The sequence below is a fragment of the Balaenoptera musculus genome, chromosome 1 (genome assembly GCF_009873245.2).
Source record: "Balaenoptera musculus isolate JJ_BM4_2016_0621 chromosome 1, mBalMus1.pri.v3, whole genome shotgun sequence".
Classification (NCBI taxonomy): domain Eukaryota; kingdom Metazoa; phylum Chordata; class Mammalia; order Artiodactyla; family Balaenopteridae; genus Balaenoptera; species Balaenoptera musculus.
The window spans coordinates 20,501,661-20,632,813 of NC_045785.1; the positions used below are offsets into that span (position 1 = coordinate 20,501,661).

At 50.2% G+C, this 131,153-nt stretch overlaps 5 protein-coding genes across 15 annotated transcripts; 2 read left to right on the forward strand and 3 right to left on the reverse strand.

Moving 5' to 3' along the window:
- The first annotated feature begins 392 nt into the window (after positions 1-392).
- On the forward strand, positions 393-33,971 carry CEP85 (centrosomal protein 85). Of its 4 annotated transcripts, XM_036851924.1 has the most exons (14): positions 393-535; positions 6,706-6,781; positions 9,930-10,082; positions 16,177-16,868; positions 17,691-17,824; positions 18,234-18,351; positions 19,426-19,611; positions 24,944-25,096; positions 25,318-25,472; positions 26,611-26,725; positions 27,659-27,709; positions 30,367-30,474; positions 31,627-31,852; positions 32,244-33,971. In XM_036851924.1, exons 2-14 carry the CDS (start codon positions 6,727-6,729, stop codon positions 32,402-32,404), a joined length of 2,307 nt encoding a protein of 768 aa, XP_036707819.1. In that variant the 5' UTR covers positions 393-535; positions 6,706-6,726; the 3' UTR covers positions 32,405-33,971. The 4 variants fall into 4 exon arrangements, with proteins under 4 accessions (XP_036707819.1, XP_036707821.1, XP_036707820.1 ...); XM_036851926.1 differs by lacking the exons at positions 6,706-6,781; positions 9,930-10,082 and having other exon boundaries at positions 408-535; XM_036851925.1 differs by lacking the exons at positions 393-535; positions 6,706-6,781; positions 9,930-10,082 and adding an exon at positions 15,660-15,859.
- A 1,162-nt stretch (positions 33,972-35,133) lies between these two features.
- On the forward strand, positions 35,134-36,655 carry SH3BGRL3 (SH3 domain binding glutamate rich protein like 3). The gene is made up of 3 exons (XM_036851964.1): positions 35,134-35,354; positions 35,931-36,098; positions 36,212-36,655. Exons 1-3 carry the CDS (start codon positions 35,307-35,309, stop codon positions 36,275-36,277), a joined length of 282 nt encoding a protein of 93 aa, XP_036707859.1. The 5' UTR covers positions 35,134-35,306; the 3' UTR covers positions 36,278-36,655.
- A 122-nt stretch (positions 36,656-36,777) lies between these two features.
- On the reverse strand, positions 36,778-60,222 carry UBXN11 (UBX domain protein 11). Of its 8 annotated transcripts, none has more exons than XM_036851929.1 (14): positions 60,195-60,222; positions 55,919-56,024; positions 55,131-55,159; positions 54,459-54,557; positions 51,915-52,015; positions 51,413-51,467; positions 50,867-50,943; positions 48,829-48,937; positions 40,750-40,964; positions 40,373-40,450; positions 39,293-39,410; positions 38,888-39,168; positions 37,785-37,858; positions 36,778-37,710 (listed from the first exon to the last, which is right to left on the reverse strand). In XM_036851929.1, exons 2-14 carry the CDS (start codon positions 55,987-55,989, stop codon positions 37,269-37,271), a joined length of 1,749 nt encoding a protein of 582 aa, XP_036707824.1. In that variant the 5' UTR covers positions 55,990-56,024; positions 60,195-60,222; the 3' UTR covers positions 36,778-37,268. The 8 variants fall into 8 exon arrangements, 7 of the variants coding, with proteins under 7 accessions (XP_036707824.1, XP_036707826.1, XP_036707823.1 ...); XM_036851930.1 differs by lacking the exon at positions 60,195-60,222 and having other exon boundaries at positions 37,206-37,489; positions 37,570-37,710; positions 55,919-56,033; XM_036851933.1 differs by lacking the exon at positions 60,195-60,222 and having other exon boundaries at positions 37,333-37,489; positions 37,570-37,710; positions 39,065-39,168; positions 55,919-55,989.
- An 11,017-nt stretch (positions 60,223-71,239) lies between these two features.
- On the reverse strand, positions 71,240-99,731 carry CRYBG2 (crystallin beta-gamma domain containing 2). Its single transcript, XM_036862319.1, has 22 exons — positions 99,504-99,731; positions 97,417-97,486; positions 95,040-95,776; positions 85,782-88,428; positions 85,322-85,369; positions 85,122-85,234; positions 84,822-84,951; positions 82,456-82,595; positions 81,505-81,631; positions 81,229-81,264; positions 80,738-80,874; positions 80,451-80,577; positions 80,032-80,171; positions 79,780-79,906; positions 79,482-79,514; positions 79,245-79,357; positions 76,271-76,400; positions 74,862-75,001; positions 74,360-74,483; positions 72,676-72,834; positions 71,511-71,670; positions 71,240-71,416 (listed from the first exon to the last, which is right to left on the reverse strand). The coding sequence occupies exons 1-22, from the start codon at positions 99,698-99,700 to the stop codon at positions 71,328-71,330; spliced, it is 5,724 nt and encodes a 1,907-aa protein (XP_036718214.1). The 5' UTR covers positions 99,701-99,731; the 3' UTR covers positions 71,240-71,327.
- A 1,535-nt stretch (positions 99,732-101,266) lies between these two features.
- ZNF683 (zinc finger protein 683) lies at positions 101,267-106,798 on the reverse strand. The gene is made up of 5 exons (XM_036833629.1): positions 106,685-106,798; positions 105,842-106,046; positions 103,812-104,506; positions 102,603-102,731; positions 101,267-101,590 (listed from the first exon to the last, which is right to left on the reverse strand). The coding sequence occupies exons 1-5, from the start codon at positions 106,796-106,798 to the stop codon at positions 101,267-101,269; spliced, it is 1,467 nt and encodes a 488-aa protein (XP_036689524.1).
- Positions 106,799-131,153: the final 24,355 nt, after the last annotated feature.

The window sequence follows — 131,153 nt, forward strand, 5'->3', positions numbered from 1 at the left end:
ACCAAGCCCTGACCCTGACAAGACAGTGACTCTGGCCACACCCTAACTCCTGGTCACAACGTCACTCGCTGCTTCAAGTGGGAGTACTGATAGATGGTGAGGAATGGGAGGAGGGTGGGCAGGTTGGGTGGGATCCCGGAATAAGCTGCGCTGGCTGCCAGCTTCTCGATCTGCACAGGCCAAGCAGGCCGCTTCAGGCCGGGGTGCACAGGGCTCCGCCCAGAGGCGAGACCCGCCAAGGGGTAGAGGCAAAGGCAGAGAGCCGCGGCGGGCTCATGCGCAGAGAGATCCGTTGGTTCTCTGCGCCGAGGGCGGCGTGCGGGGGCGAGACACGCGCGCGGCCCGACTTCTGATTGGTCGGGGGGGGGGCAGAAAGGGGCGGTGCCGGGGCGGTGCGCGCTCTGAGGCGCGCGGCCTGGCGGGTGTGTAACGGCCGTTAGGCGAGCTGAGGCACTGAAGCGCTGTCCGCCGCCGACCTGGTCGCAGTGGTTGGTGTCCCTGAGTGGGGGATTTCGCTGCCCGCTTTCAAGCTCACGTAAGTCCTCCTCCCTTCGGGGGCCCCCGTCGGACTGACAGACCCTGTCCCCTGCCTAGAGAGCCTTGGCGGAGCCTCAGACACTCTCGACCGGCCTCCGTGGTGGGGAGGGCCGCGGGAGAGCGAAGAGCATGCGCAGAGCGACTGAGCCGTTCGTCTTGGGTCTCTGACGCCGCGGCTTTCTGAAATAATGCCCCCCGCTCGCCTCCTTGGGTCTCAGTGGCCTCCCGCCCTCATCGCCTCGCTCTCTCCCCGTCACTCACTCCGCAGCAGTTTCGGGACCTTTGCGATGGACGGGCCCAGTGCCGGTCGCCAGGGCACGGCGGGAGGGAAGTTCTTGCCCTCCACGAGCTCGCAGCCCCGGGAGAGGAGTAGACGTCCCGCGGGTGGTTGCTCGGCCAGCACTCAGTAGTGCAGGGTGGCGAAGTACGGGAGCGCGGAACCCAAGGCGCCGACGGAGTCTGAGGGGGCGGGGAGCCCTCCCCGAGGAAGTGAAGTTTGAGCCGAGATTTGGAAAAAGATAGAGGAGGAAGGTCGGGGGACAGAGAGCCCTTGTGAAGGCGCTAGGCTGGAGTTTCTCAGCCGGCGCGATTTTGCCCCCCACGGGATACTTGACAGTGTCTGGAGACATTTTTGGTTCTCACAACTCGGGGATTGCTCCTGGCGTGTGATGGGTAGACGTCAGGGGTGCTGCTAAACAGTCTGCAGTGTACAGGAGAACCGCACATCAAAGACTTACCCGACCTCCAATGTCGTTAGCACAGAGCATGAGGCACCCTGCTATAGACAGGGAGGAGCTGGTTCTCTGGATGAACAGAAAGTGTGTTAAAGCTTATTTATGCAATAGAAGGTGTTCAGAACTTATTTCATCACATTAAACCGGGAGGATCAGAGCCCTGTTTTGTCTTTTACACCATCTACTTCCACGATATGGCACAGAGCCAGGCAAACAGGCACTCAGTAAATTTTGGTTGATGAATTGAGTACTGTGTGCTGGGAAGGAAGGAGTAGTGATACAAGGACGATTAAGAGAACCATGCCTCATTACTTGCCCCTAGGCCTTGTCTGTTTTATTATTATGCGGTGGTGTTCAGGACTTGTTCTAGGCCTAGGCCTTGTCTGTTTTATTATTATGTGGTGGTGTTCAGGACTTGTTCTTTGTAAAGGCAACACCTTGGCAAGGATTTGGCTTCTCTTTAGGTTTGGTTTAATGAATGATCAAGGCGATGAAAATAGTGTGATGGTGTGAGGTTCTTAGTGTGTCTGTGTCAGCTGTCTGTGTTTCCCTTCAAATCCTCTCCTGTCTTGATGTGGTTCTGTCAACAGCTGCCAAGTGTGTTCCACACTAAGATTATAATTCTTCAAGGGGAGAATACTTATAACAGCCAAAATCTAATTCTTGGGTAGTAACTTGGGAAATAGAGCCTGGGTGGTGACCAAGGGCAGAGTGAAGAAATGATACGAGCTGCCCCTGCTCCTAACTGCTTTAGGGCTTGCAGCTCTGGCTATGTCTGAGGCATAGAAACTCCAACTTGTGGTGCCTTAGTAACTTCCTTTATTTCTTTTTGTCACAGACAGAATGCTGACTAGACTTCTGTAGCATTAGAGCACAGTCCTGACTTTGAAACCTCTTCCTAACTGTACAATCTTCACCTTTCTAATCCTTTATTTTCTCATCCATAAAATGAGGATAATAGTAGTAACTACCTCATAGGTTTGATATGAGCATTCAGCATAACACATGATACTATAGAGTCTTTAGCACAATGCTTGATGGGTAGTAAGGACAGGCATACCTCAGAGATATTGTGGGTAGAATTCCAGACCACTGCAATAAAGCGAGACACAAATTTTTTTGGTTTCCCAGTGCATATGTAAGTTATGTTTACACTATATTGTAGTCTGTTAAGTATACAATAGCGTTATGTCTTTTAAAAATCTATATACCTTAATTAAAAAATACTTTATTGCTAACAAATGCTAACCATCGTCTGAGCCTTCAGTGATTTGTAATCGTTTTGCTGGTTTGCTAGTGGAGAATTCTGCCTCGATGCTGATGGCTGCTGACTGAACGGGGTGGTGGCCGCTGAAGGCTGGGGTGGCCGTGGCAATGTCTTCAAACAAGACAGCAGTGAAGTGTGCTGCATTGATTTGGCTTTTCTTTTCACAGACGATTTTTCTAAAACATGCAATGCTGTTTGAGAGTATTTTCCCCACAGTGGAACTTCTTTCAGCATTGGAGTCAGTCCTCTCAAACCCTACTGCTGCTTTATCAACAGAGTTAGTAATATTCTAAATCCTCTGTTGTCATTTCGACAGTCTTGACAGCATCTTCACCGGAAGTAGTTCCATCTCAAGAAACCACTTCCCTTGCTCATCCATAAGAAGCAACTCCTCATCTGTTAAAAGTTGTATCATGAGATTGCAGCATTCAGTCACATCTTCAGGCTCCACTTCTAATTTTAGTCCTCTTGCTATTTCCACCACATCTGCAGTTACAAATGTAACATCGAAGATCACAGATCACCATGACAGATGTAATAATGATGAAAAAGCTTGGAATACTGCGAGAATTACCAAAATGTGACACAGACACAAAGCGACCAAATGCTGTAGGAAAAAATGGCACCCATAGACTTGCTTAACACAGGGTTGCTGCAGATCTTCAGTTTGTAAAAAATGCAATCTGTGAAGCTCAGTAAAGTGAAGTTCAATAAAAAGATGTATGCTTGTACTTAATACATGTTAAATTTGTTGAATGCATAGTTCTGTAGTTTAAACAACTTTGAAAATGGAAACTATCAATGTTGGGTGCTTTTCTTCTGTCTGCCTCCATTCATTCTTACCTTTCTTGGCTGTGTAATTGGTTATTTGTGTTACTGCTATTTATTTATTTTAAAATTTATTTATTTATTTATTTATTTTTGGCTGTGTTAGGTCTTCGTTTCTGTGCAAGGGCTTTCTCCAGTTGCGGCGAGGGGGCCACTCTTCATCGCAGTGCGCGGGCCTCTCCCGTTGCGGAGCACAGGCTCCAGACGCGCAGGCTCAGTAGTTGTGGCTCACGGGCCTAGCCGCTCCGCGGCATGTGGTATCTTCCCGGACAGGGGCATGAACCCGTGTCCCCTGCATTGGCAGGCGGATTCCTAACCACTGTGCCACCAGGGAAGCCCTATTTATTTATTTTTAATTAATTAATTTATTTATGTGGCTGCATCGGGTATTAGTTGCGGCATGCGGGATCTTCGTTGTGGCCTGTGGGGTATTTCGTTGTGATTTGGGCTCTCTAGTTGTGGCACATGGGCTTAGTTGCCCCGCGGCATGTGGGAATCTTAGTTCCCCCACCAGGGATCAAACCCGCATCCCCTGCATTGGAAGGCGGATTGTTAACCACTGGACCTCCAGGGAAGTCCCTGTGTTAACTTCTTATACATTCATTTCTCTCACTTTTATCTCAAGAAGTCTGTCTCCTTCAATTGGTCCTAAAAATTTCCACCAGTAGGCCATCTACTTCTGAACTTAAGTAGGAAGAAGTTTAAAATTATTTATTCTGTAGTGTTTTACTCCTTGGAGTTTTTTTTTTTAAATTAAGGTATAATTCACATACCATAAAATTCAATTTTATGTGTGTGCAATTCAGAGGTTTTAGTATATTCACAAGCCATCATCACTATCTAATCTCAGAACATTTTGATCACCCTAGTAAGAAACCCCATACCATTAGCAATTGCTCCCCATTTCCCCCTCTCCCTGCCCTCCTCTTAGTCCCTGACAACCACTAATCTGCTGTCTCTATGAATATGCCAATTCTGGACATTTCATATAAATGGAATTATACAACATGTAGCCTTTGGTGTTTGTCCTCCTTCACTTACTATAATGTTTTCAGTAGCAGGTATCAGTGCTTCATTCCTTTTTGTTGCCTAATGATATTCCATTGTGTGGATGTACCACATTTTATTTATCCATCAGCTAATGGACATTTGAGTTCTTTCTATTTTTTGGCTATTATAAATAATGCTGCTATGAAGATTCATGTACAAGATTTTGTGTTGACATATGTTTTTATTTCTCTTGAATATATATCCAGGAGTGGAACTAGAGTCATAGGATAACTCCATCTTTAACTGAGAGTTCTTTTGTCATCCCATTTTCAACCCCTCTGAATTTGGAAGGGTCTCAGAATCCAATGGGCCTACCATTTTGTTATATTTTAAAGAAAGGGGGACTTCCCTGGCAGTCCAGTGGTTAAGATTCCACGCTTCCAATGCAGGGGGCATAGGTTCGATCTGTGGTGGGGAAACTAAGATCCCACATGCTGCGCAGTGCAGCCAGGCCAAAATAAAAGAAAAGATCCTTAATTTAATCACATCTGGAGGAAAAACCCTTTAGAAAAAAAAGAAAAGGATTAAAAACGTTTTGATATTGACGATTCAGTATGACTAGCAGGTAGGGCGTCCTTCTGTGTCACGAATAAAACACTGAATAATACTAGCCATAAATGGAATCTTTTTTTAACTGAACAAAGTTTCTCTTACCCAGTATGTAGAGACCTGGGATTTCAGGGGATGGTACAATTTCTGTTGTAGATGCAATGAATTAGTGAGGGTTTGTGTTGTTGTTACTAAGAGGAGACTATAGAGGTCAGTAAAGCACATCAGAGAAATAGTACCATATAGCTCCCGCCCCCCCCCGCCCCCCCCCCCCCCCCCCCCCCCCGCCCTCCAAAGTTAAATTTCACCTTTCAGAATTGTGTTCTGTTGACAGGGTTTGTCCTAAACTCTTTTGGGGCTCTTATAAATTCAGAGTTTCTAAATTCGTACTTTATCTTCTGAGGACTGTACTGTGTCACTTTTTATTAACATAAAATGTTAATATGCCAAGTATAACAAAAACATTAATTAAGCACTTAATATGTGTCAGGCACCATTGTAAGTTAATTATAAATGAATTAGAATGAATTAGGTCCTGTCTTTATCCTCATTTTTATATGAAGGAACTGAGGCACAAAGATATAAAGAAATTTGCCCAAGGTTACACAGCTAATACATTGCTCGTGTCAGGCTTCAAACCCGAACTGTCTGATCAAGAGTCAATACTCTGGGGACTTCCCTGGTGGCGCAGTGGTTAAGAATCCGCCTGCCAACGCAGGGGACACGGGCTCGAGCCCTGGTCCGGGAAGATCCCACATGCCATGGAGGAACTAAGCCTGTGTGCCACAACTACTGAGCCTGCGCTCTACAGCCCGTGAGCCACAACTACTGCAGCCCGCGAGCCACAACTACTGCAGCCCGCGTGCCTACAGCCTGTGCTCCACAACAAAGAAAAGCCACCACAATGAGAAGACTGCACAGTGCAACAAAGAGTAGCCCCCGCTCGCCACAACTAGAGAAAGCCCGCGCACGGCAATGAAGACCCAAAACAGCCAATAAATAAATAAATTTATAATAAAAACAAGTCAATACTCTGAACCACTTCTCTTACTCTGTACTGCCTCTCAATTACTATGCATTTACAAGATATTATTATTTGCTATTATTAGTTACAGTTAATTAAAGCTTTTGTTTTCATAGATAGTAATCAGACATATGCTAAATTCTCAGAACCTACCGCTAGAATAAATATAAATGTTTTAAGGAATGGGGTAATGGGAAGAAAACCTCATGTTCCCAGCTGAGTATTGAGGTTCTGCTTATGACCAAAAAATCCATCTTTGTACATCATATGACTAACTTTCAATACTGGAAGGAATCGGGGAATTCATTTTACGTTAATCATAATTGAAGCTATAATACTTCACTGTTGGTTTGGTTATTTAGTTTTTTTTCCACCTCACTCTTCCAACCTGTTCCCATGGGTGAGAAGATCCATGGCAATGTTTGTTAATTAAAAGTAACATTATTTTTAATTTTTGCAACGATTGGAGGGGTTCTAGACCTAATAGGATCAGTATTGGGAATCTCTCTTTGGTTCTAGGTTTTTTCTTCTTGCTTCAGGAGAAGTAGAGTGGACTATTGGGAGTTGCTTTTCCTTAAAAAAACATCCTCAGGAGTAAAAGATGTGGAAGAATACTTGAATACTCTGTGTGTTTTTGACAGTTTCAGCTGAATGAGAATAAGTTACAGGGAATTAAAAGGTAGTGGAGAGATCTGACTGGTTCCTTCATTCTACAGCTGGCTCAAATAACTGTGTTGATGGCCATGCAGGAGAAATACCCAAGTGAGCGGATCTCTCATGCCGCATCACCAGGTGAGTAGTCAAAGTTTTCTGGGTTAAATTCTGACCTTTCCTCTATTATTTTATAACAGAAATTTCCTTGAAAGGAAATACTGAACAAACAAGCATTCACTGAAAGGCTGGTGCTTAAAGAACAAAAATGACATGGGGCTACATTGAATAGAAAAATAGGTCTCTCTGAGAGAACAACTATTTATCTCTGGTCCTACGTAGCTTCCAACAAGACCACGTGATTGATTGGGAGAGGAGGACACATAAAGGATTGGAAAAAAATGACTTTGGAAGATAGTTCCATTTGAAATCAGAAAAACACAGCATAAATTACTGTGTTCTATGTTGTCTTTGTCGTCCTGTGGGTGGGTCAGTCATCTGTTAGCCCACAAAGATTGGAATTCTTCTTGGATGCCAACAGTCTCACTTGTGTTGTCACTAGAGACTCACGAATTTATCTCTAGAATGGATTTACAGGGTTTTGAAAGCTCAGTAGATATCCTAAGTTGATATGTTAGAAGTTTGTGTATGTATTTAATATATATATTAAAACATGTAAATATATATACATACTCAGTAGACAATATTAAGTAGATATGGTATATTCAAATAGGAAGTAGCATTTTAGAAATATAACTTTTGAATTTGGGGGGATTTATGAAGAAAGGAGTACATTTGATGGAACTAATGGTGTGTTTTCTTTAACTTGAAAAATCCCACAGTGCCTTATAGCAGACATTTGGTAGATATGTTCTGCTAGGCATACTGCCTTGCATATAATAAGCACTTCTAAAAGCATTTGTTGAATCAATTCAAGGTTCATTCAGCAAATATTCATTGAACATCGCTATGTGGCACGCACTGTCTTAGGACTGAATTATACAATTTCTTATGACACTTATGTGTATAGTGCACGTTTTTGGAATGTAGCAATTCCTAACAAAGCTCACTGCTTTTCTGATGGCTTTGTTTTCAGTCGTCTCTCATTTGATTGATAATGGTCTTAATATTTGATAAGGATGCTGCTGATATGACGTGATACCAGCTTTCAGACTTGAATTTTGAAATAATAAGTCTCTATAACTACACCAAAACATATTTTTATTTTAGCAAATATCACTTTTAGAATTGATGTATGGAGTGGGTGAACAGAAAAGTGGTAGTGGTGAAGAAGATCAGTAGTAGCAACAGGGAGTGGTTTCCAGTAGGAGGCCAGGAACATGGTAATAGAGACCCTCAATTGATTTTCACATTTCAAAAGACCTGATAAATTGTACACTGACTAGAGAGATAATGCCATATAGACTCACCAGGAGGTCAAATTTCTTTGCTTCTGGCCAGAATTATGTTAATTTAGTATAGTAACACTGGCTAATCTTATGCTGATCAGATGCTCTGATTTTTGGCTGTGTTTTCTATTAAAGATTGTTACAGGGACTTCCCTGGCAGTCCACCGGTTAAGAATCTGGGCTTCCAATGCAGGGGATGCGGGTTCGATCCCTGGTGGGGAAACTGTGATCCCGTATGTCATGCGGCACAGCCAAAAAATTAAAAAAAGAAAAAAGAAATTGTTACAGATTACTGTGTGTATATAGATTCTTTCAAATCAGGCAGTCCACTGAGACCCAAAGAATAAAAGGAGTTCTTGGGGAAAGTGAGGTTGTCTTCAGTAGAAAGCAGAAGTAAGGGTAGCAAAAAAGAGCAAATATAGAAGAAAGTAGGTTCAAAAGATGGGAGAAGCACTAAATTCAAATATCATTTGCTTCCCACTAAATCATAGAGTCTGTAGAACCGTATTTTCTGATTTCAGCTCAAACTCTGACGCTTTAAATGGATAAGTAGCTACCATTACCTGTTTGTTTGTTTACATGGATCATCAGATAAAGTTTAGAAAAATTACAGTGGTTTTTAAAAAATAATTTGAATTTAACTCTTTGCTAGTATATTAGTAAATCAAGTATTTATTGAACACTTCGTATCTACCAGCCCTCAAACAACAAGCTGATAAAGTCAAATAAATCTCATCAGTCTTGTTTCATCTTACCTGCTCAGAAACTTTAGTAGTTTCTTTGCATTGCCCCCGCCCCACAAACTCTTCAGATTAACTTATAAGACTCACCTTGATCTGGATTTACCCTAACCACAAGGGTACCCTGATGCAGTCAAGCAGTGGTTTTCAGCAGGGGACTGGATTGCCTGTTACCCTGCAGAGCATTTGGAAACATATGGGATGTTTTCAGGTTTTATAGTGATGGTGGGATGGAGTGAGAGCTGCTGCTGGCATTTAGTGGATAGGCAGGGACTAGGAATGCTTAACCATCCTGTAATATGTAGACTATACATTAAAGAATTGTCAGGCCCAGAATGCCAAAAGCACCTGTTGAGAAACCCTGTAGGAAAGAAATGTGGGTATTGGAATCAGAACAACCTGGGTTCAAATCTCAGCTCTATCCTCTGCAAAATAGGGGTTATAATACTTTTCAGTGAGTAGGTAGATGAGATCATGTTTGTAAAGTGCTGTGGCTTCTAGATTGCAAAGAATGGAGCTGCTATTAACTATTACTGTCCCAGTACCCCTGGGTTCTTGGTAGTTTTTATTTCTGTCTTTGAACATTCTCACCTCTTACGCTATTTCCATTTAAAATTAACTGGGCTTCCCTGGTGGCGCAGTAGTTAAGAATCTGCCTGCCAATGCAGGGGACACGGGTTTGAGCCTTGGTCCGGGAAGATCCCACATGCCGCAGAGCAACTAAGCCCATGCGCCACAACTGCTGAGCCTGCGCTCTAGAGGCTGCAAGCCACAACTACTGAGCCCGCCTGCTACGACTACGGAAGCCCGTGCACCTAGAGCCCATGCTCTGCAACAAGAGAAGCCACTGCAATGAGAAGCCCACGCACTGCAGTGAAGAGTAGCCCCCGCTCGCCGCAACTAGAGAAAAGCCCATGCGCAGCAACGAAGACCTAATGCAGCCATAAATAAATAAATAAATATTTTTTTTAAAAAAACCTCCCTAAAATTAACTAATTCAGAGTAGCTGAAATAGGCACAGGAGAAAGAAAGGGGTGGGGTGCCACTATTCTCTGATAGGTTTAAGTGATTTTTTAAAAAAGTTTTGTGGGGTTACATGAGCAGGTTCACACTAAAGGTGGGAAATGCCGCTTGTTTCAGGTTCCAATGTGATTCAGAGGGGCGGTTCCCTGGGGACTGAATGGCAGACCCCAGTTATCTCGGAGGCCTTTCGGAGCCGCTTCAGCCGCTGTTCAAGTATAGCCGACAGTGGGGACACAGCCATAGGCACATCATGCTCAGACATTGCGGAGGGTAAGTTTGGATTAATGATTTGCTTACCAAAATGTGTTGTCATTTTCAAATTGTATTCCACGTATATTGTCATTTCCAGAGTATTCATAAGTCAATCCATTCAGTCAAAGAGTCTTCTTGATTCTTCTTATCCTATGCTCCTCACAGCTGGTCCCTTCCTCTCAACTTCTACTGTTTGTCCTGTCTGAAACAACTTTCTAATAGGTTTCTTGGATCAGGTCTTTCCCTCTCCTGCCAGATTAATCTTTCTAAAAGCCTGATTTCATAGTTTCCCTTTCCTGCAAATCCTCAGTTGTTTCTATTACTTCGAGGATAAAGGTCAGAGTCCCCAATTCTGTGATATGGCCCTATCCCATTCAAACATATTTCTTACTGTCACCAGGTATGTTGTCTAACTATGCTACGAGGAGAACCTTTTTTTTGTTTTGTTACCTGAGCTCTTTCCTTCTTTAATCTGGGCCCCTTTGTGCTGTTCTCATCTCCTCTTGCCCCTCCCAGCTATGCTTATCTTATTTTTCATGATTTAATGACGTGTCTGAAAAAACTTTTCCAATTTCTTCCTCCCATTACTGATCTTCCTTTTTGCAATTTTATATCTTTATTTTTTTCTGCCACTTGTTTTTGCACTTAAGTATTAACTGTCAGGCTGTCCTTTACAAGAGTATTTTGTTTTTTCATTTAGATGGTGGGTTCCTAGGAGGGCAGAAAACCTAATGATAATAATTAATTACTGTTTATCAAATACTTTATGATGCATACTGTGCTAAATTTTTTCTATATTTTTTCATTAATACCTTTAAGAACTCTATGAAATATTTTATTTCCAATCTACAAATGAGAGAGCTGAATTTCAAAATGATTAAATGAGTTGATTAAAGTCACAAAACTAATTACCTTGGTACTTGGTGCATCTGATAAGATGTCACACCCACCAGGATGGCTATAATCAAAAAGATAATAACAATCGTTGGTGAGAATGTAGAAAAACTGGAACCTTTGTACATTGCTGGTGAGAATGTAAAATGTTGTAGCTGCTTTGGAAAGCAGTTTGGCAGTTCCTTAAAAGGTTAAACATGGAATTGCCGTATGACTCAGCAAATCTAGGTATATATACGCAAGAGAATCGATGAAAGCATACATCCACACAAAAACTTGTACACAAATGTTCATAGCAGCGTTATTCTTCATAGCCCCAAATTGGAAACAACCCCATGTCTATCAGTTGACAAACAGATGAGTAAAATGTAGTATATCCATATGATAGAATATTATTCAGCCATAAAAAGAAATGAAGTACCAATACCCCCCACAAACTGGATGAACTTTAAAAACATCTATGCTAAGTAAAAAAGCCAGGCGCGAAAGACCACATATTGTGTGAAATATCCATAATAGGCCAATCTGTAGGGAGACAGAAAGTAGATTTAGTGGTTGCCTAAGGCTAGGGAAGTTAGAGTAAATGCAGCATGACAGATAAAGGGTAAAAAGATTTCTTTTGGGGATGAAAATGTTCTAAAATTGATTGTAGTGATGGGTACATAATTCTGTGAATGTACTAAAAACCATTGTATATTTCAAGTGGGTAAAAATTGTACAGTATGTGAACTATATCTCAGTAAAGCATTTAAAAGAAAAATGTTTGGAAAAAATAAAAGAAGAATGAAAAGGAGAAAAACAAACACATCCACTACATCTACTACTAGTACTGACTCCTGGACACCTGGCATTTAATTTTTTTTTTTTTTTTTTGCCACACCACGTGGCATGCGGGACCTTAGTTCCCCGACCAGGGATGGAACCCACGCCCCCTGCCGTGGAAGTGGGGAGTCTTAACCGCTGGACCACCAGGGAAGTCCCTGGGATTTAATTTTAATAGTTTGACAGCTGTGTGTACATGGGCCCAGTGTCAATAAATATTGAATTAATGGAATCATAGATTTTAAGGTAGACAGAACTTTAAAAATCACTTAATCCAGTTTTTTTGCAGGTGAGTAGCAAAAATTCCCTGAGGGGTTAAGTAACTTGCCTGATGTCACACAACTAGTTATCAGATTCAGATCTCCCACCTGTAGTGTTCTTTCCATCACTTGTGTAATCTAAAGTGTTACTGTCAATGTAGTTGTGACTTGTTAAGGTTTTGTCTGCATGTGCAGTCATGGGACCTTTTTCATTCTGAGTAAATAATAGGACTTATAAAAATCAAACAATGGTCTAGATTTTTTCCCCCCGTTGAATTGACTGGCTATATCTCATTCAGTCAAATTGTTACACAGATTGTGTGTGACTCTGTGTGCTTTTTATTCCTTTGGGGAAATATATATATTAATTGCATAGTACATTCTTTTTTTTTTTTAATAAATTTATTTATTTTCATTTTTGTCTGTGTTGTGTCTTCATTGCTGTGCAGGGGCTTTCTCTAGAGAGAGGGGGCTACTCTTCACTGCGGTGTGTGGGCTTCTCATTGCAGTGGCTTCTCTTGTTGCGGAGCACGGGCTCTAGGCGCACGGGCTTCAGTAGTTGTGGCACGCTGGCTCAGTAGTTGTGGCTCGTGGGCTCTAGAGCGCAGGCTCAGTAGTTGTGGCACATGGGCTTAGTTGCTCTGCGGCATGTGGGATCTTCCCGGACCAGGGCTTGAACCTGTGTCCCCTCCATTAGCAGGCGGATTCTTAACCACTGCGCCACCAGGGAAGCCCATCTTTTTTTTTTGGCCGTGTGACACGGCTTGCAGGATCTTAGTTCCCCAACCAGGGATTGAACCCGGACTCCTGGCAGTGAAAGCGCCCGGTCCTAACCACTGGACCGCCAGGGAATTCCTGGTAGTGTGTTCTTTTTAAATTGTAGTAGCCTTGACGTAGTGGCCAAAGCTATCGGTCTAGAAGTTTCTCTTAAAAGAATCTAAGGTGTCTTTTCTGCCATGTTTGATATATACCGTGATCTTTATCTTAATCTTATTTCTTGCTCACTTTGTTCATGAATGTAGCTTGGTTTATTTGGAGTGCAGTTGACAAGAACACTTACGACTGGTATAAAATATAGTTCATTGGGGTTTTTTTTCTTTTTTTAAAAAATTTTTTTATATTGGAATATAGTTGATTTACAGTGCTGTGTTAGTTTTAGGTGTACAGCAAAGTGATTCAGTTATACATATATCTATCTATTCTTTTTCAAATTCTTTCCCATTTAGGTTATTACAGAATATTGAGTAGAGTTCCCTGTGCTATATAGTAGGTTCTTATTGATTATCTATTTTATATATAGTAGTGTGTATATGTTAATGCCAAACTCCTAATTTATCCCTCCCCCGTCACACCTTTCCCCTTTGGTAACCATAAGTTTGTTTTCTAAGTCTGTGAGTCTTGTTTTCTGTTTCGTAAATAAGTTCACTTGTGACATTTTTTTAGATTCCACATATAAGTGATATCACGTGACATTTGTCTTTCTCTGTCTGACTTACTTCGCTTAGTATTATAATCTCTAGGTCCATCCATGTTGCCACAAATGGCATTATTGCATTCTTTTTTATGGGTGAGTAATATTCCATTGTGTATATGTACCACATCTTCTTTATCCATTCATTTGTCAATGGACATTTAGGCTTTTTTTTTTTCTGGCTGCACTGTGCAGCTTGTGGGATCTTAGTTCCCTGACCAGGGATTGAACCCAGGCCACGGTAGTGAAAGCGCAAAGTCCTAGCCACTGGACCACCAGGGAATTCCCTATTTAGGCTTTTGATTCTGCCCTTCTCTAAGGTGTTTTACCTTGAAGATTCTCAAGGGACAGGATAGAGGTGGGTACTGGAGAGCTCAGAAGGCTTTCAGTTTTTTGATAAAGACTGAAATTGTTACTGGCTTAATTCAGACTACCATACTTCATAAACCAGTAAGTGATGTAGGCAGAAGTGATCAAAATTTAGCAATAGCTAAGTCTACCCCTTACCAAGAAAGGGGGGTTGCTAGAAAGAACAAATTGCTTTTGGGGGGGATGGAGGTTGAGGGGCAGGGAATGTGTTTGAGGAAAGGAGAGATTTAGAAATATATCCTTGAAGTGGCAAAAACCCAGTGATTTGGGGAATTGTAAACTTCTCATAAAAATCACATATCCCATACACTAAATTTGGAAAGCCTTTGAAAATTGTAGAAGATAGTGGCCCTTTTGAAAATGTGTTGCTATTTCGTTTCAGAATGCTCTAAAACACAAACCAGACTTAAAGTGTGATGTAACTTGACATTTTATAGCACTTTCTGAGGATTACACAGTTGCCTTAATATAAATAGATAAACCCAATAGATAAGTGACAAATGCTGACAAAGACCTCACTTCATCATCTGTAGGTGGACCACACTCACCAGAAAATTAGAAAAACCATATTCTCTTGGGCAGTTGGTACCTTTCTTCTTGCCTTTGGTTTTGCCATTACTGCTTTAGGCATTATGGGCTCAAAACTGAATTTGGTGAGTCTTGAGAGAGAGTGGTGCTGTGGATGGAGAATGGAAGGAGGTGTTGCTGAGTTCAGCATAGTAGCAGCCCTCATAACCACAGTCTTACTGTCCTCTGTTCCATAATTATATTTGGGAGTGGGGACCCTTGGTGAGAGTGGATATTATGGTGCCATTATGGAAGATTTCAAGTAGAGAGCTTACTAGTCTTAGAAGTCTTCATCACCACCAGTCTACCTTAACCCTGTTGACTAGTTCTGTATTTAAGTTTTGGGACATCAAAAACTGTGTCCTTTGACTCTGAAATGCCCTTTCTTGGTCCTGAGAAGCTGATGCATGTCATCAAAAATTACTGGTTGTTTTGCTTCTTGTTTGTTTTTAGTATGGCATTTTATATATCCCACGATCATCTGAGTAGAGGAAATTAGACCCTGTGCATATATTATAAGGGATAATTTGGCTTGCCTGTGTTTTTAAAGAGCTGCTTACAAACCCATATGAGAAGATGATAGTTGATCTATACTCATATAATTCTGGAAAAGGTTAGTATCTGTCCTCATTAGCTGAGCATGTTCTGTGTTGGTTGATGGAAAATGAAAAGAAACAAATTGGAGGTCTACTCTTCTCTGTGGTAGACATGCTTAGTTTGGAAAAGAATACTAGACATAGTTGAAAAAGGAAGACGTTTATATTCCTTGTCCCCCTCACTCAGTTTTCTGCCTGCTGAAGGTAACAGCTGTGTTTCCTCATATTCCTGTATTGTTCTTCACTTGCAGCCCACTGTCCCGCGTTAGTTCTGTGACCTCGTAGTCCTCTTCAGAGTAGCACTTGAAAGTTGGAAATATGTAGAAATACGAACCTTCTACAGCAGGGCCAGTCAGCGAGTTGTCTCCCAAGACTAGGCAGGAGCTAAAGGAAACATAAATCCAGTCTGAAGGAAAGTGAAAAATAACAGTTGTATACAAACAAAGGGGTAAATAAAAGGCAAAATATAAAATAGAGGATTTCACTGTTTACCACTTGAGAGTGCTCACTGTGCTAGAATGAAACCTGAGAGTTACTAAGAATAACTTCACATATCCTGGCAGTCAGGTCTGGTGTGTGGGAGAGAGAACAGAATCCTGATTCAGATGCTGTGCTCCCTGCCCTAGATACAAAGCAGCACTATCCAGTTCTCCTTATTTTTCGGATAGTTTAGATTCATTGCTCACCTTCACAGGGGAGCTTTTGGAGATCACAGAGGATTCTGGCAGCCCTTGGAAAAGACATTTTTATTAGATTGGATTATAGCTTAGAGTTGCCCAGCCCTTAGAAGAGTAGGATCTAATCCATTTCCCTTAAGTAAGTGATTTTTTTTTTTTTTAAGTTCAGTTTTCAGCTTTGTTGACTGGCAGGATTTTTTATTCAAATACAAAGGACAGAGTATAAGCTAAAAGTGAAGCCAGTGTTGCCTTTTGTTGGTTTGCCTTGTGAATGGCATTTGAGATCCTAGAACACACATCTCCTGTTTAGGCTGCTGTGTTTTTTGCCTGATACTTGTGATGACAGTACGCTTTCTGCCTGGTCTTAGGACGGGCAGAGAATGTCTGGCATAGCAGCCAAAGTCAAGAAAGCTTGCTGCCTCAATTTTGACTTATGGAAGACTGTTCTCTCCGCAGATTTTTGCAGCTCAAGTAGCAGTCCTTCTTTCCAGCCCATCAAAAGCCACGTAACCATTCCAACAGCCCATGTGATGCCTTCTACTTTGGGGACCTATCCTGCCAAGGCAAATTCTCCTGCCGGACCCTCTTCTTCCAAACTTCCTTTGTCAGGGTTGACTGAAAGTGTGGGGATGACAAGAAATGGAGACCTCGGTGCAATGAAACGTTCTCCCGGCCTGTCTAGAGATTTCATGTATCTTTGTGGTGCTGCTGGAGAGAATGGAGTTGAGCAGTCCTGGTTTCCAGCAGTGGGCCATGAAAGAGAAGAAGAGGCGAGGAAGTTTGATATTCCCAATATGGAGTCTACCCTCAATCAGTCGGCAATGATGGAGACACTTTATTCAGATCCCCACTACCGAGTCTTCTTCCACAACCCAAGAACCGACACAAACAAGGAGTTATACAAAGTGTTGCCTGAGACCAAGAAGGCACCAGGCAGTGGGGCGGTATGTGAGCGGAATGGACCACACCCTAGTGGCAGCGGGGTTCTTCCTTTGGGACTCCAGCCTGCCCCTGGGCTCTCCAAGCCTCTACCTTCTCAGGTGTGGCAACTGAATCCTGACCCTTGGCATCCCCGCGAGCGATCTTGTGAGCTCAGCACTTGTCAGCAGCAGCTGGATTTGATCCGTTTACAGATGGAGCAAATGCAGGTAGAGACCCTTCTTTCTTTGGATTTTGCAGTTTCTGTGCTGATCTTAGAACTGTATAGGTTTTGTCCTATAAGTTTTGACTCCAAAGACAGCATTTGTAAAAAGGAGGAAAGATGTTTGTAGATAGGAAATGAAGTCTTGTGAATGTCATCAAATCTGTTGGTGGTCTAATTGAACACCAGATAGTTTCTCCAAAGCAGAGGGTTATAAAGGGAAACCCAGAGTCAGGACACCAACACTGACTGTGTGTGTATGTATTTATGTACCAGTCACTAGGCTAGGTACTTTAACATACAGAATCTTACTTAATCCTTATAGCACTCTGATGAGGTAAATGTAGAAATTTACCAGGTTCTTAGAATAAGTAATCTGTCCAGGGTCACAGAGCTGGTGAGTGGCAGAGTTCTAGGGTTCAAAAACTATCTTTGGATCCCAGGTTCTTTCCACTATAACACGTTTGGGTTTAAAAAAAAAAAAGTCCGTGTGCTGCTTAAGAATGGGAAGAAAGGAAGCAGGACACATTCTCCTTTCCTGGTTGGTGAGGACATCTTAGCTCCTGGTTAGCTTCTGTTGCCAGATAATGAAAGACAACTGACCTTTTCTTAGAAACTGGAGCCTTTCTGAGCAGGGAGTGTCCAGTTGGCAGAAGTCTCCCTAGCAGGTTCTTTCCAGTCATACATCAGAGCTAAAATTATTTCATAAACAGTGGGCCTTCTCAGACTGAGCCAAAGTAAGCCTTGACTGCAGACCCAGCTGTAGCTCAGGTGTTTTCAGGTGCCTATAGGTCAAGATTAAGCCGCTCTGGGCCTGCTTGTCTTTCAGCTTCAGAATGGAGCCATCTGCCACCATCCTGCTGCTTTTTCTCCTTCATTGCCCACATTAGACCCAGCACAGTGGATCAGCATCTTGAACAGTAATGAAAACCTTCTGAAGGAAAAGGAGCTCCTTATTGACAAGTAAGGGGGCAAGGGGTGTCATAGGGCTAGCCTCTGCTGTCCCAGCCCCCACTAAGGAGGTCTTCCCAAGGGCAGCACATCCTCCTCTGTTTAGGACCCTGCCTTGCCTCATGGTAGAGCTAGGTCAGTAAGCAGCCTAGTCCAGTATGTGAGTAATGTGATAGGCCAGTTGCATATCTCTGCAGTGGCTGTGGGGAGTGCCTAAAGGAGGCAGCTGGCTCTTCGCAGCTGATGTTTCATTTCCTCTGTCAGTTTTCTCATTTGCTCTTCCTCCTCCAGGAAACAGCACTGACCAGAATCCAAGGTCCTTGCTTACAAAGTGTGGTTTGTACCTAAGGAAAGTGGGGGCTCATATTGCAAGTGGATTTGTGTCAGGACCCTGGACCTCATTCTATTCTGGCTTTTGCAGGCAGAGGAAACATATCTCTCAGCTGGAGCAGAAAGTGCGAGAGAGCGAACTACAAGTCCACGGTGCTCTTTTGGGCCGCCCTGCCCCCTTTGGGGATGTCTGCTTGCTGAGGCTGCAGGTAAGCCTTGGCAGCCAGGATGGCATTCTGCTTGTCATAACTCAGTATCTTCCCTGTGCTTGGCACTGTTAGGCGTCCAGGAGATAGAAAATGGACCAAGTGATATAAGGTGTCCCTGCCCTCAAAAAGTAAACATCTTAATTATAAAGTATCTTCTGTTCTGCCCTTGTGGGGGCAGAAAAGGCTTGAGGGTAGATCAGGTGGAAGTCCAGGTGCCTTGGTATCAGGACATACTTGGGAGAAAAGGAAGGCAGAGCAAGGTACGTAGTAAGACCCTAGAACTGAGTGATGCTTTGAGAAGTCTTAATATACCAGCCCTGGCCAAATGGAGGAGGAAGCAGAGGTAATACAGGATTTAGAGCCATTCCCACTTTTATTCTTCCATGTCTAGGAGCGACTGAAGGAAACCACACTCTCATTTAGGTCAGTAGCTCTAAAAGAAGTTGGCCAAGCTTCTTCTGTAATTGGGGCTTTTGAGTGATGTCTGTTAGACAGATTATAGTACTGCACTGGCTTTGCCACCTAGTGGGCCTGTTAAGGTAGTGTTCCATCTTGTAGAATCAGAATGTTAGTGTAAGAAGGGCCGTTAGATAAAATCTAGTTCGGTCCTCTAATTTACTGATGAGAAAATTGAGGCCCAAGGAGGAAGAATTTGCCTGAAGTCATGTAGAGAATGAGTGGAGGAGAACCAGGCCTTGAGCCCAGGTCTTCTGATACAGTGTCCTGTATTCCTTTGTTATACTACAACTCATCAAGTATTGCTTTAAGCCAGTGGTTCTGAAATATGAGTATGCATCTGAATCACCTGGAGGGCTTGTTAAAACACAGATTATTGAGACCCATCCCCAGAGTTTCTGATTCAGTGGGCCTGGGAGTTGGGCTTAAGAATTTGCATTCCTAACAAATTCCCAGGTGATGCTGAAACTGTTAGTCCTAGGACCACACTTTGAGAAGCACTGCTTAAAGAAATTCTTAGAGAAAACTGATATTTGACCACAAAGTATACTAGGTATAAGTAATGTGTATGGGACTGTCAGGGTAAGGAACAGTTATATATTGAGAATCTTTCTGCAGGAATTGCAGCGAGAGAACACTTTCTTACGTGCACAGTTTGCACAGAAGACAGATGCCTTGAGCAAAGAAAAGATGGAGCTTGAAAAGAAACTCTCTGCTTCAGAAGTTGAAGTCCAGCTCATCAGAGAGTCACTCAAAGTGGCACTGCAGAAGCATTCAGAGGAGGGGAAGAAACAGGAAGAAAGGGTGAGCTAAGGAGCTGATAGCTTTCTAATTCACAAAGGAGTTGGCAGTCAGCCCTCTCCTGCCAGACCCTAAGCTGTTTCTGACCCCTATTCTTGGAACCTGGAGGAGCCAATTGGGTGAAACCCCCTACATTGACTTCTTATGCAGGATTGGTGTGTTAGAAATGGAACCCCTCCTTTCTGCTTCATCTGCACAAAACTACCACAGACAGGGAAAGCCGTATAATCCCTCACTGTCCCAGGTTGTGATGGGCTACCAGCTGGCCTGGGTGGAAAATCAGCCTGGGCAGTCATACGAGATTGTACTGTGGCAAGATGTACCTGTGGTACATCATTCAGCCTGTTTTCTCCTCACTCTACCTAAAAAGTAGGTGAAGAATCCCATATATGCAGATATTTTGGGAGTTTTAACATTTTTGCCAGTGCTCTTAGAATTGCCTTAGGGTGAGATTGGTTATCATAGAAGGAGCTAAATCTTTTGGTTCTGTTCACAGGTTGCACTAATGCAGACATTCTTGAGGGACCAGTTTAATAATGTTTAGTTCTGGACCACTTGCATTGAAGTCAGCTAAAGCAGTGTTTCTTAAACTTTAATGTGCTTAAGAATCATTTGGAGATCATGATAAAAATACAGATACAGATTCAGTAGTTGTGGGAGGGAAGGGGGCCCTGAGATCCTGCATTTCTAATAAGCTCTCAGGTGATGTTGGTGCCATTGGTACAGCATAGACTTAGAGGCTTGTTAAAAAAGAAACTTTTAATCAAAATAATACATGTATCTAAGTTAAATAACCAACATGTTATCAAATATCAACATATTTATAGTAAAAATTAGTGGTTCTGTGCCCAGCCCCACTCCACAGAATTATCTGTCCTCAACTCTTTTCTTTCTCCTGATATATACCTCTATATTTCTGAATAGTATTCTTTTATTGCATTTTTTGCTGTTTCTGTTTCATGAATGCAATATCTTTTCTCTGATGATATTGATTATACCTTTTGAGATATCTTCATCTGCTCATAGTGTTGTTTCTTGTTTCCTTCAGGTCTTTTTATTTTGTTTTGGTGTCTTTCATGTTAGAGGCTTGGTGATCCTTGAATGAAAGAGTGCTCATATTTAAGAATGTAGTATTTTAGGGACTTCTCTGGCGGTCCAGTGCTTAATACTCCACGCTTCCACTACAGGGGGCACAGGTTCGATCCCTGGTTGGGGAACTAAGATCTCACATGCCGTGCGCTGCAGCCGGAAAAAAACAAACAACAAAAACGTATCAGTAGTATTTTAAAGCTGCGTGGAAGCTCTGGGTTCATGGTAGTTGCCTGGTGGGCTTCCCTGTGGGATGATCAGACTTAGTCTGCCCTTTTCACTTGGGAACCCTCAAATATCAGTATCTGAATGTCTCATCTCACTATCTCTAAGAAAGAATCTTCAGCCTGCTGCCTGGTGGGGAGACTGGGGACAGGAATGATTTTGGCCTTTGGGTTCTCAACACTGAGAAGGAGATTAGGTTTAAAGTCCCACAGTTCTATACATAGATTTTTACTTATACTTATTTTCAACACAGTGCTTCACACTCTCTCTCTCTCTGCCGTGACTGATATCCCTGAGCTTGACTCTCAGTTGCTTTCTCTGGAGAATAAATCTTCAGTCTCCTTTTGGGGAAACCTAGGGTGAGAATGGTATCTGGCTAACCTGAACATAGACTTCTAGTGAATCCCCCTATTTTTCAGGTCTATGGCTGATACATACCTCCCTCAGGTATCTGGTGCTTCAAGTACAGGGGTTCTTGAGGGTTGTGAAGGGCACATTGTTTTCCAAGTTGTCTGTAACTCCTACTGCAGATTATAACTCCTCTGCTCCAAGTCATTTATCCCCCCATTCACTTTTTTTTTTTTTTTAAGATTTTTTTTTTTGATGTGGACCATTTTAAAATTCTTTATTGAATTTGTTACGGTGTTGCTTCTGTTTTTTTTGTTTTTTTTTTTTTTTAAAGAGTTTTCCTTTTTATTTATTTTTTTATTTTTTTATTTTTTTTTTTATAGCTACTTTATTATTTTTGGCTGTGTTGGGTCTTCGGTTCGTGCGAGGGCTTTCTCTAGTTGCGGCAAGCGGGGGCCACTCTTCATCGCGGTGCGGGGACCGCTCTTCATCGCGGTGCGCGGGCCTCTCACCATCGCGGCCCCTCCCGTTGCGGGGCACAGGCTCCAGACGCGCAGGCTCAGTAGTTGTGGCTCACGGGCCCAGCCGCTCCGTGGCATGTGGGATCTTCCCAGACCAGGGCTCGAACCCGTGTCCCCTGCACCAGCAGGCAGACTCTCAACCACTGCGCCACCAGGGAAGCCCGCTTCTGTTTTTTATGTTTTGGTTTTTTGGCCACGAGGCATGTGGGATCGTAGCTCCCTGACCAGACCAGGGATCGAACTCGCACCCCCTGCATTGGAAGGTGAAGTCTTAACCACTGGACTGCCAGGGAAGCCCTCCCCCATTCACTTTTTTTTTTTTTTTTAAAGAAATATTTATTTAGAAAACATCATTGGTCATGATACACTTTTGGTGATTTGGTGTGGTCATGATATACACTTTTTTTTTTTTTTTAAGATTTATCGATTGATTGAGTGATTGCTATGTTGGGTCTTCGTTTCTGTGCTAGGGCTTTCTCTAGTTGCGGCAAGTGGGGGCCACTCTTCATCGCGGTGCGTGGGCCTCTTACTGTCACGGCCTCTCTTGTTGCGGAGCACAGGCTCCAGACGCGCAGGCTCAGTAGCTGTGACTCACGGGCCCAGCTGCTCCGTGGCATGTGGGATCCTCCCAGACCAGGGCCCGAACCTGTGTCCCCTGCATTGGCAGGCGGACTCTCAACCACTGCGCCACCAGGGAAGCCCCCCATTCACTTTTATCTTCTGAAAACATGTTGAAATATCTTGTGTACTTTTGTCTCCTCTGTTGACTTTTAAAAATCAGTACTTTATTTTCCTCCTGTTGTTTTAGAGATGCTTTGGAAGAGAGAAAAGATAAACATCTCTGGCCAGTCTACCATTTTTTTAATTCACAGTTGGTTATCAGCATTTTTAATAAGCTTCCCAGGTGATTCTGATGCATAATTAAAATGTGAGAATCTGGAGAATCACATGGAGCTTAAAGATTGTACCTGGGGTAAAGGTTTTGACTGATTTTCAGGGATCCCTCTTAGTACTGTGTTATGTTTGGATTAAATTAGGCCTGTGCCTCTTTGGCATCAGTAGATCTGCCTTACGTTTTCTCTGCTTTCTCTTACTTCCTCCAGCTTCCTTTTTCATAAGGCAAAGAAAAAGCCTTAATAGTGAAGAAAAAGTTTCCATTCAACAAATCTTTGGGCTTCCCTGGTGGCGAAGTGGTTGAGAATCTGCCTGCCAATGCAGGGTTCGAGCCCTGGTCTGGGAAGATCCCACATGTCGCGGAGCAACTGGGCCCGTGAGCCACAATGACTGAGCCTGCGCGTCTGGAGCCTGTGCTCCGCAACAAGAGAGGCCGCGACAGTGAGAGGCCTGCGCACCGCGATGAAGAGTGGCCCCTGCTTGCCGCAGCTAGAGAAAGCCCTTGCACAGAAACGAAGACCCAACACAGCCAAAAATAAAAATAATAAATAAATTTAAAAACAAAAACAAAAACAAAAAAAACAAATCTGTTTTTTTTTAATTTATTTGTTTTATTTATTAATTTTTGGCTGCATTGGTTCTTCGTTGCTGCGTGTGGGCTTTCTCTAGTTGCGCTGGGGGAGGGCTACTCTTCGTTGCGGTACACGGGCTTCTCATTGCAGTGGCTTCTTTTGTTGCAGAGCACGGGCTCTAGGCGCGTGGGCTTCAGTAGTTGTGGCACATGGGCTTAGCAGTTGTGGCTCGCAGGCTCTGGAGCACAGGCTCAGTAGTTGTGGCGCATGGGCTTAGTTGCTCTGCAGCATGTGAGATCTTCCCAGACCAGGGCTCGAACCCGTGTCCCCTGCATTGGCAGGCGGATTCTTAACCACTGCGCCACCAGGGAATCCCCATTCAACAAATCTTAATTAATTGCCTGCTCAGTGCCAAGCATTGTGCTGTGTGTTGGGGATATGATAATAAGCAAAATGGACACAGCCCCTCCTCTCAAGGAGTTTAGAGTCTCATTAGCCTTTCCAGATGATTGCTTAGCTTTATATCATATGTGGTGCTTAGGGAAGAATGCATTATCTATCTCACCAGAACAGACCAGACTGGCTGTATGTTTACTGTATGTACAGTTATATTTACTTTTGCAATTCAGTTCTGATGCAGACCACTTAAGAGTTAGCATCAGATTCCACAGGTTTAAGGGCATGGTCCCCCAAAAGACTATGCTTATTTGTTACTTCCGATGCCAGCTGCAAGTTTTGGGTTCCCTAGACTGCCTATATATTTCTGACCAACTGGCTATAAATCCAGGGGTTCCCATGACCCCTTCAGGTTCAGTAATTCACCAGAACAACTCAGAACTCAGGATTACTTAGGATTACAGTTTTATTATAAAAATACAAATCAGGACAAGCTAAATAAAGAGACAAATAGGTTGAGGTCTGGGAAAGTCCTCAAAGCAGGGCTTCCATACCTTTACCCCCTTGGAATCAGAGCCTGTCATCCTCCTAGCACATCCATGTGTTCACCAACCAGGAAGCTCCACTGAGTTTCGGTGTCCAGAATTTTTAATTGGGGTTTTATTATGTAGGCATGATTGAACTCAATCTCCTGTCTTTGTCCCCTCTTCACAGGGAGTTGGGCTCAACTCCATTGGTCTTTATAGTGACCAGTCTACATTCTGGGTCATCTCATTAGCATAAATGCATTTATGGTGGGCTCTGGTCCACTAAGAAAAACAAAGATACTCCTGTTCTATTATTTGGGATATTCTAAGAGTTTAGAAGTTACCTCCCAGAAAGCTGGACAAAGACCAGACAAATTTTTTTTTGGCTGCACTGTGCAGCATGCGGAATTTCCTCAACCAGGGATCCAGGGATTTAACCCCAAGCCCCCTGCAGTGGAAGTGCGGAGTCTTAACCACTGGCCTACCAGGGAAGTCCCAAATTCCTTATTATACAGTAGAGCTACCAATTTTTGAAAACTGCCAAAGGAGCCCCCCTTCCTTGCCCTTGATTAGAAAGTTCTTGTGTGTTACCTCTGCATTTTATGCCCTAATCTCAAATGGCAAAATTTTATCAGCTTCCTGCATTCATTGTAGTGGAAAACATTTATAGCCCTAAGGGCAAAGACATCACTTCAAAAAAAGTTGGTGTTCAGGGTTGTAGAGGAGTCAGTGGAGACAGATTCTCGACATTTCTTCCCAATAGGTCAAGGGTCGTGATAAACATATCAATAATTTGAAAAAGAAATGTCAGAAGGAATCTGAGCAGAACCGGGAGAAGCAGCAGCGTATTGAGACCTTGGAACGCTACCTGGCTGACCTGCCCACCTTGGAAGACCATCAGAAGCAGAGCCAGCAGGTAGCAGCAATGTCTGGGCATACCTGGGGCAAGAAGGGAGTGGCCAAGCAGGGGGGCTTTCTCAGCCTCTGCTGCATGCAGTTACCTTGTGGCTTCCTGAAAGGAGAATCCCAAAGGAGTCATGTCCACACTCATATCACAAGTGAACTGCAAATTTTTTGAGATACCCAGACAGAGTCTTCCTTGGCCTGTTGACCTAAGCATGGAATCCTGTCTTTCAGCTTAAGGATTCTGAGTTGAAGAGCACAGAGCTGCAGGAGAGAGTGACTGCGCTGGAGAGTTTGCTGGAGGAGACCCAGGCAGCCTGCAGAGAGAAGGAGGTTCAACTGGAAAGCCTGAGACAGAGGGAAGCAGAATTCTCCTCCACTAGACATAGGTAAATACCCCTGTGGGGTTGAGGAAAGGAGTGGAGAGCTATGTTCTGGTCCTGGCTACCCCACTCACTACTTGTGTGACTTTGGGCAAATCACTTCACTTCTCTGAGCTTCATTTTCTTTGGATTGTAAGTAATAGGAAAGCTGTTTATGGACAAAGACTATGTCTTTGAGATGGAATGTGGGGGGTATAGTGGTGCAGTGGGGTGGGATTTGTCACTGTATCCTTTGGAAGGCTCCAACTCAGTACCTGGCATAATAATACTAGATAATAATCCTTGAATATGTACGTGTTGAATGAACGGGAGCACTTTATAAACTGGAAAATGAGTATCTCTATATTTGCAAAAGTAGATCCTGGTGCTGAGGACTGGGGGTTATCCACATTTTGAATCTTGCAAGGTAAAGCTTACCAGGAGCATCTGTTTCTTCTCCTCAGCCCTAGGGATTGCTCTCGATTGCCACAGCAGGTTCTGAGAACAAAACAAGATGCCATAATGTACTCTCACAGTGTCTTGGGAGCCTCCTCCATGTTAATAGCAGTTTCTGAAAATGTGGTGGCTGTGTTTCAACAGCCTCTTGGACCAAATCCAGCTGCTAATGGGATGGATTGGATTTCTCATCCCATATTCAACCACAGTGACCCTGTTGTTTATTTCAGCAGATGGGCCATGATGAAAGTGATTGTGGGGATCCATGGGAGGAGACCATTGGTTGGAGTCAGAAGCAAGGTTAGGGGACGTAGCTGGGTCTGCCCCAGACTGTATGTGCAAAGAAAAAAGATTTTTTTGGTATTTTCTAAAATTTCTGCATTATATACATGTGACTTTTATAATTTAAATACATGTGATGAATGTTTACTTTTAAATATCAAAACAAAGAATAAAAAAACCTTGGGCAGGTAGAGAATTGGTAGCACATTGTATAGATGCTGACCTCTAGGGAATGGAACTAGCATAGACTGAGCAAGCAGCTTCTGTGTGGCACTCCCTACGTTATACAGACCTAAGACATTATCCCCACCTATGGCTTGGAAGGGCGTAAGTGTCTTGCCCCAAAACATACAGTAAGTAGCGGAATCAGGAATCAAAGCCACATCCCTCTAACTTCAGAGTTCTTTAAGAGGCCACTGTTTTTCAGCCTGCAAGATAAGCAGTGTGTGGAGGCGGCCAGTGGAGAAGATACAGCTCGACGGGGAGAAGGTCCCCAAGTGGACGTGGAGTCCTGGCAGAAGGAATGTGATTCCCTTCGAAAGGTGACTGAGGGTGTCCAGGCTGTAACGGGGTAGGCTTAGAGGAAAGAAAAGATTGGGTATTGGTAGGGAACCATGAATTTCTGACCCTGAGCCCCCTAGGATCTGCTGCCTAGAGTTTTTCTCTCTCTTCTGAGAAGTCATCCCTGCGTAATAAATTTGCATTTTAGATATTCATCCTTATGACTGGCAAGCAAAGTTAGGGAAGAACATGCCTCTGAACATCCAAATTTATATGCTCCAAAATGGTGCGCTGAAGCTTGGTGCACTTCATTCATGGCTCAGGCCCTATTCAGAACCTCTTGCATTGGGCAAAGTTCTACTCAGTGAGGGGGCTCTAATTCAGCAGAAAAGAAGGAGCTCAGGGCCTAGCAGTGAGACTGGTTGAAGGTCAGCAAAAAGGAAGACCCAGAAATGGTTCAGAGAGTACCTGAGGTCTCAAAGGACAGGAAACTAGGCCTGTTTAGGTTCTCTCCTCGAACAGTCAGTGTGACCAAAGCTATAAGTAATGATAACTGTCACAGCCCTGGATAGGGCAAGCTTCATTAAACTGAATTTTCAGTCATGTCCTTTACCAAAGAACCAGAATATACACTGGCTGTTTATGAAGTTGATTCTACTGGCCTACAATCCTCAGGGTGAGGGTGTCTCTCTCCACCCGACTTCCCCATGGTGGTCATAGGTCCACACTACATTCCTCTTTGTTTAAATCTCTTTGTGACTAGAGCACAGGAGTGTGAAGCTAGTTAGCCAGGATAGGGAGTCTGGGTTATATTTCTGTAGGTAGAGCTAACTTGTCTTCACTCTGTTCTCACTATTGACTGGCTGTAGCCAGTTGAGCTAAGAGCCAGACCACAGATCCTAGTACAGCCTCTTGCCCTCTGACCTCACTATCAGCATGTGCTTACAGCCTTCCTTGATAACTTTGCCTTTCAGATTGTGGAGAAGCAACAGCAGAAGATTGATCAGTTGCGTTCACAAGTACAGGTGAGCTGGAGTCCTTGAGACATGGTGGGCAGGACTTAATGATGGAATTTCTAGAATTCAACCAACACTATTCTCTGCCATGCAATTTACTCGGTGTTAAGAGCACAAGAATGAGACCCAATCAGTGCTTTTAGCCTACATTCTTGTTGGGAAGGGGTTTTAGCACAGTACTGTTAGAGCATCCGTATTACCCTGGGGGAGCATAAAAGAGTCAGTGGAAGTAGAGAGGTCAAGGAAGGGTTTCTGGAGATCATGAGCCGCCTTTTTTTTTTTTTTAATTAATTTATTTATTTTTGGTTGCATTGGGTCTTCGTTGCTGCGCACGGGCTTTCTCCACTTGCGGCGAGCGGGGGCTACTCTTCGTTGCAGTGTGCAGGCTTCTCATTGCGGTGACTTCTCTTGTTGCGGAACACAGGCTCTAGGCACGCGGGCTTCAGTAGTTGCGGCACGTGGGCTCAGCAGTAGTGGCTCGCGGGCTCTGGAGCGCAGGCTCAGTAGTTGTGGCGCACGGACTTAGTTGCTCAGCGGCATGTGGGATCTTCCCGGCCCAGGGCTCGAACCCATGTCCCCTGCATTGGCAAGCGGATTCTTAACCACTGTGCCACCAGGGAAGCTCTCATGAGCCTTCTTGAAGGAGGAGGAAGAGTTAGCCAGTCAGTGAGGAGGTGCAGGATAGGATGGTATTTCCTGATAGAAGGAACAGCATGGGTAGGAACATGAAGGCATTAAACAGCAGGGTTTGCACATGGAGCTGCAAGCAGTTTGATATTGTTGAAGTAAGGTGGTAAATGGAGAACTGGGCTATGGGAGGGCTGGGACTGTTCAACTAAGTTAGCTTTTATTCTTTAGGTAGGTGATGGGAATCTACTATAGTATTTAATTGGGGCGTGATGTGGTCAGGTTTGCAGCTCAGGCTTGAGTGTGGAAGAATATTGGCACTTGGAGAGCGACAAGGCTGGAGGCCAGTGGACTGTAGCAGAAATCCTAGTGAGAGATGATGAAGGATGATGCATAAGGCAGCATTGCAAGAAGGAGTTGTGAGGGGACAGACTTAAAATGAATTTTAGGAGGTAAAATTGAGAGGAATCAGTGACTGATAGAATGTAGGAGATTGAAGAATAAGGAAAAATCAAAGACAACTCCTGGTTTCTATTTTGGGCCAGAGTAGGAGTGTCCTTAATTGGGTTCTCCAAGAAATCCTAGGTACAGATTCTCTTTGGACTCTAAAAGAGGTTTTCACACCAAACAGGAGAGATGCACGTCCACTGAGGAAGAACTGAAAGCTGCAGTCCTACCCTTGCCATTATGTGGGTCTATTTAGTTTACATATTTCAAGTCCTGTAAGGAGATAGTCAAGCCTAGTGAGTGTTTACATCCATTTATTATTATTATTATTATTATTATTATTATTATTATTATTATTAGCTGCACCGCTCGGCTTGCGGGATCTTAGTTCCCCAATCAGGGATTGAACCCAGGCCCTCGGCAGTGAAAGTGAAGAGTCCTAACCACTGGACGGCCGGGGAATTCCCTACATCCATTTAAAATCCCAGGATTTTAGTAGTTTTTAGTGGATCTCAAAGTATGTTTCCTGGAACTCTGAGGTTCCACAGCATTTAAAATAGTATATTTACCCATGATGAGACTTTGGTGGAACTAGGTGGATTCAAAATGGTCACCTGGGGTGTTTCATAGTGGTGAGACATTCTCCTTGGCTGCTAAATTTTTTATTAATACAAAATGGAAAAGTTCAGAAATATTATTTATACTTTATTCAAGTCAGTTTCAAAACTGGGGGGAAATTGGAATGAACCAGAATGAGAGGCAGAAGATAACAAATATAAATACCTCCCTCTCCTGACCCTGACTAACCCTACACACACACACACACACACACACACGCACACACGCATTATAACTAGATTAGGTGCCTGAGAGAGTGCTCTCTCTACCGCTTCTCATCTCTGTCAAAAGCATTTAATATACAGTATTGTCAAGGGCATTTGGCTGTGAGCTCCTCAAAGACAGGGATAGTTTGGTATTCTTTTTAGTATCCCCAGTGCCTGTCAACAGTAAGTGCTCGATAAATAATTGAACTCAATTCAATGGACGTTCCTTGCCCTCAAGAAAGTTATGGTCTAGTGGAGGGAGGAATCATGTGCACAGCCAACAAATGTACTCACGAGCCATGATGGAGGTATGAGTAGCAGGGCAATATTAGGATTAATTGGATCTAATTTGCAGATTAAGGAAGGTTCTGGCAGAGCAGAGGGGCATTCTGGGCAAAGGGGAAGAGGAGTGAGCAACAGTATTGGAACTGGAACCTTTGGGGATGAAGGCCAGTTAGTCGCTCAGTGTGACTGGAGTAGAGACTGTGCGGAGGGTAGAAAGAGATAAGGTTAGAAAAGTAAGTAAGGGCCAGACTGGCCTAGAATGCCCTGCTGAGGAGCTGGCCTCTATTGCTACATGGTCAGGGGCTAGAGAAGGGTTTTGATGCGAAGTCACAGATCAGGGCTGTTGTAAAATAATCTCTTAGCAGCAGTGTGTGGGCGGGGTGGAGCTTTACTATGTATATAGTCCAGACCAGAGGCAATATGGTCTGAAGTAGACTTGTTACCCCTGATGTGTTCTCCCACCCTCTTTGCCATGGGATTCAGAGCCTAGAGCACGAAGTGGCTCAAGAAGAAGGAACAAGCCAGGCCCTGAAAGAGGAGGCCCAAAGGAGGGAGACAGCCCTGCAGCAGCTGCGCACAGCTGTGAAAGAGGTGAGCAGCAACAGCTAGGCCTCTTGGTACTGTCTTTACAAACCTGATTTCTCTGTGTATCCTCCCGATCCCTTCTCCCATAGGAGCCCTCCACGTTTGGGAGGTCCTGCTAAGCTTTTTTGGCAGAGGAGTAAGAAGGGACATTGCATCATCCTTTATATTAAAGGTCCTAAGCCTTTGAGTGGCCATAATTACCCAGGAATGCTTTTTGGATATGGAAAATCACTCTTATTTTGTATTCCCACAGCCACAGGTTTGTGGGGTTAGGGATGAAGGGTTCAAGAAGATTGAAGGTTTGGTGATCCTCATGGAGTAAACAGAGCTGTCGGCAGGGGGCGGCCAAGGTCACTGCCCAAGTGCTGAGGAAGGAGTCTCCCAGAACTAGGATTGTCACATGGCCCAGTGTGGGTGGAGGGCGGGGACTGGAGGAGAAACTCTATTCAGTGTCTTTAAAACAGAATAGAGGTAGGAAGGAAAGGAGTGTGCATTAAGCTGTTCTGGGAAAGGGAGGGAAAGAGGCACAGATAGACGTGAATAGCTGGTCTCTGTAGTCAAGCCTGACTCCACTGAGGTGAAGGATTGAAAAGGCAGGACACATTTCAGCACTATGTCCTCCAGGTCCCCAGCTTCTTCAGCCCCGCCTCGTCCCTACCCACCCAGTGGCCACTAGCTGTCATGTTGTCTTTCTTGCCTGCTTTATTCCTCTGACACACTCTGATCCGGCTGGCTGGTGGCCACTTTTGTCAGGGTGGCAGGGAGAGATTGAAACCAGTGTCTCCTCAGATTTCACAGTTCACGTTAAGCCTTCTCTGATAGCCTGGCTAACAGAGTTGGCTGAGGGACTGGCTTCAGATAGAGTTCCGAGGGGCGGGAGTATCTTCTCTGGTTCCTGAACAGAAACCTGGAGGCTGCTGACTCAGTCTGCTGGGGTGCAGTTTCCCCTCCAATGCTGCAGCCCTGTGGGCCCAACCTACCTGCAGGAGAAACTAGGCCTGATATTGAGGGGGAAGAGGGGAGTGCAGGGAGGGGGGACATCGCCTTTGACAAATAGCTTCCCCATCACACACATATATACATATATCCACACTCATGCGCGGATACTCTGCTTTTTCCTGGGCCTGGGTTAATGCGCTTGCCTCTCTATCTGCTCAGCTTTCAGTACAGAACCAGGACCTCATTGAGAAGAATCTGACGCTCCAAGAACACCTGCGCCAGGCCCAGTCAGGGTCCCCGTCTTCATCAGACACGGCCCAGCTGGCATTTGAGCTGCATCAGGAGTTGGCCAGTTGCCTTCAAGATCTGCAGGCTGTCTGTAGCATTGTGACCCAGAGGGCCCAGGGTCATGACCCCAATCTCTCCCTGCTTCTGGGCATTCACTGTGAGTCCTCAGGCCAGTCTGGGACCCAGGAGAGAGTGGCTTTCATTCTCCTCTCACCCTTATCCACCTCTCCTATCATTACTGGTAATGTGTGAACTGGGCTCCGTAGACCTGGTCACCACCCTCTGGGAGTTTATGTGTTTTGCAAAGTAGACGTTCAGTAAATCTGTTTTGGAAACAGGCATCCTTATGGGGTACCTGGGTGAAGGACAAACAAAAACGTGGCCCTTAGGCAGCAAGATTTCAGCCCATTATCCCTAGGTGCTTTTTGAAAAGTGCCATGTTCCAAGACCACAGGCCTTATGGTACTGCATATCAGTACTGCGCTTTTCACAGGAAAGTGTCTCCTGAGTGACTTACTAATAATCTCTCGAAATGCTCTCCTCCCCAGCTACACAGCACGCAGGGACTCAGCTAGATTTTCAGAAGCCGGATGTGATCAGGAGGAAACTAGAAGAGGTTCAACAGCTACGCCGTGACATCGAGGACTTAAGGACCACCATGTCAGACAGATACGCCCAGGACATGGGAGAAAACTGTGTCACACAGTGAGGAATGCTGGGGGTGGGACAGGCTGTATTCCCCAAGGGAGAATCTGGTCTGCTGAGAGCCTGGTCCAGCAGGTCCTGCCCTGACAATCTCTTGCCTCTTGTCTGCTGCTATTCCCAGAGAAGGGATGGAGGGGAGGTATGAGCCTGCATCTGGGGCCAAGGGCTGATTAGAGAATTTTGTTTGCCCTGCCCCACTCTGGCTTTGCCTTGTTGGATTGCATTTGTCCTGTCATCCTGATTCACCCTTTGAGGGTGAGTTAATAATTAACTTTTGCAGGTAGACTGGTAAATCCTCACAGACTGTTCCCAGTTGCAGGCTGACGTCAAAGGCAAGCAGGCCGCTTACCTCCTTTCTCCATCCTTTGGGATGGCTCCGCATTCATTCCCACTGCATACCTTGGTCGTGCTGATGCCCAGAGTTCCTTAGAGGGGCCAGGAAAGGCTGAGTACCAGTAACAATGGCCATTTGAGAATTCTCAGGCCCCATGTGCCAGCCTTCCTGGGACCTGAGCTGGCTCTGGGTTTTCCTAGGCCCAGTCCCACTGCTTCTTCCTCAGGGCTCTTGTTCTCATAGATGCCTCAGGGTGATCTATTCCTTAGCAAAGTACTAACTAGAATTGGGAGCCCAGGGATTATAACCAGGGCTTCTTCATCTGTGCTACCATGCCCGTTTACAGGAGACCCCACTCTAGTTGCCCCGTGCCCTTGGGACCCTGGTCGTGTGGTTAGCACAGCCCTTTCTCCTTTGTTCTCAGGCTGGCCAGGTAGCCCCCTTCTTGGGCTTTGAGTGCAGACTCACTCCTCTATGGTTCTGGGTTTGGGCAGGATTTTCCCCCAGGATACCGCAGGGCAACTGTCAAGCTGCTCACCCCCTTCCCCCCGGGGCTGGGGCCAGTGCCCAGCCTTCTGATTTGTGCCTCTCTTGTGTTTGGGATTGGGGGTCCTTTCCCTTTCCTGCTCTGGGCTCCTTGAGAGGTCAGAGTACCCAGTACAGGTCAGCTTTAAGGTACAGCTTTCAGTATTTTTCGTTGTTTCTCCAGGGCCTTTGGACCCTCTGCTTTCTGGTTTCTCTTGCCTCCTCGTTGAGGGAGCATCTCGTAGTTGTTTGTATCTGGTTGTTGGGCCAGCCCCAGGCCTCCTCTAGATCTGGAGCCAGGCCAAGCCAGGCCATGTGTGGGGAAGGGGGAGCACTGAGTAGTTCAGGAGTCCAGAGCCAGCCGTTGGGAGATTCTTGCTAAGCTTTGGGCTGGCAGGGCAGCATCCTGGACCTCACTCCTGGCCTGAATGAGACTCCTTCTTAAGTGTTTTTACAAGTTTGTGTTTTATTTATGGAGTGACTTATCCCTTCCATTCAGAGCAGCCCCACCCAGCCATCCCCTCAGCCTCTGGGCTCCTGCCTCTTAAAGGCAGAGCTGCCTGGTTGGTCTCCACCCTGTATTGGCAGCCCAGCCACCATGCTCACGGGTATTTTTCCTCATAACGTTTATAAGCAGTTATTTATATGAATTCTTGTTATGTCAACTGGTTTGTATTGCCTATTTTGATTACAAAATAAAAATTTAACAGACTCCTTGGTTTCCCATTGCTTTCCATCACCGTCAGCTCATACTCCACCCCTCATTTTGGCTTGTTGGAGCTAAAGCCTGGGTGTTTAGCCAAGTTCTCCAAACAGCAGCAAGGAGGGAATTTTGGCAGGTCCAGCCTCATGTCCGTATTGCTACCACTTCTGCTCCTCTCTTTCTGTGGGGGCAGATAAGATCTCTTCCCACAGCACTTTCTGTTGGGTGAAGCTGCCCTGAGTCACAGAGCAAGTTTGTCATTGAGTTTCAGTAATCCTCTCAGGAGGAAGTCTGCTGCCTGTGGGTTGCTGTAAGGAAGTGGCTTCCCCAGAGCAAGGCAGGACTCGTTTGTGTTTGCCTCCAGGAGCTAGGGTTGTCTTCCTGGGCTGTTCTCGGAGCCCTGGACCTGGGAGGACTAATGAGGGGTGTCATGTCCAACCCCAGACAGATGGCTGAGTGTCCAAGGTTGGGCTGGTTGCTTCCTCTGCACCCTGTGCCATCTGCTGCGAGGAGTTGGCGTGGGGCTGGGGCCACCCCAAGACCAGCAGTGGATCTTTAACAAGGGCCCAGACTCTCAGGAGTCCTGACACCAACCTCTACCTCCACCCAGTCCAGAACTAGAAGCCTCTTTCATACCTTGGCCTCCATCTGGCTCTGTGAGGGTGTGGCCCCGTCTCCTGCCACCACCCTCACTTGTCTAAACCTGCCGATCTGAGCGGAGAGGAACTCTGGGAAAATCTCTAATCAGAGGCCCTCCGTGCTGTGGTGTGCCCCGGGGTTAGCTACGTGTGGGTGGCCCCTGGGGCAGTGTGTGCGTGTTGGGGTCGGGGGGCAGCCCGTGAAGCGAGGCTCCCTAGCGGGGGAACTTTAGGTTTGAAAACAGCTCAAGACTTCAAAGCCCGGAGCGGAGCAGCGCTGTCGTGGCACCGGGGGTGGGTAGTTAGTTGGGTGCAGCAAACCCGCGCGAGGCTGAAGGGGAGGCCTCTGCCAAACCCACGCCCTCCCCGGCCCTTCCTGCAGTCAGCTTGCTCCCCAGCCTCACACTGTCAGCCCCAGCTCGGAGGGCTGAAAAGGGCGGCCCTGCGTGGGACGGGGATCCTCGGCGCGCCCGGTCCCCAAGGGGGGAGGGAGGGGGCCCGGCGCTGCGCGGGGCGGGGTCGCGCAGGCCCCGCCCCGGCCGCGCGCCTGTCCGCGCCGCCCATTGGTCCCGAGAGCGATGACTCGCGGGCTGAGCAGGAAGGAAACCGCTCCCGAGCGCGGCGGCCTCGTCTCCAGGCCGTGCAGCTGCTGCCACCGCCACCCAGTCTGCCTGTCGGCCCGTTGGCCCGTCGGCCCATCCGCAGCATGAGCGGCCTGCGCGTTTACAGCACGTCGGTCACCGGCTCCCGCGAAGTGAGTGCGCGCCCTGGGGTAGAGCGCGGGTGGTGGTCCTGTTGCTCTGGACCCGGCGCCTGGGACCCGCCCCCGGGGCGGGGGTGGCGAGGTGCTGGGCGCGGCCTCCTGAGTTGGGTGGGGGCAGGCTCCGCGGCCCCATCCTGAACACTGAACACCTTCGGGCATCCTGGGTCCTCTGCACCCCCACTACCAGGCTGATCCTTTACCATGTCCTTATCTTGCCCTTTCTCTCCTCCACTGTGTGTGTACCTGGGGCGGAGGTGGCGCCTTCCCCGTCTCCACCCAGGCCTGCCCTGCTTTCTCTTTGCCGAGCTCCTGGGTCTCCCCACCCTTAATTTATCTCACTTATGTTCACTCTGACTCCCCTCCTCATGGTTGGTGGTCCCTCTCTCCTTCCACACCACCACAATCCTGACTCCTCCTCCCAACTCCTAGTGGCCAGAACCCTCCCCTAGGGAGTGGAGCGGGACAGTGGGACAAAAGCTCCTGGCCACAGTCCCTTTTTTTCTGCCCAGGGTTCCCCCATAAACCCTCCAGTCTGCTCACTAACCCCTGCCCGCCCTTTGCCCCCAGATCAAGTCCCAGCAGAGCGAGGTGACCCGCATCCTGGATGGGAAGCGCATCCAGTACCAGCTAGTGGACATCTCCCAAGACAACGCCCTGCGGGATGAGATGCGAGCCTTGGCGGGCAACCCCAAGGCCACCCCACCCCAGATTGTCAACGGGGACCAGTACTGTGGGGTATGGGCCTGGGGGCTGGGGGTGGAGGGAGTGTTGTAGGAGGATACCAGCCAGAGTCAGACCTGAGACAAAGCACCAGCACTCAGGTGACCACCTCTTGTCCCCTCCCCCAGGACTATGAGCTCTTTGTGGAGGCTGTGGAACAAAACACACTGCAGGAGTTCCTGAAACTGGCCTGAGCCGAGTCAGCCCCCTGGACTCCGTCACCACATTCCCCCCAGCCATCACCCATGAAGGACCTTGTGACAACTCCGTTATTCCTAACCTTCCGACCTTGGAGCCCCTCCCCCCAACCCAAGACCTATCTCCTCCCCTCTCTAACTGTAGCCCTCTCTCCTCTATACAAAGGCAACATTCCTTACCCACTAGTCTCAGAAATTGTCTTAAGCAACAGCCCAGGTGCTGGTTGTCCTCAGCCTGGCCCTGAGGCTGCCACCCTGCCTGGCACTGGCTGATGGGCACCTTTGTTGGTTCCATTAGCCAGGGCTCTGCCAAAGGCCCCGCAATCCCCATCCGGGAGCACTGCAGAAACAATTAAATGTTCCATTCCATTGGCATCGTGTCTGTTTGGTGTGGCCTGGACATCCTGGGTCCCTGCTCTGAGCAAGTCTGGTAGATGTGATTGTGCTGAGGCTGTGCTCCCGTGTGGCACCTCTGTGTGTGATTGATAGCGTGTGTGTTTGGATATATGCCCAGCACACACATACCTGTGTGGACCAACAGTTTCTAGAGACAGTGTGGGTGGGTCACCCTCCAGTGCACATGCATGTGATGGTGTCCATTGCCTTGGTGTATACTGCACGTTTGCATGCCAGTCAGTAATGTGGTTGTGCCTCGTGGCCACCTGCCTGTGTCCCAACAGCTCGGCTAGGTGTGGGTGTGTTATGGAAGTGGGTGCCCGGATGCAGTTCTGCCAGCGTTGGGGCAGTGGCTTTGGTGCATAGTGTTGAAGTGTCCCCACGTGCTTGTGGCTCTGCGCGTGTCTGTGCGCAGGGATCTGCACACTGGCACATGAGGCGCTGGGCTGGGGCGGGCCCTCTCTCCCCTGGAGCAGCTTAGCCCTTCTGGGCAGAAAGAGGAACCTAGAGGACAAAGACCCAGCGGCCAGGCCCGCCAGCTGGGGCTCGAGTTACAGAGGGGCGGCTCGGCGCCGCCCCCTCCTCGGTGGAGCTAGTGCTGCTGGGCTGCCCTGCCAAGAGAGCCTCGCAGAGCAGCCGGTGTCGGGGTGGGCGCTTTATTCGGGGCCGGGGGCGGGCGGCGGAACCCGGCGCACCCGAAGCAGCAGCGTGGCGTTGGGCACCAGGCCCGCGGCCTGCAGCGTGAGAGCGTCATTGTGGTAGACTGTGGGCGGGAACGTACTGAAGATCTCGAAGGTGGTGGCCTCCACGGCCCTGGGGACAGGGAAGAACGAATCAGGCCGGGTCGTGGGGCCAGACCCCCGCTGCGGCCGCCAGCTGAGCCCCGCGCCCACCTGGCCTGTGCAAGCAGGGTGCGCACATCACCGACTGTGTCCTCCGGCCGCATCATCAGCAGGAAGGCCTGCTCACCATTCTCAGACTTGATGCGCAGCGTAGAGAGTGCGGGCGCGGGCAACTCCGGAGACTCCTGGCTCCTGCGGACCCAGAGGCCGTCAATACCCCCTGGTAGCCCAGTCCCAGGGTCCTCACCTCTCCACTCTGCCCTCACCTCTCACGCTCAGCAGTCAAGGCAGGCGTCTCCACCACGATCTCCTGGATCCGGACACGCAATGGGCAGCAGTTCTGGAAGGCATCGATGGAGTGGACAGAGCCCTGGGCCCTGCCAGTCACACCCTCCCCCCAACCCCTACAGGGGACTTCTCCTGACCAGGGATGGATGAGACCAGTGAGCCAAAGGGGGAGGGGGTATTCTGTGTAAACGGGGGCCCAAGGAGAGGAAACAGAACGGAAGCTTTGGGAGGTGGCCCCATCATTCCCTTTCCTCATTCTAGTTGGGGAGACAGAACCCCACACAGTGACCAGGCTGGGTGCCTAACCTAGCATGGGTCAGGGAAGGCTTCCCTGGGGAAATGACACCTGAGCTGTGACTGAAGGATGAAGAGGAGTCCTTAGAAATGGAATGGGGGGGCAAGGATATTCCAGACAGCATAGGTCAGGGAAGACTTCTGAGAAGAGGTGATATATTTGAGAAAGTATCAGCATTCATGTGGCTGAAGCTGGGAATCAGGTTGGACTGGAAGAAAGAAAAGGTTAGAGGTGGGAAGAGGACCAGAAAGGAATGACAGGCCTTACCTAAGAACCACTGGAGGGTTTCAACAGGGAAGAGCCAAGATCCAATTTGCATTTTTAAAAAAGCACAGAGGCTGCTGGGGGAGGATGGCTGGCAGGGCGGGAGTGGAGGTGGGAGGCCAGTGAGGGGCCACTGCAGTTGTCTGGAAGACACTCTGGAGCCTAGGCTAGGATGGTGGGCAGCGGGAATGGAGAGAAGAGATGGATTCGGGAGCAGTTCTGGGGACAGACAGATCTGACAGGACTTGGCCATGTGTGGTGAAGGCAGAGTTCTGGGAAACGGGTTGGGTATCTTTCACAGGTGGAGATGAGAGAGGAGTAGCAGGATAGTGAGTGAGGAGAGAGGAGGATGAGTCCTGTGAAGGCCAGGAAGGTGTATTTCGGTAGAGGGTGGCCTGAACTTGGGCTCACCCCCAACCTAGACTCCCCTGACTTTCTCACTCTTACAGCCACACTCCTGCGTTGGCCAGCTGCTCTCTGGTCCCAGCTCAGAGAGACCAGGAGACAGTCCTGAGAGCTCACCAGCTCCATCGTTTCCAGGAGACAGGGGAACAGCTCTGAGGAACTCATCTCTCCATCCAGGCCATCCTCAGGGGCCCTCAAGCCTGAGCCTCCAGATAAGCCGCTGCTCTGGTAGGCTGGGCCAGGGTTGATGGTAAAGCCCGCCAATAAGGCTGGGGGAGCCAGGGCTGGCCTCACCTTCAGGGTGTCCCGGATGGGACCCCGAATGTCAATCACCTCGCCTTGTCGGATCACAAATTTGGGCAGCCTGTTCAGAAACTTCTCGGCGGTCATCGTGGAGCCTGCAGAGAGGGCATTGGGAGCCTTGGCTGGGGCAGAGACTGTGTGTGATGGTGGAGGAGGCTACCTGGAGCTTGTCCTGCACAGTGCCCCCACCACCTGGCTCAGCCTCAGGGCCGAGCTCACCTGGGTGCTCCATCCTGTCCAAGGGCTTTCGAATCCTCTGCCAGCCTACCACTCGGCCCTCGCCTGGGAACGCGTCCAGCCCATTCTCTGGGTAGACTTGATTGCGCAGGTCACTCACCTGGCAAGAAGGAAGGGAAACAGCGGCTGGCACAGCTCTTCAGCCCTGGGCTCCATGCCCACCCCTACTTGCCCAAACAGAGGCCCCAGGAATAGGCCCAAGGGATGGTCTGATGCAAACCCCATTTTACAGATGAGGAAACTGAGGCCCTGGGAAAGAGCAGGAGAGCTGCATGCAGTTCATGCTGCTCCCACCCACCTGAGCCCTGCTCTTCCTGCAAGCTCCCCTCATCACGCCAGCTGGCGCTACAGTACTGACATCCTCCTCACAGAGTCCCTCTCGGGAGCAGACCAGGAGGGGCGGGACGAGGATGTTAGGAGAGGGCAAAGCCCTGCTTGGCATGAACTATCTCAAACACCCCTGGTCGTGACTCACGCTATTTTACAAGCCATGGTGGCACACACTCCCTCACACGCCCTCACTGTGGAACTAACGCACCACCCTCTGGGACACGGCCTCATGTGCTCCCATCACAGCACCCTCATCTCACTGCGACTGCCCCCACAGCAGGCGGCCGGCTCCATCTCAAGTCCTTTAGTCCCAACGTTTGCCCCCCAGCGGCACTGCCTTCCACCCCAACCAGGAGGCTCCAGGAGCCTCTGGGGGGAGCCAGGCCACTTTTGCATGGACTCCTCACGTTCCCCGGGCTGTCCAGGTGTCCTGAATGCTGGGGAGGAGGGGCAGTGGTCCCACGCAGCTGAGGGCTCTGCTTTCAGGATGCCAGAAGGGGGCACTGCCTGCCGTTCAGCTACATGCTTTCCCCACTGCTGATGCAGCAAGTATGGCCACGGCAGCCTCCCTGCTCACTTCCCAGCCCCGTTTCAGGCTCACCCTCCTTCTGGAGGTCATCAGACTGGGGTCTCTGAGGTGGGGCAGTGCCCCTAGGTGATGCCTGAGGAAGCATTCCCACCCCCTCCAAAATCCCCACACTGGGAGTGAGTGGTTTGAGGAGAGCCCATCACCTTAAAGGGGACCCCGTCAGGGTACAGCCGCTGGAGCTCTGATGGGAAGAAGCCATCCAGTACGTCTCGGAGGCAGCGCTGCGGGGGGAGAGGTAGAGTGAGGCCTGGCTGGGCCTGCGCGGTGCCCTACACCCTGCTTCCTGTCTAGATGGCAGGCTCTGGGCCCCGGGATCATGGGGCCAATCACTCTCTGGATCAGACTCTGGAAACAGAGTCTCAGGACATGGTTCGGGGGGGGGCGGTTCTGGAGGTTCTGCATGAGCCTGGGTGCTGGGGGTGAGCTGGGCCCATCACCTCCAACTAATGGTGAGCAGGGGGTGGGCCACCATGGTGGCTTGAGGGTGCACAGGCCTGTCTCCCCTCCCCGTCACTCCTACCTGTGTGGAGGGATCATGGAAGGGCCGGAAGGGCCCATCGAACATCACGATGCCATTCCGGTAGAGCTTCAGTGGGATGGGCTCAAGGACACAGTGTGGCACTCTGCTGGGCACTGGTGTCAGCTGGGTGTCACTGTCTACCGCCAGCTCACTGAGATCCTTCAGGCTAGCCAGCAGCCTGTCAAAGTCCACCTGGGGGGGTACCAGTGAGTCCCCTGGCAAAGAGGATTGACACCCATGAGCCTCTCTTCACGGCTGCTGTGTGCTCCAGATCCCTGGCTTCCACGGCCCCCTCCCATGCTGGGCAGGGGCCTTAGCATCTCCTTAAGTGACCACCTGGGGAGGAGGAAGGACAGCTAACACTAGATAATAATAATAGCTGTCTTTTAGTGAGCATTTACTTTGTGCTAGGGGTTTAACAGCTATTATCCCATCCTTTCTTCATACCAACCCTATGCTGTAGGGACTATAAACATCCCCATTTTCCATATTAGGAAACTAAGGGTTAGAGGTTAATGGCTGGCCTAGGGGACACACACAGTAAGTGGCAGGAGCAGGAGCAGATCCCAGATCAGATGTGCCAGGCACTGGGTTAGCAGCTGAAAGGCACAGTGCAGAGTTCCCAGCTGTCTGGGCTCAAATTCCAGCTCCTCCACTTCTACCTGTGTGACCTTGGTCAAGTCATTTAACGCTCTGCACCACAGCATTCTCTTCTAGAAGGGGATGATGATAGGACCAGGATGGCTGTGAGGGTCCAAGATGACCACGTAAGAATTCCAACAAGCATCTGTCTGTGTTAGTTATTGTTACCAGCTCTACCGTACACAAATGGACCTCAGGCCAACCCAGAGGCCACGCAGCAGGGGTTATTTATCTCCATTTTACACATGAGGAAACAGGCCCACAGAGATGAAAAATGATTTGCCTCAGGCCACTTGGCAAGTTAGAAGAGGGGATTGACCCTGGAGTCTGTTTTTCCACCCATCTGCACCATCAGGAGAGAGAGGTGAGGGTCGGGACACCTGCTGGACAGAACAGACATGGGAGACCTTGGGTTGCACATGTATTTGGCCTCCTCTTCTTTTTTTTTTTTTTTTTTTAATTAATTAATTTATTTGTTTATTTTTGGCTGTGTTGGGTCTTCGTTTCTGTGCGAGGGCTTTCTCTAGTTGCGGCGAGCGGGGGCCACTATTCATCACGGTGCGCGGGCCTCTCACTATCGCGGCCTCTCTTGTTGCAGAGCACAGGCTCCAGACACGCAGGCTCAGTAGTTGTGGCTCACGGGCCTAGTTGCTCCGCGGCATGTGGGATCTTCCCAGACCAGGGCTCGAACCCGTGCCCCCTGCATTGGCAGGCAGATTCTCAACCACTGCGCCACCAGGGAAGCCCCTGGCCTCCTCTTCTGAAAAATGTGTTGTCCATAGAGCTGTTCATAAGGTTCACGGGGTGCAGGTGGGGTAATGGAGACAGCCAAGACAGATGCCAGAGCAGAAAGAATACAGGGCAGGTGGGATGCTGGTGGGGGACAGGCCAGCAGCTTGTTCTCAGTCCTGAAGGGATCTGCCCCGAACTAAGTCATCTACTAGGGTGTAACCCTATAAAACACTGGTGACTTTCTGGGCCTTCTTGGAAGCTGTTTTTCACCAGGACAGCCAGGCTGAGGCAGGATGTGGGTCAGGACTCTGGGGACCCAATTCCTTTCCCCACAGTGGTGCAGTGGCTGTACCGGGGAAGTACAGATGTGGGCGGCCCTGTTTCCTGTTGCCTTTGTGGCTGCTGAAACGGTAGGCCCCAGCTGGCCTTCCCTTCTCACCTACATCTCCTACTGCTGCAGGGGCTGCACCTGTGCCCCCCTCTTCCTGGGGTCCCCTGGAGTCCCTGAGAGTCCCAAGAAAAACTCACAGAACATCTTGGATATCCCTGGTATGAGCCAGAACAATCTCAAGACACTATTTTCCTTTAACAACTAACTACTTTCAGAACACCTAGGTAAACCTAAAAATAACAATAGAAAAGCTCATCACTTTCAACACCTGCCCCCATCCCTATATTCTTACAGATGGGAAAGTGAGGCCTAGAAAGTCACATGACTTGGCCAAGGCAGGCCACAAAGCACAGCCAATAGGACGACTCAGATGCCCGCGGACTGCTAATCCAGCTGCCTCCTGGGGCCTGGGCTTTTTCAGGGAGCTGACGCGTCGACAGGGGAAGGGGCAGGTGGAAACCCAGGGGAGGATGCCAAGAAGCAATGAAAGAGAAGAGAAAAGAAAAGTTGGCCGAGAAAATCAGCCCCGAAGGCTCTCAGCCAGGGCTCGGGGGTGGAGAAGTGAAAGCAGGGTGGGCCTGGCAGGTATCAGATGCAGCAGAATGGAGGTGAGATAAGGGGCCGGGGAGAAGGAACCGCAGTAAGGAAGGAAGAGCCTTATTCTCACAGCCGGGAGTGCTCAACAGAAGCCTGGCCCCGTGCAGCCACGTCACATGGGATGAGGCAGGTCAGAGGTCAAGTGAGGCATTTCCTCTCTGAGCCGCAGCTTTCTTTTCCAGGGAATGGGTAGATAATAGAAATCTTCATCCTGCCCGCAAGATCCAGGGGTGAACTGACTGTGATGATGACTCAGCATTTACTATGTGCCAGGCACCAAGAGGCAGGTCTTCCTTCTCCCATTTTACAGATGAGGAAATTGGGCCTTGTAAGGTGACATGCCCCGGGTCACGCAGCTTGCAGGGCCCAGGTGACTCTAAGCCTCTGTCCTCAGTGACCACACAGGCTGCCTCTCAGTGTCGATTCTTCAGATACTGCTCACTGGGGTTCCTTTCCAAGGAGGGGTACAGTGCAGGGAGATCATCTCTGAGGCCTCATCCAACTTCTGAGAGCCCATGATTTTATTTAAAAGGGGAGTGAAGAGGCATGGAGATCAAGTCCAAGCTCCTTGGCCCAACTCCCAAGACCCTCAGAGCCCTGGCTCCCCAGCCTGTCTGCCCTCAACAAGCTCCCCTGCTCACACTCTGAAGCCCTACAGCCCGGGCTACCACTTCCAAGCTGTGTGACCCCGGGCACATGGGCCAACATCTCTGGGCCTCAGCTTCCTCTTCTATAAAATGAAGACAATAACAGCCCCACTTTCCAGGGTTGCTGTGAGGCTCACAGGAAGTGCCTGGCAGACAGAGCTGTTGTTGTCACTAACACCCCACCCTCTTGATCATCACAGGGCTCAGGCGCTCTCTCACCACCTCCTTGGAGAAGCCTTGCCCGGAGCCCCTGCCCCTGAGCCTGGGCCTCTGTTCCTCCTGGGTTTCTGGAGCCCTTGGGGCCACTCCTGACCCTCATCACAGGCTGGTGTCATTTTGTTTGCTTATTTGTCTCTCCAGCTACACCGGTCACTCCTTGAACACAGGCAAGAGCATCCAGCCCTGGGCCTGACACAGAGTGGGTGCTCAAGAAGCACTGGATCCGTCCCTCCACCCCACCACCCCACCACCCCGCCATCCAGCAAGTATGTCCGCAGTGCCCGTGCTCTGCCAGGCCCTGAGCAGCATGGCCACGCCCATGCCCAGAGTCCTGCCCTCCTCAGGCTCATACTTGAACGAAGGAGACAGGGTGACAGACAGTGACAGTGGCATGTGTTAAGTGCCACCGTGGGGCTGCAGGGCCCAGAGGAGGGCCAGACCCTGCCCCTAGTGCAGGTGAGTGGTGAGCCTGCCCTGGGCTGGCCCCTCGCACCCTCACTGGGAGGACAACCTGCTACCGTGAAATCCCGGCAGCACCCGACGCGCCCCAGCAGGCCCGTCCCAGCACCGCAGGCGAAGGCTGTTGAAAGGAAACAGAGCCACTATTTCCACACACCTGCACGCCAGGCCCTGCTCTGGGGACTTCACCTACATTCACTCTGCTCTTCCGAGGAGCCGGCGGAGAGAAAACGGGCTCCGAGAGTCTGGTCACCGCCAGGGCCACAGCCAGCCTGCGACTCGGCAGGAGCTGACTTCTCTGGCCCTTGCTTTGATCATCACGCTGCTTGTCCCCACTTCCTCCTGTACAGAGGATCGTCCCAGCGGGCTCTGACCATCCAGGCCAAGGGCACCCAGGCAATGCCTGCCAATCACCTGCATGTGCACGTGCCCTGGCCTTCGGGTCGAGCCCTGTGCTGGCACTCTGGAGCACAGCAGGGGCGGAGCAGTAAATGGACACGGTCATCATTCACCGACCGCATGTCAGCCTGAGAGAACACTCCACATACTCCACACTGTGGTGTTCAGTGCTCTCAATTCAGGGCCTAGGGGTCAATCGTACCATCTCCTCACTTCACAGATGAGGATGTGGACTCAGAGGTGAGGCAGGTTCCCCACACAGGGTACGATCTGACCCAGGCCCCCCTCTTCAGCCAGAGCCTTTAAGGCTTTCACTGCAACGCAGAGCCCCTAACCACGCGCCCGGGGCAGCTGCAGGGCGGCACAGCGCCTGGCGCCGAGCAGGCACTCCACGCACATGTGCTAGAGCAGGTGGGGTCTGAGCTGAGCTTCACAGGAGGGGAGAAAAGGGGGCAGGGCACTTGGGGGACACAGCATAGGCCCGAGCTGGTGGGAGGAGCCCAGCCTGCCTGGGGTCTAGGCCAGGCCAGTTCCAGGGGCTCAAGGGCAGCCCAGGGACAGCCCATGGAGGAGTCAGGCTGGCTTCCTGAGCAGGGGAAGGAAGAGGCTCCCACACAGATGCCGGAGCCTGGGCTTGGGGAAAAGGGTTGGGGAGGTGGGCGCTGGGAGGGGGAGGGGGAGATGTAGAGAGAGGGCAGGGACTTGATGAGGGGTGGGGGGAGTGAGGAGCTCAGAGGCGAAGAGGGGAGGAGGGGGGGGAGCTCAGAGTTGGCTGGAGCTCTCAGCCCTGAGGCTCAACACCTGACCCGAAGGTGGTAGGACCAGAGCCGGAACTGTCCCTTTCATGTCTCCGCATACCCTGAAGCACCTGGCACGGCATCCTGTTTGCTACTCAACATACTGGTGGGAAGGGGTGAATGATCTTGCCTGAGGCCAAGCCCTTGCGAGGCTTCCTCTCCCCTGAGCCCCTTCATGGGCCCAACTGACCCTCCTCCCTAAGGCAAGAGTCCCAGGCTCTAGAATGTTTGAATCAGCCCCAGTCTGCCTAATACAGATGCCCCAGCTCACCAGTCCACTGGCCTGCTGCCCCAGGGCCTGTGGGGAGTGGTACCCAACAGCGGGAGAGCCAGAGAAACAAGCCAGAGCATCAGGGTCAGCCAGAGGCTGGCTTCATGGACCCAAGGGCCCTTGGGGCAGGAGCAAGTTGGCACCTGGGGACAAGGCCATAGGGAGAGGAAGGGAAAAAGCCAGGAAAGGAAAGGGGGGGGGGCAGTCCCAGGAGGAAAAACTGCTAGAAATGAAAAACATGTTGTTCATCTGTCAGAAGAGCTAAACTGAGGCCCCTCCATGTTGAAGAATCAAAAGGCAAAAGAAGAAAAAAGACACAAATCAGGAGCTTGTGGCCAGGCTTTAGAACAAGTGGCTTTAGAACAGCCGTACTCTGAGCAAAAACAAACAACACAGAGCAGTTGGGGGCTGCTCTCTTTTTGGGAGGAGAGGGTAGAACCCACAGAACCAGGTCCAGAAACCAGCTGTCTGGTCTCACCCCTTCCCCAAAGGAGCAGGGAGGCCCCCACTGGCCAGAAGGAAGTCTGCCCTCCAACTAGTCAGCAAGGCCACATGAGGCCTGAGCCCAGCTCACCACACAGGGGCGGTGTGTGTGTGCGTGCGTGCGTGCGTGTGTGTGTGTCCGCAGTGCTGGCAGGCCTCTGGCCCTAGACCCCAGGAAGGGACATTCTTACAGCTTCTGGCAGTTGCCTGCCAGGGTCTCACCTCTCACCCAGGGAGAACTTCCCATAGCACTCAGCCCAGGGTTCAGCTCTTGGCATGGCCCGGGGGCCACACAGCTCCCCAGCTTTGCCGTGTCCCAAATGGACTGGGCATCTTCCCCGACAGCCGTGCTTCCCAGGGTCATCCCAGGTTCCTCCCACCCCCTCCCTAATGTTCGAGCAATCGCCAAGGCCATGGATTCCCCTCCCTAATGTTCGAGCAATCGCCAAGGCCATGGATTCCCCTCCTGAATCTCTCTGCTCTGCCCCTTCTCACCAGCCCCACCAGTATCACCCTTATGCTGGGCATCATCTCATCTTCGGCCTGGATGACTGTAATCGTCTCCCAGGGGGCTCCCAGCCTTAAGTCTTGCCCCCTTCACTCAACAGTCTTCAGACTGCTTAAGTGCCTCAGTTTCCCCATCTGTAAAATGGAATAACCCCTGGCCCGTGACAAGGCTATTTGTGAAAATGCTTGAAAAGTGGCAAATATGGTGCAAATGGGAAGTGATGCTTTTGAAACAAGGGTGAGGGGGTTTTCCCCTGAGATTTAGGGGGAGATCTAGCCAAAGTGCAGCAGGTGGGACTCTCATGTTTTCAGTCTGGGTTTTTACCCAGCAGGACACTTATGAAATTAAGAAAGTACAGTTGTCTTCCAAACAGTCCCCCGGGAGCCAAGCTCATGTTCCCGTGAGACTGCCACTGCCTTCTGACCGTGGAAAACAATGAGAGCTCCCACTTGTGGGGCTGATGACATGCGAGGTCAGTGCTAGGTCCTGCGTCCAACCCACTGACTCCTAGTAACTCCATGGGAAGGAATACACCCCCATCTACTGATGAGGAACTGGAGGCTCAGAGAACGGAACTCGAGTACCCAAGTCACACCTGGGCTAGGCGGTGGAGATGAGGACCCAGGTGTGACCAACAGAGCCTGGAGAACTACCTTCCAGGCAACGACCTCCATTCTTTGAAGAGAATGGACCCAGCTTTCAGAAGTGGCCAGTTCTGGGACTTCCCTGGTGGCGCAGTGGTTAAGAATCTGCCTGCCGGGGCTTCCCTGGCGGCGTAGTGGTTGAGAATCTGCCTGCTAATGCAGGGGACACGGGTTCGAGCCCTGGTCTGGGAAGATCCCACATGCCGCGGAGCAACTAGGCCCGTGAGCCACAACTACTGAGCCTGCGCGTCTGGAGCCTGTGCTCCACAACAAGAGAGGCCACGATAGTGAGAGGCCCGCGCACCGCGATGAAGAGTGTCCCCCGCTTGCCACAACTAGAGAAAGCCCTAGCACAGAAACGAAGGCCCAACATAGCAATCAATCAATCAATCAATAAATAAATCTTTAAAAAAAAAAAAAAAAAAGAATCTGCCTGCCAATGCAGAGAACACGGGTTCGATCCCTGGTCTGGGAAGATCCCACGTGCCGCGGAGCAACTAAGCCCATGTGCCACAACTACTGAGCCTGAGCTCTTGAACCTGCGAGCCACAACTACTGAGCCCACGAGCCACAACTACTGAAGCCCGCCCGCCACAGAGCCCGTACTCCACAACAAGAGAAGCCACCACAATCAGAAGCCTGCGCACAGCATCGAAGAGTAGTCCCCGCTCGCCGCAACACAAGTAGAGAAAGCCCACGCGCAGCAACGAAGACCCAATGCAGCCAAAAAAAAAAAATATATAAAAATATATATATATATATATAAAGGAAGTAGCCAGTTCTATGGCCCCAAATCTCTGGAGTGCATCCCCTGGGATATTAGCAGTTGAGTTAAAAATAAAACGTGGTGGAGGGCCCAGAGATGCAGGTAGATTTCAATAGTTTGCTACAAATGAACCTGGAAAGGGAGTCCACAGAGGGGGCTGAGCCCTTGGACTGAGGGGCAGCTTCCAAAGCAGGGGGATTGCTTCTAAAGGCCACAGCTTTTGAATGGGTGACATTTTGTAAACTATGGTGCCTGAGACAAATGAGGTCTTGTTACGTTTTGTATCCCTGGGTCCCTGGAGCCTTAGAAAGATGAGCAAGCAGAGTCTAGGGTTAGGTGGTGAGGGATGGAGGCTGACGCCTTTCCCTCCTGCCCCTGTGTCAGTGGCAAGGTGTGGGAGGCCTTGGGGCACCTTGTGCTGGGAGGAGGGGCATGAATGAGCTGGCCTCTGGACAGCTGTGGGCCATCAGGAGCTGTAGGGGAATTCCCTTTGCAGGAGGGGCCGGGGTGGACCCCGACTCTACCTGGCTTCCAGAACTTCTTGGCTGTCATCCAGTCCCTCTCGCCATCCTCCGAGTCCTCCTCATCCATGGGCTCGCCCACCCACTGCAGGCCGTAGTCACCGAGGAACCGCTGTGGGGAGAGAAGAGGGAGATGTCGGGGGCGCTGTCAGCTCAGCCCCTTCCAGGAGAAAAGGTGGCATCAGCCCAGCCCCCAGCCTCAGGCCTCAGCTCCCAGCCGACTGGATAGAGGCAATGGGCCCGGGGGTCTTGGCCACTTCCTGGCTGTGGCCTTGGGAAGCCACCTCACCTCCCAGAGCCTCAGGCTTCTCCTTGTAAAATGAAGCTTGTGAGCACTCATAAGGTAATTCACGTCATGTCCTTAGCACAGGGCCTGGCACAAGTAGGAACTCACTTAAGTCAGCCATTATGGCGGCAGGGAGCCACGTGGGTCTGGCCCGAGTGGGAGGAGAGGAAGGGACACCTGCTCTGCAGGTCTGAGAGGACATGTCCACCCACATGTCCCACATGTGGCCTCTCTAGGGCTGGCCTCCCAGCGCCTTTGCCACAGGAAAACTTCTGAGTTGTCTGTGCTTCCTGTTGCTGCTTCCTCATCTCCACTCCTTCCCTCAACCCACTCCAGCCTGGCCTCCACCTCCACAACTCACTGCAACTGCTTACGAGCAGCCATCAGCAACCTGCCCGCTGCCTAACCCGGCGGGCACACTTCTGCCTTCACCTCTTGCAACATATGTTCTTCCTTTTCAGTTTCAAATTTCTAGCCATCTACACTTAGATGTCCAACAGGCATCTCAAAATGAACTTGGCCCAAACAGGCCCTCCCTGCTCCCACCTCCCAAGGCAGGGAGTGGCCCATGTCCCAGCTAGTCTCTAATGTGTTACCCTTTTAAATATTTCACCATACTCCGTACTTGTGTCTCTTCCTGTGTACTTGTTTATGTGTCTGTCCCCTCTAGACTGTCAGTGCCATGAGGGCAGGGACCCTGTCTGCATCCCAGTGCCCGGCAGGGTGCCGGGCGCACAGGAGATATTTTGTCTGAGTTTGCTAAATTAATGAAGCAATAAATGTGTGAACAACGTGAATGTGGGCGCCCCAATGCCCTCTGCCCTGAGGGGGCAGCCCTCACTCCTGTGGCAGCTGCTCAGAGAAGCCCCACGGGCTGCCGGCAGTCCTGGCAGGCCGCTCAGGGAGCAGCTGTTTACCCACAGCCCTGGGTATGAACAGGCCTGGGTGGGAAGGGCCCTCAGCTGCAGCTGCTGCTTGGGGGTTTGCGTCTATGGTCTTAAATTAGGTTGGGGCTTTGGAAACCAACTCTGTGTGGAGAGGGAGAGGTTAGACCCCAGGAGGAGCTTCTGGTGGGGCCGGTGAGGCAGTGGGGGACCCTGAGGATGTATGCATGTCTAGGACCCTCCCTTGAGCTTGGGGTCCCTCCAGTTCAAGCCTTGCTGTGTGAACGAGGGCAAGAAAGGTGACACTGGGTGAGTGAGATGCCATGTCCAGAGGCAGGGAATGGCCATGACCAATGCAGTAAACACGCATGACCAGGCCCCTGCCAGGTCCTGGGCGCGCAGCAACGAACAGGGGAAAAGTGGTCCCTCCCTCATTCCCTCGTGGAGTCCACGGTCCCCAGAGGAAGAGAGATGTGGTACTAAGAAAGCCCAGGATGGAGAACCTGCCCTGGTCAGAGGTGAAGGGGGTCCCCTGGGAAAGGGCTCCCACCTTGACTTGAGACTGAGGATCAGTGAAAACTCGCCAGGGGAAGGTAGAAAAAGCAATTTCAGGTGGAAGGAACAACACGGACCAAGGTCCTGAGGTGGGAAAGAGCTTTTTGTGGTCAAAGAAGCAGAGGCAGGTCCCCGTAGCTGGAGGGGAGAGTAGTTCAAGACGACACTGAGGAAGGGGGAGGGGCTAGCCCAAGCCTGAAACGGGGTGGGGGGTGCCCCGGGCCCCTGTGTGGGATGTGCGGTGAGGGGACCCCAGAGAGGTGGGCTCTGACCCAGTCCCTGGGGGCAGACAGCCCGGGGCCGGCACCTCCCTCACCTCCATCTCCCCGACCTGCCGCTGCAGTTGCGCGCACATGGTCTCCAGCTCCTCCTGCCGCTGCAGGGTCACCGTGCCTTCAGGAAAAGACGGGGAGGGGTTCCAGTGCCCCCCGCACGGAGGCTGCCAGGCCACTTCCGGCCATGACAAGAGCTTTGGCCTGAGGGTCATCTGGAGAAGCTGCTCCACGAGAACTTGAGGGATCCCTGGAGAAGCACCTCTTGGCCTCTCGCCCTGACCTTGAGAGGGGACGCCCTGACTCTCGGGAGGCCGCCACCCCACCCGAGCGAGGCTCCTGAGGGGGCTGCCTTTCCTCCAGGCTTTGGATGGCAGGCCCTGTGCTCAGGGCTGGGCTAGGGCTGCGCTCGGGGGACTCAGTCCCACACAGAAGGGCACCGCCCTGGGTGTCACAGCTCCCCTCTGGGCTCCACTGCCCAGACCCCACCACAGGACTCAGCTTGATGCTCTTGCAGCCCTGATACCCAGAGGTCGCCGGCCCAGGGGGTACAAAGGGGGGCTGACCAGCCCACAGAGAGGGCCTCTTACCCTGGTGCTCTTGGAGGGTCTCCATCAGCTCCTCCAAGGCCCGTATCTTCCGATCCTGCAGCAACGAGGCAGGAGGGGAGCAGACCTGGTGGTTCCCAGAGCCCAAGGGAGCCCCTTCCAGATGGGAAGACCCGGCTTAAAGCCCCTGCCCCGCTCTGGCGCTGCTCCGGTGCTCAGATGGCCCTTCTGGTCCCACTGAGGTGGGGGCAGGGGGTGGGCACCCCCAAGTGCCCAGCACTCAGCAGCCACTGCTGCCACCCAATCTGAGGTCTACAGGCCTTGCTCAGATGTGGAGAAGACCCCTAGCCTCTCTGCTCAGGTCACAGGGACCCAGGTCAGTCCCAGGCCAGACCTGGCCCTCGAGTTGGGCGGTTTGGTCAGGGAGATGGTTCTAGAACCCACCCACCATGGCCTATTGCAATAGTAGCCTCACTGGCCTCCCCAGCCCAGGCCCTTCCATCCCTCAGACCAGACCCTGGCCCTCTCCCCACTGGGGCCCCACCTTGGAAAGCATCTCATCCGCCTGGGCCTTCACCTGCCGCTCCAGATCCCGCACTTTCCTCGCCATGGCGGCCATCAACTCCGAGTCGTGGTACACAGGGACTGCCAACCAGACAAAGTCCTAGAGCCCGGGCCTTGAGCTGAGGCTGAGGTATGGGGGTCCAGGGGAGGGGGAGAGGGAGCAGGCTCCCCAGCAGCGGAAATAAGGGTGGTAACAACAGCTGCCACCGAGGTAATGGGGACAGTTCTACACACTTTTCATATGTCAGCTTTTCTGAGGAAATGAACTGTTTTGGGAAACTGAGGCACAGAGATTCTGTAATGCACTGAAGATGTATATACGAGGGAGTGGTACAACATACGGGTTACATCACCTTGAAACACTGTCAAAAAGTTCACCCTTGAAGCAACTATACTCCAATAAATATTAAAAAAAAAAAATGTTCACTCTCAGTTGATTCACACCTCTAATCTCACCCCTAATTCACAGGAAATACGGTGGATAGAGGAGCAAGTTAAACACCACCGGACAGATCACTACAGGGGACATCCTGCGGGACAAGTAGCCTGGACTCTTCAAAAAGTGTCATTTTTTAAAATAGGCAGGGATTCTGCTCTAAACAAGGATAACAATCAAATGCAGTGCATGACCCTCAATTAGAACCTAAATCTGGGGGGGCGGGGAAAGCTATGAGAGATATTTTGGAACACTGGGATGTTAGAGAGAGTTACTGAATTGTTCATATTCTTAGGTGTGATCACGGCATCGTGGTTACATACTTCCTTACTCCTAGAAGATGCAAAGGGAAGTATTTAGAGCTGAAATGTCATGATATCTGCAACTGATTTCTAAATGGGTCATCCAAAAAATACACTTGTGTTCATAACATATGTGTATATGGATAGAAAGCAAATATGGCAAGATGTCACTAACTGTTGAATCTAGGCTGAGGATGTATGGGTGTTTGCTGTACCATTATTTCAACTTTTCCGTTTGCTGACAAATTTTCAAGTTTAAACATTTGTGAAAGAAAACAAGAGAGAGACATGGGAAGAAACAGGCCCCCTTCTTCCCCTGGATGTTGTCTCTCTCTGTGTGAAGCTGGAAATGTAGCTGTAACCACGCGACCATGTGGAGCTGACAGGCCCAAGGATGGTTCAGTGGAAAGGTGGGGAGAAACCTGAGCTTCTGACAAGGTCTTTGAGCTGTCTCCCTAGGACTTCTTGGTATGTGGGATAATAAAGCCCCCTGATGTTCCTTGGTTGAATCAGGGTTTTCATTGACTTTAGTCAAAAGCTTCTTAACTGATACATAGACATTTGGGAACTGTCAGCACACGGACGACAGCACGTGTCTGAGGCGGAGCGGAGAGAGAGAGGAGATCCCAGGAAGGAGGAACGTCACATGGAAAAGCTGGAGCTGGCAGGGAGCCGAGAGGGAAGAGCCTAGGGGGCAGGAGGACGGCAGGGAGGCTGTGTTATGGAGGCCAAGAGCCCGGGGTGTTCTGAGAAGAGGGAGCAGGGAACCGTGTGGAATGTTTCCCTGCAGAGAAGTGAGACAGGACAGGCAAGTCCTTGACTGTGAGCTTGGCAGGGGCAGCCCCTGGCTGAGAGTGGGCTGAGGGGTGGTGGCGGGGGAGAGGCAGAGAGACCTGGGGAACAGCCAGTTGCCGTGGTTGCTGTTGAAAGCGTCCCCCCTGGGGTGATGGAGACCCTGGCTTTGTGCCCGAATGGCTGTGGGGCCGGGCTCTTCCGGTCTCCTTTTCCACCTCAACCCCCTCCCGATCTGTACAGCGGAGGGGGCATTCGGTGGAGGATCACCTCCTCCCATTCCCACTTCACACAGGAGGAAACGGAGACAGAGAGACAGGAAGCTGCTCACCCAAGATATCACAGCTAGTGGGAAACTCTAACCTCATCCCCAGCTCCCCCAGACTCCCAGCTCAGACCCTGCCCCTGCCCAGTGCTCCCCACAGCTCACCCTGCCGGCCCACACATCTCCCGTGCCCAGGACTGCTCAGTCCTACCTCCTTTGGGAAGCCGCCCCAATGAGCCCCAGCCTACTTTGGGCACCTCCACTATTGCAGTGTTGCCACAGCCCTTTGCAGATGGTGTGGGTCAGGCTAGGGGGACTGTCTAGGGGACTTGGGCCTTGTCCAGAGCCCTACGGAAGCAGGAAGCAGATGCCCGGAGGCTGAACTTCACCCCCAGGCCCTTCATTCCTCTTGGACCCTGAATCCTAGAGCCACTGACATCACTCTTGATGGGGATTCCAGCCAGGTGTATTCCAGAGGTGCCAGCCACAGCCCGCCCTGGGGCTTTGCCAGACCTCCTGAGCTAACGGCCGGACCTGTGTGTGGCTTTACGCCAAGCCAGGCTCTGAACAGGTCTGGGGTGCAGGCCCAGGGCCACAGTCAGCCAGGAGTAGAAGCAGCTGCCTCTGACCCAGCAGGTGGGAGAAGGTGCCGTGCCTCTCAGGGCCTCCCTTTTCCCGGGGCCTCTCCTGCTGCCAGGGACACAGACCCCTTCGGGCCTCTGCACTCACCTTGCCTACTCACAGGGGCACCTATGCCACCATAGCAGGAAGGAACAGAGATCCTTTCTTCTGAGCCGTGCGCGTCATTCAGCACGTCCACCTCATCTTCTGCAGACAGGGATGCCCAGGTCACTGCTCTGGGGCTGAAGCCCAGGCGAAACGGGGGCCCTGGGCCCTGGTCAAGATGAAGCAGCCTGTTCTCTGTCCCCCCAGCATATGAGGATAGAAAACTTGGGAGGCTGGAGAGCAAGGATCCAACCAGAACAGGCCTCTTCTTGGAGTTCTCCCAACCTGGCTCCCTGGGGGGACCTGGGTGGCCAATGCCAGCACCACGCTGGGGGCTAAAGGGGGGCTGGGATGCAAAGGTCTGAGCCTGCAGGAGGCAGGGCAGCAACATGAGGACTGGGCTTCAGGGAGAAAAGGCTGTAACGGGCTGCAGGTGGCTGTCGGAGAAGGAGGGCTGGGGTCTGCCCCCTCACGGCCAACCCCACAGTGAGTGGAGGGGTTCAAATGTTAGTGATGACATCTCCACTAAGGGTGTGGGGTGTCCAAATCCGAGAGCTGCAGATAGCCCTGCAGTTGGCCAGCCACTCTGGCTGACGGGAGTTCATCATGCTCTTTCTCTCCATCCGCCCAACTGCAAGGACATGAGGAGGACACGAGGGCAGAGCCCACACTTACCATTTCCGTAAATTTTTATCCCTCGCCTCCTGGGAATGGGGCAGGAAGGAGAAGGAAGACAGAGAAGTTAGGACCCCCTGGATTGCCACTGGGGGAGGCTCTGGCACCAGGTCCCCCATCAATCCTAAAGAAGGTGTCTCCTGAGGACATCCACCCCCAAATCCCATCCCGGCCCAGGGGTGAGCCAAGGGGCAGGCTTCAGGGTGTCCGACTCCTCCCAACAAAGAAGGATGGGGAAGAGCTGAAGGGCAGAGCCTTGGAGAGAAGATTACAAGAGTCCCCAAGCCCAGGAGCCCAGCCCCAGCTCTGCTCTGAAATGGCTGCAGGACTCCAGGCCTGTCACTTAACCTCTCTGGACTTCCTTGGCCATGATGCAAATGACTCAAAGTGGGGTTCAGAAGAGCAAGGAGAGAGGTAAAAAATGCTTTGAAAAGATGAAACTGATAGATGGACAAACAGGATTCTCTTCACTGAGAGTCCAACATGTGGCCGGGCCTGGAACAGGTGGGTCATCAGTGTTTGAAAACTAATTCATGAGCAATGAATAAACAGATGGCTGCTGAGCCACCTCACAGCCCACACCTCACTAAATGGCACAGCCCAGTGTGTGCTTAGACACATGGAGAGCCTCCCAGAAGAAGGTTCGAGAAAGATAAGGTGGTCGGAGAGAGATACATAACTTCTTATCGTTTTCCCCAGGACACTAGGAGTCAATCTCCTAGTCCATGGGAGGGGCCGGGAGGAGGCAGGGGCATGGACACAAAGATCCCACGAGGCCGGCTCCTTACCCCGGATTCACAGGCTCCGAATGCAGAGGCACTCGCCGGGTCTTGCCAAGGGAGGCCAAAGGTGAGCTCATAATTCTACTCCTAGTCTCTAGCTGTCAGGAACTCCCTGAGAAGAAAGAAGTCAGCCCTTGGGGACAGTCACTCAGGACCAGGGAGTGGCCTGAAACTTCCTCTGCCCTGGCGACTTTCCCCAGGAGGGAGCACTGTCCAGGGGGCGGCACCCCTCACTTCTTCCCACTGCCTCTGCAGAAGTTTCTGGAGGCAGCCTGGCCTCAGGATCCCTATGCTTGACGTCCACCTGCTCCGCTGGATATCCAGCTCTCTGCTCTGCTCTTGGAGGTCTCTGGCCTAGCAGTGCTTGGGAAAGGGCGATGGGGGTGGGATGGGGTGCAGAGGTGGGCCGGAAGACTGGGACTTCCCCGGACTTCAAGCCCTGGCACAAGACTACCCAGCAGGCCTGGGGCTTTTGTCTATCTACCAAGGAGCTGGTCATCACGCCCAGGTGTCCCTTCCCCTTCTACCAGAACCAGGTGCCACCTCCAACTTCTCAGAGCCAGAGAGGGGCAACGCCAAGGCAGGATTCTACCAAGACACCCTGCATGGCAGGGAGGTCAAGAGCCCAGACTCTGGATAGGTTCTGCCATTCCAGTATAGCCTGTGCCTCAGTTTCCTTTAGCGTAAAGTGGGGATGGTAATAGTACCAGCCAGGTAGGGGTAACACACATAAAGCACCTAGCCCAGCGCCACGCTCAAAGGAATTACTTAAAAATGTGAATTGTGGCTGCTGCTGTTATTGGCACATAGAAGGTCCTCATAAATGTTGATTTCCCTTCCTTTCCTCTTCCTTCTGGAAAGATGAATGATCATCAGGGATGCAATTAACGGTCACTACTCTATTCAGTGAATTAAATATCACGTGGCTAATATCTAGAAATCGAAGAATCAAACGACCTCCATCAGGGCCTGAATCAAATCTTTCGTTCCACTTTGGAAACGTGGAGGCACTGGCCTCCACCAGCCCCTGAATCTGCCCAGCAAGGGGACCTGCATCACCAGGAGGCAGCTCCCTTGGTCTTTATTCTGGAGTTTGGGACTCATGCCCCGCCCCTTTCTCAGAGGTGCCCTCCAAGGACAAGGCCCAGAGTTTCCTGATCCCCATCATCCAGCATCCAGCCTCCCAAACCTGCCCCCAGCCTGCCCGGTTCCTGCCGTCTTGTCCGGTCATCCTCAGGGTATGTGTGGCCAAGTGTGACGGCCCCTGTGGCTCCCTTCACCAGTCTCCACACACTGCCAGGGGAATCTTCTTAAACCCAAAGCTGACATGTCACTTCCCTGCTCAGTACTCCCAGTGGCTCCTTCTCACCCACAGAAAAAAAATTCAAAATTCCTTAACATGGATGATCTGGTCCCTGCCTGTGTCTCTGGACCTCACCCATCATCACCCACAGTCCCCCCCACATCGCACCCTCCACTTGAGCCACTCTCAACTGTCGGCCCTGAAATGCACCAGGGCTTTCTTTGCACACATGGCTCCTCAGACCTGGAACCCGCTCCCCGGAAATGGTCTCCCTACTCCTACCCACACCCTTCCCTTGTCTGGCTAACTCCTTTTCTTTTTTTTTTTTTTGCTTTTATTTGTTCTTTAGTTATATTTTAACTTTTTACTTTAAAATTATTATAGATTCACAGGAAATTAGGACAATAGTAGAGAGGTCTTGTGTATCCTTCACAGTTTTCCCCAATAGTCACATTTTACATGACTATTGTACACAGTATCAAAATCAGGAAATTAACATTGTATAATTTGTGTGTCATTCTATGCCATTTCATCCCCTGTATAGATTCTGTGTAACCACCACTGCAATCAATATATGTACAGAGGACTTCCCTGGTGGTGCAGTGGTTAACAATCTGCCTGCTAATGCAGGGGACACAGGTTCAAGCCCTGGTCCGGGAAGATCCCACATGCTGTGGAGCAACTAAGCCCATGCGCCACAACTACTGAGCCTGTGCTCTAGAGCCCGTGAGCCACAACTACTGAGCCCACGTGCCGCAACTACTGAAGCCTGCGCGCCTAGAGCCCGTGCTCCGCAACAAAGAGAAGCCACCGCAATGAGAAGCCCACGCACTGCAACGAAGAGTAGCCCCCGCTCACCGCAACTAGAGAAAGCCTGTGCGCAGCAACGAAGACCCAACGCAGCCAAAAATAAATAAATAAATTTATATTAAAAAACAATATGTACAGAACTATTCCATCACCACAAAGATCTCCCTTGTGCTACTCCTTTAGCATCACACTCATCCTCCTCCTCACCACTATCCCTAACCCCTGGCAACCACTACTCTGTTTCCCATCTCTATAATTTTCTTACTTCAAGAATGTTATATAAATGGAATCAAATAGCATGTGACCTCTCTTTTAAAAAAAAAAAACAGCTTTATTGAAGTATAATTTACACACTTAACTCTTTTAAAGTATACAATTCATTGGTTCTTAGTATATTCATAAATTCAGAGTTATGAAACCACCATCACAATCAGTCTTGGAACATTTTCATCACACTAAAAAGCCCCAGGCACTGTGCCTTTAGTAGTGAAAACTACCCTGCATGAACTCCCACCAGACCTGATTATCCCTCCTTTCTCCAAATTCTCATCACCATAATGACCCCTCAAAAGAAACTGGTCAAAAAGACAGAAATTAATAAGCATTGGCAAGGATGAGGGGAAACTGGAACCTTTGTTGGAATGTAAAATGGTGCAGCTGCTGTAGAAAACAGTCTAGCAGTTCCTCTAAAGGTTAAACAGAGTTATCTTATGGCCTCCATACCTAGGTATATACCCAAGAGAAATGAAAACTTACATCCACACAAAAATTTGTATATCTATTCATAAGCAGCATTACTCATAACAGCCAAAAAATGGAAACAACCCAAATGTTCATCAACCAGTGGATGGATAAACAAATGTGGTATACCCTTACAATGGAATATTATTTGGCAACAAAAAAGGAATGAAATACATGCTACAATGTGAATGGACCTTGAAAACATTATGCCAAGGGAAAGAAGTCAGTCACAAAAGACCACCAATTATTATGATTCCATTTATATGAAATGTCCAGAATGGGCAAATCCATAGAGACAAAGTAGGTTAGTGGTTGCCTAGGGTAGGAGGTGTTAAAGGGAGATGGGGAGGGTGGGGGTGGACTGCTAAAGGGTACAGGGTTTCCTTTTGGGCTGATGAAAATGTTCTAAAACTGATTGTGGTGAGGGCTGCACAACTCTATGAATATACTAAAAACAATTGAAATTTACATTTTAAAGGGGTGAAGTATACAGTATGTGAATTATATCTCAATAAAGCTATCATAGGAAAGAAAAGGACCTGGTCTCCAAACGAAAACCAACATCTTCCCTCAAAATAAGCTCCTCCCACTTCCCCCTTCTTAATGGGACCCCATCATCCAAACACAACAATTTTCCCTCCTTCTTTCCCTGTTAATCCCATCAGTTACCAAATCCTGCAGGTTAAACTCTGCAAGTCTCTCACACATAGCTCCCCCTTCTCCATGACCACTGTTGGCCATCCTAGTGGGACTCTCACTGCCCTTCTTTGGGGCTGTCATAATGGCTCCAAACTGACTTCCCCGGTTCCAGTCTCACTCCAGGCCAATCCAACACACTGTCTCCAGATCCATTTTCCCATGGATTATAGGAGACCCGTGAGGATGACGATTGTATCTTCCTATCAGCCTGGGGACTCCTGAGTGCAGGACTGTGTCTCCTCCCTCAGACCGGAGACCCTGGTCTACGCCCTTCACTTTGGGGTCTTCCTGGGAGGACTGTGTCTTCCCCCTCAAGCCGGAGGCGGCTAAAGGTTAGGCTGTCTGCCCCTTCAGACTCAAGCTTTGAGAGGAAAGCTCTGTCTTATGCCTCTACATCTTTGGGAGTCAAATTTATCCCCCAACAGGTCCCAGTGCTCTCCAGCGCCGACAGGGGCCAGCAGGCTGTACGCCTTCAACCCCTAAATCCCCAGCTGGAAGCGCTCACCACGTGAATTCTACCACCAGTCCCGCCCTAGGAGCCGCGTCGCCGCCCCCCCTGCCTCCACGCGGAGCCATGGTAGGCGGGGTCCCGAATCTGCTCCCAGGGAGCGGGGGGCTCTGCTGGGGGAGCCGGGCCGCGGGCCTCGAGTGTCCTCGAGGCTCTCGGGGTGAGGGCCCCAGACTGTGTGTGGGGCTCCATGGGCAGAAAGGTCTGGGGCCGTGACTCACCACGCAGGGCTGCAGAGCCGCCCGCGGCGCCGCCATCTTGTTGTCACACGGTTTCCCAGGCGACCAGGACCCGTGCGCTTCTCATTGGCTAATTCGAGGGGTGTCCCTGAGCAACCAGCAGGCAGCGAAGGCGGGTACAGCCGTCTGTGCTCGAATTCTATTGGCCCACGGAGTCTAAACTCATCGCTGGATACTGCAAGTCCCAGAATCCAGCGCTCTGAGCGGACTCTGGGTCTGGGGAAAGCGAGGGTCCATTCATGTCGCCCCAAGGCACAGAAAGCGGAGAACCTGGGATTAGATTCACGAAGCTGCTGGAAGCCTCTGGACCTGAATGTGTAATCCCGACAATGCCACTGTTTTGCTAGATTGATTTTGGGAGAAATTACATTTATCCCTCTGAACCTGTTTTTTCATCTGATCAGTACAGTACTAAGGGAGCAGTTCTTTTAAGCATGAATGGAAATGATGCAAGTACTTAATAAATGTTTCTTAAATCTGAATTTCTCTGCTAACTTCTTGACCAAACGGCGCCCTGAAGGGACGCTCATATTCTGTTTCCTTGTGTAAAAATTTGGGTGAGACTCCCCCTGCCTTTGGATAAGACACTTTGTGTGATTTTGGGTGAAACACTTCCCCTCCCGAGTCTCACATGAAAAAATAAGGTGTTGGATTAAAGCAACTAGAGATAGTTTAGTTAAGAGCATGGACTTAGGCCTCTGGAGTCGTGGATCCTGACTTGTGTGTCCTTGGGCAAGTTACTCACCTTAATTTCTTCTTCTGTAAAATGGGGATAATACCCACCCCCACAGAGTTGCCATGAGAATTAAATGAGATAATGCATGTCACAATACCCATACAGAATAAGTTTTCAAAACATTTCCTGCTTTTAACTAGCATTATCATTATCTCAGTCTTCCAGCTGTGATGATCTGGGTGTCTATGATTTCTGGCACCCACTTCCTTATGCCTTGGCTTAACCACCAAAGCCCTTTCTCTGCGTGTCTCAAACTGCACTTACTAATATTTTCCATTTGACTTTCTCATCTACTGCATTTAGGGGAGGGCAGCCTCCTTGAGGCATTCTTTACACACCAATTGAAGACTGAAGGAAGCTACCAATTAATGAGTGTCTTGCAAGTGCCAGATGCCAAAATTATGAGCTTTACAGATGAGAAAACTGAAGCTCAGGGAAGTAAAGTGACTTGCTCAAGACTATGCAGGTAGAAAGCAGAAAAGTGGATTCAAACCCAGAACTGTCTGCCTCCAGAATCTGTGCTCTTTCCAGAAGCTCCCACTTTAGTAAAACAGGCAGGCACAGGTAAGCCAAGGTGCAGGTGGTACAGGTCCATGGCCAAGGGAAGGGTTCAGGTGGAAAGTGTGACTGGAAAGTGGAGGTGGGAGAGCTCTCTTGCCACTAAGCTGCTCCCAGAAAGTTCTCAGAGGCTTGAGATATATGAGATGAGAAAGTTCGAGGTCATGCTGGGGCCAAGTGTTTTGGGGGGTTGGAGCCATAGTCAGGGGACTAGCAACCTTTTACTGTCACCTTGCTCATGTTCCTTCTGCTCTTAAAGGTAAGCAAGGACCAACAGCAATGGGAGGCAGGGGGCTCTGGCCTCATGGGTCCTGGTGTGCCCGCTGCCTCCCACGTCAGCAAGACTGGGGAGTGAACTGGCATTTACCCAAGCATCAGAGTTTACAACATACCTCCCTCCTACCCAGGGCCGGAAGCATGGCCTGAGATTCTGCAGTAGGCAGACATTCAGCAAATATCTCGTTCCTGTGAGGGAAGTGGGAGCCCTTTAACCTGGCGTGCAGTTTATTATTATTATTATATATATATATATATTTTTGGCTGCGTTGGGTCTTCATTGCTGAGCACGGGCTTTCTCTAGTTGAGGCGAATGGGGGCTACTCTTCGTTGCGGTGCGTGGGCTTCTCATTGCAGTGGCTTCTCTTGCTGTGGAGCACGGGCTCTAGGCGCCCGGGCTTCGGCAGTTGCAGCACGCAGGCTCAGTAGTTGCGGCACAGGGGTCCCAGAGCATGCGGGCTTCGTTAGTTGCGGCACGTGGGCTCAATAGTTGGGGCGCACGGGCTTAGTTGCTCCACGGCGTGTGGGATCTTCCCGGACCAGGGATCGAACCTGTGTCCCCTGCATTGGCAGGCAGATTCTTAACCACTGCACTACCAGGGAAGTCCCAGTTTATTATTTTTGAAAAAACATTTATTGGGAGAAGTCAGGGCCTTATTATAAAAGTATACATTTTCATCATAGAAACTTGGAAAATAGTGATGGCCATCATTTATTGAGGAAATATTATGGGCCACCAATACTTAACAAGTCTACGGGGCTGGGCTCTGTCACTTACTAGCTGGCTGTTTCTGCTCCAGCTACTCCACTGAGCCTCAGTTTCCATATCTGGAAAATAGAGATACTAATAGAACCCACCTTGTAGGGTTATCATGCAAATTAAATTTCTCATAACGTTGTCATATTATTGTTTTTAAAAAGATGTTTTCCAAAAACAAAGTTATGAAAATGAAACAAGAGTCTAAGCTTGCCTAATAGTTATTTTTCTGACTTATATTTTTCTATCTCCCATCTTAGATGGTTCTGGAAATCTTTCCAAGGTCTCCAGGCTTACATAAAATTTGAGTGCTAGGGACTTCCCTGGCCGTCCAGTGGTTAAGACTTTGCGCTTCTACTACAGGGGGCACGGGTTTGATCCCTGGTCAGGGAACTAAGATCCCGCGTGCTGCCCAGTGCAGCCAAAAAAAAAAAGATTTAAGTGTTAGAAGGACATTGGAGGAAAATTTGTCCAGCTTCCAAGCTCACCCAGGACTCCCTCTGGACTTCTGGGGTGGGGGCCACTTGGCCTCTTCTTGATTCCATCCTGGGGTGGATGCTCATTGCCTGACAATGGTGCAAAGGCCCTGGAATGAGAGGAGGGAGGCTCTTTCTGGGTCTGCTCCCCACCTGTGGGATGAGGAAGTAGACGGTTACAGGGTTAGAGGGTTAGAGGGTTCCGGAGGCCTCTGTTCTTGAGAATAGAGTCCACTTTGCTTCTAGGTCATTTCCTGAAAAACCCTTATCAGTTATGACCCCTTTGGGGCTAAAGAGTTTATCAACCTAGCAGCTCAGGAGGGAGAGGTAAATAATAACAGAGAAAGAGGTCCTCTCAGTCCAAGCATTCCTTCAGAATAAAAACCTGGCTATCTCTCCCACCTTCCCCCTCTTCTCCACCCACATCACAGGCGCCTTGGGTCAAGCCCTCCCTTTATCCTGTTGACATTTAAGACCTTCATATTATGTGTCCTTCTCAATGTTCCAGAAACTATCATGCTCTCTCCTATGTTGAGGCCTCTCCTTCCAATGGGAACATCCTCCTTTGCCTTTTCCCCCTGGGAAAATCCCCCTCCATCTTTCAAGAACTAGTTCAAATGTCCCCTCCTCCATGAATACCCCCACTCCCCCCAAGTAGAATCACACTGTACATTCTAGTAGGCCTGCTGCCATTATAGCATTCCTTATTCCTTTTTGTGATTTTTTTCTGTATGTGTCTCCTTCTTGGACTATGAACTCCTCAAGGGAAGGGATCTTTACTCATTCATCTTACCTGATACACAGTAGGTGTCAATAAATTGTCTGAAATGAATGGATGGACGGATGGATGGATGAACAAACGGATGAAGGTTTCCCTTGGAATGTTCTGTGGCGCTGTTGGATCACAGCCCTCTCTCAGTGGGGATGAAAGCTGCAGGGCAGATCATACTGTAATATGTGCTGCAACCCCCTTCCTTTCTCCCCATCCTTGCTGTGTTCCATTCTGTCACTGAGCTCAAGTACATATTGAGCACTTGTCCATTGTGTGACTGTGCAAGGCCCTGGGAACAGTCATTAAAGAACACTGTGAAACTGGGACGGGGAGTGGTCTGAGGTGTTTTGCTCACCCAGGTCCCTCTTGTTCTGCACAAACATTCCCTTTGAGTGGTCTTCCCTGAACACTAACCTACAATATGTCCTCCTCCCATTTCTCTTTTCTCACACCACCCTTTTGACTTCCTCATAGCATTTACTGAAAACTTAAATTACCATAATTTTTAATGATTTCCCCCATTCAAATGTCAGTTCCATAATAACAGGGACTATGTCCTTTTTTTTCACTTCTGTAGCCCCAGTGTGTGCAGTACCTTGCACACAGCAGATACTTAACAACTATATTATGCTGTAATATTTTAGTATCATTTTCTTCTTCACTAATTCTCTCTTCATTTGTGTCTAATCTGATGTTAAAACTATCTGCTGAGTTCTTAATTTCTATTATTGTATTTTTAAGTTCTAGAATTTCCATTTGGTTCTTTTTTTTAAAATAAATTTATTTGTTTTATTTATTTTTGGCTGGGTTGGGTCTTCGTTGCTGTGTGCGGGCTTTCTCTAGTTGCGGCGAGCGGGGGCTACTCTTCCTTGCAGTGCACAGGCTTCTCATTGTGGTGGCTTCTCTCGTTGTGGAGCACGGGGTCTAGGTGCGCGGGCTTCAGTAGTTGTGGCTCACGGGCTCTAGAGCACAGGCTCAATAGCTGTGGCGCACAGGCTTAGTTGTTCCGTGGCATGTGGGATCTTCCCCGACCAAGGATTGAACCCGTGTCCCCTGCATTGGTAGGCGGATTCTCAACCACTGTGCCACCAGGGAAGCCCCTCCATTTGGTTCTTTTCTATAATTTATAATTTGTGGTCTTGTCTTATATGTCTTTGAATACACTAAGCATTGTTATTTAAAAGTTTGGTTGATAATTCCACTATCTGGATCTTCTGTGTAATTGTTTCTATTATCTGTTGTTCCTCTTGTTTTTTTGGTTTTTTCGGGGGTTTTTTTGTTTTGTTTTTTGATCACATTGTCTTCAGTTTCTATGACGGGCTGGGCTGTTGTTTCCTGTTTACTCTTACTCCTCACGTGTAACCTTTCATGGTCCCAACCCAAAGCCTAGTGGAGGGTGGCGGAGTTTACCAGGGCCCCCATTTCTTAGTAGGTCTTGAACTACAGTTTTTCTCCCCCAGCCCCATAAATCTGTAGAAAGCTCTGCTCAGTTTCTCAGCTGTCTCTTCTGGAAGTGGCAAATACTTTTAGGGGAAAAGCAGCCCCAAAGGGCTCACCTCTTTGTTCCCCTTAATTCTTTTCTTCATTGGTAACTCCCCAGTACTTAGTCTGCTATTGCCCCATAATAAGCATTTATTGACTGCATGAATACAGGTATGCAAGGCTTGGAGGTGGGAGTGATCACCTTATATTCACCCATTCATTCAGCTAGCCTAACTGCCATATTCTGGTTTTTTGTTTTGTTTTGTTTTATTCATTTATTTATCTATTTTTGGCTGCGTTGGGCTTTCTTTAGTTGCAGTGAGTGGGGGCTACTCTTCGTTGAGGTGCGCGGGCTTCTCATTGCGGTGGCTTCTCTTTCTTGCCGAGCATGGGCTCTAGGCAAATGGGCTTCAGTAGCTGTGCCATGCAGGTTCAGTAGTTGTGGCTCGTGGGCTCTAGAGTGCAGGCTCAGTAGTTGTGGCGCATGGGCTTAGTTGCTCGGCGGCATGTGGGATCTTCCTGGACCAGGGCTCAAACCCATGTCCCTTGCATGGGCAGGTGGATTCTTAACCACTGCGCCACCAGGGAAGTCCCATATTCTGTTTTCTGCTGAGTTAAAGAGGTGACGAGACCTAGAGGGACCTGGTGTTGGGTCAAGCTACTAGACCATATTCTTAGCAGACACAGCCTTTAGTGCGGTGACCAACAGAAGGAGCTCTTGGAACACTGAGGAACTCCCTCTCTTTGAAGGAGTTGTAGGGGTTGTGGATTGAGATTTCCCATCAAGTCAGGTTTGGAGAAGGTGTACAGTAGGACAGGGAAGTCAAGAAATAGACTAGGTTCTATCTCCAGCTCTGCCATTAACCTGCCCTTCTTGGGCCCTCAACTTTCCCATCTGTAAAATGGGGGTCTCTCTAAGCTCTTTAAGCTTTGTGACCAGGGTTCTGTCTATCCAGATGGTGTCAAGACAGAATGAAACTGCTCAGAGGGCAGGAGAGGCAAAGGTTTGAAGCCCCACTTCTCTCAGGTACTGACAGACTCCAGATATCCCTTCATGCCCCAAGTCCTGATGACCCTAAAACCCCTTCCAGCACCCAGATCCCCCCACCACTAGCAGCTCAAGCTCAAATGACAGCAGAGACCCAGGATGTGGAAAAGAAATTTCTCAGGTTTGTAAGAATATTTTTGCAAATATGAGCTTGGCACTTAAGTATCCTCACAAGAATCCACAGCATGGAGAAAGGACATCCTGGCTGGCCCCAGGGTTTAGCCCCTGCCCAGTATGATGGAGCCAATTTTCAGCAGAGCAATCTTGGACTTTAACATGGGCCTCTTGTCTCCTGGGCCAGTGCCATTCTGGTATCTTTGCCTCACAGACTCTCATGAACCCCCAGAATCACCCACCCCAACAGGTGCACCAAAGGTAGCTGAGACTTGAACAGAGAGTCAGGAAAGGCCTCTGGTGAAGGAGCTGACGGGGGTGGGCAGTGACAGGTAGTTGAGGGCTCCACCCACTTCCTTCCTTACCCACCTCCCTGGGGCGAGATTCCTACCCCTCTCTCGCCACTTCCTGGCTTTCTCTCTCCAGCCTTGACTTTCAGTTCTTTTCTGTTTCTTTTTAGCCAGGGCTGGAAGCCCTAAAGGCCCACTCAGGTTTTTCTGAGGCTTGATACATGAGACACAAAAGCATAGAAGGGAAGTGAGAGGGTTTTTTTTTTCACATTCTGGCATGCAAATGAGACACAGAATAGACTACGGAAGGGAGAGTAAGTGAGGCTGGAGCTGGGCTGTAGAGCCAATCCCTGGGTCCTCCAGGAGGGAGCGGGTCGGGGAACCAAGACTTAATTGGTGACTTCTAGGAAAGCCCCAGAGGTTACATACATGGCTGCAGCTTCAGACATACCTGGATTCAATTTCACGTGAAACTGGCTCCACCTTTTATTACCTTGGACAAGTCACTTAATATCCAAGCCTCAGTTTCTTCATCAGGAAAATGGGGATAATTATGAAACCTACTGCAGAACCCCACTGAGAGAATAAAATGAGAGGTTGTATAAAGAATGGAGCACTGTCCAGGCACCTCTGTGATTCACCTCATCCCCTACCCCTGGCTAGAACTTCACAGCCACCCCACCCCAAACCCCTTCCCCAGCAGTTTATTAACTTCTGGTCCCTCCACTAGCCCTCCTCCTATCCATCTGAGATTGAAATACACAATCTGTTATTTTCTTCATCCAAATCACAAGATGCTAGGTCTCAATAAACTTCAGAAATAATCCACTTCAGCCTTCTCACTTGAAATGAGAAACCTGAGGCCCAGGGGGAATGGGCTTACCTAGAAGCTAGGTTTCTGGATTCCTAACACAGTGCTCCTTCGTTTTCACAGAAATCTCCTCCCCTACCACCCCAAATTTTCATGCTCCCCAAGCTTTCATTCTGAACCTGTGGAACAGTCTACAACCTTATCTTGAAACCTAAATTTATCCCAGCCTTTTCTCCTTCAGCGCCTATCCCCTGCCCCAATCTCCTTTTAATCATACTGTATTTAATTCTCTGGCAGCTCTTTTGTTAAAGGCTCAGAGAGGTACAGTTTCTGGCCCAGGGTCTCGGAGTTGATAGGTGATTAAACCAAGATTCAATCCCCGCTATGCATGACTCCAAGCCCAGGGTTTTATTTACTGCCCCACAGGTGCCTCGTGGATGCCTACCTCCCATCCCCTAGGATGTGCCTCAGTCCCTCTCCAGAACCCATCATCTGCCAGGGCTGTAGAACCTAGGGCCTGGCACGCTCCACCCCAAGGTCTGTAGAAATGCAGTAGCACCCCACCCCACGCGGTAGGCCCTCCTTCCTTTCCCTCTACCCCGCCTCCCTGCCTCCTTCTCGTTCAAAAGCAGCCAAGCCAAAAGAGGCCCACAGACAGCCCTGCGTTCATCTCCAAAAGCTGCTACAAAGAGGGCCACTGAGAGACTCCCAAGATGAAAGGCTTCCTCTTCCTCCTATTCACCATCAGCCTCCTGATTATGATTCAGGTAAGCGCAGCACCCCAGAGCCCCCGGCACCATCACCCAGGACTCCCCAGACCTGCCCGGCATGGGGGAGAGGGCATGCAGGCTCCTGGGCACCCAGCCTTCTTCCACGAGAGCAGAGGCTCCAGCAGGGGAACCCAGGGCTCAGAGGGCCTGGCTCCCAGCCTTCCGGTCCTTCTGGTTGGGATCAGACTGTTTGAGGGCCGCCCCTGAGCAGGACTGTCTCCTGTACCTGAGGCTGGGGAGCACCTACAGGGTGCCAGGCACACTGAGGCACCCAAGGGGTGCTGTGGAATAACAGGGGATTAAGAGGCTTGGGAAGACAGCCCTGAGTGAGGATGGCATCAACCCACAGGGAACCTGGGGAAATGGTCCTATGGGAGGGGGCCGGGAAATGTTCAAATGGAGCCTGATCCGATTCTCGAGGTGGCAGGAAACCTCCCGGGAGAGGAGCCTGCGTGTTCGGCAATGCTAAGAAGATAGAAATCTCCCACTCCGGAAACAGGTAGAGTCTCGAGATCAGCTGCTATTCCAAGAGGCAGCTTTGGCAGCATCTCACATGTTAGTCGGTATAGGAGATGGGAACCATCAAGTTTTCGATCAAGAACAGCTTGATCAAGCATCAAAAACAGCTTAATCTCCATCAGGGGCAGTTTTAGTTGCAGCCTGATCAAGCATTGAGAACAGTTTGATCACCATCTGGCCACCTCCTCAGGGGAGAAGTCACAACCTCCCCACCTACCTACACTTTGCCAGGTGCCTTCTCACCAGCCCTGTCTCATGTGACCCCCATGACTGTGACGGGCTCTTCTCCCCATTCACAAGATGAAGACACTGAGGTTCAGGGAGGCTCAGGCCCTGGATGGTCAAGGGCTGGGGCCACAGGCTCCCCTATCTCCTACATGCTGGAGGAGCTGGTGATCTGGTGGACATGAAAGGAAGGTTCTGTGGGACGTGAACCAGGGACCGCCTCTGACCCTTCCTGTGTTGAGGCAGGAAGCAGCCAACCATCCCCACAGGACCTTGTGGCAGAAGTTGTGGTCACTGGGGCAGGAACTGAGAACTACAGTCTTGGGGTGGGGGAACTGTCTCTAAACAACAAACATGAGATTCAACCCCCTGTGAGCTTGCCACACTTCTCCTCTTGCAGATACAAACTGGAGTCTTGGGAAACCAGACCACCACCAACAAACAGAGGAATGGGGCCCCAGCCCTCGGAAGCCTGGGCGGCGGCAGCATCCTTCTCTTCCTGACTAACACCCTCATCCAGCTCTTCCACCTCAGATGAGGTGACACAGCCCAGCCCAGCCCTAGCCCCGTTCCCCTGAGACAGCTGCCACCATCACTAGCAAGAGAAGCCCCTCCCCGCCCCATCCTTGGGAGGGGCTGATGCTAGAGGTGAGCAGGTTGTGGGAATTGACAGGTAGAGCCTGGGGGGCCATGGCCGACACAGCGAGATACTGACATGGAGGGGCAAGCACCACCCAGCCAGGGCTCAATAAAGTTGTCATGTACTTGGAGTGGGGTCCTGTGTGTGGTCACTGGACGTCACCAGGCCCAAAGAGCCAGGTCTGCAGCAGCACCAAGGGGCCACCTATAGCCCCATCAGCAGGTGAGGTGGCACCAGCGAGCTTGCACCTCACCTGCCCTGCGCCCAAGTCCAAATGCAGAGGCCCTTCCCCTTCGAATCCCCTTGCAGGGACACGACCCAGAACCTGCCATCTTCACCCTCCCTTTAGTTGCATTTGCTTACCTGTCCCTGGGAGTTTGGGAATGACGGTCCCAGAGGACCCACCCACCCCCACCGCCTCCCAGACCCTGGACATCCCCAGTTGCAGAGGCTCAGAGAGCCCCCCACTCCACTGCCTCGGTGTCCTCAGAATGACAGATTCAGAGAGAAGCCCCCCCACCCCCAGCCTATAGGGGTTCCCAGCCTCACAGCCATCCTCCTGTCTTCACGTCTCCAACCACTGGGGGCTGAAAAAGATGAAGAGGCCACTGTCCATTTCTTCCCTGCCTACCCATGGGCTGGGAAGGCAGGAAGGACAAACAGCTGTTCCAAACACTCCTACCCCTCCTGGGTTTGGGCTGGTGGAATTGGGAGCTGAAGAGTAGGAAGGGAACTCTGGAGAAGCCCCCAAGGGACTTGACCATCTCTGCCTCTTCCTGGAGGACGTCGGCCAAGGGGACAAGTGTCTACTAGATTGAAAGACTATGTCCTGCCCTCTCTGAGCTGGGTTAGGGACCAAGACCCCCTGTTCTGGCTTCTTGGGGGCCAAACCTTTAGGACTTGAGACCAGAGTTAGGGGAAATTGAGAGGAGCCGGGTGGGCAATGCCCTTTGGGGTGTGGCTCCCACTTGCCTTTCCCACCCCGCCCACTGAGTCCCCACCGCACTGCACTTCCAAGTTTCCGCCCCTGGACTTGTCTGCATACCTGTGCCACCACCCTCTAGTCTGGCTGACTCCTTCTCATCCTCCACATCTCAGCTGAGGGTTCCCTCCTCCGAGCAGTGTTCCCTGCCCTGTGCCCCTAAATGGTTTAGGTTCCTCCCCTGTGCATCCCTCCACTTCCATTCTTACCCAGTCACCGAGTGTATCACCCTTCCCAGGGGGATCCTCCACTGGACTGTGAGTTGCTTGAGGGCGGGGACCAAGGGGCTTGGTTCATATTTGTGTCCCTGTAGCCCAGTGCCAAACCTGGCTCAGAGCAGGATCTGAGAGCACATCATCTGCGGTGACTGCACACAAGACCACGCTCAGCGGTTAGCCTGCTCCCAGTGTTCCCTCTGGTGGCAGACGGAGGCCTTACCTGGGCCCCAGAACTGGAGCTGGGAGGGAAGAAGCCCACCTGAGTGCAGGCTAGTAAGAAGGCAGGTGAACAAATCCTCACTCCCACCCCCAAATATCAAGGTGCACAGAGATGAGGATACCTGGGAGCATATTATAAAACAGTTTATGTTACAACAAAAAAACCTATAAAAACATTTCATCCCAGGGAGAGCTTCCAGGGCTGGGGGGTGGGGAGGAGGTTCAAAGCACATGGACAGTCCAGATCTGGGACGCCCTGTCCTTGGCCAGCTCCCACAGCACCGCGTGGTCCCGGTCGTACCCCTGGCCACCTGGGGGAGGGGGTAAGAGATGGGGAGATGGTCAGAGAGAGCTGGGGACTCTGCTGCCTGCAGGGCCCTTCTCCCACACACATGCCCAACTTACCCTTCACATCTAGGATCCGGCCTTCAAACATCTGGCTGCAGATGTGGCCTGATTCGTTGATGCTCCACGTCTGGCGGGGCAGGCGGCTCTCAGCCCACAGCACTACCTTGGAGCCTGTGCTGGGGGTGCCAATCACCTGCAGGCTCATGGTGGGGGCCACCTGAGGCCCCAGGAGGTCGTCAGGCACTGGCCCTCCCCACAGAGACTCCACCAAACCCAAGACACCATTGACACACCCAGCTTTGAATCCTGGCTGTTACGGACTGTGACTCTGGGCAAATCTCCTAATCCTAAACCAGTAGCTCTGGTTTCCTTGGGGATGGCTGTTGTGAGGGTTCAATGTGAGAAACCATAAAAGGGCTGGAAAAATATGCGCTCCTCCGGGAAGCCTTCCATGACTGACTCCTGAAGCACAGGCTTTAGCAGCAGACAAGCTTCCACATACTTACTGGCTATGTGACTTTCAGCCAGTTACTTAACTTCTCTGTGCTCTCGTTTCCTCACCTATAAAATGGGAAGTATAATAGGACTTGCCCCCTAGTGCCCTCTAGGGATTACATGAGGCATTCACGTGAAGAAACCTGCAAGGTGCCTCCCTCCAATGCCACCTTCTCGGGAAGGGCTCCCCTTGTCAGAGCTACTGATACTTCCTATTTTCCTTTCTTAATGTATTTTTCCTCTATTGCACTTTTCAACACCTAAGGTACTAAGATATTTTACTCATTTGTTTCTTTCTCTCCCCACTAGGATGCAAGCTTCAGGAGGGCAGGAGTTGTTTCTGTCTTCTCACTGTTATATTCCCAGCACCTAGAACAGGGCCTGGCACATAGCAGGTGCTCAGGAAATGTTTGTGGAGTGGATCTATCATTATTAATAGGATCCAAATCTGTCACAGGATATCAGAGCTGAGTGGTCCCTTAGAAGCATCTGGTTCAACGCTCTTGTTTTGCAGACGGGAGACAGACCCAGAGAAGAGCCCGAAGTGCCCAGGGGTACACAGCCTGCATTCTCCACCTCCACCCGGGTCCTGGTGTCTGTGTATCTCTCTGTTTCTCTGGCCCAAGGCTGGGTCCTGTTCCTGACTGGGAACAGGCTGGGACTCCCAAAGGTAGGCTTGTGAGGGTCTGGGGCCCTGGTGACCCTGTCCCAGTCCCTAAACTGGTACCTGGTTCTTCAGCAGCCCATCCTCGTAGTACCAGATACAGCTGCCTCCAGCTTGGGGCTCAGAGACCACCACGCGGCCCGCCTTCATGTCCTCCACGTGGTCCGGCACTGCCAGGAATCCCCCCAGTGCCGCATTCCAGAGGTGGAAATAAGCCCGGCGCTGGTGAGTGGGGGGAGCTGAGAGTCAGGGGTCTCTGGGCAGGGATGCTCCCACTTGGGCCCCCAATGCCCTCAACTCTGGACCCTCCAGTATCCCAAGCTCCCAAGCTCTCCCTCCTGCCCCAAACCATCCTCAACCCTGCTTCTAAGTCACCCCTTCTTTCTCACACATATGCCAGGGGCACATACGTAGTGTACACGCACACAGTTCCATGTCTGTAGAGATACACACAGAAACACTGGCAGATACACCCAAGATCCACATGGTTGTACAGGAGTGCCGCAGGCACAAACACATGGATACACGTCGACATGTACACTCACACTATTTGCCCCCCCAGCCGACTCCACGCCAGGCACTTATGTTTGCCAAAAGTTTGGATGTGTATGGGAATACAGATGTGCACATACACTTACAGAGAGAAATGCACGCACTACCCATGCTGAAGAGGTACCACAGCAGGGCGGACACTGGGCTGTCAGACATCAGACCTGGCTCGGCCACAAATCACCTGGGGATCTCGGATGGTGGTGACAGTAATAATAGTAATAATAATAATCACGGCTAACATTTGTTGAGTGCCTAACCATTCAAGCACTGTTCTAAGGGCTTTACATCATTATTATCTTCAATCCTCTAAACAACTCTATCATACATAGCACCCCCATTTTAAAGATGAGGAAACTGAGGCCCATGGAGGTAAAATACTTGTGTGCAGAGCAAATTCTTGTCCACTTCTCTGGGCCTTTATTTCCCCATCTGTAAAATGTGAAGGTTGGAGATTATCTCCAAGATTCCTTCTAGCAATGATGTTATAAGAGTCTGAAATAGGGACCACACAAGTTTCCTCACACAAAGACACACACTTTCAACGGTGTCACAAGTACAGGCACGTGCAGTCATAAATATACTCTCACAGATGTACAGGGTGAGGGGATGACAAACATCCCCCCACGGATCACCTCCAGAGGACACATTGATACAAGTGACATCACAGACACAGAAACGCCCTCAGATGGGCATGCGCGCGCGCACACACACACACTCCCTCTGTGGCCATGCCTCCACATAAGTGCACATGCACATAAATGAGACACGTGTCCAGACATGCACTCACAGACATATGGAAACACAAGTACAGACACAGTGTTTCAAAGTGAGGTGTGCTTACCACTGGTGGGTGGTACATGAGATAATTTTCAGGCTTATGTGGATAAGCCTTATTGTTAAAAATTTAATGGTAATGAATTTATCACAATGTCTATTAAGGAAAAATCATACATACACATCAAACCCATGATCTTATGGACATTACTCCTTAGGATAGGAAAAAATAAAAAAAAAAAAAAAGTGAGTTGGTTTAGAGGAAAATATTAAGGAGACAATGGTTCAAAAGGAATGATGGTGTGACAAAAATTGTGACAAAAGTATACAAAGGCTGAGTTTGGGAAACATGGGAAACGCACAGACAGACAAACAGCCAGACAGACTGGCCCAGACGTGCTCAACCCGACATGCTACCTACCTGCTTGATGGGGTAGAGGGAGCCCACCCTCTGGGTCCCACTGTACGTCAGCCAGCTGGTGATCTCGCAGCTGCCCGCCAGCCACTGGCGGCCCCGGAAGTCGCTGTGCTGGCACAGCACCCAGCTGGGCCCAGCAAGTGCCACAGACACAGCGAGGAAGACAGACAGACAGACAGACAGGCAGGTAGAAGAGGAGGAGCAGCCGTCAGAACATTCTCTACCTCCTCCTCTCTCACGCCTGGACTCCTCTGCCTGGGGTTCAGGTCCCGGGAGGGGGTAGAGAGGCAGGCTGGGAGGGAGCTCTGGGATTTGCAGGGCAGGGGAGGGTCCTGGAGAGCACCTCGGGCTGGGGTCCAAGCCCTGAGGGCCAGTGACCCTTCTCAGCCTGCACTTCCCCCCTCTCCCTCCTGGCGTGGAGGGGAGTGCAGTAGAAGTGGGGGGAAGACCTGGAGGCCCCCTCCCTCGCTCCCTTGCAGCCCCCGCAGCCCCGCGGCACACTCACACGCCCCCCTTGATCCGCAAGGACAGCACGTGGTTGTTGAAGCCCTCAGCTTGCAGGCTCCGCAGCTCCCCACCGAGCTTGATCTCCTTCCCCTCGAAGCACTCCAGGCCATACAGGAAAATGGATGGCTCTGAAAAGTGCTGCGGCCGGGGGCACGGAGAAGGGGTGAGGCCACGAGAGCCCCCGACTCAGCCCCTCTAGTTCCAGACACCCTGACTCCCAGAATGGTATTTCAGGCTCTCTTCCCTCCTGAGCTCCACCCCACAGGGCCCCTGACTCCTGGACACTGCCAGCTGGGTGTCCCCCAGATTCTCAGATGCAGCATGTGCCAGATGGAACCCCCATTGCCCCTCAAACCTCCTCCCCAGTAAATGGCACTTCTAAGATGAGTGACAAGAATAATATTGGTCATTATAGCAGTTCTCATGTATTCAGGGCTTACTACACGCCAGGTTCTGTGCTAAGTGCTTTACCTGATCTCATTATAACTTCTCAACAGCCCTATAAGCAGGTGCTATCATTATCCCCACTTAGAGGGAAACTGAGGCTGGAGAAGGTAAATCACTCGCTCAAGGCCCTAGGGCCAGGCTTCAGAACCAGGTCTGTTTGTCTTCAGAGCCCAGCATGTAGTTGTACGGAACCTGGCTCTGTCTATTACCAGCTGTGTGACATGAAGCAAGTCACGTGACCTCTCTGTGCCTCAGTTTTCACGTCGGAAAAAGGGAGAAGATAATAGTTACATGGCTCATAGGGTTGTGGTGAGGATTAAATGTCTTAGTGCACGGGAAGCCTTTTAAACACTGCCCAGAGCAGTACAGGAAACACCAGCTGTTCTCTTGTGCTGCTGCCACTGGCCACCCAGCCCACAACCAAGTCCTACAGACTCCAGGTCCTTCATCAGCCCACGTCACTCCTCTCCACATCTTCCTAGTCCAGGACATCATCGTTTGTCCTGGATCACGGCAGCAGCAGCCCCACTGCCTTCCTCCCACCCGCCGTTCCCCCCACGCAGCAAAGCCATCTTGCCACTCCACTCCTCCCTGCCCAGAATCACCACCTCATCGGTCGCCCCTGCCCCCAGCCCACCCCTGAGTGCTAGCCCCTCCTGGCCCTGTCCCACCTCAGTTTCAGGACACAGCACTCTGAGCTGTAATCTTTCTGGGTTCCTTGAAGGCAGGGCTATGTCTGATATATTGCAGGGTTCCAGGACCTATCTCAGCAGGGGCTCAATAAATCCCTAGTAAGCTGACCTGGCTTTGAAGCCCTGGGGTCGAGGGGACCTGGGGTGGTTCTGAAGACTGGGTTTAAGCCCCAAAGCCCACTCAGCAGTGAGAAGAGGCTCTGTGTGTGGGCTCCCCCAGCAGCAACCCCTGCCTCAGGGGTGCCTGGAAGCGGAGCGGGGCACTTACCAGGGGCACCTTCCGGAGAGAGCCCAGGACCGTGGAGGCCAGGCAGCCCATGGCTGTGAGAGTGGGGAACTCGCCCTCAGAGAGAATGTGCTGCTCACCCTCAAAGTTCTTCTCATCAAACAGGATCCAGCTGGGGAAGGAAGGGGAAGAGTGGGGGGATGTGAGTAGATATTTGAGCCCACCCTCTCCTTGGCCTGCCCAGGTCCCCCTGAGATACAGCAGAGTGGATGCAGACTTGATGGGGATCCCCCGGTCCGGGGGAGGCCAAGGATAAACGGGCGTTGCAGCAGCAGGGACGAAGGTCAGACTTAAGAAAGGACTGAATGAAATCATACTGCCCTTCGGGGGAAATTTGGCAACATCAAGCAAAACTCCATGCACAATTACTCAGCAATCCCATTTCTCAGAATCTATCCCAAGGACATCCTTCAAAAACATGAAATGACACATACATAAGGCTATTGATTACACACTGTTTGCAGTGGCAGAGTGGGAGCAGCCAAATGTCCATCAGTTGGGGATTGGTTGAATAAACTAAGAATCTGGAGTGTAACATAGCAGTCAAAAAGAATGAGGAGGAGCTCTTAAAGGGATATAAAGTGATACAAACTGTTAAGTAAAAAAATCAAGGTGCATAACAGTGTTTACAGTATGCTTCCTTTTTAAAAAATTGAGATATAATTCACAAACCATAAAATTCACTCTTTTAAAGTGTACAGTTCAGTGGTCTTTAGTATATTTACCAGGTTGTAGTATGCTTTTTTTGTGTAAGAAAATGGAGGAGGAGGAAAACAAAACATATTTGGTTTCTATAATTATACGTAAATTTATATGAGTGCATATTTGCTTATATCTTCAAAAAGAAACAATTGATGAATAAACTAAACACACACACACACACACACACACACACACACACGCACAAAAGATTACCTATAGGGGGAGGGAGTGGAAAAGGTAGCAGGGACAGGGATGAAAGCTATTGATTTTTTAAGTCTTGACTTTGGAAATACTATGGACTGAATGTTTGTATCTCCCCAGAATTCCAATGTTGAAGCCCTAACCTCCAATGTGATGGTCTTTGGGAGGTAATTAGGTTTAGATGAGGTCAAAAGGTTAGAGCCTCCATGATGGGATTAGTGTCCTTATAGGAAGAGGAAGAGCTCTCTTTCTCAGCCATGTGAGGACACAGCAAGAAGGCAGCCATCTGCCAGCCAGGAAGAGAGCCCTCACCAGGGAACCAAATCAACCAACACCTTGATCTTGGACTTCCAGCCTCCAGATCTCTGAGAAAATAAATTCCTGTTGTTTAAGCCACCCAATGTATGGTATTTTGTTATAGTAGCTCAAGCTGACTAAGACAGGAACACTACAAATATTTTATGTAATTAGGAAACAGAATTAAGTAAAAATGAGAAGTATTCATAAAAATTAAAATAAACAAAATAAATGAACCTAACTGTATATCAGGTTGGTGGCATAACTGCACAGAAAGAAGTATTATTTCAAATGTCTTAAAAACACAATAGTTTGAACTGTACATACCTAATGGGATGTAGGTGAATGTTCTGAGGACAAAAAGAACAACAGAGAGACCTCAAACAGCATTCACTGGTTTTTACTGTTAGTAATATCAGTATTATAATTTTGAAACACCTAGTGTGCAGATTTTGGTCTCCAAAGAGCATTATGCATTAAAAGCAACCAGGATTCTTTGGGAAATGATTCCCGGTTTGAGGCAAAAAATGTACAAAATGATCCTGGAACCTCTTACTGTACCAGAAAAACAAGGAAGTTATAAAAAAAAACCTATGGGGGTCATATAAAAAATACCCAGGAAGCAATTTGGAGGTGCTCCCATTTGCCAAGATGAAACAATTTGAGTACACAAAAGAATAGTGACTCCAAGGGACTGGAGCATTTCATATACATAAAAAACCCATGAGTTCATAACAATACTTTAAAAAATCTTCATTGGTCAGCTCTGGAGGTTGCTAGGGCACCAATTCAGAAATTATTCTGAAAATTGATAGAAAGGGGGCAAACACTGATTCTTGGGAAAAGATCAGACTGCCTTTTTTGTATAAACTATTTCAGGTAAACAAATAGTTGAAAAGGTAAAGTTCTTCTTTATAGAAGTATTCCAGCCAATATATGTATAGGGAATAACAAAACTTAGAAAATCATTTTGTAACCTCTAAAGAAATAATGGATCTAGGCAATTATCATCAATGGATGCTAAAAATCTTTAGGTGAAAGGTCAACGAGGAATCTTATAATGTAGGGATCTTAATATCATTAAAAATGGGACAGCTAGACATGTGCCTCCTGATGTGATGCAGTGGGAAGTACACATACCACCTCTAATAGTCTTCTTGCCAGCAAAACAAAACAAAACACCCTGGATCTCATCAAGCCTCTAGATCTAACTACCAGTTTACAGGAAGTATGGGGCACAGAGGAACAAAATTAAAACACCACCAGGAAGCAATCAGCTAAATACAGAAGATGGGAAACTTACAGGGCAAATTATTGGGTTCTTTAAACGAATAAATCGTATAAAATAAAAAGAAGGGAAAGGTACTGTTATACATTATAGATCAAATGGACCACATGCAATGTGTGGACCTTGTCTGGATCCTGAGAAAAACAAACCAATTTCACAAAGGCATTTTTTGAGATAACGGGAGGAATTCGAACATGGACTGGGTATTAGGTAATAATAAATTATTGTTAATTTACACTATACTGTCTACAGTTTTTACATTTTCTACTAAAACTTTATCTTGCTTTGTTTGCTTTAAGATTGAATGATTCGGGATAGAATAGCTAATCTCAAGGAAGCCAAAGGAAGGAAATCATTTGAAACAAAGACCTCTAATTACAGCCTCGATTTCCAAGCTGAGCTAAGCGCTTCTGAGCAGGTGCCCCCCGCCCCCCTCCCGCCCCCGTCTCCCCTTCCCCACTTCCTCACCTGCCGCCGTGGACCCGGCAAGACTGGGGCTGGAAAGAGGGGGAAAGAGAGGTCTGGTCATCCTCAAAGGAGATGTGGTCGCCCAGGAAGTCCGGACCGGAGAAAAGCTGAATCTGGCGGCACAGACGGGAAGAGATGAGAGTGAAGGAGGGTGAGTGGGACAGAGAGAATGGGTAAATGGGGGAGAGATTTGAAAAATGAGGGAAGAGGAGACATAGGCCCCCACCAGCTCCTTACCTTTGAGACAAAGTGCAGATTGTGCGCCCCGACCTGAAGGGAGGGACCGAAGTTTCGAGATTTAAGGAGTGTGCTAGCCCCCAGCCTCAGTTCCTCTGGTTTCAATATTCCCGACCCTTTTCGCAGGTCCCTCACCCTCCAGGTCCGTATTAGCCTCGCCCCTTCCAGGAGGCCCCGCCCCTTCCAGGAAGCCCCGCCCCCAGGCGCTCCAAGCCTGGTTGTTCCAGTCCCGCCCCCCTGCGGGGGGACGCCAAGCCCCTCCCCTCTGAGAGGCCCCGCTCCTGCGGCGGGCACACACCTGCAGGACCGGTTGCAGAGAGGCGAGGGCGCTGTTGCTCGAGCCCCAGTCGTCGCAGTTGCGGTACACGCCCTTCTCCAGCACGTACTGCTCCCCGGAGAAGCCCACCTCCTGATAGGCCACCCACCTGCAGGAAGGGGGGGGCGCGGGTTAGCATGGGGGGGGCGCGGGTTAGCATGGAGGAGCCAGTGCCTCTCCTGGAACCCCCCCACGCCCCCGACCGGCCCAGCTCCCGGAGCTTCGGTCACTCACACGCCGCTGAGCACGTGGATGGCCTGCGTTCGGGGGCCGTGTCCCGCCAGCTCCACGTCCGGCAATGCCTCGCTCACCTCCACGCCATGCCCCTCAAAGTCCATGGCCTCAAACAGCACCACCGCCGGGTCCCCGAAGTCCTGGGCCCCAGGGACAGTCAGGTTTCTCCCGCCCACCGACGGAAACCCCTGGGAGTGCCCAGACCCCAAGGACGCAGTCCACCAAGGGACTTTGCGGTGAGGTGGTCAGTGTGGGCTGGGGAAAGGCAGCAGGAGGGAGAGAGGCTAGACCTCAGGGAACACTTCCAGGTGCTCTAGAGAACAGGGAGAGGAGGCGCAAATTCTTCCCTCAACAAATTGTGCTGGGGTAAGTATGGCTGCGGCCAGAGGCAGAGGGATGTCCCAGTTGCTCTTGCTTACCGTCCGGATGACTCTCAGGGAGGTCAGCGCCTTGTTATAGCCTCCCCAATGTGACCAATCAGCGTATTCTCCCTCCTCCAGCAGATACTGGTGACCCCGGAAACCCTCCTTCTCGTAGCCCACCCAGCTGGGGGAAGGGGGAGGCAGACAAACAGACTCAGTCACAGGAAGCCCATGGATGTGTAAGAGAGCTGCCCCCACCCCTAGGTAGACCAGGTCACTTCCCATCCTGGAGGGTAGAGGCTACTGGGGAGGATGAGGGAGAAGGAAGGGTCCTGAGTCCTCACCAGCCCCCGAGAACTTGCAGGGACCCCACAGAGGCCAAGCTGGGGCTCTGGCTGTCCTCTGGTTGCTGCAGGTTGTAGATGTCTCGGCTCACTTCCCAGCTCTGGCCCTGAAAGCCTGGGGCCTCATACACTACAGCCTGCGGGGGGAGAGGGGCTGTGTGAGGTTGGTGGGGAGTGATCTGGACCCAGACCCACCCAGCCACCCCAGGATGACTCTATCCAGCATCAACCCAGAGCTAAGCCCTCCCATCCCCTCACTGAGCCCCAAGCCCTTACCTAACTCCTGTCTCTTCTCTGACCTCTGACCTGGTCCTTACACATCAAAAGCCAGTTCCCAGTTAGCCCATCGGGTTTCCACCCCGCCCCTCCCCAGCCCAGCCTCTAGCCCCCAGCTCCCACCTCTCCCACCTTCTAGTCCAGGCCGTGATAGCCACACACATACAAACACCCCACCCAAAGGTCCTCTTTGACCCTGAGGCCCAGATGCTTACCTTGGGCTCCCCTGGCTTCTCCACTCTTGGGCAGCCCTGCAGAGGAGACAGAGCTGAGACACCAGCCCAGAGGTGCGGGAAGACAGATGGGGCTGGTGACCTAGGGTTTACTTGTTCCTGGGGCCCCTAAAAATGGCCAACCCCATGTCCTCCCTCTCCCCCAACTCTTGGACTAATCCTCCCTCTCCTCCAATCCCATTCCCAGTAGGAGGTCCCAGGCCCTGCCTCTTCACCCAGACTACAGGACAAGGCTGCTTGGGACCACCTGCTCCTTACCAATCGCATGGGCTTCAGGGAGCCCACACTGGGGTCTGATGCACCCCAGGCCTCTGGGGTGGGGTACTCTCCAGGCTCCAGGATGCAGGGAGTGTCTTCAAAGAAGGGCTTGGGGTATAGAAGCCACCTGAGGGGAGGCAGAGAGGCAGCTGCACCCCAGACTCCCGGGAACACAGATTAGTGGATGGGGTGGAAGGGGTAGAGGGGGGAAAGAAGTTTTGGGGGAGAGGCCCCCATCAAGGGGACTCTGGAGGACATTTCAGGCCCCCATAATTTCCTGCAGCAGCCACTCCATTGATCTCCTCTTCTCTGACCTGGCCCTCTCTAATTGCACACAGCGGCTGAGAGTTCTTTCCAGCAGCTGGACCTGCTTAAAAACCCCTGGTAATTCCCCATTAGCCTCACAATACAGCCCAGCTGCACAAAGAGGCCTTTTGTCCTGTCCCCCTGCCTTCCTCCTGGACCTCACATCTCCCCACTTGCTGCTTTCTTTGGCCAGAGTGAACTTTCAAAGTCAGTCTCTCACTTCTGGGCCTTTGCAGGTGCTAGTATACTCTCTTCCCCATTCATTCAATTAACAAATATTTAGGGGCATCTACCCCATGCCAGGCCCTGCTTCAGGCATCAGAGATACAGTAGTGAACAAAACATACAAAGTCCCTGCCCTCATGGAGCTTAGATTCTTCTGGGGCCGACTCATCCCAGCTGAGGAGTCTCCTCCTCCAGGAAGGCTTCTCTGACCTCAGGCTGGTTTGGTGCTGTTCTGTACTCCCACAGCCCCGTGTCTCTCCATCCTGGAACTCTGGATTGCCACTGTCTGCTTGCTTGCCTGGCCCCACCAGTAGACTGAGCACGTCTTGAGGGCAGGAACCATGTCCTGTCACCTCTGTGTCCCCAGCACCCAGCACAGTGAATGTTAAATGTAGGGTTTCCAGAACAGCCCAGACTCACAGTCCTGCGGAGACAGTAGCAGATGCCACCTGCAGAGGCCTCTCCAGGCCCTGGGGGTCCTCCAAGGCCTTGGTTAGCTTCACTTGCTCCCCCTTGAGGCCCTCCTCAGAGTACAGGCTGATCTCTGGGGTAATGTAGTCCTACGGAAGGAAAGGGGTGGAAAAATGAAGTATAAAACAATAGCCCTGGGGCTTCCCTGGTGACGCAGTGGTTAAGAATCTGCCTGCCAATGCAGGGGACACGGGTTTGAGCCCTGGTCTGGGAAGATCCCACATGCCGCGGAGCAACTAAGCCCGTGAGCCACAACTACTGAGCCTGTGCGTCTGGAGCCTGTGCTCCACAACGGGAGAGGCCGTGACAGTGAGAGGCCTGCGCACCGCGATGAAGAGTGGCCCCCACTCACCGCAACTGGAGAAAGCCCTCGCACAGAAACGAAGACCCAAAACAGCCAAAAATAAATAAATAAATAAAAATTTAAAAAAAAAAAAAAAACAGCCCTCAGAGACCACCCCCACCCACACCTTCTTCCCCAAGTCTGTCCAGCTGGGGCTCCCGGGGACTTCTCCCCAGAAGCCAGAAATGACTAGGGTGTTCTCTGCAAGGTCAGCCAGACAAGCCTGAGACCAAAGCCCTCACTGGTCCCACACTGGCCCTTTGGGACCTGAGACCAAAATTCCCAGTAGGAGCCTGCCAAGTGCCATGCCCTTTGCCTTGCCTCTGGGAGCCTCATTTCCAGCCTGGTGGAGGGATGGGCGGGATAGACAGCCACTTCCTGAGGTCTCACTTCGACCCTTCTTTTGTATACAATTCCAGACTGTATACAAATCTCTATGCCTGTCCAGACTGGCCTCCTTATCCCAGGAAGCTGCACCTCATCCCAGGAAGCTGCAGGTCCTCTCTGCATTCTGGGTGTTTCTTCCTCACTAGGGCCATTTTCATTCACTCCTTCATCAAATGTTTATGAAGCACCTACTGGGTGCAAGGCATATATATAAGGGCCTGTCCTACCCCTTCTCATTTGGTCTTCCCAACGAGAGTTATTACGCCATTCGCAGACTAGGAAAGTGAGGCTCAGTGAAGTTAAGTGGGCCGCCCCAGGGCACACAGCCTGTAAGTAGCAAGACCAAGAACAGAGCACTGCAGTTTTTGTTCACTGTTGCAACCCGGCACATCCCAGGTGCCTGATACACACTAGGCACCCAGTCAGTGCTGAATGAATCAAAGGAACCCAGGTCCACTGGACTTCAAAGCCCTTGTTTTTCTCTTGTACCTCGTTACCTCCCACGTGAAGATGAATTTATTGTGAGAAGCCCACAATAAATTGTCCACAAATATTTGTGTGTTTCTGGAGAGGCTTTGAAAATTCTTGTCCCCTCCTTTGCGTGGCTGGGCCACTGCCCTAGTTAAGAGTCTCATCCTCTCTTACCGGGAGGATTTCAACAGCTCTGGACTCAGGGTTATTTGTCCTTCCATTAAAAACAACAACAACAAAAAACAAATTAAAAAAAAAAACCCAAAACGTTGGCTAGGCCCTGGTTTTAGATCTTTGCTTTCTCATCTGGGTCTCCCTAGCGGCCAAGACGGCTTTGTCAAGCTTAATTTTAGCAGTTTGTAAATTTGTGTTATGAAAACAGTATTATTTTTCCCCACTTTACAGATGTGAAACTATAAGACGACTATGCCTTTTCAAACCACATACCCCTCCCTCAAAATTCAGAGGTTCCCCTCGGCTGGAAATCACAGCCCTTCCTGGTCTTCCTATCTCCAGAATCCCTGTCTTTTCTCCTCCTGGCAACCAGAAGGATGTTTCTAAATCTCTAATCTGTTTATATGGCTTTCCTGCTTCAAACCCAGCCCTCATACCCTAGCTTGACCATGAGTCCTACAGGGCAGAGAGCAGATCTCCTAACCTACTCATTGCCTGGCGTGGTGCCGGGCACACAGCTGACATGAAAGAGCATCTGTGAGCACGTGAATCAACACACATCCATGGCACCTTGGCTCTGGCCGTGGGCCTGAAAGCCTGGGCCCGGGGTGGGGAGGTGAGCGCTCACAGCCACCCCTACCCGCTTCTGTTGCTCTAACTGAATCCTTCTCCAGCACTAGCTGGAGCTACTGGAGCTTGGCCTCTGCCTGGCCCCTGCCTCCCCAAGCCAGGCTGAGCACACCCAGAATCCTTTTCTTCCCCACTGGCTCCGAGGTTGGGACTTTACAGGTGAGACCATGATAAGTCGTCTCCAGGCTCCGATCCCATATGATCTCTCCCAGAAATTCCAACTCTGGGTACCTGAGGCTGTCTCCCTCCTCAGGGCCTGGGGCTTAGGGTAGATGGGGCAAAATCTGGTCCCCCACACCCAGCCACTCACCCGCACAACCCTCCTCAGGGAGCCAATGCCTTGGGTACTCCATGCTGGCCCCAGAGCTCCAAGTTCCACATCTCCTTCAGGCAGGACCAGCTTCTGGCCCCGGAACGCCGGCTCTTCGTACAGCACCCAGCTGCGGGCACAGAGACCTAGGGTCACTGAGTGGGGAAACGATGTACCCACAAGACAGGGTCTCTGGGTAGCTGAGGGGGTTTCTGCCAGGCACTTCTCACTGGGCACTTCCCACTGCCCTCACATCCCCCAGGTTCACACACAGGACCCTGCCAGGAACTCCGCACTCACCAGCCTCGTACCACCCGTATGGAAGCCACGCGGGCCCAGCCTGAAGCATCAGCAGTGTCTTCCCAAACCTCCCTGCTGCTGCCTTGGCAGCCAGGCTCCGAGAAGAGGATCATCTGGAGAAGGCACAGAGGGGGTCCTCAGGCCCTGTCCCCAGGTCCCCCACCTCCTGCTGCCCCACCCATTTGTCCCCCACCCCCTACCTTTCCAGGCCTGGTGTTCAGTTTGCCCTGGGTCTTCAATGCTGAGCTCTGGAATGGAGAGCGGTGATAGATCTTATGGGGTTGCCTCCTTACTGTCTCCCCCAACCTGCCATTCCAGGAACCCCACATCCTCCCTGTGGGCCTCCACCCCCAAAGAGCTGGCCTACAAAGGATGCTACACTTGCTCCCAACCCCCAGGTGCCTTCATCACTCTGTCCCTGGAAGCTGTCCCCTTCCCCAGCTTCCAAGATATCAAGCCCTTTGGAATCCACAGTGCAAATCTGCTGTTTGGATAGGGAGACGGAGGCCCAGAGAAATGTGGTCACACTGAACTAGACCTCAGACCCACGCCCCTGGCCCCTGGAGACTCTGCCCCCCAGTATCATGGTCCTCACACCACCCAAACCCTGGCCCAGATGAGGCCAGGCCCCCTCCGTTGCCCACCCAAGGCCTCACTTACCCACCCCTCCAGGGGCTGGGCACATGCGGGCTTCTCTGGAGGTGGCCTTTCCCCGTAGAGCAGGGGCAGCTGTTCTGGCACCTTCTTGAGCCCTGGTGCCCCGTGGGGCGGTAGAGCGGATGGTTTTGTGCCCAGTGGTTCCAAAGTGGGGGCCTCCTTGAGGGCAGGCACCAGACCCCCAAAGAGAAGGCTGCATCCAAGACGGGAAGTGGGCCGGCTGCCTGCCTGCCGCTCTGGCCCGACTTCTGGGTGGGCGCCCTTGGCACCTGCTGTGTGCTTCTTCATCATCTCCAGAAGAGAGCAAGAGACCTGGGGGGGTCGGGCAGGGTGGGAGTCGCAGGGGGGGCTGGGCCTGGCTTTCTCCTGCCTGAGCTGGAGCTTTTCACTGTCGCTCAGGTAGGGGTTCTGTGGTTCTTCCTCGTCCTCCTCCTCCTCTCCCTTTTCCTCTTCATTTTCTTCCAGTGCGGGCACCCCCTGGGGGCTGGGTCCCAGCACCCATGGCCCAGGCTGGTCCTCCTCGATGGCGGGCAGCGTGGCGTATATGGCCAGGTAGGAGGAGCGGGGGGCTCGTGGCAGCCGGTGAGTGCGGAGGATCTCGGGGGGCTCCATACTCCGCAGGGTATCCAGGAAAATCTCCAGGTCAGCAGTCAGGGCCACCTCCTCCTCCTCCCTTGATGGCTCTGGGAACGTCTTGCCCTCGGCGGAGTCAGGGACAAGCTGGGACTCCAGGCTGGCCTCTGCTCCCATCAGCCTTGGGGCAGGGGGGCCTCCTGGGCTGAGGGATACCTTGCCCCCTGAGGAGGAGGGGGCAATGAGAGCAGTAGGGCCCTGGACAACTACTTTCTGGGTAGAATATGGGACAGTAGAAGCACCAGGGCCCTGGACAACCTCTTTTTGGGTAGGAGATGAGATGGGGCTCTCCTCAGAGTCCTGAACCTCCCTTTCCTGTTTGGGGGATGGGACAGCAGGAGCTGTCAGGCCTTGACTAGCCTCCTCCTTGGTGAGAGGAGGGGCAAGGCTGCCTTCAGTACTCTGGACAACCTCTTTTTGGGTGCTAGGGCTGCCTTCTGGGGCCTGGGCAACCTTGGTTGCTTTAGGGGATGAGGCAGCAGGAGCACTAGGACCCTGTACTACCTCTTTCTGGGCGGGGGTTGAGTCAGCAGGAACCCCAGGGCTCTGCACTACCTCTTTCTGGGTAAGGGAGAAGATAGGGACATTTTCAGAGTCCTGAACAACCTTATTCCTTGGGGAGGATGGAGCAGAAAGACCTCCTGGGCTGGTGACAGCCTTCCTTCTTGTAGAGGATGGAGCGAGAGATTGTCCAGGGACTATAACAGCCTCAGTCTTCACCGTGGGCAGGCTGGTGGCAGCAGGGGGATCTGGATGCCCTTCCGTTTTGACGGAGGGCCAGGCCTGGGGTCCCCTGGGCTTGAGAGTCAGCTGGGCCCTAGCATGAGTAGGTACTTCAGGCTGCTCTGGGGGGTGACCTAGGCCCAGGGAGGGGGTTTGGGTCTGGAGTCTGGGAGAGGAGGGTACTGGTGTGTGGCCCTGAGAGGTCTGGAGAGGGAGCTGGGTGGGGCTGGATTTTCTCTGCACTCTTGGGACCTCATGGATCCTGGCATCTGGGGCTTTGTCCTGGTCTCGGTCCAGGTGGGTTGCAGGGACATCCTGGTTCTGAGGCGGGTGGGCATAGTCCCGGAAGCCTACGGGAGCCAGGACAGATCTGTCCTCTGGCTCTGCTGTCCCCGTCTCAGGCAGCTGCCCCGGGGCTGCACCCTCTGTGCTGCCCAGACCTGGACTCCTTGTCACAGCAGCCAGGGGCCTGGGAAGCCGGCTGGCAGGTGGGCTCCGCCCAGCAGGCACAAGGCTACTTAGCAGCTCCAGGGCCTGGCTGCGGCTGGGTGAGTCCTCGGCTCGGGGGCTCACCACCACTGCCTGCACCACGCGGGCGGCATTGCGGCCCCTGGGCAGGGCCTTGCCCGGGAGCGTTAGCCCCACGGAGTTCGTCACAGAGCTGTTCACCTGTCGGTCCACGTGCCCTCCCACCACCATGGTAGTCCGCACAGCGCATGTCACCCGCCGTTCCTCGAGGCTCCGGGAGCTCCTGCTGGTGAGACTCACACCTGGGTTGGGCCTGGGCTCATGGGGCCCGTGCACCGGCGCCAAACACTCAGTCTTGGCCGTGGCTCCTGGGCTCGGTGGCTCAGTCCTGGGGTCCTGGGGACTGCCATCACCCTGGTCCACAGCCTCCTTCGGCCTTCCCACTGGCCTTTTCTCCTTGGGGGGCAGTGTGTACTTTTTGGAAAAGATGGGCCCATGGCTCTGGAAGCTTTTGGAGCCAGCCCCGTCCCCGGGACCCTGGTGATTCATAGTCTCTTCTTCCCGTGCAGCAAAGCCGTTGACTTCCTCCCGACGGTGGCCATTCTCAGACATCTCCTCCTGGGGGACTTCTAGCCGTGCCCCTGATACCAGGGACACCTTGTGAAAACGGTGTTTGCTCTCTTCCTGGGCAGGGGGCCACTGCCCCCATGTCAGTGAGGTGCTCACCACTCGGGCCTTGGCCCGAGCTGGGGGGCCACTGGCCTCGTCCGTGTTGGGCCCCAGCAACGGATCCTGAGGTGTCCTTGGCTCACTGTGGTCCAGCTCACTGCAGAGGGTGCCGGGAAGAGGAGAGACAGGGTCGGGGGTGGTCAGGGTAGCTCTCTGCAGTGCAGAATCACTCCCCCTGCCAAGGTCAGGCTGAGTAACCTCAGGCAAATCATTTGAGAGCTTTGGGGCCTTTGTTTCTTCATCTGTAAACCGGGCACGATACTCTCAGATCTCCCACCCCTCTCCCTACTTTCAGGTGTTCTCCTATGCCAGGGTCCTTCAAGGAGTGAAGCTAAGGCCTAAGCCTAGAAGGAGAGAGAAGGGAGAGAGCAGAAAGGCATATGGGTCTGACCCACTGATCTGTGGATGGGGCTGAGACTCTGCCCAAGGAGCCCTGGGGCTAGTCCTCCAGGAGCTGAAAACTAGAAAACTGGAAAACTGAGAATTAGGCAAGTGATGTTCGGACCGTGTTTCTGATCACTATAAAGGAAGGTAAGGAAAGACAGCTTTGGCCTCCAGCAAAGCTGGATTCCCCCTGGCCCTGTCACTCACTAGCAGGATGACCTTGGGCAGCCACTTCTCCCCGGCAAGTTTCAGGGCCCCCAGCCACAAAACTGGAATAACAAGAGTACGTGCTTCACAGGATTATTGTCAGCATCCAGTAAGAGAGAAAGAATAAAAACTCACTTTATGAGAAAAACAAATATCGTATATTAACGCATCTATGTGGAATCTAGAAAAATGGTACAGATGAACCTATTTGCAGGGCAAGAATAGAGACACAGACGTAGAGAACGGACGTGTGGACACGGGGGAAGGGGGGAGGGGAAATGGGATGAATTGGGAGATTAGGATTGACATATATACACTGCCAAGTGTAAAATAGATAGCTAGTGGGAAACTGCTGTATAGCACAGGGAGCTCAGCTCAGTGCTCTGTGGTGACCTAGATGGGTGGGATGGTAGGCAGGGAGGTCTAAGAAGGAGGGGATATATGTATACATATAGCTTATTCACTTCGTTGTACAGCAGAAACTATCACAACGTTGTAAAGCAACTATACCCCAATTAAAATTTTTAAAAAAGAAATAGATGTTAAAAGAAAAAAACTCACTTTATAAACTAAAACGCTGGCTCATAAGCTTCCTCATAAAGAACAAATTATTCACTATGGAAAACAGTATGGAGGTTTCTTAAAAAACTAAAAATAGAGCTACCATATGATCCAGCAATCCCACTCCTGGGTATATATTCAGAAAAGACGAAAACTCTAATTCAAAAAGATACATTTACCCCAATGCTCATAGCAGCACTCTTTTTTTTTTTAAACAGTTGCCATTTTTTAAACCTGTGATTTTACTTTTAAATTTATTTATTTATTTATTTATTTTTATGGCTGTGTTGGGTCTTTGTTTCTGTGCGAGGGCTTTCTCTAGTTGTGGCAAGCGGGGGCCACTCTTCATCGCGGTGCACGGGCCTCTCACTATCGTGGCCTCTCTTGTTGCGGAGCACAGGCTCCAGATGCGCAGGCTCAGTAGTTGTGGCTCACGGGCCCAGCTGCTCTGCGGCATGTGGGATCCTCCCAGGCCAGGGCTCGAACCCGTGTCCCCTGCATTGGCAGGCAGATTCTCAACCACTGTGCCACCAGGGACGCCCCATAGCAGCACTCTTAACAATAGCCAAGACATGGAAGCAACCCAGTTGCCCATCAACAGACGACTGGCTTAAGAAGATGTGGTATGTAAATACAATGGAATATTACTCAACCGTAAAAAAAGAATGAAATATTGCCATTTGCAGCAACATGGATGGACCTAGGGAGTATTATACTTAGTGAAGTAAATCAGACAGAGAAAGACAAACATTATATGATATCACTTGAATATGGAATCTAAAAAATAATACAGGGGCTTCCCTGGTGGCACAGGGGTTAAGAATCCACCTGCCAATGCAGGGGACACAGGTTCATGCCCTGGCCCGGGAAGATCCAACATGCCGCGAAGCAAATAAGCCCGTGTGCCACAACTACTGAGCCCACGTGCCACAACTACAGAAGCCCACGCGCCTAGAGCCTGTGCTCCGCAACAAGAGAAGCCACTGCAATGAGAAGCCCATGCACCGCAACGGAGAGTAGCCCCTGCTCGCCACAAGTAGAGAAAGCCTGCGCACAGCAACAAAGGCCCAATGCAGCCATAAATAAATAAATAAATAATTAATTAATTAAAAAATAAAAAATAATACAAATGAATCTATATGCAAAACAGAAACAGACTCACATACATCGAAAACAAACTTATGGTTACCAAAGGGGAAGGGGAGGGGATAAATTAGGAGTATGGGATTAACAGATACAAACTACTATATATAAAATAGATAAGCAAAAAAAAAAAAAATAGGTAAGCAACAAAGATTTACTGTATAGCAAAGGGAACTATATTCAATATCTTGTAATAACCTATAGTGGAAAATAATCTGAAGATACATATAACTGAATCACTTTGCTGTACCCCTGAAACTAACAATTATAAATTGTTATTAATTAACTACACTTCAATTTTAAAAAACAGAATAAATTATTTATAAATTATAAACAAGGGACTTCCCTGGTGGTCTGGTGGTTAAGACTCTGTGCTCCCAATTCCAGGGGCCTGGATTCGATCCCTGGTCAGGGAACAAGATCCCACGTGCATGCCGCAACTAAGAGTTCGCATGCTGCAACTAAAAGATCCCACGTGCCACAACTAAGATCCAGCGCAGCCAAATAAATAAATAATTTAAAAAATTATAAACAAACATTCCCACTTTGCACATGATGGGGGAAAGGCTCAGAGAGGTTAGGAAACTTGCCCAGAGTCACACAGTAGCAGAGGCAAGAGTTGAACCCAACCCTAAGTGCTTAACCACCAAATCAAATTCCCTGATGTATCTGGTAAACTAAGACTCTGTGGTTTGGGGGTTTACTTTTAAAGGAGGCCACACAGTCCTAGAGGGGTAGGGGCCAGTCAGCTACTCCGATTTCCAGGCTGCACTGAGCAGGGCAATCCTATTCTCAGGCCTCAAGGACCCAAAAGGTCAGCTTGTTCCGCATCAGCCTCAGTACCAGCCTGTCTTCAGCTCCTCCTGTGAGGCAGCCCCCAGACCATTATAAGGGCAGTTAAGGCCGGAAATGGACCCATGCCCCCAACTTCCCTCCTCCGTCTCTATTTTCCTCCCTCCTGCGAGGCTGGTAGAACCCAGAACTTTGGCCCTGTCTTGTGGCCCCAGCAGTGACTCAGGTTTTATGAGGGGCAGAGATGAATGGGGATGAGGCCCAGGGAAGCCTGACCTGACTCGGGGACCACTGGTGGCTGTGACAGCATGTGGCCTGGCCCAGGACGGTGTCTGAGTGGCCCCAGAAAAGCCTTGTATATGGGGGAGGTGAGGGGCTGAGATGGATGCCCAATCCTTTCCCCGGGCCAGAATTCCTGAGAGCAACACACTCAGACACCTGAGGCCCTGGACTGCAGCCCTTCCCTGAGGCCTGACCCTCTCCGCTGTCCTCCCTGCTGAGACTCCCCCGCACGTGGAGCGTCACCCCTTGATGAGCCCCTGTACCAAGTCTCATCTCCATTTCTGAATAACAATAACAACTACCATTCGCTGAGATTCCCTGTCCGTGATGGCAGATAGTAAGGGTCAAAGCCTGGGTTCTAAGTCATTTATTCATTCATTCAGCACTAATCGTGTCACGTGATGTGCTAGGCCCTGGTTAGGTTCATCCAAAGCCAATTTTCTCTTGGAGGTGGTATCCTAGGAGTACAGAAGTCAAAGAACTAGACATAAAAAACAGGAACCACATTTGGAAAGCCTCCATAGGCAAAGCAACAGGAGAGCAGCTTCAGAGGAAGCCATTGGTAATCAGATCAGCTTCAGAGGAAGCCATTGGTAATCAGATCATAGGTCACAGTGACCTATGATTCTATGCTTCTCTCAACCCAACCCCTGGACAACACCCTTGATAGTCATTCCACAAGCATGTGATCATTTGTTTCTGCTTGCATACCTCTAGCGACAGGGAGGTCGAAATTTGACAGCTGACCTGTCCCATCCCTGAATAGTTGTGATGGCTAGAATGTTCTTCAAACTATGCAGGAATCTGCCTGCCTATAGCCCTCCCCCATATTGTCCTTCCTCTGAAGACACACCCCAATGACCCAGGATGCCTCTTCCAGGCCAGCAGAAATGCCCATTTCCAGAGCCCTCTCTTCTTCAGGGCCCCGGACCATAGGTGGATTTGTCACAGGTTAACCTGTGGCTTCCAAATCAGGTGTGTGGGGCTGGGAAAGGGAGAGGCTGAGGAGGGGGCGGGGGGAGTGTGGGAAAGAGCCTCGTCTAACCCGACACGTCCTGGATTCTCCCCGCTTACCTGTGAGTCACCCACAAACTAGGTCAAACCAGCCCACAGGCGTACAAGCTTGTGCTGCATCACACACAGACACACACGGCACAGACGCACAGAGTCACACAGGCACAAAAACACACATAGATACTTACCCCAACGTACACAGTCAGACACACAAACACAGAGTCAGTCACAGACACTCGGGGATATACACACAGGGACACAGCAGACACACAAGTCACACAGACACACACACAGAAACACACAAACACAGTGACACATGCACACACATTCACAGCACACACACACACACACACAGTCAATTCACAGCCCCCAGCCCTCCTCCCCTTGAAATTCACCCTTATTTGAACAGATGCACACACTTGGATGCATACACATCTTACATTTCCAGACCCAGTTGCGTTGCGCCTCCCCACCCCCGATAGTTGCTAATCCTGGCCCAGAGAACCCTCCCTCAGAAAGGGAACGGAGAAGGATGACACCCCTGGAGGTCCGCTTCCTTCCTTTCTAAGTGAGCCCTCACCTCCTGCGAGTCTGTCATTATCCACCTGTGCCCAAAATAGTCAGGGAGTGGCAGAAGGAGCCCAAGTCCCCCAGATGAACCTCCTGCTCCTTCCTTTCCCCTCTCCAAGGACTGCCCCGCCCACTCACCCTCCCTCTCTCTGCAGCCCTTCTCCCCCAGCTGGGGCACACCCTCCCCCTGCAGCAGGTCTCTGAGCCAGTCTGGGTCGCACATGTCCCTCTTCCTTATCACAGAATCATTACCCTGACTCCTGCCCAGAGGCCTGGTCATCCCTGATGCTGCCTCTGCTGACACAGTACTGCCAAGTCTGCCTCCATGAGGTTACAGAAAGCTCGGCAGTGCACACAGCAACCACACTCAACACTCCATTGCTTGCACAAGGCCACCGAGGCCTCCGTTAGAGGCAGGAGAGAGAAGTAGTTAGAACACAGGTACCCGGGTTCAAATTCTGGCCCCTTCACTTTCTGGTTGACTTTGAGCAGGTCATGAAACCTCTCTGAGCCTTAGTTTCCCTATTGTAATTGGGGTGGAAAGGTGGAGAGCAGGATTAGTCCAACTTCATGGGGCTGTTGTGAGGATTAAATAGAATTATGCTCAGAAAACAAACCATAAGTGACAGCCACCACCGTCATCATTAGGAACTTTTCAGAGCCCTGTTTGAGGCCCAGTGCCCTTCCCGGTGGTTCTAGAGAGATCCCATGTTCATCCCCTCTTCAGTGAGTTTTAGGGGACACATCCTTCCACCTCTGAGCCCACCAGGCAGATTCAGGAGAGTAATTTCAACACAAATTAAAAACGGAGGCTTGGGAACCTCAGTGCCGCCAACACAGAACCATGTGGGGTAACTATTGTTGCGACTGAAGCTTTATTAATAAGCATCCCTGGGCTTCCCAGGTGGTGCAGTGGTTAAGAATCTGCCTGCCAATGCAAGGGACACGGGTTCGAGCCCTGGCCCGGGAAGATCCCACATGCCACGGAGCAACTAAGCCCGTGCGCCACAACTACTGAGCCTGAGCTCTAGAGCCTGCAAGCCACAACTACTGAGCCCACGTGCCACAACTACTGAAGCCTGCACTCCTAGAGCCAGTGCTCTGCAACAAGAGAAGCCACGACAATGAGAAGCCCGCGCACCGCAACAAAGAGTAGCCCCTGCTCCCCACAACTAGAGAAAGCCCACGAGCAGCAACAAAGACCCAACACAGCCAAAAATAAATAAATAAATTTATTTAAAAAATCATCCCTGCTATTTCAGCAGCCCAACTCTCTAGAGTTCAAAGTATTTTCCTGTAACCACCTCCTCCTTCCTCATCTCCAGCTACCAAATCTACTTGGCAACTCAAGGCCCAGAGAAGTTAAGCAACTTGCCCCAGGACATACAGCACTTTGGCTGAGAGTCTCTTCTCAGGCTGGGAATGTGGTCTCCGGAACAGAACGAGGGAATGAGGGGGTGTTGCTGAGGATAAGGTGATCCCTCCCTCATCCTCTCCATGACAGGATATCCCCCTCCTCAGGCGGACAGAGGAATAGGGAAGCACTGGGTCCCAGGAGGTAGCCTTTGGCTGAGGGGAGGGAAAGGAGGGCAGAGTTGGGAAGGGGAGGGGATGGCAGAGTCAGCTCACACCCAGGGAACTGAATGAATGGGCCTTGAGTTGGAGAAGCCCAGAGACAAGATAGAGACCCAAGAGGGGGCAGACAGGCCGGTTTCCCCTCCCCGCGTTGCCCCACGTGGGGCGAAGTCTACTCACCATCTATGCGGGGACCCAGGCATCTGGCCAGCCTGGAGCTCCTGCCGCTGGGCCGTGCTCCCCTGATGTGGTGGGGCTCTCAGCCGGGGCTCTTGAGGCAGGTCCACCAGGCACCCTGTGATGGGGCGGGGGCCCTGGGGAGGCTCCTGCCAGCCCCTGGATTCCTCAGGGCCGAAGGGGTGGGGAGCTGGTCGGGCCGGTTTGGGCTCCTCAGTCTCCTCCCCAGGTGCTTGCCCACGCCCCTGCAGGGTGACGGTGATGTGGTAGCGGGTCCTCCTGGCAGAGGGACACTCACGTAGAGTCTGGGCTGGCTCGGGCAGGGCTGGCCCTGCGCTGGTAGGCTCGCCCTTTGCCCCCTCTGCCCTGGGGGAGGATGCTGGGCGGGACCGCACGTCCTCCAGGTTGCTGGGTGGCTCAGGCCTCAGAGGAATCTCCGGGGCTGTGTACGGGGGTTGCAGGCAGGTGCAGCCTGGAGATCCTTGTTCCAAACATCCAGGAGCTGGTGGTGGGCATGAGGGACACCTGGTCCCAGCAGGCTCTGCTGAGGTCACCGCCAGTGCCAGGCTCTCTGGCCCCACAGAGGCATAGTTGGCCAGGTCAGAGGCGCTGCCCACTGCTGGCCTCTGTAGGCGCCCCAGTGGCTCAGCAGACCTCCCTGAGCTGTGTCGTTGCTTCCAAAGCCAGGAGCCACGGCTCCCTGCCCAAAGGTCCAACTCTGAGAGGCTCTGGGCTTGGGCCTGAGGGAAAGCAGAAGCAGAGACCGGGTGACAGCATCGCTCCCCTGCCTTCTGGGTACCCCTGACACCCCGGCTGCCCTCCTTGTCACAGAAGAAGCTGAGCAGTTCTCTGACACCAAGCAGAGCTGCCTTAAGGAGAGACTGCCTCTTAGGCCACAAGATCTGGACAAAGAGGCAGAGCTCTGGAAAGGCCCTTCAGCATTCAACTCACCCCTTCCCATTCTGCATGTGAGGAAGGTGAGGCCCAGAGTGGACACTGACATGACTTAAGTCACACAGTGAGGGCTCCTGATTCTCAGGCCAACTGCTGATTTCCCAGGAATCCTCTGGCCTCCAGCCCTTTGGTACCAGCTGCCCTGGGCATTAGGGGCTTTGTGGGCAGGCCTGCCACAAATGCCCGTGGCCTCTGCCCGCTCCTGGCTTCCAGAGAGCCTGCAGCCAACTCCCCAGTACCCTCCCAGCCCGAGATTCCCAAACACACCTGGGAGGAGGTACTTGGGCATAGAGATGTTCTTGGGACAAGAGGGAGCCTGGAAAGAGGTTTTGCCTAAGTGGGACAACACTGACTTCTGTCCGCTGTCTTCCCCTGGGGCCCAGCCTAGCTGTGGGTGTGAGGGGAGAGGGTTCAGGACCAAGGACCCAAATGGACACTGCCACCCAAAACACCAGTTTTCAGGGATGGGTTTGTGTCCCTGGCAACAGAGGAGCCAAATCTGGGGTCAAATTCCTCCTAGCAGAGGCCCTTGATCCCAAATGCCTTAATGTACTCATCTATGAAATAGATGCAGCCTCTCACTCCCCAGAGGCTGAACATCTCAAGAAACAGGAGGGTTGGATGATTAATCTGGGGGCCCCGAGCAAGGCAAGCTGGGCTTGATTCTCCGCTGTTACTTTCTAACTGCAATACCTCTTGCATCTTAGTTTCCCCATGTGTAAAATGGGCGTGATAATAAAAATATTGCTTCCTGGGAGTGCTGTGAAGATTGTATGAGATAATCCATGCAGAGTACCAGCAGTACTCAATTAAATGCTAGTAATTATTGATAGTATTCAGGATCACAGAGAGACACATGGCTGCTCGAGCCACCTCCAGAGGAAGCCGTCTGCTCCTCCAGGGGGTGGGGAGTGGGGGACCTTGTCTCTGTCCAATCCATGGCTCAGGCCCCCACTGATGATGGGGAAACTGCGGGCAGAAGGTTAAGCCACCGGCCCAGCGTCACCCCTGGGGGCCATGCCAGGAAGTGGGGAAAAGGGGTCAAAGATGGGGAAGGTCAAGCTAAAGGAGGGAGTGTGGAAAGGGGGTCCTGAGAACAGGTACTGCCCCTACATGCCTCCCCCAGGGGCCCCGACATTAGGAAGCTGTTTTCTGAGCATCTAGGCCCCGCACTGGAGGTTCTACATCTGTTACGTTATTTCTCACAACAGCCCTAAGAGGCATTACTGTCCCCATTTTGCAGATGGGGAAGCTGAGGTTCAGAAGTGGGAAGTGATCTGCTCAGGGTCACACAGTGAACCCGTGGCAGAGGAGGGATGAGAGAACTCCAGTTGCCTAACTTGTAAGTCAGGGTACTCAGGGCCGGCCCAGCCCCTCCCAGAGCTTCTGCTCCCCTACACTCCCCCACCCTTGTATTCTCTCCTACCTTGAGGCTGACTCTGCTGGTGCTGCCCTGGCCCTGGGCCAGGTCAGGGCAGCTCTGGCCACCCCAGGGCCTGGGAAGGAAGCACAGGGAAAGGAATGAAGTAGCCTCCTCCTCTCCGACCCCCAGACTGGAACTGGTGGCTCTCCCACCTCTTCTCTCAGGGCCCACACAGGCAGGATGATACCTGAAATCTCGGGGCTGCGGGGCAGGGGAGGTCTATGCAGCAGCTTCCTCTCTGCTCCCTCCCCCAGCTGTCCACTCCACCTCCAGAGACAGAGAGACAGGGATGGGATGGGCCTGGGCCTGTATCAGGGCCAGAATACAGAAAAAGGACAGTACCCTAATAATTCAAAAGCTTGCCATTTGCTGAGGCCCACCCTATGCCAGGTTTAGCACTAGGTACCAGGCCTACATAATCTCCTTTAAGCCTCACAAATAATCCTAAAAGGTAGATATTATTGTCCTCATTTTTCAGGTAAGGAACTGAGGTCCAGAGTGGTAAAGTGACTTGCCTGGAGTCACACAGCTAGTGAGCCTTGGAGTTAAGACACTAGGATGGTATCACTCCAAAGGTTGGTTGGACATCACCATGCTAATGGGGGCAAGATGAGGAAGTGCCTTGGCTGCCCCCTCCGTACACTCTGCCCCCCACTCCAGGCAATCAGCAGGGAGCAGAGGCCTGTGCCTCAGGGCCAGAGTCCCATTCCCACAGCCAGTGAGAACCAAGTCCAAGTGCACACATGGGATGTATCATCACGCTGGCCCAGGAGCATGCGAAGTCCCTACCCTGCTCTCCCTGTCCCTGACTCACCCGCAGCCCTGCCTCCTCTCAAGTGGGGAAAGAAAGGGAGGAGCAGTGCCATCTGGGCCTATAGGGCAGGTTCCTGCCAGACAGGGTAAAGGGAGTGGGTGTGACTTCCAGGGAGGGCACTGGCAGGGTGTGGGCACCCCCGGCCATCCAGGCTTCCAGGTATAGGGTGGCTAGGCCCTCCCCTCCTTTCTCTCTTTTGTGTGAGAGAGCAGCACAAACTCCTCCCCTCACTCTGGCCCCACCACGACTGCCTCCACTCCTCCCAGGGCAGGCTGGAGACAGCCATGTCATGATAAGATCAAAACAAATTGCCCAGTCTCTGCACAGAGACACAAACACCCCGTGCCTGAGAGCACACGCCATGTTCTTTGCAGATACAGGGCCTGTGAGCTACTGGGGTCCTCTTCGCTATGCCCCTCCCAGCCATTCAGCCTGGCCACCCACAGAGCCTTTTCCCTTCCTCTCAGACATCAGGTAACAGTGAACCAGCTAGGAGAGATGTAGCAATTTGTTCAGGGTCACGTGGCCAGTGGCATCTAGGGTTAGGACAGAGCTCCGGCCCCCCGGCTTGCAGTCCCGAAATCTCTCCAAGCAACAGAGCAGCCCAGTGCTTCAGGATGTGGGCCCTGGAGTCAGACTGCTTAAGCCTGTGTCCCAGCCCCACCACTTCCCAGCTGTGTGACTGGGGCGGTGACTTAACCTCTCTGGACCTCCATTTCCTTATCTGACTCACACAAAATACCCGCCTTGTCTGGCTGCTGTGAGGATTAAATGAGATAATCCAGGTACAGCACCAAGCAAGTGACAAATAAAAGTTTAATGTTATTACAATCTGAGATGACAGGGGGAAAACTTCTTCATGGCATTTAAGGGCGAATGCAGTGCAGTCTAAGCCAACTCAGGAACCTGTCATACTCATGACAAAGAGACGTGAAGACCAGAGCTAAACTGGCCTGTGATGAAAGAATCAAAGTCCACAGGGGCAGGAGGAGCCACCATATTTGCCTTTCAACTGTCTCTGGAGAGAAAATCAGGAGTTCCCTGGCGTGCCACCTGCCAGACTTAGGAAATTGCAAATTTGTTGTAAAGTTTTATAAAAGCACAGGAACTTTATAATATAAAGTCCACATAACCAAAATCGTGGTACACCGACAGGTATATTTTTATGCTCCCAGACACTCATACAGGATATTTGAACATCAGGTACACTCCAAGACGCACACCCACACCCTTGGGCCCAGGGGCGCCCCGAGCGACCCTCCTCCAAACCCCTCACCTATCCCGGGATCTGGCCTCCTCCGGTATCGGCTTCCCCTTGCACTCCCTCCGGAGCCCTAGCCTGGCCAGGCGGCGAGCCAGGCGGGCCCCCAGGCCCCCGCGCCGCTCGGCCATGGCAAGGGCAAGGTCCCAGGCTCGGGGCGTCAGGACACCTGACCGGTCCCGGGCCGCGGGGGCCACCCGGATCCCGCTCATTTACAGAGAAACGCCTCCTCCGGCCCGCCCCCCTGAGCAAACAGCGCCCGGCCCGCAGTGCGGGCGCGGGGCGAGGACCGATCCAGATGCTGCCCAAGCCCCAGGGCAGGGGGTGCGCTCTGCAGGGGTCGTCCCCACCCGGGCCACCCCCCACCCTTGCTTCCCCCACCCCCACCCCCGCCCCGCTGCAGCTCTTGGCCCTGTCTGTGCTACTTCTTTAGGCCTCCGGAAGCGCCAGGGGCCCACCGGGTCCCGGTGCTGGAAGCCTTCAAGCTGGGCCTGCACAAAGTAGGCCGGAAAGGAAGGTCCTGGGGCTAGAAGGGGCCAGGAGGCTGGACTGAGCCAAGGGTCTTTCCCGCCCCCCCGGAGAAGGAGGAGCTAGAACGCAGGGGCGGAGCCAGGGGCGGGAATGGGCGTGATTGAGGGGCTAGCCTGATTGGTTGGCATGTTGGGCGGGGCCAAAAGGGTGATAGGTGGGCTTGGAACCTAGACCTCGATACTGGTGGGGACCGACGTTGACCCTGCCCTTACCCTGCCATGGTGGACCCTTATGAGAGTTCTCTCTCTCGGTCCTGGAGACCCTATGACACAGCGGGAATCTCGCGTGTGGGGGAATCTTCCCCTGGTGGGGAAGCCTATCCGAAACCCACAGGGATGCGAACGGCGACCCCTGCTGGAAGTTGGCCAGCTATTATGATTTAATAATGGCTACTGTTGTGATTATAACCTGGGCCTCCTGTACCCCCAAAGGGCAGTACCCTTTCCCACCTGATGCTACCTCTCTTAACTCTCGGGGGGGCATACCTTGCACATTGGGGGATCCTCTGGGACTGCAGGAAGAAAGACCATCAGGAGGGTCCCAGTTCCCCAGGCTCTCTGCCAGTTCTTCCCTGCCGGCAATCCTTGTAGGACCTCAACCCCTTCCCCGAGCTTGGTGCCTCCTTAGCCATTTGTTCTCTGTGAAGACTGGTCCTGACACACAGGGGGACATCTTGCTTGTGGGTCATGAGTGGACACTGATATCCTTGTGTTCCTGCCTCTCCCACAGGGAGCTCAGATCCTGGCATGTACAGAGGGAGGAGTATGCCGCACCTGACCACGGCAGGGAGTACCAGCTGAGGGGGCACGTAGGAACTGTGAGACAAGAACGTTGCGGGAAGCAGCAGACAGGCATCTGGGCAGGTGCTGGAACATCTGTTCAGAAAAGAGGGCGATGTGTCCTGTGCTTGGCAGCACGGTCTGCACCTTGCAGCGACCTGGAAGGCTGGACTGTCCATCAGCGAGCTGAGATGGTGGGGCTGGTCCCAGATAGGTCCCAAACAGAGAGTGGAACTCAAACCCAGCCAGAGTAGATGGCTGCAGGCACCCACCCCACGCGGTGGGAAGCATAGTCTCTTCCTGGCTGTGTTCCCTGAATTGCCAGGTGGAGTGGGGTGTGAAGTCTGGCAAATACATGGTGACCTCCCCCTCCACTATTGAAGCTCTGGAGGCCTCAACTCATCATAGAGAAAATCCTTTAATTGCTCTGCCCCTGCCCCCTCCCCAGGGCAGTCCTGGCACCACTGCTCAGGCTGGCTGCCCTTGCTTTCCCCGGGATGCTGAGGACACCTTGACCTTGTCCACGACCCAGTCTATCTGCCTCTCTGATGGGGCCACCACAAGATCTAGTGCCCCCTGGTGCCATCGGGCAAGGCAGGCAAGAGACGCCAGGGGCAGGTGGGTGTTAGCAAGGCTGCAGGGCCGTGGTGCATGCAGTCGATGGTGCAGCTTCAGGTGAACGTGCTGGGTGAAGCGACTTGGGCAGACACTGCACTGGAAGGGCTGGGCCCCTGAGTGCAGGCGCAGGTGGGTCTTGAGGTTGCTGGAGCTGCTGAAGCGTTTGTGGCACATCTGATGGGAATGGGCACTGGCGTCAGCTCTGCCCACCTGGTTGACCCAGGATCTCTGCTCCCCCTCCCCATCTTGAAAATACCCCCCTACCACCTCCCTGTAATGCAGGCCTGGAAGCTTTCCCCCCATGATTCCTCCCTGGGACCCACAGTGTCTGGCAGATTGTAGCCAGTCAGAGTGGGTTAGTATCTTGGTTCTTTTACTCCCTGCATGACCTTGTATAGGTGACTTCCCCTCTCTGATCCTTGCTCTCCTTATTGGTAACATGAGAGTATTAATACCTAACCTCATAGGTATGGTGGACTGAATGAGATAATCACATAGAACCCTTATGCGTGGGGCTGCAGCTTCAGTGGGCATAATTAACATTTACTGGGAGATGCTACATGCCAGGAACTGTTCTCGTGTACTAGTCTTCTCCAGGACTCTGGAGAAGCAGGACTAAGTACTACTCCTATATTACAATGAAAACACAGAGGCTCAGAGGAGTGAAGCCACTAGCCAAAGCTCACACAGCAAGTTGGAGGCAGAGATTTTGAACCCAGGTAGCCCGGACTATAACCACTATGCTGCTTTCATTTCTGCCTCTTTAAAACAGGGAAAGAGTCTGGGCCCTTCTGACCTCCCAAGGGACATGGTGAGGCTCAAAGAGGGAGGGAGCTAACATGAGCTGATGTTATAAGTCGTGTTTATATACTTTACACACACTATAGCATTAACTCCTCCAACTATGCTGGGAAGTAGGCAATGGGTATACCCAGGACCCCTAACTTCATTCTTCTCCCCCCACAAACATACATCTCTTTTCTCCCCTCCAGGCCCAGGGGGTGACCTCCAATATCACGTCCTGGCCCTTCCTTTCCACCTCCCTCTTCCCCCCAACCTTTGCCTCCTGTCCTGTATCCACTTGCTCAGGATGGTTGGGGAATGGAGGCCACGGGTGTCATCCCCCAGGGGCCTAGAATTCTTCTGCAGCCTGCAGGAGTACAGGGGAGGGGGAGGATGGTCTCACCGGGCACTTGTGGGGCCGCTCCCCAGTATGCACCAGGTGGTGCTTCTGCAGGTGGGCAAGCTGGGTGAAGCTCTTCTGGCATAGGGCACACTGGAACGGGCGCTCCCCGCTGTGCACACGCAGATGGACCTGAGCCAGGTGTGGGAGAAATGCTGCCAACTGCCCAGAGCCCTCCAGCAGGGCCGGGGATCCTCTTCAAATCTCTACCCACATCCCCATAGGCATCAAGGCCTCTCAATCCCCCTGCATCTGTATCACCTCCCTGAAGGCCAATCTACCATTCCCCAGGATCCCCTCACTCTCTCTGCTGCCCTGCAAGAGGGGAGATGCCTGTGGTCAGCAGGCCAGGTGAGGGGTACCCTGTGTGTGTGTGTGTGTGTGTGTGTGTGTGTGTGTGTGTGTGTATCTTGTGCAGTGCTTCTCGAAGTATGGTCCACAGACCCGCAGCATCACCTGGGAGGGTGTTAGAAATGCAGATTCTCAGGTCCCACCCCAGACCAGCTGAATTAAAATCTCTGGGGCTGAGCCTAGGAATCTGCATGTTTACTAGCTCTCCCGGTGGTTTGAGGCTTGTTAAAGTTTAAGAATTCATGCCCTAGAGGATGCAGAAGGGCTGTTCTCCAATAACCGTAACTTTTCCTCAACTTCAGCAGGTGCCAACTCGCGCCTAGCTTCCGGTCTTTGCTGATACACAGAGATGTGCCCATGGTTGCCCCCTGCTGGACGATGCCTATAATGATGTTTACAGCACAGCGCTGATGTGCAGGATTCCACATGAAAAAGGCTGGTTGTCAGGTCTGTGGTCTAGACTCACTAAAATCTACCTGTTCCCCCCACCTGAACTTCAAATAAGTAAACAAGAGGAGGCTTAACTGGGAATCAGAGAGGATGATTGCTCAAGAAAGGGCTTTGCCCTAGATGTTGAGAGACTGAGATCAAGACCTGACTGCACCATTAAATCAAGGTAACCTTGGGCAAATCTTTTCTCAGTTTCCCTATTTTTAACTTAGAGGATCTCATAGACAGTCTTTTAGTGTGGAGAGGACTCCTCTCTACGGATGTGAAACTGAGGGGCCAAATGAACCAGCCAAGGTCATAGGCCCTAGAGGTTGCCCAGGCGTTCCTTCTGGCTGTAAGGTCCTTGATTCTAGATGGGAGGGGGGTCATTGAAGGATGCTGAGGGGAGCCACTGAGCCCAGAGGCAGATACCTTGAGGTTGGAGATCTGCCTAAAGCTCTTGCTGCACACATTGCACTCGTACAGGATTTTGCCATTCTCTTTCTTCAGCGGATAAGGCAGCGCCGAAGAGCCCGCCTGGGAGCCCGGCGGGGCCGACTTTGCTGGAACCGCCCAGCCAGCACGCTCCAGCCCTGTGGAGTAGGTCCTGGCAGCTGCAGAGCCTGGATTCTGGGCCTGGGAGGGTTGGGTTTGGCCAGAGGCTTGAGAGGCCCCTGGGTAGGGGTGCAGGGTCTCCCCCTGGGTGCTGGAGTGCCCAGCCTCATAGACATTCATCAGCAAGCTGGGCACAGCCATGGTGGTGTAGGAGGTGTTCTGGGGCAGCATGAAGAGGGGGGGACACTGCACAGAAGGTAGGCCCCCACAGGTGACCAGGTAAGGTGAGGGCAGGAGAAGTGGGTATGCAGGATAGAACGGGTGGAGGTGGGATGGGAATTCTTTGGAGATGGGGGTGGGCAGGGGCCAGGAGCAGAAAGGCAAGGGGCTGGGGCTCTTTTTATCTTGCCAAGGGTTTGGGGAAGAGCTGTTGTGAGGAGAGAAGGATGGGTGGGGGGACCCCTCGCCAGCTCTTTCCAGCTGGCTTCCCATCTTGTCCCTGCTCAGAGGGTACTTGGCTGTGAGTTTCTCGCCATTGGAGGAGCCGGCAGGCCGCCTTGGTGGCTGGTGCCCTGAGCAGGAAAGGGAAGACGGTCAGGGCCGCACAGACTCGGGTAAAGTTCTGCTCTGCATCAACCTGCCTGGCTCGGAGCTGAGAGACGGCTCTAGCCTGCACGGCATCTCCCCTCTCTGGGCTTTCCTGGTCTGCAATTGCCCTTGCCAATAAAAGAGGCTAGAATTTGTGCAGCGCATAATGATTTCAGAGACGTACAGGTGGAGAAGTCAAGTGGGTAGTTGGGTGAATTGGTTTGGAGATTAATGGAGCAGCCTGAGCTGGAGACATAAATCTGGGTGCCATGGGCCCAAATGAGATCCCATAAAATGTGGTCCTAGATCTGCTGTGTCCAAAATGGTAGCCACCAGACACATTTAAATTGATTAAAATAAGTACAGTAAAAACTTCAGTTCCTCACTTGCACTAGCCACACTTAAAAGGCTCAGTAGTTATGGTATCAGACAGCACAAGTACAGAGCATTTCCATTATTGCAGGAAGTTCTATCAAACTGCTACTCTAGATAAAGAGAACATGAGAGGAGGGGGGAAAGAAGAGAGAGGAGAGGAGAAGAGAGGAGATGGGAACAGGGGAGGAGGCGGCTCTGGACTGAGTTCCTGAGCAGGGGAAGACTTAGGAGGTAAGTAATGGAGAGTAAGCAATGGAGACTGAGGTGCAACAGCCAGTGAGGTAGGAGTTAAACTGGGAGTGATATAAAGTAAAATACTAAATATGTATAAAGATTAAAAAGTAGATTGTCTGCTTGGATCCTCATTTATTCACTCAACCAGCTTTACTGAGCTGCTTTACTCTGTGCTGGGGAAATAAAGGACACAGCAGCATGGTCCCTGCCCTCCAGGTCGAGTTGCATAAGGAAATGGTGTATCATAAGCAATAAATGTAGAACATAGGTTAGTGAGATTGTACTTTTGTGGAAGAAGAAACTGGCCTCCATGATGTCATGGAGCCAGAAAGGGCAGAACCAGGACTCCACCCCCGACTCCCTGACTCCCAGGGCTCCTGTCTTATAAAACAGGCCCCTCTAGCTCAAACGTTCTAGGCAGACAAAGCGCCACTCTCAATCCCCGGGAATAGCTACGCCTACACCAGATCCCATACCCATGCCTGAGAAAACCACTGCCCACCTCCTCTGCTCACCTCTGCTCACGTGTCACCACCTGAGAGCCCCTCGCACCCCCAGGCAGAGCTCCAGCTCAAAATGTGGCAGTAACGCGTGCTTGAGGCTCTGTCCTCATGAGTGACACTGGGTCCGCAATGTCTCTCATCTCCAAACCTAACAGTGCTTCCCACCTCCAGCCTCCACCAAGGTGCAGCCCCGTGCCCTGGGCTTACTTGTGCTCAAGGCATCCTCTCTGAGACCCTGCGGGGCTGTGCCCGGGGGTGCCGACTGCAGGGTGCACAGGTATACGTCCAGGCCCTGAGGGCAGGCCAGCAGGGAAGACCTGGCCAGTGCCAGTGGCAAGGGGCACAGCCAGCTGGCACAGGACGGGCCATGGGCATCCACTGTGTCTGGAAGTGGCCTGAGGGCTGGGAAGACCTGGAGGGCAGGGGGAAGGGGCTTGGGGGCTAGGGACTGGGAGTCCCCTGGGATAGTCCCTTGGGATGGTTCCACCCCTAGTTTGGTTTCCAAACGGGGAGGAGAAGCTAAGACCACCCCCCAACATACACCCACCTCCACCATGTCTGTCACTCAAATGGTTTCCCCTTCCCTCCTCCGCGTTCCCAAGGGACTTACACGTCCACCCCCAGGATTACCCTCCCCCTGCCCCAGAACCCCTCACTCAGCCCTGTTCTTCCTCCTACCCTTCCTTCCTGACCACCCTCAGACTATCTACTTGAATGGAGCCAAGGTGAACTGAGAGAAAATCCTCATCAAAGACTGTGTACCCCACAGGAGGGCCCTGAGCCTCCTCCCTCTAAGGCCCAGGTCACGGTCACACAGCCAAGCTTCCTGCATGGCCCTGTCCCTTCTCATGCCTCACAGGAGAGTCGGGCCCCTGGGGCACAGGAGAGTCTCTGGCACTTCCAAGGGCACATTCCCATGATGTGCCGGGATAGGGGTGCTCAGGACCAGGGGAAACGAGGTCCCTTCAGATTTTCCCCCTACTTCTTCCTAACATCCCCACCTTCCAGAAGCAGCCTGGCCTCAAAATTGGGGATGGGACCGCACCTTACCTGATCGCCTTGGCAGAGCTGGAAGTCCGAGTGGGGGGACAGGGAGCCTCCTGTGCTCCCCAGGGGCTTAGTCTCGTGGCAACAACCCAACTCTGGAGCAGGTTCCCCCTTCATGCCCCCACTACCTGCTGGGAAGACAGGTCAGTCACAGGTGAGCAGTGAAGGTCCTCCAAATAAGAGCCTGTCTTCGAGGGCTGGCTCTCCCAGGAAACCACTGTGTGACCTTGAGTCGGTCACTGCCCCTCCTGGCCTCAGTTTCCTTATCTGCAAACTGGGAGAGCTGGACTGGCTGATGTGATAGGACTCTCTCAGCAATGACACCAAAGCCAATAATGCTTTCCTGGTAGGGGCAAGAAGGGGATTGAATGGAGACTGGCCAATCAGAGGCAAAGAGCAGAGCTGGCCTGATCCCCATCCCTGGGGAAGAGAGGAGAGAGGGAGGTCCTCATGGAGGTACTTCCAGGTGAGCGCAGAGATCTGAGGAAACATTCCAGACCTCCTCAGGGCCACAGGGAATTGAGACGCTATTCCAAGACTCTACCAACCTCAGGCTCCGCACTGAGGGGCACCCCTGCCCCCCCAGCTCATCCACACAGCTTTTCTGGGCAGCTGAGGAAGCCCCAGTGTCCCGCCACCCAGACTTCCCGGGCTCAGCTTCCTCAGCAGGGGCGGTCTGAGCGAGCAGACCCAGAGTCCCCGGTCCTGGCTGGGCTGACAGGAGGCTGCCCCGTGCCAGCTGTCTGATCAGCTAGTGCCTCACTTCTCTGCTGCTTTCACTGAGGGCCGCGCAGCCCAGGGACCACGCAGCTCGGCAAGTGTCCTGAGGCCCTTCCCCTTCCCCTCCGTAACCCTCCTTAACCCCCGGTGCCCCTCAGAGCCTGGCAGCCTCACGCGGGTGTCTCATTCCTCCAAAACCCGGTCTCCCCTCCCTCTTCCCTGACTCCTCCCAACCTGCCCCAGGTCTCAGAACACCCCAGAAGGAGAGGCGGCCTGGGTGAGGCTCTTCACCTGGCTCGGCAGAAGTCCCCTCTGGCTGGGGAAGGAAGCAGGGGGGCAGGTGGGCAGCCAGTCTCTGTCTGTGTTTGAGGCCCCCGTGGGTGTGAGAGGTGACAGGAAGGTGCTACATTTGAAGTTGCCACAAATAGGAAGGGGGGGCAGGCAGGCGGGCGGGGGCCCTCCGGGACCTGACAAGGGCGAGCCACCCACCTGCCTTTACCTACCTGAGACAACACTGCCAGAGCTTGGGGCCACAGTAAACTGGAGCTACTGGAATTTCAGTGTGTGGGCTGGGATGGAGTGGGGGTGGTTAACTCTGGCTCTCAGAGAACTCAGATGGCTGAGCAGGAGGGGGACAGCGCAGGGCTCAGAGGCTGGAGCTGGGGTCCTTCCGGGGAAGGGGGCCCAAAGGAGACAGAGACGGGCAGTGATGTTGACAGGGAAGACAGTGACGGGGGTGGCAGGGACAGGAACAGGCAGAGACAAGAGCAGGCAACATAGGGTGAGGCAGGGGAGAAAGCAGGAATCCGATCTCACACAGCAGGGGCCCAGGAGGCAGCGAGTACGTCTTCCTCCTCTTCGTCCCATCTCTGATTTCTCGGTTCTGGGGAATCCTTTCTCTAATTTAGATAGAATGCTGAGGCCCCCCCTCTGGGCAAGAGATAATTCAAAGACACAGCAGAATGCTTGTAAGGCATGACTCGATATCAAAAGGGAGACCCTTTAGGCCAGAAACAGCCTCAGGCTGAGCAATTTCATCGTTCCTGTGAGCAAGAGAAGGTGCATCGCCCCCCGGCCTCACACAGATTCTGCCCGGTTGGTGTGTCCGCAGTGTCTGGCCCAGTGTGGCAGCCCCATCCAGGCCTCAAACTCCACCTGGCCATGCCACCCAGGTGGCATGGAATGCACAGGGACATCTCGAACTCTCCATTGTAGGCAAGGGGCATATTACTCTGCCAGCTCAGCCCCTGGTCAGTACTCACTTCCACTATGGCCCCCGTCACTTCCTGTCATAATCATTTGTCCATATAACTGACCCCTACATGTCTGTGTGTATCTCAAGGTCAGGGACCACTCTTTACTTATTCTTGTTTCCCATGTAGGTATTTGCCAGGTTTTTTGGATGCCCAGCATCTGGAACTTTCTCCCACATGAGTCTGGAGGGAGGCAGAAGGCACATTCCACTATAAAAGCCAAAATGGCCACATGCTGCATTCCTACCTCCTTGCTCCAACACGTGATGCAGGCACATGACACGGACCAGACTGACCAGATGTGCCCATCCAGACTGTGATCAGAAGCCAGTGGCCCTGGGGCTTCCCTGGTGGCGCAGTGGTTAAGAATCCGCCTGCCAATGCAGGGGGCATGAGTTCGAGCCCTGGTCCGGGAAGATCCCACATGCCGCGGAGCAACTAAGCCCGAGTGCCACAACTACTGAGCCTACGCTCTAGAGCCTGCGAGCCACAACTACTGAGCCTGTGCGCCACAACTACTGAAGCCCGCGTGCCTAGAGCACGTGCTTCACAACAAGAGAAGCCACCGCAGTGAGAAGCCTGCGCACTGCAGTGAAGAGTAGCCCCCGCTCACTGCAACTAGAGAAAGCCCGCGCACAGCAACAAAGACCCAACGCAGCCAAAATAAATAAATAAAATAAATAAAATTTTTTTAAAAATTAAAAAAAAAAAAAAGAAGCCAGCGGCCTTGAGGTGGCAGGTCGGTGGAGCCCACTCTGTACGTAGACGGTGCTGCACCAGCCTCCAGGACAGCAGAGGAAAGAAAGGGGTTCAGAGGGTGTCCCCAGTCCTCTCGGGGCTGGTGCTGGGGGTGTGGTCCTGGCCCTGTTTTCCAAGCCTGGCTCTGCAGCCTTCCCAAACCTTCTCTGAGCTTCCCCAGCATCTTTTAAGTGAATTCCTCCTTTCGCTCTCTCTTCTTTTTTTTTTTCCTTCGGCCACACTGCGTGGTTTGTGTTCCCTGACCAGGGATTGAACCTGAGCCCCAGCAGTGAGAGCCCAGAATCCTAACCACTGGACCACCAGGAAATTCCCTCCTTCTCTCCTTAAATCCTCCTGAAATGGTTTCTGTAGCTTACAACCAAGAATCCTGCACTATACACGTCCAGAATAGATGAAGCGCCAGGCTCAGGTTGGAATACTCTGAGGATTAGAGTAGATGGCTACATTTACAGTTACTATGTGCCTGGCACTGTGCTAGGGGCTTCATAAACATTATCTTATTTAATCTTCACAATAAGCCTGTGTGGTTGGTTTTATTATCCCCATGATGACGGAACAGATGCTCAGAGAGAGTAAGCAACTCACTCAGAGTCACACAGCAAATAGCCAAGAGCTCTCTAGTGCCAACCCTCAGATTCCACTGTCTCTTGGCAATGTCAGCCCACCCCCAATGCCACTCCCACTGCTTCATTTCTGTTCCCCATGCTCTCTTCCGAAGTGCCATTCCCAAGGCCCAGACCACCCTCCCCATCCTCTCCCCCCACCAACCCTGCACATCCCAGTTGCCCTCTCAGCATCCTTCAGATTAGTCAGGAGCCCTTCCCATGGCACTCCTCACCATCTTGGTCGACCAGAACTCCACTCCCCAAAGCTGGAGCCCTCCCAGCCTCCCAGGACACAGCCTGCCTCCCCTCCAGCCTTGCCTGGAATCTAGGGGTGCAAGAGCCTCACTGGGTACCCACAGAAGGCCCCACCCACATCTCGAAGGAGGATTCACACACACCTTTGGCTTCCATCTGCCAAGTCCACCCCCTCCTGGCATCACACTCTGCTCCCATCTCACAGAAAAGTGTACAACCTCTTGGTTAGGAACAAAAAGGAAAATGGCCTTGGAGATTTCCAGATCTCCAATCCCTGAAAGGCCTGGCTAGGAGTGTCCCAGGAGGAGGGCTGGGGACACAATCCCTCAAGTTCTCACTGGAAACAGCCTCTACCTGCCAATCCCTTCCTTGCTCCCATCTCTTGGGCCTTGCCAGGTCCTCTGTCTTGTCAGCCTCCAGGTCCACTGTGATGTCACCAGCTTAACTGTGATGTCACCATGTCCCACATCCCCCTGAGGGGTAGCACAAGGGGTAGGACCATGGCTTCCTGGGAAAGCTGGACCAATGCCTGGACCCAGATGAGAGACCCAGGCCAAGGCAAGTCCTTGGAGACCAGAGGGGGCTTGAGAAATGATCGTGGAGGGGAAGCAGGGTTGAGGAGCCTTCAGTGCTGAGCGGAAAACACCAGGGAGGCCTCAGAAAAGAATCAGCATCTGGAGCAGAAGAGCTGGAGGGGTGCACAGGGGTCTTCAGGCTCCTGGCTCACTGTGCACTTGCTTTCTTCGTCTTTCTGTTAATTACAAAATAATACAGATGAGTGGTCAACGATTCAAGCAACATAGAATATAAAGACAAAAAATGGAAGCTCCCCTCCTTCACAGTTTCCCAGTGGTGAGTGTGAATTGTTTGGTGTTTATCCTTCCAGACATTTATCCATGAACCTACAAACAAGTAAATGGACTTTAAAATTTTGTTTTTATACACAAATGGATTATATGATAGTACTGTTCTGCAGCTCTTTCTATCAACAATCTACTGTGGCCATCATTTCATGCCAGAATGTACACATCATCTGCCTCTTGTTTTTTTCCTGACTATATAGTGTTCCATTGCAGAGGACCACCTATATGTCCTCTGATGGACATAATATGTAGCATTTCTCTGTTGGTGGACTCCAGTTTTTCCCTGTTCCACACAAGGCTGGAAAGGAACTCCATGCAGAGGTAATATGCAGAGTGTTTAAGAATATTAGCTCTCAGACACAGAAAGACAAATATTATATATATATATTATATATTATATATATCACTTATATGTGGAATCTAAAAATAATACAAACGAACTTATTTACAAAACAGAAACAGACTCACAGACATAGAAAACGAACTTATGGTTAGGAAACGTGAAAGAGGAGGGTGAGGGATAAATTAGGAGTATAGGATTAAAAGATACACACCACTATATATCAAATAGATAAACAAGGATTTACCATGTAGCACAGGGAACTGTATTCAATATCTTGTAATAACCTATAATGGAAAAGAATTGGAATATATATATTTTTTTCTTTTTTTTTTTTTTTTAAAGAATGTTAACTCTGCTGGATTTAATCTCAGCTCTGTGATGTTAGGGCAAGTCACTTAACCTCTGTCCCTCTTTCCTCATCTGTCAAATGGGGATAATAATAGCACTTGCCTCACAGCGTTCTTTCAATGATTCCTCAAGATAATTTATGTAAAGCCCTGAGGACAGTGCCAGGCCCAATGCAAGCACTTGACAAATATGGGTTACTGTTAATATTGTATATCAATCTTTGCCTAGTTAGGCAAGTATCTGCAAGTCAGCTTCCTAAAAGCTGATGATGAATGTTCCTGGCTCACTTTGGAAGACCAGAATTTGGGCAGCACACTTGGAGAGATGAACTACATTCAGTTTTATTGCTTTATTCATTAAGCCCTGGTTGGAGACCATTGCTCTCCTCCAATGCAGTCTTGCCCTCACACCAGTCCACATACCACAGCAATAGTAGCTCCTGGCATTCGAGCCCTCCCCATGTGCCAGGAACCCTGCAAAGCACTTTGACCAGCTTTGTCTAACTCTATCAACACAATGGCAAGATGGATGCTATTATTTCTGTTTTACAGACAAGAAAACTGAAACTCAGAGAAGGAAAGTGACTGGCCCAAGATCACATGACCCAAGTTGGGGCTGCAATGCCCCAGAAGAGAAGGAGACCTCAGGGAAGAATTCCTGGGGCAATTCAGGGGCACCTATGAACAGACAAAAAGGGCCACAAATGTGGTACAGTAGAGCCTGAATTCCCTTCAGAGGCCAAAGGACCCTCGGAAAAGTAAAGATGGATAGAGACCCAAGTAAAGGACTGGGGAAATGAGCTGCAGAATTAGCATCTGGCACCGTGCAAGCTCCCCAAGAACCTGTCATTCATTCATTCACTCACATATTTATTGATTGCCAACTATGTATCAGGCATTGGACTAGTTGCTGGGAATAAAGCCCATAGGAACATGACACAGACCTTGCAATTTACAGCCCACTTATCAGAAGGCTTGCAGGATGTTGCTGAAATAAAAAGTTGTGTGCAACTATCAAAGCTTATTATCATTAAACGGTTTGGGAAGCAAAGTAGAGCCAGGAGTGTTGGGCTAGCTTTGTGCAGTACAAAGAGAAACACAGTGGAACCACAAGCAAAAGCCCCACTTCCTCTTCAAAAACCTCAAAAACTTCTCCAATCCATAACCACTGCCACCTCCAACCTTGAGGACAATCAGCTGAGCTCCTGGCTGGCTCAGTGCCGGGGTCCTGGAACTCTGTTGCATGCATAATTTTTAGGGGGCACCAGATCAGCCAGGTCAGGAGGGGGGTCTGGGACCATCATTGCTTCAGAGGGTTAAGCAGCTCTGTGACTCTGACAGGGTTGAGGGTGGAGAGCTCAGCCCAGTCCACAGTGCGCTCACCTGCCCCCACTCTGTGGTTGACACCTCCCTCCCTCTGCCTGACACCCACTTATCTCATCTCCCCGGACAGCCCAGCTGTCAGTCAGATGCAACGAGTTGGCCTTTGGCTTCACACCCCAGGGCGGGGAGATCCTGAGATAGGGCTCGCCAGCTCTCACATTTGCAGAAAGGGCCTCGAGACTCTTGCATCTTCCCCTGCACCCACCCATAAACTTCCAGTCCTTCTGTGGACAAAACTGTAGATATATCTTCAAATGACATCTGAGGTCATCCCACCCATCCCCTTATCTCAACCATTCCAAGAGGATAGGAGACAAAAAGAGGTCACACAGCTGGGATTCAAATCCAGTAGCGCTAATATACTCTTAACCACCATATAGCACTGCCTACCATATACATGGATGTCCTATCCAGCCTTGTGTGAAACAGAGAAAAATTGAAGTCCATCTATATGCCCACCATTAGAAGAATTGTACCTATTATGTACATACATGCAACAGAATACTACGCAGCCAGCAAAATGCAAAGGATAAATCAACTGAGTGCCTCCTGTGTGCACCTTTATAGTCGTCTCATTTAATCTTCCTTGAAATCTTCCAAGGTAAGAACTATTAATGTCTCCATTTTATAGATAAGCAAACAAAGATTCAACAAGGGTAAACCAGGTAGCATCCACTCAAATACCTACAGTGGCCATGCAGTTAACAAAGAGTGGTCCAGGAATAAGTATGATGCAAATGGTACCTGACACTCAGCCTTGGTGTCAGGATTAACAAGGAAAGGTGGGGACTGAGGTAAACCAGAGAGCTTAGGCCATTCATCATGACTCAGCATATTAGAGGCCAGTGCTGCCAAAGGCTCTGACTTTTCTAGAGAATCTGAAAATCAGGATTCTTATGTGAAATCTCTAGATTTTTTTTTTTAAAGTTGGTTCAAATGTTTTAAAATAATGTGCCCACCAATCAGAACAGATGTGTGTGTCAGATTCAGCTGCCTCTGTCCAAGGTCCCAGAGCCCTAGCTCTTTCCTGTCTCCAAAGGATATGACCCACATTCCATCAAACATTCAAAGAATATCAATTCTTGACAAAATCTCCTAAAAAATAGAAAAGGAGAGAACACTTCCCAACTCATTGTATGAGGCTAGTATTACACTGATACCAAAACCAAAGACATCACAAGACAACTACAGAGAAATATCTCTTATGGATATATATGCAAAAATCCACAACAAAATATGAGCAAACAGAATCTAGCACCACAAGAGAAGGATTATACACCATGACCAAGGAAGATTTATACCAGAAGTGGTTTGACATCCAAAACTTGATTAATGTAACACACTATATCGATAGAATAAAGGACAAAAACCACACAATCATCTCAGTAGATGCAAAGAAAGCACTTGACAAAATCCAACACTCTTTCATGATAAGAACACTCACTCAACTAGGAATAGGGAACTTCCCCATCCCAACAAAGAAAGTCTACAAAAAGCAAGTGGCCGACATTGCACTTAATGGTGAAAGCCTTGTTGCTTTCCCTCTCAGATCAGGAACAAGACAAGGATGTCTACTCTCACAACTTCTATTCAACATTGTCCTGGAGGCCCTAGCCAGGGCAATTTTAGGCAAGAAAAAGAAGTAAAAGTCATCCAGATTAGAAAGAAAAAGTAAAACTATTTCTATACACACATGACATGATCTTATACATAGAAAATCCTAAGGAATCCGTAAAAACATATTGTAATTAGTAAACGAGTTCAGCAAGGTTGCAGGACACAAGATCAACCAATGGTGCTGAGAAAATTGGATATCTGTGTGCACACAAAATTCTCACACCATGTACAAAACTGACTCAGAATAAGTCATAGACCTAAAGATAAGAGCTAAAATCAGAAAATTCTTAGAAGAAAATATAGGAACAAATCTTCGTGACCTTGGTTAGTCAAAGCCTTCTTAGATACAACATCAAAAACGTAGGCAACAAAAGGGGAAAGAAAGGTAAATTAGACTTTAAAACTTGTGTGCTTCAAAGGATTCCATCAAGAAATGAAAAGGCTAGGATGGCTGTAATTAAAAAAAAAAAAGTGTTGGCAAAGATGTAGAGAAATTGGAACACTCATCCATTGCTGATAGGGATACAAAATGGTTCAGCTGCTGTGGAAAACAGTTTGGTGATTCCTCAAAAAGTTAAAGAATTACCATATGACCCAGGAATCCCACTCCTAGACATATACCAAAAGAACTGAAAACAGATATTCAAGCAAGTACGTGTACACGCATGTTCATAGTAGCACTGTTCACGATAGCCAAAAGGTAGAAATAGTCCAAATGTCCATCAACAGATGAATGGATAAATAAATTATAGTATATATATGCAATGGAATATTAGACAATGTGGATGAACCTCCAAACCACTATGCTAAGTGAAAGAAATCAGACACAAAAGATCACATATTATATGATTCCATTTATATGAATGTCTAGAATAGATAACTTCATAGAGATAGCAGATTGGTCATTGCCAGGGGCTGAGGGGAAGAGGGAATGAAGGGAAATTACTTAAAGGGTAAAGGATTTTACTTGGGAGTTATGGAAGTCTTTTGGAACTAGATACAGGTGGTGGTTGTACAGCGTTCTGATGACAGTGAACTGTTCACTTTAAAATGGTTAATTTTATGTTATGTGAATTTTACCTTAATAAATTATTTTTTAAAGAAGAAAGTGAAAAAGCAACTCACAGAATGGGAGAAAATATTTTCAAAGCATTTATCTGATAAGGAACTTGTATCCAGAATATATAAACAACTCTTACAACTCAATAATAAAGAACAAATAACCAAATCAAAAAATTGGCAAAGGATATGAACAGACATTTCTCCAAAGAAGACATATAAATGGACGATAAACATATAAAAATTCTCAACAACAGCAAAAAAAGCTCAACGTTAAAAGTCATTACAGAAATGCAAATCAAAACCACAATGAATTACTATTTCACACCCACTAGGATGGTTATAATTTTTTTAAAAATATGATAAAAGACAAGTGTTGGTAACAATATGGAGAAATTGGAACCCTTATATATTGCGGGCAGGCAAGCAAAATGCTGCAGCCACTGTGGAAAATAATTTGGTGGTTCTTCAAAAATTTAAACAGTTACCGTATGACTCAGCAATTCTATTCTTAGATAATATATACTCCAGAGAATTGAAAACATATGTTCATATAAAAACTTTTATATGAATGTTCATAACAGCTTTAGTTGCAATAGCTGAAAAGTGGAAACAACACATAAATCTAATATAGTTCAATTAAAAAATAAAAAGAAACAACCCAAATGTCCATCAGTTGACGAATGGATAAACAAAATGCGGTATATTCATACAGTGGGATATTCTTCATCTATAAAAATGAAGTACTAATACATGCTACAATGTAAACATTAAAAACATTATGTTAAATGAAAGAAACCAGTCACAAAGATGACATATTGTTATGATTCCATTTATATGAAATGTCCAGAATAGGCAAATATATGGAGACAGAAATTTGATTAGTGGTTGCCTAGAGCTGGGGGTTGGGAAGGGGAAATTGGGAGTGTTTGCTTTTAGTGTGATGAAGATGTTCTAAAATAGGTCATGGTTGGGCTTCCCTGGTGGCGCAGTGGTTAAGAATCCGCCTGCCAATGCAGGGGTCATGGGTTCGATCCCTGGTCCTGGAAGATCCCACATGCCATGGAGCAACTAAGCCCATGCACCACGACTATTGAGCCTGCGCTCTAGAGCCCATGAGCCACAACTACTGAGCCTGCATGCTGCAACTACTGAAGCCCACCCACCTAAAGCCGCTGTTCCGCAACAAGAGAAGCCACCACAATGAGGGGCCTGTGCACCGCAACGAAGAGTAGCCTCGCTCGCCGCAACTGGAGAAGGCCCGCACGCAGCAATGAAGATCCAACGCAGCCAAAAATAAATAAATAAAATAAATAAATTTAGAAAAATTTAAAAATAAAATAGGTCATGGTTAAAAAAAAATAAGATCATGGTGGTTGCACAACTCTGAATATACTAAAAACCACTGAATTGCCCACTTTAAATGGATGAATAGTACAGTATACACTGTATTATATATTAAAGCTCTTAAAAAGAGAGAGATAAGTATATTCTTGCCTTCCTAACACTAGAATGCCTTCCTGGAGTTTCCATAAGTGCCTCCTGCTAGAATGGGAGCTCCGTGAAATGAAGCCTCTAGTGAAGTATCCATCAAAACCTACATGTCATTTCTCCAAAGAAGACATACAGATGGCCAACAAACACATGAAAAGATGCTCAACATCACTAATTATTAGAGAAATGCAAATCAAAACTACAATGAGGTATCACCTCACACTGGTCAGAATGGCCATCATCAAAAAATCTACAAACAGTAAATGCTGGAGAGGGTGTGGAGAAAAGGGAACCCTCCTACACTGTTGGTGGGAATGTAAATTGATACAGCCACTATGGAGAACAGTATGGAGGTTCCTTAAAGAACTAAAACTAGAACTACCATATGACCCAACAATCACACTACTGGGTATATACCCAGAGAAAACCATAATTCAAAAAAACACATGCACCCCAATGTCCATAGCAGCACTATTTACAACAGCCAGGACATGGAAGCAACCATGGAAGCAAGGTCCGTCAACAGATGAATGGATAAAGAAGATGTGGTACATATATACAATGGAATATTACTCAGCCATAAAAAGGAATGAAATTGGGTCATTTGTAGAGACCTGGATGGACCTAGAGAGTGTCATACAGAGTGAAGTAAGCCAGAAAAAGAAAAGCAAATATCGTATAATAACGTATATATGTGGAATCTAGGCACTTACCTGGTGGCGCATTAGTTAAGAATCCGCCTGCCAATGCAGGGGACATGGGTTCGATCCCTGGTCCGGGAATATCCCACATGCCACAGAGCAAATAAGCCCGTGCGCCACAACTACTGAGCTTGTGCTCTAGAGCCCGCAAGCCACAACTACTGAAGTCCATGCCCTAGAGCCCATGCTCCACAACAAGAGAAGCCACCTCAAGTGAGAAGCCAGCACACCGCAACGAAGAGTAACCCCCACTCGCCACAACTAGAGAAAGCCCACGCGCAGCAACGAAGACCCAACACAGCCAAAAATAAATAAATAAAAATAAATAAATAAATATTTTTTAAAAATAACATATGTGGAATCTAGAAAAATGGTATAGCTGATATTATATGCAAAGCGGAAGTAGAGACACAGACGTAGATAACAAATGTATGGATACCAAGGGGGAAAGGGGTGGGGTGGGAGGAATTGGGAGACTGGGATTGATATTTTTGATACTATGTATAAAATAGAAAACTGATGGGAACATACTGTATAGCACAGGAAACTCTACCGAATGCACTATGGTAACCTAAATGGGAGGGAAGTCCAAAAGGGAAGGGATATCTGTATGTGTGGCTGATTCATTTTGTTGTGCAGTGGAGGCTAACACAACATGGTAAAGCAACCATACTTCAATAAAAATTCAAAAAAAAAACAAACAAAACCTGTATGTCAGGCTCCCCACACCTTCAACTTAATGGTATGTGAGCAGGAGCAGGCCCAGAGCAGAGTATTTCCATGCACACGCTCTGCTTTGGCAGAAATGGTGATGGAAATGGTGGCTTGGCACTCAACATCCCTTGCTCCCTCCTAGCATGCCTTCCTGTACTGCACAGGAGGAACGTGAGAAAACTGCATTTCCCAAACTCCCTTGCAGCTAGGACACTGATTATGAATATGGTTGTGCTAATCCAGATACATTTGGATGAGATTTGGAAGGTGAAAGTGAAGAGGTCAAAGGCTCTAGGTCAGCCTTTTTTACAACAGTATCAGCAGCAGGACCAGAGTCAAAGTTTGGAGCAACTTCTGTTTTCTTTTTCCTGTGGATCTGGCATAGGTCTGGAGCCAGCCCTTACAGATTCTCCACCTTTCTGAGTGAAGCAAAGGGAGCAGCTCCCCAGCCTGGTCAGTTCTGTAGAGTTGTTCTGGAATTACTCCTGGAGGTCTAGTCTAGAACCAGCTCCCAGTCCCTTCTTGTTATTTTGGAAGATTTAATGCCCTGTATGACATCCCTTTCCAATTGGCAATAGCAGTTTATTTATTTATTGAAACTATCAGATGCTTTTTTTAAAAAAATAAATTTATTTATTTTTGGCTGCTTTGCTTCTTTGTTGCTGCGCGCGGGCTTTCTCTAGTTGCGGCGAGCGGGGGCTACTCTTTATTGTGGTGTGCGGGCTTCTCATTGCAGTGGCTTCTCTTGTTGCAGAGCACGGGCTCTAGCTGCGCAGGCTTCACTAGTTGTGGCATGCGGGCTCAGTAGTTGTGGCTTGTGGGCTCTAGAGGGCAGGCTCCGCAGTTGAGGTGCACTGGCTTAGTTGCTCCGCGGCATGTGGGATCTTCCCGGACCAGGGATCGAACCTGTGTCCCCTGCATTGGCAGGCGGATTCTTAACCACTGCACCACCAGGAAAGTCCCAATAGCAGTTTATTTATTTGCAGCTGAGCCTTAAGGAATACCCCCGCTTCGCCCATGTTGTCTTGCATGAAGACATGCAATCATTCTGAGCCCCTGTATCCTCATCTTTAGAATGGAAGTAAGAATACCTCACTGAGGATTAAATATGAAGTATTTTAAGCTAGCATACTACTTGACAACAATTTCATGAACTGAAGCTATCTGGTTGAGTTCAGGGGTCCTCGTAGCTTGGACTCCTATGAGGTAACAAACAGACTCAGGCTACACCCTCCCTCCTCCCAGAAGTTCACCCCGACATTTCCTATCTCTGCATCCTTAAAACTCAGAGCCAAGTGGTGTAGGTCCCGTTGTGTCAGGTACGAGAGAGTAGGGCAGGGGAGAGACCACCAGATTGGGGCTTGGACCATCTAGGTGCCAGTAGCCCTCTTTTACAGATGAGAAGACTGACATTTAGGGAAGATAAAGGACTTGCTTAAGATCAACAAGCCACAAAGGCAGAGAATGGATCTGAAGGCACTTTTGTCTGACTGCAGAGTGAGGCCTTTGTTCAGCACACTGTACACAGACCTGTTACTTTTGGCACGTGATCCACTCCCCACTCTGTTTGAGGAAAGGAGGTGGCAACCTCATTTCAATGAGAAATTATCTGGAGAGACAGCCCCCTGGATTGCTCGGTGGGCAAGGACACCACTCCAGAAAACTGGGGCAATTTGGGTACCACGAAGAGCATTCAGAAGGCAGCAGGTCCTTTGCTAGGATCTAGTTGAGATGACAACTCTGATTGCTCACCCAAGGAGTCAGGAGAGAAAGATCTAGTCCCTCGGCTGACATCGACCTAAAACACGCTACGCATGAGGTGCCACAGTGGTTGCGGGAACGTGTGCTATAGCAGGGAGCCCAGGCAGGGACTGTTAGCCCACCCTCGCCTGCCCATCAGCAGGCCTCAGACCTTTCCAAAGACACCGCTCCCAGGGCCCCAGGACTTTCACACCTTCAGAGAGGGCCCCCAATCCCCATCCCGCCAACTGCCCACCTTTAAGGTTCAGTGGGCAACTTCCTCCTCTAAGACCGGACCTCAGTTCAGCAACCTATCCCACCTCTGAGGGTCTGCAGCCCTCATTTCAGGCAGACCGCTCCTCAGGGACACAACAAATCCTGCCTTGTGTCATGATTACAGTGGGAAGAATAGGAGGCCTGGGCTGACCTCAAACCTACATCAGCCCCACTGTACTTGTGTGGCCTTGGCCTGTTACTGAGCCGCTATGAACCTCTTTCTTCACCTGTAAAACAAGGTTACTAATACCTACTTTGCTGGAGAGGTAAAGAGGGGTAAGCATGTACTGGGGCTCCTGTTCAGTAGATGGTCGTCCCTCCTCCTGGCCCCTCTCCTGCTATTTCCTTTCAGATTATACCATCCTTCAGGGCAGAGGCAGGACCTTATTATCTCTTTATCCACAACCACACCCTTCCACACCCGCACCCAGAGGCTGCCTGACAAAACCTGTTGAATGAGTCAACAACTAGAAGCCTATGGTCTACATCACTCCATTTGTTTCATGCATTCGTTTGTTGAATAAAATTGTCTTGAGTCTTAACCAGGTGCCAAGCCCTGTGCTTGGTGCCAAGGATATAAAACCCGAGAGGCCCACAGGCTGTGATAAAACAGACATGTGTGATATTATAGTCCAGTGTGCTCACTGAGCTAGGGGCATCCAGAGGGGAATGTCTAACCTGGGGAGGTGGGGACAAAGTTGTCAGGGGAAGTTTCCTGGAGGAGGTGGGGTCTTGTCTGACTTCATTTAGTATCTGTGTCTCTCCAGCCATTAGAATGGAAGTACCATGAAGGCAGAGATTTTTGTTTTGTTCACTGCTGTGTCCCCAGCACCTGAAAGACTACCTGGTACATAGCAGGTGCTTGATCAGTATATGTGAATGAATGCATGAAACAGGCAAAGAAGAAGAGTTTTGGGCAGAGGCTTGGAGGCAGGAGACTGCTTGGCTCCTCTGGGTTCCTGCAACACTTGCTCTTCTTTCAAGGGACACCATAACCCCATACAGGGCTCTGCTCCTCACAAAGGCTCTCATATCCCTGTGTCAATCTCACAATAGCCCAGTGAGGTGAGCAGCGCAGATACAACTCTCCCTACTCACCGGTGGGGAAACTGATCTTTGGAGAGAAAAAGTGATTGGCCCACGGTCCCATGGCAAATTGGTGGCCTTGCTGAGAGGAGAACTCAGGTCTCCTGGCTCTGAAACCTGGCTCTAACCTGCTGCCCTGAGGGCAGGACTCAGTGCAAGCTGCAGTGCTCAGCTGAGCTGGGTGTCTCAACCTTCAAATCCAGAGAGGGGACCTCAGCAGGCAGCAGAGGAAGATCATGGTCCTGAGAATGGAGACGGTATAATAATAGTAATGAGGAGGAGGAGGAGGAGGAGAATTAGAACTTTTCTATTGTTATGATACATTTTTTTTTTAGTAAGTTCAGTGCTAGACATCTATTCTTTCATTTATTCCTCACCACAACCCTGTGAGGTGGATAGGCTTCCCCCTGTTTAACAGATAAAAAGCTGAGCTCAGAAAGGTTAATTAACTTGTTTGAGGCCATACAGCCAATAAGTGGTAGAGCTGAATCACAAGCCAAGTCTGTTGAGCTTTTTACCATCTTTGCTCATCTACAAAGGGCAAGGGATATGGGAGAGGTGTGATGCTATGATGCTGTATTCATGCTGGGGGCCAGGAGGACCTCAGAGCCCTGGCCAGGAGGCACTGCCGAGGTCAGACAGCTTTCTCCTGGCAGCAGAGTCCAGGGCTTTCGGTACCGGGAAGGTCCACGGTTCTGACACAGAGCTTCTCCTGCTGCCATAGCTGTCACACAACAGACACTTACAGATGCCTAGGTGCCTAGCACAGCTGGGATGTAAATGTAACCCAAACACTCAGGCTTCCCCATTTATTGGGAATAAATGAGGGCATGTTAATAGAAACGACTTAAATTTCACTCCAACCCAACCTTGAAACTGCCCTCATTATTTCTCCTGTGGCAGTTGAGTATTTTGGTTAACAGACCAAGACCCTAAAGTCAACCAGACTAAGTTCAAATCCCGTCTCTGCCACTCGAGCTTGCACCTTGAGCAAGTTCTGTAGCATGCCTCAGTTTGTTTCCTTACCTACTTACAAAATAGGAATTGTAACAGACCGAGGTCTTGGGATGTTAGGAAGATTGTAGCAGACAGTGCATGGAAAGTGCTTAACCCAGCACCTCGCCCAGAGTAAGGGCAGGATGAATGGAGCTACCGAGAGGATTTTTCTGAGAGGTTCTGGGGACGGCTTGGTGGGCTCTCAGTCATGCCACCTGAGGGATACTAGCAACTGCCTCCATGGGAAGCCAAGGATGCTGCCTCCGGAGCTCCTCCAGCACTGGGCCAGCAAGTCACTCTTAGGACATGTTCTGCTCTCAGTGATGAGAAGGGTGTCCCACTCATGCCCCAGGTCCTGCTTTGTCAGCAGAGGGTGAGGGAGCTGAAAAGGCACCACTTGCTCTCCCATACATCAGAGCCCATCATGGTAGCAGCTCCTGGGACTCTGACAAGTTGGCTTGTTGATCAGCCAGACCCCGTGGCTCTGGCTCAACATCACGGCCATTGCATTCCCCAGGGAACTCCTCAGCCCTCGCACCCGTGGGCCTCAGGGGTCCATGCCAGCCCCTAATGTCTGAACTTCAGCAGACACCACACCTTCACCTGTAAAACAAGGTTACTAATACCTACTTTGCTGGAGAGGTAAAGAGGGGTAAGCATGTACTGGGGCTCCTGTTCAGTAGATGGTCGTCCCTCCTCCTGGCCCCTCTCCTGCTATTTCCTTTCAGATTATACCATCCTTCAGGGCAGAGGCACCAATAAGTGATAATGATGAAAGCCTTTAAGAGACAAAGAGAGAAACTGTTGCAGGAGCACAGAGCAGGGAGTCTTTTTTTTTTTCCTGCCTGGACCAGGGAAGGCAATCTCACTGTGTCACTAATGACTCAAAATGCTTCCAGGGCTCCTCAGACCCCCAGTTTAGCCTATGAGGCCTTATCTGATACAGCCCCTGCCCAGGCCACCACAAAGTGTATATGACCTCGCTTCATCCTGCAGCTTTATTTCATAGAAAAAGAAATAAGGCTCAGAGATTTTAAATAATTTGCTCAAGGTCACAAAACAGGCTAGAATTTGAACCCAGACCCAACCCCAGAGCCTGTGCTCTAAGAATCACAGAGTCATTTTAAAAACTAAATGAACAACTTGTAAAAACACTTTGGAAAGCATACAAGAGAAATTAAAGACACCATTCGTAGTAAATGTCGTTTGAGTTAACTTGAAAATATTTTCCTCATCTTGATCAAAACCCTCAAGCAATCCAATGATAATATCACCTCTAGATGTGGTCACTCTTAAGACATCAAAGGAGACCAAAGGGGTCAACAAGAGGTGGCTTACAAAACTGAGTGTCCTCCTTTCTGGACAGTGTGGGCAGGCACAGATTCTGGAAGACTGTTCCCTGTGGATTATGGCAATACCAGACTCTGCTCTGCCCTCAGCCAGAAGGAGCTGTGTAAAGCCCATTGCCCTGAGCAGCATCAGGAGCTGAGAAGGTACGCTCTTTCAAGACGGGTTCTGGCCAGCTCTTCCCAAAGTTTCCCATGGAACACTTATAAAGTAAGGATATTTTAGCAGAACACTACCAGGAGGTCATGACCTCCAGATTAAAGGAGACAGCCCAGCCTCTAACAAAACAACAGAGGTGTCAAATTAACTGCTACAAGAAAGGATCAAAAATTGATTCCTTTTTGAATAGACAGTAAGCATTGAGTATCACAGTCACAGGCTGAAATTATGAGACAAGTTGCAAGACATAGTAAAATGATCAAATGTCTTGACTGCAACTTAATATGTGGTTGGTGAATACATCCACATGGAAGTGAAAATATTTTTTGAAATGAAACAATGCATTTATGCATTGGAGATGAGTTCGTGAAACTCATAGGAATTCTTGATGTGTTCGTCCAGGTCCTCCAAGAAGCAAATGTCAAGAGGGGATTAGATGTGGGAGAGATTTATTGGGGAAAGTACCTAAGAGGGAAAACGTGCAAGGAGCCAGAGGAAGCTGGGAGAGCCCGCAGACCACAGTGCAGGTGAAATCCCCATGGAGGACAGAGGAAGGAGGGAGGACTGGGCAGGAAACGTCTTAGACTGGAGTGCAATTCTAAGAAAGTTTCAGCAGAGCCAATGGGGAGTCCTCAATGCAAAATTACCCATCACAGGACTCCCTTGCCTTCCGGGATGGCCCTGCCTTCCTGTCCTTGTTGACTTCGTCCCTGCTTGGGAGCCACCCATTGGAAGTGTGGCCCCAGAGGTCCTGTGGTGAAGGATTCCGGCCACTATGGTTGGGGCACACATGACACTTGGGTATGGCATACCATTTATTAAAGGTGATAAGTATGTCACAGCAAGACCAACCATAGAAACGTGTTTAGTTTTTATTACGCAAGTATTTTTCCAGTACATTTTAAGAGAAATAAATATCACAAGCCTTATTTGTGTTTTCAGAATACTCCATGAAGTCTCAGGAAACATTTTGGAAAATTCTGGATTCCGTGAATTCCTGGCCAAGGGATAATTGGGAGTGCGGAAAGAGGACGCAGGACAGAGCTGGGAGATCTGGGTTCTAGCCTGATCCTGTCACTCACTTGCTGTTGGAGCTTCTTCACGTCACTTCATTAGTTTCCACACCTTAAAATGGGTGCGAGGAAGAGGAGCTCCTATGTGCCCCTGGGAACCCGCTGTTCAGAGCCCCTTAAAGACAGACTCCTGGACAGAGGATTCTAGAGCAAAGTGGCTGCTTTTGTGGCATTAAAACCTGCTGGTCATGCACCTGCACCTTGTGCCCCCATGGGCGTGCCAAGCAGGGACTTTGTTCCCCACCATCCTCTGCCCCTGGCTTCTCCTGAGCAGACTGGCTCAACTTCTGGTCTTGTGGTTTCCCTCTGTCAGCTGTCATAGCAACTGTGGGTGCTGGGAAGGGGGAGGCTCTGGGGGGAGCTGTGGTAGACAGGGAGAAGGTGTCACCTTCCAAAATAACCCCCGAGGAGAGACTGGTGGCCACTTTGAAGCAGATTCTCATCACCACGCTGTTTCCAGGAAACCCCCAGAAGCTGAACAAAGGAGGGGCTTTTAAGAAATGAAGCCTGGTGCAAGATCCTTAGCCTTCCAGGACAGATGGGAGACAAGCCAAGGGTCTAGAAGTCCAACCAGATTTGGAGGGGGATCAGGGAGCAGAATTAGGAGGAGGGGGCAAGGTTAGTGGTGAGAAGGTCAGGGTATGAGATCCCCAAGAGGAGCGTCTGTGTCTTCCCCATCTGCCTAGGGGTTCCTTGAAGGCTGTGTCCTGGTCTCCCCTTGAGATGAGGCGGCCCCACAGTGTGGGCTCTGTATCTTGCGTGAGATAAGGAGTCTCAGCCAGGGCCTCTGAGATGCAGCCTTGTCCACTTGCCTGCCCAAGCCTAGCACAAAGCTGCTTCCTGTCTCCCGGAAGTCTGCCTCTATCAGTGCCCGCACCTCTTATCTGCCCCCTGCCCCGTCCTCCATCCAGGGGTCCAGCCCCACCACACTCTTTCCAGAGCCACTGACTGATTTCCAGCTGCAACTTCCTCTGGACTTTACTGGATTTTACTTTGGCCTCCTTCTCAGCACACTTAGGCCGGTTGTTTTTTTTGTTTTGTTTGTCTGTTTGTTTTAATCTGTTCAGTCAAAATCCTTCCTTCCTCTGAGAGGGGCAGAGGCCTCTAGCTAACCCATCACCAATGTACTCCTGACAATTAGCTCTAACTCTGAGCATATGCAAATGGTCCACAAAACAGACCGCATCCAGTAAATGATAACAGTGGCCACCCCTGGCTGCAGGCTGGGCGTCTGCCAGGTACAATGCTAACACTTCACACCTGGCATCTCAGGTCATTCCTACCTTCAAGACTATTACAGAGCTCCCATTGTCCTCCGGCCCTTGCTAGGTGCTGGAGACACTGCAGTCAAAAGCAGACAATGATCCTTGCCCTTCTGGAGTTTACATCCTCACAGCAACTCTGAGGGTAGGCATTATTGCTCCCATTACCTAAGGTAAGAAAGCCAGTAAGCAGACTCCACGCTCAAGCTCAGCCCTTCATAAGGCAGAAGGCTTTTTAAGAAACATGAGATTTTGGACTTTACAAACTGAAAGCACTAGACTAATAGGAACTGGCTTCTGCATAACACTTTCAGCTTGTAAAACACTTGGCTCCTTGAAGAGATGGCTGATCTAGTGCTGGGCTGAGGAAGTACAGGTAAGCCTGGAACAGCTTGCTTTGCCAGAAAACAAGGAAGTACTCAAAGCAAGATGAGGACACAAGGACCTGGGAACTTTGAAGGGGGTCCCACTGGCCAAACTGGGGGCAATTTAAACATCAGAACAACTGATGGTAATTGATTATAGCCCATTGAAAAATGAGAAATCCATGAATCCATTCTGATATAAATAAATTTATTTTTTTAAAGTCTTTATTGAATTTTGTTACAATATTGCTTCTGTTTTATGTTTTGGGTTTTTTCGCCACAAGGCATGTGGGATCTTAGCTCCCTGACCAAGGATCCAACCCGCACCCCCTGCATTGGAAGGCGAAGTCTTAATCACTGGACCTCCAGAGAAGTCCCCCATTCTATTATAAATAAATGAATGAATAAATGGAGAAGGAAAAGCTCTTCTAACAAATGTAGAAAGATAACATAATTAGAAAATCACATTTGGTAGACATCAAAATAATAATCAGAAAAAAAAAATCAGTTTAGCCAAGGATTAATCAATGGATGCTAAAACTACGGGATGAAAGTTTGTGAGAAACAGGATCTATGTCATCACAATGTATTTCCCTACAAGATACTCACTGAATACAAAGGGAAAAAAAATAGCAACTTGGCAATGGAGGAAACTGACACCTCAACCAAGTGATTCAAGTTCAACATACAATGGTTCAAATTAATATCATTTATCTCCTGATATGATATACTGAGAAAGATATATCAACTTCTGTGATATTCCTGCCAAAAATGCAAATTTTCAATCTAATCATGAGGAAACATCAGACAAACCCAAACTGAAGGATATTCTACAAAGTAACTGGCCTACTGGACTTCCCAGGTGGTGCAGTGGTTAAGAATCTGCCTGTGAATGCAGGAGACACGGGTTTGACCCCTGGTCCGGGAAGATCCCACATGCTGCAGAGCAACTAAGCCCGTGCGCCACAGCTACTGAAGCCCGCTCACCGTATCTAGAGAAAGCATGCGCACAGCAATGAGGACCCAACACAGGCAAAAATAAATAATAAATCAATTAATTAATAATAATAAAAAAAAACTGGCCTACTATTTTTTTAAATGTCATGTCACAAAAGACAAAAACCAAGGAATGATTCCAGATTAAAAAGACAGAGATGTGAGAATTTAATGGAATCGGTGATCCTGGATTGATTCTGGACAAAAAATAACATTATTAGACCCTTAACAGGACAATTGAAAAAACTTGAGTAAATTCCGTAGATTGTAGTGTATCATCCTGGCTTTGATAATTATGCTATGATTATGTTTGAGAATGTCCTTGTATTTTTAGAAAACACTCTCTGATGTGTGTAGGGATGAAGGAACATTATGTCTGCAATTTACTCTGAAATAGTTGAGTATACGTAGAGAGATGGGGAAGGGAGAGAGAATGATAACAAATGAGGTAAATTTTTAACAGTTGGGGAATCTCCGTGAAGGGTATACAGGAATTCTTTGATTCTTCTTGCAACTTTTCTATAAATCTGAAACAATCTCAAAATAAAAAGTTAAAAGAAAACATTTTACCATTAATTATCTCATTGGCTTTTCATGTAGAAGTTAAAAGCGAAGGTCTTATTACATCCTTATTTTACAAATGTGGGTAACAAGAGTTTGGAGAACTGAGCGTACTGGCTCAGGCTGTTCAATTAGTGGTGAATCAGAGTTTGAACCCAGATCTCTAAGCCTCAGAGGTTCTTCCATGTGGGTCTGAGGGATTAGTATGAGCTAGTACCGATGCAGATGTACCCCTCTTTTAGGCTCTATCTATCCTAAGAAATCACATCATTCAAACCATTCTCACCTCTCCCCGCCCATCTCAAAATACCTAAGCAACTCAAGTGGACTGGGCACACTTTTTCTACAACACCACCTGGGAAAGGGTCCATGGTGACACGTCTGACTCAGGACTAACACACATCCATGAAGTAGATGTGAAAGCCACTGAGGCCCTTAGAGCTGCTGGATGGGTCATCATAATGAAGGAATGAACTAGTGGGTGAATGGACATTGGCATGCACACAGACTTTCATTTCAGCCTAAATACCTTGGATAGTTGAAGGTGGCTCCTCTTCTGGGGGCCAGCTAAGGAAGGGCTGAGGAGGGGCAGCTCCAATGCTCTGTAGCCCTCAACATGCTTCTCCACCCCTCTTTCCAAAGGGCCCCTCCCTGGCATTCCTATAACCCATAACCCATGAGCCATCCACCCAACGCGGACCACAGGGAGACTGATCAAAGGGAGAGGAAGGATCCAGGGGCCAGTTAAGGTCTGGAGCCAGCAGTCAGGCTCTGGAGTCCCACTCAGGCAGATGCAGGTCTTATTGGGCCTGGAGCTTTTACAGTTTAGGAGGCCCTCTTTAAGAAAAGAAATACAAGATTATAAATATAAAATATATAACCCAAGTGAACATTTATTTAGAATGAGAAAAGAAGTCATGATGAATCATAAATTTTATTTAACATCATAAAATATATTTGTATTATATTTGTATTAACTAATTGTCTGGCACACCTCTATACTACTTTTTAACAGACTATTGGCTGGTATTTCACATTTCAGATTTCCAACTGTGATTGAATATCTCATTTGTGGGGAATTCCCCAGAGGTCCAGTGGTTAGGACTCCGCATTTCCACTGCAGGAGGCTTGGGTCTCCAATCCCTGGTCGGGGAACTAAGATCCTGCAAGCTGTGTGGCCAAAAAAAAAAAAATTTCATTTGTTCACATTTTATAAAAATATGTGAGCATATGACTTGGCTCCCTCCACAGCCTTGGGAGCGGCCCTGAGTTTTAAACTAAATCGACTTCTGTTCCACTCCTTCTGGACAAAAAGTTTTGAACTTAGGGAGGGCATGAACAGGAATTCTCCCTCCCAAGCTTGGTTACTCTAGAAAGGCCCCAGAGACCTGCTGGCTCTCTCTCCTCCCCTTCTCCCCCGAAAATGCAATTCTCAAGAAAACTGAGCCTTGGAAAGTTGAGGGCTCTAGCTGTGTGTGTTCTGCAATAGAAGAGGTTAAACCTCTGACCAAAGCTGGATATAGCCACAAGGCAGGCTTCTTTCCTTCCTTCTGAAGGGGCCCTGATCTTTCCTGCTTCAGGTCTCTGAAGCACATTGTTCCCTTTGTCTGAAACACAACCCCTGCACACCCCACCTTCACCTCTTTTCCACATTGTCACCTGGTCAAGATTTAGGCCTCTGTTAAGTCTCAGTTTAAAAGGCAGTTTGCTCAGGAAGGTTTTGTCTGATCCCCTTTCCCTTAAATTAAATCACAATAATTATCTATTCACTGTAATCCTACCCTGCCAGCACCATGAAGTCTAGGACCTTGTTTGTCTGTCCTTCCGTCTCGTTGGTGCCTGTATTTTTGCAGTCCATGGCATACTGTCTGGTGCACAGTGCCTGGCACACAGTGGTGCTCAAACAATATTTTTGAATGGAAGAAGGAAAGAAAGGACTTGATTCTGATGGGTGAGGAAAGGGGAAATGTGGGGACGGGACGCCCCCTACTGGACACGTGGAGTACCAGGGACCCAGGACTCCTGCCTGCACTGGGAAGAACAGTGGGGCAGTAAATTTCTTGTCTGTGGAGTAGTCTTGGGAAGACTCCTACAGATTTATTCCCTCTCACTTCTATCAGCGCCACCACAGCTCTCCTCCCAAGCTTCAGAGCAGGGTCTGAGCTCTGCACCCATCCTCCCCGACACTGCAGACCACCTCACCCACAGCTCCATAGGGACCATCCCCTGAGCTTCCCCACAATTAATATCCCTCCCTCCTGGACCTTTAGCTTTCAAGAGAATAGGCCCAGATTCTTCCATCGATCCCTTTTTCTCCTCCTCCCTAATCAATCAATCAGAAGTGATTGGCTAGGGCACTGGGGTGGGAAAGGAATGGTGGGCAGGGAGCATGGAAAGTTGGTGGGATGAGGGGCGTGGGTGGGTGAGTATGCTTCCGAAACAGGGTCCTGCTAATATTATGGCCAGAACAATGGGTTTGTTCTTGGAGGGATGCGAGG

What these genes read in the sequence shown, in the direction of transcription:
- CEP85 (XM_036851924.1), top strand. Translation starts at nt 6,727, where the DNA reads ATGGCCATGCAGGAGAAATACCCAAGTGAGCGGATCTCTCATGCCGCA. An exon ending in AAGGAGCTCCTTATTGACAA is followed by an intron (nt 17,825 to 18,233) that starts GTAAGGGGGCAA and finishes TGGCTTTTGCAG; the next exon opens with GCAGAGGAAACATATCTCTC. An exon ending in ATCAGAAGCAGAGCCAGCAG is followed by an intron (nt 25,097 to 25,317) that starts GTAGCAGCAATG and finishes CCTGTCTTTCAG; the next exon opens with CTTAAGGATTCTGAGTTGAA.
- SH3BGRL3 (XM_036851964.1), top strand. Translation starts at nt 35,307, where the DNA reads ATGAGCGGCCTGCGCGTTTACAGCACGTCGGTCACCGGCTCCCGCGAA. An exon ending in CGGTCACCGGCTCCCGCGAA is followed by an intron (nt 35,355 to 35,930) that starts GTGAGTGCGCGC and finishes CTTTGCCCCCAG; the next exon opens with ATCAAGTCCCAGCAGAGCGA. An exon ending in ACGGGGACCAGTACTGTGGG is followed by an intron (nt 36,099 to 36,211) that starts GTATGGGCCTGG and finishes CCCCTCCCCCAG; the next exon opens with GACTATGAGCTCTTTGTGGA.
- UBXN11 (XM_036851929.1), bottom strand. Translation starts at nt 55,989, where the DNA reads ATGAGCTCACCTTTGGCCTCCCTTGGCAAGACCCGGCGAGTGCCTCTG. An exon ending in TGCCCCTGTGAGTAGGCAAG is followed by an intron (nt 52,016 to 54,458) that starts GTGAGTGCAGAG and finishes TCTGGTTGGCAG; the next exon opens with TCCCTGTGTACCACGACTCG. An exon ending in GGCAGGTCGGGGAGATGGAG is followed by an intron (nt 48,938 to 50,866) that starts GTGAGGGAGGTG and finishes CTCTCCCCACAG; the next exon opens with CGGTTCCTCGGTGACTACGG.
- ZNF683 (XM_036833629.1), bottom strand. Translation starts at nt 106,798, where the DNA reads ATGAAGGGGGAACCTGCTCCAGAGTTGGGTTGTTGCCACGAGACTAAG. An exon ending in AGAGGATGCCTTGAGCACAA is followed by an intron (nt 104,507 to 105,841) that starts GTAAGCCCAGGG and finishes TTTCCTGCTCAG; the next exon opens with GGCACCAGCCACCAAGGCGG. An exon ending in GGCAGATCTCCAACCTCAAG is followed by an intron (nt 102,732 to 103,811) that starts GTATCTGCCTCT and finishes CACCTGGCTCAG; the next exon opens with GTCCATCTGCGTGTGCACAG.
- CRYBG2 (XM_036862319.1), bottom strand. Translation starts at nt 99,700, where the DNA reads ATGAGCGGGATCCGGGTGGCCCCCGCGGCCCGGGACCGGTCAGGTGTC. An exon ending in CCCAGCCCCTGGAGGGGTGG is followed by an intron (nt 85,370 to 85,781) that starts GTAAGTGAGGCC and finishes TCTCCATTCCAG; the next exon opens with AGCTCAGCATTGAAGACCCA. An exon ending in ATCCACGTGCTCAGCGGCGT is followed by an intron (nt 79,907 to 80,031) that starts GTGAGTGACCGA and finishes CCCTTCCTGCAG; the next exon opens with GTGGGTGGCCTATCAGGAGG.